Here is a 144,179-nt window from a genome sequence, read left to right as displayed (position 1 = left end):
ACCTCTTCGCCTGTCCCTTCAAAAATTTCTTTCAATCATGGCAAAGGAGGTGCATGAACTTGTTGCATGGCTCAGCTTGCAGATTGCACATTCTTCCATGGAGTTCAATGGACATTCTCTAAGTGGATGCTTCTTTCTGCACTTCGGGCAAAATATAGCCATAGTCTTTTCCAATTCCATCTGTTTCTATTTTACTTGCAGCGTGTCCATCTGTGTAAACAGGGCACTCAAGATATCCATCCTTAAGTTATCCAACAGGTTTCCAATATCTGCTTTCATGACACCTCCACTAGATACTTTTGTTGACCGAATTCCTTGTTTATTCCTTGTAGCTCCCCTCGAGCATTGGATGCATAGCTCACAGATGGTATCAAAGTCCTCTTTTGATATATCTCACTTTCCTACTATGTTCAATAGTTCCATAGAGTCTTCTCGAAAAGCTTGGAGAAGGATAATTTTCAAAATGTCCTTATCCAGGTTAGAATGAGTTGATCTCTGTAGTGTGTACTTAAATCGTTCCACACAATAATCCATATTCTCATCTTCTTTCTGCATGAACTTAACATGTTCTTCCTTAATATCCCGAGTTTTGCAGTAATCCCGATACCTCTAGAAAAGAGGTTTTCATACCATCCCATGTGGAGATAGTCTTTCCTCCTAGACCCATAAACCATTGCAGGGCTTTCCCTTTTAATGTAGCAAGGAATATTTTCAGTTTCTGAGCATCGGTTATGTAGTGATATTCTCAACACAAAATATCAATTTCAAAAAGGAACGTGTTAGGGTCTTCAGAAGTCAACCCATGGAAGCTTGGTAAAGATGTTAGAGGAATGGGCTTCATTGGTGTGCCAGTCCCAAGATCCTCAATTGGGAAGTCAATAGTAGAGGTTGTGGGTGCCATGAATATCCTCCAATAATCACTGGGAATTTCAGCAGGCTCTGTAGGGAATGATGGAGGGGGTCTTGTCATGAAAGTTTGAGTTGCTTTAACAGCACTCCCCTTATCCCGTGGTGATATCAATACCCTTACAGCTCCTTCCTCCCTAACACAACGAATTGACAGACCGTTTTCCTACTACTTCTCCTTCCCTACTGGAATGGGTTGGTTCCTCAGATATTTTTCTCACAACTTCTTATCCCTTGGTTATCAACAATGATACTCCTTCATCAGGTACATTGCTACATACTTCTTTTGTTGCTAGAGGGTTTTTTTGTCTTGAATAACCATGAGGTACTGTGTATAGCACTGGATTTTCAATAGCTTGTACCTCTGATTTAGTTCGAATCCCTACCCTCACAGTAGCATGAGAAGATGCCTTTGATTCATATTTTGCAATGATTTGTTGAATGTAAGTGTTCCTTCCCAAATCTAGTCCCCCTTTCTTCGGGGCTTCTCCTCTACCCCTTTTATTCGAATCTCTGTTCATGCAAGTTGTTAAGAGGGAAATATCTAAATTAAATCACTACACTCAGGACCTAGAGTAGGGTGTCAAAGGACCATTCCCTCCCCAGGATGAGAGGTAGGGCTTTAACAAACAAGAAAAGAAAACGACTAAAAAAAAGAAATCTAGGGTTCAGGACCTAGAGCAGGGTGTCAAAAGACCCTTCCCTCCCCAGGACGAGAGATCCGACAAGAAAAGAACACGCATAAAAGGAAATCTAAAGCTCAGGACCTAGAGCAGGGTGTCAAAAGACCATTCCCTCCCCAGGACGAGAGATCGGGTTTTAACGACTCAGAAAAATTCAGAACAAATAACCAAAGCAAGCGACTCGGCCCAAAAACAGTAAAAACGGCAGAAATCAAAATACTAAGCTCAGGACTTAGAGAAAGGTAGCACTTCCCTCCCTAAGATGAGAGATTGATCCTCTGGTCAATACAGATCATGTCTTGCACCCTGTTAGCCTTCCCCGACAATGGTGCCAAAATGTTGGTGTCCGAGTGAGAATAAACTATTCCACCCTTATCCACATTTGTTTATCAATCCACATGCATACAATTTTCAAGGCAATGAGCAAGGTATATGTAGGGGCAAGGTTACAATCTCGATTTAACCAAGGATTTGTGGCTAAGAATCAAAGCATCGTTGTAACAGTAATGAGAAATAAGATTGCAGAACTTAAAAGACATTCACAACAATCAATAAGAGATGTAATAGCAATAAGGAATTAACACACCATAATACAAACAACAAACATAAAGAAAATACACAACACCTGATCAGAAGAGAGGGTCCAGCTCTCTGATCAGGGCCGCGTTAACTCACAACTAAGAAGATAACAACAACTTTCTTGTATTTAGTAAAAGAGAAACCGTTACAATATTTGTCTCTGCGTGACTATCCACTTGCACAAGAATAAAACCCCCTTTATACAAATACATGGGAATGACATATTCCCCAAGATTTGGAAACTAATTCCCAAAAATATACAACTGTTAGAACAACAACTAATTTCCAAGAGAGAGAGAACAATAAAGATCCAAAATAGGCTTTGAAAGCAGTCGCGAATTGGTTATGTTGTTGCAATGTTGTTGAACAACTGCTATGAACTCGAGATTTCTCCTGCAAGCTGTGAAGGCAATACTTGTTCACTGGAATCTGCAAAATAACAAGGTTTAGTAGTTCGCATAGGCAAAATCCCCGTGACCTTACTTCATCAATTAAATATTCCAAGAGACGTTAGAAAGAAGGGTTACCTCATAGATTTATCACAATAAATACATATCATTTGGTGCAAAAAGGATGAAAGGATAGATGAAAATATAAGGAAAAGATAGGCAGATTTGGTGCCCAACATAATTTCCTACATGGCTCATGTGTAATAATTTTTTGTATACTACCACTATTGATTGAATGGTGTATTCTTGGAATTAGTGAGCATGTGAATGTTTATGTGATATGAGTGATTGGGGACATCCTTGTGTTGCTTGTATTGCATATCCTAGTTTTTTATGAGAATTTTGAGATGCGTGGAAAATTGTATGGTAACATGCTTCGATTAGAATGGAAAGAGGACAACTAGTATATTTTTTATATTTCATTGAGGCACTAACAACTGAACTCTATGTGGCAGCAGATAGGAAGATTGAGTGGTTGAAATAAACAAAGGAAATATGACTAGTGGAACATAGCATGAACCAAAGAGGAGAAGTTCATTTGTAAGAGTAGAAGCCTTCAGGGATTGGAAGGTTGAGCTTAGGGACTTGGAAGCTGAGCTAAATATATACAAGGTAGAAATTAGGAAACTCACCAGAAAATAATGGGAACTGGTCATGTGGAACTCTGAACTGTAAAAACATTTGCAAGAATTGACATATCTAACTAAATCCTCAAAAAGAGAAAATGAAATTGGAAGAAAGGATCCCCATGAGTCTAAGAAGGAAAAGAAACCCATATCATGTGGTACTATGGGGAGGAGCATTTAAACCAATACTATATCCACAAGTTATAATAGAGAGGAAATGGCTCCATCGAACCACAAGAATATGAAATTGCAATGCAAAACGCTTGGAAGGAAGTCTTCAACAGATTTTGTTGCATATGTATATACATATAGGTGGGTGCATGTATATGCATGGTATGATGGCTAAAAGTGCCTTAAATGCTGGACTTAGGACATTGAGCTAATTTTTGGGACAATTTTATTTGATGTTGATATGCTATGTTTTTAAACTTAATTGTGTAATTGGATATTGATTGGTTGTTGTTGTGGATTTTATTTTATTTTTTGATGTTTCCCTTTGCTTTTCCTCTCGCGTTACCTGTTGATTTTATAACTGTATTTTGATTTAGATACTTGGGGGGCTTGGAACAAGTTGGATGGCGTGTGTTGGGGACCCATAGTCACACTACAATGTGTTGTAGTGAAGGGCCCGGGAACATCTAAATGTGATCTTACTTTCCATTATGTTCTTAAGATGCTCTATTTAAATCAGAATGTAGGGCCATCTATTGTTGTTTAATATTGTTCATTGTAATTTGTGACTTTTGACTTAACTATCCTAAGTCATGGTTCTTGACATAAAAATGGTCAAAGATGTAGATGACTCAAATTTCATGCAAGTAAGACCATATATTTAAATTGTTCTTGTAAGTATGTAGTTGTAAATGAATGTGTAATTCAAACTTGAACTCAGTTGTATAATTAATTGTAAGTAAATCAATCTAGCAGAATTAAAATATAAAATCTTCCACGAAACTAGTTCATCGTTCACATTTAGCAGTCATAACAAGTTTTTTAAAGAAATTGTTCAAAATATGCTTGGAAAATATTCAAATTCAACTCAGATTTACGTTTAATTTGATTTTTTTTGGAACACAAGGATAAGGAAAAACCACAAGTCATTAGATGCATTCGTTGGGTTGCATTTCCATTGATCTTAAGTAGGAGCATTCATAACCCTTGGTTTGGCATAAAAGGTTGAAAATATGAAATATGAATGAAAGATGGAGAATCAAGATTTACCCAATTTAAAGGAGAAATTATGAATTCCTTTAAATCAACTAATACCTGGTGGGAAACTGAACAATTAAGAACTAACCTATTAGAAAACACAAAATTTTGAAATTTACCATTTTCTTGCAAAACCCTTATAAAAAAATATCAAGAAAGTCAAGGTAATCTTCAAAATAAATTGATAGATCTTGAAAAATTGAAATAAACCATCATATTGATGCCATAATTCATTCTAGTTAATAATTCTTATACAATTATAAAAAATTCACATAACAAATCAGGTTCAGAACTCAAAGTGCCATAGAAATTGCATAAACTTGTATTTAATTGGTAGTAAAATTCAAAACATGAGATGGGTGTGAAACATACATGATAAGAAAATAAAGACATCCCAAGAGTTACTACAGAATTTCTCCCTAAAATTTCTTCAAGACCTCCCAACAATTCACCAAAAGTTTTGGCCGAATTTCCCCTATAACTATGATCCCTCCCCCCTTTTACATTTCAAAATGAGGCCTATATATATGCACACAAGATCTTGCACCCTACTGTAAACTACTAGTGGTGTTTAGAAGAAGCACTAATATTTCTTACAAAATTTCCAACTTTACAGTAACTAAATTCTTGTAGAAGTTTCTTGAAGAATCTATTGGTTATGAGGTGGGCCCCTTAAGATTTGGTTTTTATATCTCTTATCTCTCTCTTGGCTAGGTGTTGCCTCCCTTATTTCGCTTGGAACTACTTGGGCCATGCACTATAGTGCACTAGGAACTACAGTGGACGGGTTACCGACAGTGCTGACATAAGTGTCGATGATGCCAAAGATTGAGTTGTTGGCACCAATGGTGATGTTAATATGGAGGCGAGTGCCGATGCTAGGGATGAATGGTGAATTCTTGTCTGGTGTGTAGATCTCCTTGCACTCGAATTGGGATCTGCAGAGGCTACTTAAGCTTCCACAAAAAATCCTTGTTGGAAAGCCCATTTGTACAAGTGCATCCAGGTGCTACACTCTTTCCATAGGGAATGTCACAAGACCAAGCTTCAATGATGCTTCTCTTTAAGCTCGTAATGTCTTTGTAGTCAATTTTTCCTTGTTCCCTGAATAATGGTCATCGTATAAATTCATGACCTTCTTTCGCGGAAGAATGAAATTCTCCCATGCAAGGCCCACGTGATGTTCCTTGATTGCATCCAGGAGTCTCATGAAGGATTATTTAGGAAACATTTTTCCCTCCTCATCAAATAATGTTGGAAATTTCTTTTGATATATTATCTCACACTTTCTTTTGAAACCTTCTACCTCGTCAACTAAGGCGTTTACTTCTTATTTAGCCACTATCACCAGTTCATTTTTCCTTTTTTATTTGGTTGGCTCTTGTTACCCATTTAGATCGGTCGAGGTTCACCGTTGTGATTTTTTCTTTTGATACATGATTAAGGAAATACACTACTACCTTTGCTTTGGTGGCGAATCTCCAATGGTTTCTTCAATAACTTCTATTTCCCTGAATTCCCTCCTCATGGTGACAAACATCTCTTCAATAAACTCCAAGTGTTTCTAGTTTTTCTACTACTCTCATCACACACCCCAGTACTATATTATTGAGCGTCTTGAACAATGACATGTTAGAGTCATCTCTCCTCAAGAGTTCTAGCTCAGTGTTCAGCCTTCTTATATACTCTCTTGCTTGGAAGAGTTCGGTCTTAGTTGACTGCAACTCTTTCCTTTGATTTGGGAGATAACATTGAAACTCATCAATTGTCAAGTTGTATACCTTTTCAGACAAGAGGTGAATTGATTTTCTTAGCTCAAAATATGCCATAAGTGAGTCTCAGTTGTTGATGTTCTCATCACATTGGTATACCTCTTTTCCCTTTCCCTTTATGCCTGCATAACTTCCAGAATATGAAGAATCCATTAGAAATAATGATAAGTCGAGGAAATTATTGATCATAGTAGTTAAGGAGGTACAAGGCAGGTGGTGGTAGTGAAAGGGAAGGGGACACATGTCATGGAGTATGAGTGACAGCTTGGCGAGAAGGCTTTCTCAAATTTTGAGCGTGGGAATGATGACATGCTCACAATTCAAAAGATTTAATGCTTTCAAACTGAAAGAGAAGGAATTTAGCACCTAAACAATTTCCCTCACTCTAATAGCACATTTACAACTTTAATTGCACTAGCTTATGTGATTTTTTTTCCTAAGAGATGAATTTCTTCCAAGCAAAATGCATTCAACACACACAACTAGGTTGGGGTTTAAATGGATCAAATTAATAGGGATTCTTGTAGAATGTGGATGTCAATGAATAGTATTCTTACAGAGAGGGGGCTCATATTCTTTATCCATGTGATTTATGTGCTTATTTGCATAATTTGGAAATTGGAAGACCACGGGTGCGCAAGGGTTGGAACAATAAATAACAATGGGGAAATGCCAAAAATAGACTTTTGCAGGTCCTTTATAGCGGTCCACACATGACATGTGTGAGAATTTTCCTTGGCGGTAAAGTTTTATTGACGTCACTTTGGCATCAATAGGACATGGGACCGACCACATGGCATATTAACAATGTATGCCGGCTCAACAAATTTGACATGTTTGATGCCCAGTGACTTTGTGATGGGTGGAATTGACTAAGCAGCCAGCGTGGAAATTCGGTTGACATCTCTTGCATGATTGAGGAGTGGATGTTGAAATATCTAGAGGTGCATGAATCATGTCAGGTGTGAAATTTCCTTAAATTGCAGCAACTAGAAATCGATTCTTCTAATAGGTTAGTAGATTATAAATTTTTTGATTAATACTGAAGAAATCACACTACAATTCTTCACAAATAAATTATGTGAAATCTAAAAATGACGGAATTGAGAAAATATATGCACACACACAATAAAATCGACACAATATTTTTTGGACAAAAGTCCCCGAAAAAAACTAGAAGGGAAAGCCAATGCAACAAATGATGGTTTATTTTATTAATATGTAATAGTAAAATATGAGTACAATAATCTGGCTGCCCAACTGGCTATCCCTAACAAATAATATAGCCAAAAACATAATGGAGAAATTATCTCCCTTCTGGAACAATATGACCTCCCGCTGGCCTACTCGTTCTCTCTTTCCCTGAAAACTCGGTCTGCCTGGAACTCACACTACCTACCTCGCGCAGTTCATATGCCCTCTAGAACTACTCCAACTAGGTTGTCTAGCCTTCTCTTACCACTAGAAACAATTCACACTGCCTTTAGGAATGTATTTCTAGCTGATGATAGTTGATCCAACCTCTTCCTAGATATTCGTCCTCCCGGGCTGGCTAATTTGCATCTCCTGGACGAATTTCTCTACATAGTATTTCATCCTCCTCTATGTTGGATTTACCACACTAGAAAATACACCAGAACACTCTACTACCACTCTCTCAATCACTGATGCTCTCCTTCTCTAGCTCAAACTTCTCTTCTTACTGAATTAGTACAACTAGATAACTCGATTGCCAAGAAACTCGCTCTCCCTGTTTTTTCAATGTATCTATCTCCAACCCCATTTACTTGCTCTTATAATATGTCATTAGAGCACCAAAAACCATGATTAAATTTTTATCAACGACTAACATCATATTAGACTCAATCTGTGTGAGTCTCTATAGCTTTCTCAATATTTCTCAATTAATTGTTATTGATTAATCAATTTTCCTAAGTTAGACATGCATTTTTTAATTATTGATCAATTAACTTAATTCACTGGTCTCTAGGTATTTTCTCCTTAAACCTTTTCTAGGTTTTGAATATCTTGTGTTCTCTAGCCTCTCTGACACAAATTGAGACTAGAACACATGTTTGATGCTACCAAAAATAAACAGTAGGAGGCGACACGTAGCCCAGACAACATTCCTCCATAACACTATTGTGCTCACAACTTCCTAGCGCAGGTTTGTTTGGGATGTCAGATGAAAATTTTCTTTTACCATTTGATTTGTAGGTGCACAGGTTGGTCCAGGCTCATGGCGACATCCGGGTAACGTAGGTTGAAAGTGGGACAGTTCCATGTGCTTGATGATTGGAATGACAAAGTTATGACACATGGACATGGGTACGACATGGTCGAGGATGTGGAGGGACCAGTTGTGCGTACGAGTATGGCCGCATGGATGATGGCAGGGTTGTGACAAGGAAACATGGTGTGTGGTGGTGGTGTGACATGGGAAGTTGATGTAATGGGGAGGACATGCGTTATCTTTTCATAAGGGCTGGAACTTAGCTTTTGAAACCATCACAGGTGTGCAACGAGCTTGTGGTGCTGACATGTGGCTTCTATGCACCACCTCCAAGCGTTAAGGTCCATGTGGCTTGGTGGAAGGGGGTTCCCTAAGCTGTTGGATGAGCAATATTCTTGGACATTGAATCTAGATGATGTGCATCTCCATCAGAGCCTTTCCCGTTAGCTTGTTCACTCCAGCTTGACGTGCCTGTGTCGAGTGTGCTCGCTGGCGTTTTTGAGTGGTGTGACTAGGGCTTTGTGCACATGCCCGCTTCTAGTGCTTGTGGGTCTCGATGTTATGGTGTCATGTGTTGGTGAAAATAAAACATCACTAACATGCCGATTCCACCCACAACAACACTAGGTCTATTTCAGCTCAGTATATTTTTTACTACTTGAAGTGTCTTCAAAATTGAATCCTCGGATCCCATGCCAATTTGAAACGGTATAACATCTGACACCAATAGGGTGACAGGAAAGCCACAAATTCCTGTGAAAGGGCGAAATGCATGATTTTCATGGATAAGAACATGCCGAGAACAAAGGTAATATGGAACACTAATGGGAAAATTGGCTTGACATGATAATAGGCACAAATTAAAATGCAAGTGGCTAAAAATTGCTGCATAACAACAAGGTGAAGAGAAAAGGTAAAAGGAGGAATTGTGGAGAATAATTCCATTAACTAATGCATGTCTTGCTAATACTTGGGGATCTATCTAAACCTTTGATTTATTTGACATAAGTCAATATCCGTTATGACCATAGTTAAGTGGATAGTAAAATGTCATGAAGGGAGTTCTCTTAACCTTGACTTTAATTGCACATGTGGAAATATCACAATTTAAATTTATTTAATGATATGGATGGCATAAAAAGATTCCTAGTTTGATGAAGAATATATTTAGAAAAATGGCCTTCTTACGGATTTATGAATCTAGTATGTTGTGAACATGACTCTTACATTGTGCCCATGCTAAGATTGTGAACATCGGAAAAACAACAAAGGTAGTATGACATGGTTTACATGAATAGATATGGTGTGGTCTTGGGATTCTCTGTGATATTGTGTAATGTGTATATTCATGTGTGTATGAACATGTGTTGTATATATGTGTATACATTGTATTGTTCCATACATACGTTGTATTGTGATATGCGTACATTGTATTATACCATGTATGTGTGTGTTATGTAATGTGTTTGGGATAGGCAGGTATGGGACTGTCTAGACCTATGAAGGTGTGGGATACACCTATAATTTTGTCGACAAAGGACTACCAGGATTGGTAGTGCCCATATTCATAGGGTAGTGATATATATATATATATATATATATATATATATATATATATATATATATATATATATATATATATATATAGACACACACACACACACACACACACACACACATGCCATTGTGCTTGTCAAAGTAGGGAAACCAATATAATTTGTGGGAAGTGAAAGAGAAGAGAAGAGAAGAGAATGCACTGGATGCTTACCAAAGTTGGGTAACTAATCTAGTGTGTATGAGAGGAAAGAAGGCCATTAGGTGCCTGTTGTGTTTGGCGACCAACCTAGTGTGTGCAGAATAAAGAGAAACCCAAAGACAATTATCAATATTTCATTGCTTTTTATTAATTTCCAAATTATGAACATGAAGTGATATTTTGATTTATGATAGTTGGTTGACAAGCTAAGTTGAATTTCTATGATAGGAAGAAAAATTAAATTGTAAATGTCACCTCATGAATAAGTTGTTAATGAGCTATGATTTGAATTATTTCAATTTCCTTATGATGAAACTCATGGAGATTTATGTGTTATTATGTAGGAAAACATGGATTTTCTTGGTTTGGGTGGATGGACTTGGCTACAAGGTTAAAAATAGCATATTGAAGATAACGGAGTGCATGGTGGCATGTCAATTAAATATTTCAGGAATAGGGCCATTGTGGGACACTAGCACCAAAGGTGCCAGCTAATTGTCATAAATCATACCATGACCAGTGTAAATGTGTGCAAGGAGAGACTTTCCTTGGATATGGACTCTTTCGATGCAAGGAAACCTTTCCAAGGAATGGATCACCCAAGGGGCTGGGAATCAAAGAAGGGGATGCCTAGACTTGGAAGGTGAGTGATTACACGGAAGGGGGGGTGTAATCATCGGAGGGAATAGGAAATAGAGAAGGCGATGCAATAAAATGACATTCAATTTTAAAAGGTCATGAGCATGGTTGATTGGAATTAGAAGAAAATTGGGGGTGTTTCAGGAAGAAACGTGCCAAGAATTTATCTTTGAAGGAACAAGGAGCGCAAAGGACAAAAACATTGGGTATGGAGGCAAGGAACACTCTAGGAAAAATACAAAGCTATCAATATGGACTAGGTACAACAAAAGCACCAGGAAACTACCGAGGAGCCACTAAAGTGGCTGAATTTATCAAAATTCCTTTAATTAGTTGTTGGGATTGGAACATTGAGGATGGTGTTACCTTTAAAAGGGTGGGGTTTGTGAAACCCCTAGTGTGCTTTCCTAGTGAATTTTGTAATGTAATGATGCTATGAATTATAAATGGATATATTTTTATTAATAGGTATAAAGAGTGGGACCAAAAATACATGATTTAAAGGGGTATATGAAGAGAAACTTGTGTGTTGCTAGTTGGCACCACTGTTTAATTTATGGTGTAGATTATCAAGAAAAATAAAAGAAGCTTCCAAGAAGTGGAAGAGTCTAAGAGGAACATGAAGAGACCCCTTGGGGAAATAATAAAAAGGAAATTTCACAACACTATTGAGGTTTTATTTTCCTCTTGGGAAAGCTCATGAGAAGTGTTGGAGAGACTTGGAAAGTGGACGGAATGAAATTCCCTAGGAAGCTAAAATGTGGTCTAGTGGAGCTCAAAAAATTCTAAGGAAAATCTGAATGAGTGCATGCTAGGAATTGTTGAGAAACCACACAGGATTCTTTCTAAAGAGCTGATAAACCATCTAATTTCATAAGTAATCCATGTCCTCTTAGAGCTGAGTATGACCTCTTGCTGAAAATTATTGAAGAAAAATCCCCTTAGATCATGGATCTAGCTTGGGGGTGACTACTACAAGTGATTCTGACTATAGTGAGTCTGAGGTTGGGTGTAAAATAGAAGTCCCACCTTTAGTCTAGCCATTGGATTTATTGTATTTGGATGTATTTAGCTAAGAGTTGCGAAGTTAAAGATTTCCTTATGAAATTTAATGTATGGCTTTGATAAATATTGCATGGCTATAGGAATGCTCGTATTTGTAACTATTGGTTGAAATTATTTTCATGTTCTATGTCCTTTTATAAATTTTTGTCGTGCCTCTATAAGAAAAATTCTTGAAGTGCTTTTATACTTCTTGCAAATTTCATGAATGTGTTTAATATGCTGATAATTTGTTTAGATTTATGGTAAGGGATGCCATTCTCCTGTGTGAAAATGAGAGACTATTCCTTGATTATTTTCTCATGGAATCAAACAAGATTGGATCATTATAGTGTTTTTCATCCTTCTCAATGCTTTTAAAGTGGAAAAAGTGGAGGAATCATATCTTAGGACCATTTTTACCAGCGGGATGTAGTTTGACAAATTGGGGTATGAAACCTTCTCAGAAAATTTTGAGGCATCAAATAATGTTATTTTGGGTTAAGAATTTGCCACTTTAGCAATGCACATTTTTTTCCTATTATACACACAAATACATTTCCAATGAGGTAAGAATCATGTCAATTGGAGTCAATATACAAAAGTTATGCCACTTAGAAGTTGACCTTCCTATTTTCACCACCATAATTTGAGAGGATGCCATGTCAGCCCCCATTATTCATGAAAAAAGGGGCTAGCCATGTGATTATGATGCATATGAATCTATACGAGTCTATATTGTAACTCTGATTAATAGTTGAGGTAGTCAAACCTAACCACTAGTAGGCTATCAGGTTGTGTTATAACCATGCTAGTAGGAGGAAAATGAGTTTCATTCTTTCGAGTGCATTTGTTCCATAGTTGAGCAAAAATAATTGAAAGGGATAGGAGATAGAGAACACAAAGAGGATTTATGCATTATAGTAGCCCATTTTCCATAGGCCATACTTCTTTATACATGCAACCATATTTCCATTCAGAGAAAGAGATCAGAGCGACCTCACCTTCTAGATGGGTTTTTCTCCCGAAAGGGTTTCCTAGGTCATATATTGTGTCAAATGTTTGTGTGATAATTTATTTTGTTGTTCTCTAATTTTTGTGTAATTTTTAGTTCACATGCATGCACTATTAACAATATTTTACAGATCCATAAACCTAAAAGGAAATAAAACTATAATAGTGTAGAATTTCAATTTTTAAATATAATTTTTATCAGATATGTTGTGACAAATTGTCTAGTGGAATATCCATGATAGTTTATGAATCAAGAATAGGTATATTTATGTGCCTGTTTTGGGTATGCATATTGCTATAAATACTTGTGCTTAGAAAAAAAAACAATCTCTATTAATTCAATTGAATGGCCACATTAAACTAATTGGGTTATCAAGCCTTGTTTAACATTTGTAATCTTAGGAAGGATCACTTTGTTATATTTATAAATATATGTGTTTCCATATTGGGCATATATATATATATATATATATATTCTTCCTAAGCTTTGAGAGACTTGGCTCAACCCTTTTTCCTCTATATACAGGTGAATATATATATATATATATATATATATATATATATAAACACCTATGTATGGTCGAGACTCATTGATAAGCGCAAGAGGAATGTGTTAGAGACTTGGGTAAAAATCTAACCATACATGCTTCCCATGTAGAACGCATGGAGCTGGAAGTCTATATGACTTTGGAAAAGTGGGTTTCAATCTTCATATGCCCATATAGACAAGTTCTATAGTAAAATGTTTAAGTGCAGGAAAATCAGGTCCATCGACTATGGGGAGTATTTATCTGCCATTGGATGACCTCGAAGGTGTTTCCCTGGAGATTTCAAGTGGAGGCCGGTAGCAACCCCACCAAGATTTTACTGTCGGGACGACGTGGCTTGTGGGGCTCGTTGGAATGACAATCTCCCTTCCCACAATTGATCTCGGTCTTTGATGATTGATGTGCTCCTCACCATTGGATGGAACCTGACAATTTGAAACCATGACATTGCCCCAATGAATATAAATCATGACATCTCCCTAGACCCTAAACTTTTTGATAGGAGACATAGTTGATACCACCGATATTTTATCCTCGAGAGTATATGGATCTTGTGGTCCTATTGGACTGTAGTTAAATTCCAAGTGGTGCATGCATTTCATATGATAACCAACATGAAATTGTTTATGTGTATTTTCATATTTGCAATGTGGATGCTCCATGTAACCCTGACGTATTCAAGCAATGGTACGAGGAAAAATCCTGGAGATTATGTGGCAGGAGCGAGCCCCTTCGATGTGTTTGGGTGCAGTGAAATGATTGTATAATTATAAATGGAGGGGAGACACAATGCATTATATTATGGGTATATGATAAGGTACTCCTCATCACCCTCACGATTTTAATTGAAGGCATCCCAGAGTTTTTGCAAATGGACTCGAAAGGAAACTCCCAGGATTTTATCCTCGGGATGATGTGGACTTGAGTGCCCTTCTTGGATTAATATAGCGTCGAATAGTATTGAGTACGAGGGTTTATAAATGAATATTATATATGTTATATATGAAGTGGACCATGGGAAAGGGGGTCCTATGAGTATGGAAAGGACATGACCGTGTGGAAGGTTGATACTAGGATGAAGGTTACCCTCTAGAGAGGACCATGGTGATGACTTGGGTAGCCACATGGGGGCCATGTGGGTGTCATATAGTAGGTCATATGATGTGGCAAGACCTAATAGGCCAATTTTTAATCAGCGGTATCTTTTGATCCAGAAGCTTGATTGAGGAAAAATTTATATTGTTGGAAAGGACTTGAAGAGATGAACACAAATTTTTAATCCATTTTAGGTTTTGAGGAAGTTGAAAAGATAAAACAAAAGTAGTCTACATTTCCATAACGGGACTTTGGAGGTTGGGTCAGCATAGTAACTTCTCTCTTTCTACCTTAGTAGGATGATGGGTCCCACAAAGTAGTCCAAAATGCATGGATAAATGTGTCCCTATCTGAAATGACACTTCTTGGTATCTGAAAATGCACCAAGGTCTATTCAAAGAACATGTTCACTACTTCTCTCCCTTTGATGGTATATTTACAGTAATGCACATTTTATTGAACCTATCAACTACCACAAATATGTTAGCCTCTTGCTCACATAAACAATCATTAAGTATTAGTTTACCACATTTATTCATTTCACAGCTTGGCATATAGTTTTTATCCTAAGTATGTTTCTAGAGTTTCTAGATCCTATTTTCTGTCATTGAACATTATCTCTTTTGTGAGGTGTAAAGGTAAGAAAAATTGAGGTGGTTTCAGATTTGCATTATATATTTATATCATTAGAAGATGAATATATGTTGTGAGGCTTGAGGCTTTTTCCTCCAAACTTTTTGTCTCTTCTTCATATCTTTCTTGTTTTTTGGATTTTATTAATTGGTATTAGAGAATTCAAATTTTGTTAGGCCTAATATTTCCATGGTAGTGTTCCATGGGAAAGAATCAAATAAACTATGAAGTGGCGATAGCTAATAAGATTCAATCTCTAGAAAAATAACTTGTATGCATCAAATGGAGGGCCAAAACCTATGTGTTGGATATTGCGACCTGATGGAAACCACAACCATGGAGCTAAATTGATCCAAATATGGTACAAGTCTACATTTTGAGAAGATCATTAAGCTTGTCATGCCATATGCCAAACACCAACAATTCTATAAAATCATATGTCCGATCTATATTTCCAGAGGTTTGTCTATTCGTGCGATAAGTGGTTATTGAATATTGAATAAATGCCGGATAATTATCTCGGGAACTTGTTTCATGTCAAAGGTTTGAATTATTTCACCAACAATTAGAGATCCTTTTTCAAAAGCTTTTTGAAGCATCGATCTTAATAAAATAAAACCACTGGAAAATCAAAATTGGTTGCAAATTTGTTGTTTATGAGATTTGAGTTTATTAAGAAACGCCCGATAGCATTGGATTATCACTATAATCATACACACATGTAAGGAAATTTCTCACAATATAGCAGAGGTTTGATACCTGGTGTCTAGCCCCTTTTTCACCATACTTATGATATGATTCGATGTGTGCGTTCAACAAATTCTCATCTGATCTTATTTGTGCCATCGACATCTGATCCTCTTCCTATACTCATCTTTTACAAGGTTAATTTGAGCTTGAAATATGCCAGTGATAGTATTCGACCTTCGATGATCCAATTATTATACCATTTGATCGGTTCCTCAAAATTATGAAGGAATCAAATTTCTGTTGGTCACTTCTAGTTGCCCCACATATAAGGCCAAAATTTCAACAATAATAGGTTCCATATCAGAAGATTATTTATGTGAAGATGCCTCAAGAAACCAGTTGCCCGATATATCAACAACTTAAGATAATACACACCTTTATTTAAACGAGGCACCCATGTGACGTTAGGGCTAACGCACAAAGAACTAAAGGTAGGGTGATCCCTATCATGTGGCAGGCTTGCTTAGGTTTCAAGAGAATTTTTTCACACAATTCATGTGCACGATCGAGTGTTAAAAAGGTTTTATAGGGAAGTTATGCCACTACCATAATATTTCTTTAGAATCACATTTAGTTATCTCTTGAAAAATATGAGCATGTTTTGATCATTGATTCTCCACGTATATGGCTCAATCTAATTAGAGCTTATTGAGACCTATTGTTTTGCACATAAGAGAGGGCCATTGATTGTAATCTCTCGCTAAATCCGAGGGCTTTGGAGATTTTTACGAGGTTCTATGGTTTTTCATTTATGGTTTGGAGGTTTTTCTAAGTAAACATGGGGTATTCATTATTATTAAAATAATAAATTTAATAGGCATGCTTAATTTGTAAATTTATAAGGAGTGTCAAAGTCAAAATTTGAATGTTTTTTATTTAAAAGTCAAAAGTAAAATTTGAAATTTTGAAAAATTAAGTCAAAGTTTGGAGGATTTTTTTTTATATATTTGATGTAAAAATTTGAAATTGAGAAGTTGAAAAGTTGATTCAAGGTCAAATTCAAAGTTGAGATTGAAGTTTTCAAGTTTAAATCAAAAGGTGTGTTTTTTATTGAACCCAACACCAATTTGAATCAATGTAAGTCAAATTTGAAAAACTTGAGTGGTTAAAAATTAAAAAGCTTTGTAAAAATCACTATTTTGGGTGCATTTTTGATGGTATCCGACACCACCATCTTATTGAAGAAAAAATTAAGCATTTGAAATGCAAGCAAGCGAGTTCGAGAGTTCAAGTGAGTGATAAATGGAGCGGAGTATTGAATTGTTGGAGTTATTGAACACCTTGATAATCAACGCTGAAGATAATATAATCATCATGCACAAAAGTACTCTCCAATCTGTGGGAACATGTCTACCAGTAAAGCAAGCTCAAGTTTAAATAATTCAAACTCAACTTCTTCAAGGTAAATTTCAATGAAAGAATTTTGAACCAGTAGTGGTTCATAATAACCTTGTTTTTTAGGATAATGATGAGGATGATGATGATTCAGTTCAACAAACCACTCATGAGTTACTCAACGATACAACTTCAAATGCAAAACATGATAAAGTTGTACACGATGAAAATCTAGTTTACCTTTGCAAGTCAATCATCATACCATGGGAAGAAATCTAATGCAACAAAAATCAGCATGGTTTAGGATATGAAAAAGACGAAATCAAATTGCGTGTTCTATATTATTCAAAACCAATCAAGGTTGCCACTAGTGGTTATTAGGATAAAGAAACAAAAAACAACAATGAAGAGAAGGATAATGAAATATTGCAATCACATAGGTCACATGGAAGATCATTATTTTGATCTCCATCCTTGTCACCATTATGGAAAAAAGAATCATTCATCAGAGAGATCTTCCAAAAGAAACGAACCATAAATATTGAAGATTTATTATGAATAGATCAATCCTTGGGAGTGTTCGTCAAAAATAAAATGATAATATACATCTTACCAAAGAATTCAATCTTGAGTGAAGACATGGTTCATGTAAAAGTGAAAAGAATATGGTGTTTTCATGCATCTAAAAGAGGGAGTACAATGGTAAAAATATCCTACATATTAAGGGGGAGAGTTCAAAAATAAAAGGCAGATGGTTTGTGGTCAAACAAAAATCAATTGTGGTCTCTCCTTTCAGCTGAAAAATTGGGGAATTGATGATGAATTTAAATTGAATTGATGATGAAATTGAAGATGGTTTTTAGACTAAAATTTTCGACAACACAGTGAAATTTCCAAATGGGCATCAAATTTTCTAGAGGAGAAAGAAAAAATTGTAGGAATTATGGTTTAATATTTTCCATTTAAACCATATATTAGATATAATAATGGGATGTTGGTTGAGAACAAATTTGTAGACATTATTTATTCACTTGATGGTCATTTCGACCTAGCAACGGATAGATGGATCCTTTTGCATTGTAAGTTGGCATTCATGGATGTGTTAAACTTTCATTTGGTTCACATCTCTTGTTGTGCTCTCTTTAGATTGGAGTTTTTGACATCTTTTTTTGGTAGTTTTTTTAGACAGTTCTTCATTGAGGTTTAGATTAGGGATTTCAACATCAACAATTGGTGATGATACTAGCTTATGTTGCATTTCTAGTATTATTGCTCGAACGTATGATTGAGGGGGGGAATGTTAGCTTATTACTCACATAAACAATCATTAAGTCCTAGTGTACCACCTTTATTTATTTCACATTTTGGGATATAATTTTTATGCTAAGTATGTTTCTAGATTTTCTACATTCTATTTTCTCTCATCCTTCATTATCTCTTCTATTATGTGTCAAGGTGAGAGAAATTGAGGTGGTTTAATATTTGTATTATACATTTTTATGATTAGAAGATGAATATATGTTGTGAGGCTTAATGCCTTTTCCACCTAACTTTTGTCTCTTCTTCATGTTTTTCTTGTTTTCTGGATTTTATTAAAATAGGTATTTGTGTCCCTTCCTGGTTTCTAGTAAACCTCCCAAAATATCCATGGAAGTTCTTTCCCAAGGACAAGTGGGTATATGAATGGGATGATATATACCTTGCTTTATCTTACTAGTCTTGCTAGTACTACAAGGTATGCAAGCTCTACTGTACATTTCTACATGTTCTTGCATTAACGACTATACACATACCTCTATAAGTTGAAAACTATATTCACAATAACTAAATTGAATACGACCTTGGAATTATGAGCTCTTATGATTAATTATAGTCACACACCTTTAGGAACACAAAATTTCTCCATCCTATATAGAAAACCATTATGGAGATGAGGTTGGCTTTGTTCTTACCATATTCTATATAACTTTAGCCCTATACCTATTGAAGTGCCTCCTTGAAGACCTAATATTCTATGTATATATATTTGTATGCATCATGGATGAAAGGATCCATGTGCATCAAAGTACTAAAGCTGTAATTCTTGGTGTGTTAGGTGGTCTTGAAACCATGTCATCCAACTTGTTTGTATTTCTCTTCTTGTACTTCACGACTAAATGAAAATATTGTAAGGATCCCATCCACTTGTAGTGTTTATTTTGTTGTAGCTTATTGTGGAATTGCAAATACTATATCAACTAGTGAACACTGTGGATTATTCTCTCCTTTCCCATCAATAGTGTTTCCAATTTTTAACATCTTGTACCAAGGCATAGAGCTCCTTCTTGTAGATAGTTGGGTAATTAAGAACTACCCCATGAAATACGTCATGTATGTATTCCTCCTTGCATCAATATTTCTCCCATGGTCTATCTTACTCCCTAGTCTATTGTTTTCCTAAGTTATGCGACATGTTGATCAAGACAAGATAGAGTGTAGGACTGAGAAGGAGGCTCAAGGATTGCATAGTCCACATTCCAGGAGGCAGTGATGAACATCTAGTCATTGTGACTGCACAATGTGTGGTGGTTGAGAGACTGGAAGACAAAGTTGTGTATTTGAGGGATCCAGTGAGGTAGTATTTCTCACTGTTACTGTGCAATGCATGGTTATGGAAGGAATTAAGTAGGTGATTGCATAGTTGCATATATAAAGGAAGCAATGAGGCCTGACTATTGACTGAGACTACATAATGTGTAGTGGAAGAGTTATTGCGAGGGATAATTGCTTAGTTTTCAGGGTCAAGAGGTAGAGATTGAGCATTATGATTGAACAATGTGTAGTCATCGGAGGGAATGAACGCACAATGCATAGTTACAAACGGCAGGGATACTCCACTATGACTTAAGACTGTGTAGTGTGCAATTCCAGGAGAGAGTTAGCAAGCTGCAAAGACAGTGAATGCTCCAAAAATGCCTAAGTGTGGTTTCAATCAGACAAGAGAGAGAAAGACATGCAAACAAGTCCTGAAACATTAATATCACACTAAGATAACATCAACACAATCCAAAGAATTCACAGTACCCAAAATCAACAAGCATACCTTGAAATGATAATAATTTTAGCTTATCATGATAATCAACACTTATAGAAAAGTTTATATTGCACTATTTTTATTACCTTAATCTCTACATCCTTTTTTAACCATGCTAATGGATATGGGCTAGGATTATCTTGAACCTCCAATCCAAAATTTTCTTGACCGAATATGCTACCACGAGGTTAGATTATGAACCAAAATAGAATAAACCATCTATCTTGGTCTTATTGACTTTATTATTAATGTGAAAGAGTTTGATCATCTCCTTCTGTTCTTAGTGATGAAGACTACTCATATTCACCTCCTTTTTCATTGATGTGTAGAAAATATTCTTTTCCACGTTGGAGTGACATTCAACGTGATTGATCGAATCTATGGCTAGCATATTATTTTTCTTTCCATCATCCTTGCATTTACTTGGGTTTAAATTTGGATGTAGTTTTTGACACTTTTCCTCAATGTTTCCGTTAATGTATCAAGGGTTATAATGGTTGTTAGGATCTTTCCATTAATTTTTACTAGCTAATTTCTTCTTATCCTTCCCCATTTCCCACTTTGTCTTCCCCTCCATGGAAACTTCTTAGTGCTCTTTCTACTTCAAAACACTTGGATTCCCTTTCTTTTTGCCAATGCTTTCCACATATTTGCTTATATATATTCCTCAGGCACTATTCTTATCTTGAAAAGTGTCAAATACTTTTGTACTTGGTTGTGTAGATCCCCCAAATACTTGAGGAGTACATCTAGGATCTTAGGTGAGATACCTAGAATAATGGCCATCTCCATAACTTAGTGATACACTTTGATACACTCGGCATGTGCCTTTACCTGAAGTATTTCCATCATATCTATTTGTTCTCTACATACCTCATAGGATATAATTAGGAATTAATGAAGGTTTTGAAGGCTTGCGACATAGTTACTAGTGGATCACCCTCCAACCTAAGTGTTTTGGTGTTTAATTACAACTAAGTCAGAGCATGGCCTTCTTACTTCAGTCTAGAAAATATATTTTCCTCTCCTCATCTATATGGTGGAAACTAAAATATACTTCTAACTATTGTAACTAATGATTGAGTTTTAAAGCATTGATCTTAACTTGGTATGGATTTATGTCTAGTTTCACTTCCATATTGAATCAAGACTATGAATAGTTGATGGAACCCAAACATGGATTCTCTTTCTCAGGTTATTTCCATGACTCCTTTTCTTGGTATTCATGATCTATTGATTTCCCCTATTATCTAAAAATAAGATGGAGCCCCCATCTTCTCCAATTCCAATCTTTATTTCATATTTTCGACTTCTGTGACCAGTTTCTTGTTGCAATTTGTTTATCAGATCCATCACATTTATAATTTTTTTAATTGACGTTTCGAACCAACTACTGTGGTTCATCATCATGATAAAAATATATGTGAAATATTGATCATGCATGGGGTTCTAGATAAATAAGTAAAGGGAGGAGTGAAAAAAGAGAAGAGTCGACGTGGAAACCCTAAAATTGATAAAGGGGAAGGATTTATAATTAAATTAATAAGATTATGGTGTGAATATAAGATATATATTGATTAATTTAATTAAGGTTAATTAATATGATAAATTAATATTTGTATTATTAATGTGAGGGGCTTAATATGATAAAAAAAATTATATTAGATGCGTGGTTAATTTAAAAATATGGTTAATTGTAATATTATGTGTTATTAAAGTGAGGGAATTAACAAAATTTAATTTTATATTATATCAGGATAATTATTTAATTGAAGACATATGATATATATATATATATATATATATATATTATAGTGTTATTTAATTATAACTAGTCATGTTTATTATTAATAATAAATTAGAGGTCTCAAGTGGAGGGAGGGAAGGAGATTGTTTTGGATGTTAATGCGGGAATCCAATTCTCACTAATATTCCATCCTAAGTCTCTTTTTCCAGATCATGGGGATTGTTGTGAATATATTCATCAACCATGGCTCGGGTTCTATAACTTTATACTCAAACTAGTTCTTGGATCCCCTACAACTTTTGAAAAAAATCCCTGATGAAACTATCTCTATCACCAATATGATCTATAAATTGCTGTGGATATTCCATTGGAATAATTCATCACAAAAATTTGATAAAATATTGCAATATTTACTGTTAATTTTTCCTTATATTCTATATTCTTTTGTTTGTTGATATTTTCTTAATTAGCTGAATTAGATGAAATTTGAGGAATATAAAATAGAAATAAACACACCATAATGAATAGAAAAAAACAATTTTCCTATGAAACCCTTATAAGATAAAACCCAACTAGAAGATGTGGTTTCTCTACTCTCTTTCCCTCTGGTATGGAAAATATGCAAGAAAAAAGAAAGAGACACTCTTTATGGAGTTACTCAAGTCCTACTATTTGTACAACAACTACATAATCATAACTCCCTTTTTTTTCTCTCTCTATTGTTTGACTCATAGTTTCTCTTCTCAACTATGGAATAATATACCATAGCTTAGAATGAAATTCCTGTTCCTCCTAGTTGCTTGGTATATAACATAGCCCAATATCCAACTCGCTTAAGGTTTGACTCCCTCAACTTTCAATTATAGTTACAACGTTGAACCTTATAGAGTATTCTTCAATGTACATGCATGACTATCCTCATATGCATAAGTAATGGGAGTTTATGTGGCATTCACTTGTGCCATGTTGGTCAACATGGTAGGTCAACTTGCAAAAGACATAACTTTTGCATATAAACTCTATTTGATGTGGTTCTTGCTTGGAAAGGTATATGAGTGTAGAATAGTTCTACGTAAGTGTGGCATAGGTAATATTTTTTAGACCCCATAAAGATTTGTTTAAGGCCTCAAAATTCCTCCAGAAGGTTTCAAATCCTAATTCTCTAAAATGGGACCTATTGGTAAAAATGGCCTTGCAAGTTGATTCCGCTAAATTTTTGACATTAAGAGAATTGAGATAGATGAAATAAATATAATAACAAAATCTAAGTCACAACACCATTTTCTATTTTCTATGTAATAGAAGGAAAAAAATTTCATTCATAATTATAAACATTATTTAGGTGTCACTAAACTATTATCATATGAATGAAGGCAACACTTATCAAAAATTTTAGGTTGAAAACTGATTTGGAAAGAAACCTTTTCCACCAAACCATAGGCTCAATTTCACATTAAATTTTTACAGTTTTTCATTGATCCCTAGATATTCCATGACATCGCAAGGGGAATACTAACATTTGTTTGGGAAATGAGTTGAGCGAAGAAATATCTCCTTCACATACATGAATTAATAAAATAATTCCTTTCCAAAATAGACTTGGGCATCCATGATTTTCATATGCGTTTCAGTTAGCTAGCAAGGAAAATATGGAAATACCTTCTCTTATTTATAGTCCCTTGATTATTTTCCTTCCCATTGATTATTTTTTTCACTCAACATGCACCAAATTTTGATCCCCACTATCTAGCATGGTTCCAAATTTTTCCTGCAATTTTTTAGCAAGAAAACATCCTTTTTGGTGAGCCTATAACACATTCTTTATGTTCTAGCCATGAGTTGAACTTCTTATAGGCATGCTTGGGAACCAAAAACATAGTTTATTCATGTAAAATACTGCAACCAACAGTCTATTTGGGTTTGAAAACATTTCAAAAGATTTTCACTATTCTAAGCGCTCATTTTCCTTTTCCATCTATGTATGGTTGAACAAATACAGGGATGATATTGCTTCACATGATTTTCCCTGCATGATTCTTCATTATTTCCAAAATTTTCCATATTAAATATAATATGCTATTATACGCCTCCAGGTTTGCCTCAATATTTTAGGAACATTCATGGATTAGATTCAAATTACAAGGAATATATTAGCCCATTCCTTCCATTGAATTATGAAGCACTATTTCGATTACCACCCCAAATTTCACAATTATGAGAGTGATTTTTTCAACTACTTGGCCATTCATAATCAATGGATTCTTAGGCAAGAGGGAAAATGATTAGATTTGAATAAAATTTCATGGAAATGTTTTGGCAAGATAATTCCCCCATTCACCATTGATCACTCATTTCCACTCATGGTATCATAGTCAATATCGGTGTTTCTATTCCCAATTAGTTTCCCAACATATTTACATTACTGAGAAATTATTACATGCATTTTTTTCCAATTTGGTTTTCATGATGACAACATTTAAATGCATATATATGTAATCTTAGCATACTTAATTGCAATATCATCTCAGTGTCGAAATGAGGAAACTACATCTTCCCCTTCCCCTAAAGGAACACTTTCTTCATCGTGCACACCACTCTAGATGTGATCTTTTTACTGCCACAACACCATTCAAGTGCTTTGTTTCATGGTAACAATATAAATAGTTCCTATTCATATACGTAACCTTTTCATCTTTGATGTCAACAATGTATTCCACATTTCCTTTGTTACTCTTTAATTTGTCCTCCATTTTCCATACCTAGCTTCCTCCATAATTTAGGAATTCTAATAAAATACTACATCAGTGGTCAAATTAACATGCATATTATAGCCATTTTATATATAAATCATCTTATGCATATGAGTCTTTAGCTAAATAACATAAACGTGCATTTCAAGACAAATGTGAAATTTTGTATAATACTTATTTATATGGTTGTTCCTTGCATCACGGGGATTCCATAGGACACAATTTTGCTTGCTACTTTCTTATACACACCCAATGCACTAATAGTACTAATGAGAATGCTACATGAATCATTCACAATATAATCATTCAAGACACCCCTTCCTTATAATCACTCACTCCCTACGCTCAAGCATCCCCTTCTTTGTTAGATAATCCCTTAGGTGATCTATCTTGCCAATGATTTCTTTCATATGAAGGTCAAAGAAACTTATAGGTTCTTATAGCCAAGGAATCCCTTTCGATTTATCTAATATAACAAAACACATCCATGTATTGCAACTCATGGTAATAAAGGTACATCTTAGGGTTCTCATGTTAGTATTGTGGTCTTGTTTCTAGGCATTCCAAATTCAACATCTATCCATTATCCTTCCTATATAGATCCCTTATCTCACCTATATCACATACATACAATTTTTATTGAGATATCATTATAATAAATTCCAATTGGAATAATTTTCCTCAACCTATTCCACATAGGAAGAAACTTTCATAAGTATGTAATTCTTCTCATAATGTTTGGATATTGCATGTGGTAGTATTCAACCTTCATTATGTAATTATATTCATTTCCATCTCCAAGTCCATTCCATCCATAACCTTGAGTTTCAATCATCTAAATTATGGGGAGCGCGCTTGAATATAATTATTTTATTATGATATTTAAAACAGTTGTTGAAATGTTACCAGAATTGTTGCACACTCTCCAATTAAATCATTCTAAACTACATAAAATACAAATTTGAATAAAATTATCATCACATTATGTGTGTGTGTGTCTATAGATATATATTGATTTACAGATAGATAAATCATAACTATTCTTATCAATTCATAATTCCATCAAACAATTATTCCAATAAATAAAAATGTCAAAACTAAAAGTTGTATAATCACATTTTCCATTGAAATACATATATTATAATTTACATTCAATTAGATTCCACTTAGTTTTGGGTGATGAGGGATTCATACCACTCATTTTGATACTCATCCATCCCTTAGAAATATTGGTGGTTATTTCTTCATGACAAAGTCATGTGAATTCTTGTTCCACACAAGCATTCATCTATTGAATGCACCATGCATATATATCATCATAACTCATAATATGGGAATCATGACCTAATCATGCCCTTGCTAACTCACGATTGCATCACAAGTACTCTAGTAATCTTTTCATGCTTGACATAATTCACCATTTTCATACCCAACTTGGTATTAATGATAATCATGCATTCATGCTTCATCCATTGAATGTGTAACCAACACCATTCAACATTAAATTTCACACAATTGTCACATTCACAATTATTTCCCTTGTCTCTTGTCAATGGGGAAACAATTGTTCATTTACATGTGCTTGTCGATGCACCCAACAAGTCACAATGAAATTTCTTGTTCAAAGGCTTAGAAATCATTAAGCCAATTATCATGGCCACATGTTGTTATTTTTGTAGCCTTGGAAGGCCTTATACATTAGCTTGGTGTCTTAGCATGTAGAAGATATTTGATTTCCACTTTAGGTGTTTTCTTGGTGGAGTAAGTGATTTTATGATTTATTTCCTAAAGTTAAGTTGGAAAAAGTAAAATAATTATTTTAATTAATTATTGTGGACTCTGAGGAAAAGTTTTAAGGATAAATAATTAAATTATTTAAGTGACTTAGATATAATCTCAATAGTTGATATCAAGTGAGGCTTAGGATTTAATCGTATCCATTGATCACTTAAGAGATTAAGGTCATGTATTTTGGCTTAATGAAATTATAAAATAAGCCTAAGGGAGAGGTGAGTACACATAATTGTTGAGGAATTGATTTCTCATGAGTGAGAGGCTCAATTATATTGAAGATAAGTGAGGAGAATTGCAGCAAGGAATTTTGGGAAAAAGTTTTAGGGAAGCTGAAGCTAGGAAAGAAATAGGACGAGTCAGCTAAATATGAGGCCCAAATTATTGGAAGAGGGCCAAAATATTGAGAGGTTAAATTTTTCAAGTGCACAAGGTACATACAAGGGTAAATAGAGGGGTTTATTTATTTGTGAGGGAGGATAAATTTTCTAGATTTGAGTTTCTTCAGTAGTGCCAATTTTTAGGGGCCAATTTCGTTAAGACCAATTTTTCATAGTGGATTTGAGTTATAGGTTCCCAAAAATTGTATTTTTGTGTGTATTCTTAGTGAGTCTAGGCCCAAATTTTTCTGATAAATTTAATATGAGTAAATATGTGTCAGGATAAAATTTTCTATTGTAGTATGATTCATTTCCTCATTTTACTTCCATTACATGTTATCTTTTGAATTAATATAGCAATGTGCTTATCATTATCAAAAATTTCAGAAATATTTGAGATACATATTTCCTGGGATTTTAATAAATTATTGAAGTAAAATAAAAAATTTATGGTATAAAATAATTTACTTGGTATCAAATCAATAGAAACAATATGGGGGAGATCATATGGCAAAAGGGTTTTATGACAACAAATTATTTTTTGCAGAAGAATCTGAATTTGCAGTGAAGGTTTTGTAGCTAAATTTGATCTAGTAGTAAGGAATTAGGAAGTCTAAGGTATGAATATAGGTCAGAGGAGGATATTAAACTTCAGCTGATGGAAGGTGTGGATCACCCTTGTTTTAATGGAAAACAAATTGTGGGAAGTTTCAAGCCAATAGATTCGAGTTCCTCAGGATGCTACCCATGTAGCTAAGCATAAAATAAAAAGATATAAGAGCCAGGGAAATAATTTTGGATGGCATGAAGCATCACATAATCCATCACATAAATAAGAAGTATTCAACCTATAAAATGTGTATGGATTTGAAAAATTTGTACCAGTACGATGACTAGAATAGAAAGATGGTGCTAAGGGAGAAGTTGAATAACATTAAGATGAACATATTTGAGAATGTGGCCTCATACTTCATAAGGATTCAACAAGTTTGTGATGAAATTTCAAATATTGGAGAAGAGGTGGATAAGATGGATCTTTTCAAAGTAGCATTAAAATTTTGTGCTAAGTAGTGGGATACATTTGTGAAAGGTAGCCTAGTGAGAGACAAGCTTCTTGATTGGGCTAGATTGTGGGAATATTTGACCCAACTAGGATATTTTGGAGGAACCCATAATTGGTGCACAAAAAAAAGGTAAATAAGAGGAGAACCTTGCTCTTGTTGAGAAATAATAGAAGGGCAAGGGTAAAGCAAAGAAAAACTAGTGGAGGAGCACCCTCACAAGGGAAGAAAAGTATGAGAAACGTCAAGTGCCATGCATGTCAAAAATGTTGAATTGATGTTGGATAGTTTCCAAATAAGAATAAAGGAAAGGGGAAGATAGAAACAACTAAATCTGCATAGATATATGAGCTGGAAGAAGAATTTGAGAAGGAACTTTCTCTAGTATCCTATCTCTCTAGCACCATTACAAGAAGGTTGTGGTTTGTGGATAACGGAGCATTTTGTCACATGATGGGATCTCATGATATCTTCACTAGTATGACCAAGGAGCACAAAAATATACATGTCGAGATTAGGAAAAACACTAGGTATGTAGTGGAGGGAATCGGCAACATACAATTGCAACTAGAGTTAGGGAGTGTTATAGAGGTGAAGGAGGTAATGTATGTACCTAGGATGGAAAATAATATATTCTTAGTCTCAACCATGGAGGACAAAATACTTGAGGTCAATTTCATTGGAGCTGAGCTAACTTTTAGGCCAAAAGGGGTTGATCCTAGCATAAGGTGATTTGTAGGAAGCAGATAGAACAATGTGTATATGTTGAGAGGATAACTAGTGAAAACCTTTGTACATAATTTTACAACTAGAGTGATATTTTCCACAGGAGGATGAGGCATCTACACTATAAGGCTTTTGCATGGTAATGGGAGATGGTCACTGGTTTTCTGAAGTTAAGTATAGAGAATGGTGCTAGTCTGTAAGGTATGTGTGCTTGGAAAGAATGCAAAGGAAACATTTCCTAGCATTCATAATAGGTCTAAGAGTGTGTTGGATTTGGTGCATTCTAACATTTTTGGTCCTATGTCAGTGGATTCTATCTCAGGATGCAAATATTTTGTGACATACATATATGGCTACTCTAATAGGGAATGGATTTACTTTATAAAGGTTAAGGATGAGGACTTTAGCCAGTTTCAAGAGATAAAATCTCCTGTGGACAACCATACTTGGAAGAAGTTGAAGGTCTTGAGATCTGAAAATAGCGGTGAATATACCTCCAATGAGTTTAAGGATTTCTATAGGGAAGAAGGAATTAGGAAATAGATGGAAATTCCGTAAAATATGTGGTACAATGGAGTTTCATATATGAAGAATAGGAGTATAATTGGAACATCCAATGCCATGATCTATGATTAGGATCTACCTATGTTCTTGTGGGAAGAGGCATGTAATCTAATTGTATACTTGCAGAACAAGAGTCTCACAACATAGTGGAGGACATGACTACTGAGGAGGATTTTACAGGAGTGAAATTAAAGGTGAGTCACTTTCATGTCTTTGGTAGTCCATTGTATGTCCGCATTACTTGAGAGAAGAGGAGTAAACTAGATCCTTCATTAGAGAGAGGAATTTTTCATGGATATAGTGAGAATTCAAAGGCCTATAGGGTCTACATTTCAAGATAGAGGTTCAGATAGTGACCAAGAGGAATTTCAAATTTGAACAGGGTAGGACCCTTAAGAGTTCACATGGGATAGGTCTAGTAGTGGTGGAGGATTGATAGTGAGAGGCTCTGAAGGTTGAGTACAAACCAACAACACCAACAATAGGGTCACAACTTTGGGATCAGAAGGAGGTGCAAGATGTTGCTGGTAGGTCTCCAGGAAACTCTCCTAGGTTTTAGCTCGGAGATGCCTGGTAACATATAATCTTCAGTATGGTTCTAGGAACTTATTGGGATGGGTTATGGTTTGGTTCAAGCCAGATAACCACTTCTACTCTGCTTTCACTCTAGACATGCATGAACACCCTTAGACTACAAGGCTTTAGACCCCCAATGCTCAAAAATTTGGGAATTAGGTGAATAGACGAAGAATACTAACCACACCAGCAGATGCATACAAAATGTATGATGGCCAGTTGCAACTAGTAAAGAAAATTGCAAATCTAATCTATTAATGCAGAGATAAGATGACAGTTATCTTGCATTACATACAGAAGAAACCTGAGTAACCTACTCACTGATACATTCAATTATCTAATCCAGAGATAAGATGATAGTTAATCTAGCATTAGATATAGAAGAAATCATGAATACAACACTTCAGGCACAAGTTTAGAACAGAGAAGAAATGGGCAATAAGCAATTAACAACAAAAGAATCTTGCATTGCTAAAAATGAAGATGAGACGCTGCAAGTTACAGAATATCTACAGTCTCCAGAAGTTGAACCAAAACACAATTGCCAACCTTGATTACATCTTTCTTCTGACTATTTATAATCTGTCGTTACAATTGGCCCTGAGTCGTTTAGGGATGGAGGGTCTTAATTGACCACCCTCTGGCATTAACTGTCTGATTGCATTTCAAGACGCAATTTCATTTCATCACGAAAACATTTAATCCATTCTGATACTGCGTTGTCCTGCTAAGTGGTTGGCTTAATTGTGGTTGTGGAGCTCCATGCCTATTTAATTCGGTTGCTGAGTCGTGTGGTGTCCTTTTCTCCCTTGGCCATGCTTTCTGTTAATTTAGTTTCATGGTCAGACTGTCACCAGACTGACAGAGTCGGCCATCTTCCCCTTCGTGCAACAGACAGGGAGTGGAGTATGGAGTGCATGGGTAGATGAACTGTTGGAGTGATCGTAAATGGTGGCTGTTGGATCAAAGGATATGTGCGACATATATCATTTTTGGAGGATAGCGGTCGTGGTGTGAGTGGAACATGTCCGGGACGTTGGATCTTTAGGCAGGCGGATCAGATGGTTATCGGGCGGCGAAGATGCGTGGACGGTAACGTGCGGGGTGGTTTGATTTGAGTGGTAATGGTTTTTATCGCACAGGCATCGGGTGGTAAGTGGTAAGTGTCAGAACTCACCTGATGCCATTCACGGGATGACACGTAGTGGCGGGGAAAAAGAAAAACCACCCTCATTGGGCGGGTACCTATCAGGCTTGTTGTCCGCGTGATATGGGCGCTAACCGTTAGATCTGATGGGGGTGATCTAAAGGCGGAGGAGTGTCGGACAGGTTGGTGTATCAGATGGGACGTGGGCCATTGGATCGGCGAGGAAAGATCAATGGCAGAGAGCGGAGACAGTACGAGGTGTCCCCGGGAATCGTGCTACGGGCACGCCTGGCGGAGGGGTAAGGTTTTATGGGGGGTTTTTGCCTAATTCGCTTGGGGCTAATGTTGTTGGGAAAAGTATCCAATACGGAATGACCCTATCCCACTCTAAGGGTGATAGTACCTCACCAACAATCAAAGTAAAGCTATCTAAGATTTCTTCTTTATGAAAGTAAAATAGGGGAGAAAGAGATCCACTAACCGATGTATTTCGCTAATGGTTGATCCAATCTTCTCTCCTTGCTGCTTACTCCCAGCTCCTTGCTCTTTCACTGGCCCAGCTACACCAAGATCCTGCAAAATGGCAAGAAAGGGAAACTACAAGAAGCATACATTCATAATTGATTTAAGGATTAGAATAAATCAAGTACACAAGTATAACAATACATCATTGAGACACATGTATATAGAAGAACCTCAAATGCTTTATTAATGGAAGAAGTAAAGTTCAGGAAGTGATACAACCATAAGAGGCCCAATCCAGCATCACCTTCCCAGCAGAAAGAAATCTCCTCTTCACCTCCTTCAAAGCAAATCACCCAATAGTTCTAAACTCAAACCAACAGCAATTCTTTACATTCACAAGATTCCAGCCTCCTTAGACCTCATGAGAGAGATCTATATATAGGAGTTTTGGAGAAAGGATGAGTCAGCTTGAGGCTGGCATGAAGCTGACTAGTGTCCTCTCTCACTTCAGTTATTCTTCAGTTCTTGAGTCCACTTGGAGGTTCTTGCTTCCACTTGGAGATCTAGACACTCTTACTCATCACCAGTCGAATTCCCTGATCCAAGTGTCATTTTGGAAGCTTCCTGGGCATTGACACCTTGAGGAATGACTGTGCCACATGTCCCAACTCGCCCAGCGCAGGTAGCCTTCTTTGCAGTTGACATTCAACGCAGGTAGACAGTGGAGCACTTGACATTCAGCGCAGATGCTCAGTGGAGCAGTTGACATGATCCAGAATTGCCTTGTTTTTGAGTGTTTTCAGGTGGAGAACTGTTATTCAGTGTTGTGGTTTGCTGGCCTTGTTACTCTAGGGGTAGGAACAACATGTTTAGGGACTTTGGATCCCTTAGATTATGGACATTTCATGCTTCATGCTGTAAGGCACAAAAATGTCTATAACAGTTGCCCCCTAAAGTATGAGGTCTTTTATCGGGTGAAATGCTTTATCAGGAGGATCTGAAGTTCATTCAATCGCTGAGAGGTGACCTATAATAAGATACAATACAATACATTATTTTTCATACTGCTTTCATGATCTAGCTGAGGGGGGCATTCCCATGCTCAGCTTTATAAATACATTTTTCTGTACATAGAACAGACAATCGTCTGATGGTAGACTGATAATTCTCTGCTGAAATTATCATCCTTTGAGTAGGATGATCATCTGCTGCACATGTCAATGTCTTTATTTCCTGAATATATATCGCAGCCCGGATGGATGAAACTAGATCCGGGGTCTTCAAACTCGCTCGATCTTCACTCTAAGTACAAGTCGATCCATGTGAGAATTTCTTGGAGTCGAACATGGAAAGACATCGCTTGATTACCAGTCAATGATGTAAACCGTTAACAAGCGCGAGAGGAATCACCGATAATGATAATGACCCTCAAGGTACTGCAGTACAATTCACGTGGTGTGAATATAGGACTTGGCGTCGAACACCACGCAAAATCTTCTGGTCGAAGGTCATTGATGTATACCTGTCGCCAGAAGTGAGAAACTTGCCATTGAGGCATGCAAGCTTCAAAGTACTGAAGGGGTTGTTCCTAGATCAACTCCTTGGATAATGAGCTGATGTCGACAAGGAGCGATCCGTCAAAGGAGGGCCTTAATGAATCCCACATCAGTGACACGGAACGGAGCTAATGATTTTAATGGAGGTGAAAACAATCTGTGAAATATGATTCAGGGTGGCGGTCATGAAAGGATGAAAGATGATGTATGGTAGTGGATGGGACACGGTTGACTCTTTCTGAACAACATCTCTTGAACATATAACGACACTGATGCGATGGATCGGTAGCATTACCCCAAATGTGGATGGTTTGGCGAGACCATGGTGATGAGACCGGTGAATGAAACAACCCAACCCGATGTGGTACGGAGGAAAAGTGTCATGTTCAAGAGCGACTTGCTACCATTAAAGCTTTGAGATTCTCCCAATTTTTCCCCAGTCATTTCTGACCAGTACCTCTTTATTTTTGTCAAGCTTGAGGAGGATAACATATGCTTGTTCTATAACCTGCCCTTCAAGCAAGCCCATCGCTATGTTTTAACGAGCCTAGCGATAGGGAAACTCGTTCTCGTCTAAAGACAAGTTTGTCGCTATTTAATCATTTTAACGAGTCTAACGACAAGGAAAACTCGGTCCTTTTCATTTTTAGAGAGTCTGAAAAGGTACATAAAGTTAACTCCACAATTCCTTTTTCGTCATCTAATCCCTTAAGTCCGAAAAAGTATAAAACAATACAAAAGGGAAGAGTTTTCGATAACTTTAACGAGCCGAATAAAACAAGCGCTCGACCTTTTTGTGCAATAATCCCTCAGGTCCAAAAAGATTAAAATCTAGAGGAGGGATAGCTCTTCCGGTCACTTTAACGAGCTGGAAGGCCAAAACTCGGCAAACTTTTCATATTTTACGAGTCAGTTGAAAAGAGCTTAAAGAAGACTCGTCTTTTGAGGAACGAGTGATAAACAGGGATAGCAACTGATTCCAGGTACAGGTTGGAATTTTCCAATCACGGTAGTGTCACAAGGATGGCTAGGTGAAATCACTCTTCGCAGCTGTTCCTCAAAATGGGTAAACAATCATATGGAGGTGAACGATCGGCCAAATGAAGGTGGAGGTGGCGGGTGCAAACACGACCATGGGCTTTTTATGGCTGATAAATTTACGATCACAACGGTTATTTACCGGGATAGGTTCATTTTTTAGATAAAAATGAGCTTAAACTCTGGAGGAAACATTGCTCACTGCTTTCATTTATTTTTTAACGAGCATGAAGACCGCGTTAAAACTGCTCGGATCTTGCGTTTATTTTTTAACGAGCATGAACTTTATGCTAAAACTGCTCGATATATAGTCAAATTTTGATTTTTACCATAAATAGCTTTTCTCTTTTCAAGGATGGTACTGCATTTCTCAATTGCTGTAACAAACTTTGTTAGAAATACATAAACATGAGATGAAAACCCTAATATTTCGCTTTGAACTATGTAAAAAGCCATTAAAAAGTGTTTTTACCTCTCATTTTACCATTTCATTTGCATTTGGTTTGTTGGAGCTCTGGAGGTGCCTCTTCCCCCTTGATTTTCATCAGCTGATTCCGGGAGATTCTGTGGACGATTTTCAGCGCCGTCTGGACCAGGTAGGAGCTAAACCCTAGCTCTTTCTTTTCATGGTTTCCTTTTTCAGTTTTGTGCCTGTTTCCCAGCTTTTTTGAGCCTCAGGGGTTTTGCCAGGGCGCCCTAACTTCAGCGCAGGTTTCCCATTCGAAACCTGTGTTGAATGTCAAGCTGCCTTAAGGCAGCCTGACCTTCAACGCAGGTGGGACACTCTCTGCCTGCGTTGGGCTCAGAAAACTGAGTTTTCAGCTCATTTTTTGATGAATTTTCGCCAGTTTTTCATCAAACTCAGGAACTTACTCCTTCTCTTGTTTGTTTTGCAGGGAACTTTGAACAAAATGTCCCTTACATGGCGAGAACGAGAACATGAAGAGGAGGACATGATTGCCCTCCATGACCCTGTCACGGTGAACGCGCTGCGGAACTGTGGCCTGCTGAAGTTTTTCCGTATCTCTAGCATGAGAGCACAGATCACTTTGCTGCAGTATATGCTTGATGCTTGGGATCCCATTAACCAAGTATTCCAGATTAGGGGAAAATCCATCCCCTTGACCATAGAGGACATTTACTTCTTGACTGGATTGTCAAGGCGAGGTGCCCCCATTTCTTTGTCAGGTACGGCCCGGGGGACTGACTCCGTGAGAGATTATGTCCGCCAGTATTGCAGGGAAGGTTCCCAGCCGAGCAGAGACGGCAAGGTTGTTATCCATGAGATTACTGACAGGTCTCTCAGGTCCATTCTGTATACCATTGGTAGGATGGCCGGTAGCGCAGCTCTACATGTTGCCAACAGATCTTATGTGCAGCACGCCTTGGAGTGTCTCCAACCGAAAGTATTCAACTGGTGTGATGCAGTACTTGTTCAGATGAAAAGTCAGTTGACCAAGGTAAAGGACGGGAAACTGAAGAACTTTGGATTTGGTTCTATTCTGACTGCCTTCGCCTTGGAGAAAATCCCACTGATGCAGCCTCAGTATATTATACTCGACTTGCCTTCTCCGACCGAGCCACGCATGCAGAGTGGGTCGATCACATGTCTAGGCATGCTGGTCAACCTCAGATCACATTTACGGATGCCTTCTTCAGGTGGTTCGAGCGCCAGGAGATGGTCTTTTCTGAGTATCCATATGTGGGTATGGATTTCCGAGGTGATCTGGATTTGGTGCTACCGGATGGCGAACAGTGGGGCGCTATTGGTAAACTTTTTGACCATATCACTGTTTACTGTTTTATTCATAATGTTGCTGTGCTTTATTCTATCAAGACTTTTAATCATACTCTTGGGTGCATGCAGATGTTGGTCCTATTCGTCCAGCAGTTCGTCCGAGACCGCCAGTTGCTGCCCCAGCAGTGGAGCCTGCTAGGAGAGTTATTCTTCGCGACCTTGACGATACTGAGACCCTTACAGCTGTGCAGGAGCAGGTTGAGAGCCTTACTCTCAGTATTCCGGATGTACGGATCGATGAGTTACCTTTACAGTTGCAGCGGCATACTACTGGCATGCCTAGACGATGGACTCGTCTCTTGCGCATGATTGCACAGGCCGTGACGTGCTATCATGAGCACCACTAGGCTAGGGTGCCCCCTAGCACTTTTTGAGTTTTAGGTCATATGACCAATTTTTGTCTTGGTTACAGAACATTATGTATGAACTATAAACAGCTTATATATATTTTGATTTTCGAGTTTTATTCTGGTTGAGTTATATATGATCCATATGTACAATCATTGATGATGTGTCTCTTTTATAAATGTCACAAATGTCTATCTAACACATAATTTGCTAATGAGTCGGTTAATGTGTTTAAGTTTCTGGAAATATGTTGATATTGAATTGAATCAAATTGTCTTTCCAAAATCTTAACCCTTAGGAACATGCGATAAATAGCTGGATTGCAAACGGAATATATACCATTGAGTTGTAGTATCACGAGCTGTGAGTCTAGCCTGACAATTAGTTGGCATATGCCACGTGTGATGGCATCAGAGAGTAGTTCTATCAACGCGCTATACTCAACGATGTTATTCGTTGATTGCCCAATACATACACCTCTGAAACTTACCAACTCGCCGCTTGGATCAAAAATGGCCCAGGCTGCGGAGGATAGGTTCCGCGAACTACGACTCGCTCCGTCGGCATATCCAACACATGTCTCCAGAAGGTTCGACATCTGCAACAAATGAAAAAGGTGGATGACTCGACCAGAACAAATACTTTAGCGAAAACAAAATACAACAAAAGCATGCAGGTTACTATTTAAGCATAGTAACGCTTGAGGTACAGCCCGTTACGGGGCTGCGCCAGTGGAATTCCGTCATAATCCATTAACTCGTAGGCTCCTTTTGCTAACACCCTTTTAAAAATATAGGGGCCCATCCATAAGGATTTGAATTTACCTGCTCCCAATTTATCGGATTCTTGGTCATAAAGCAAGACCAAATCACCTTCTGAGAAGACGCAGGGTTTGACACTTTTGTCGAACTGCGCTTTGACTTGTTTCTTATGGGCTTCGTTAGCCAAAGCGGCGTCACGACGGGTTTCATCCAATTGGATTAATTCCAAGAAACGAGCCTCTTCTTCAGAAGTTCCGGGGAGGAGATCAATTGCGAGTTTAAGCGACGAAATTTCGCACTGGATTGGCAAGACTGCTTCCAGGCCATACACCAGTTGAAAAGGTGTGAACCCGGTCGCGTTCTTTACCGACGTTCGGTAAGCCCACAAGGCTGAGTACAGGATTAGGTGCCACCTTCTTTTATGAACCCCGATCATCCTTTGCAACATACGCTTCAGGACCTTATTGATTGCTTCAACTTGTCCGTTGGCTTGCAGATAATACGGAGTAGAGCTGTCGTGAGATAGCCCTAGCTTGGCAGCTAATTCAACCATCATGTGATTGCGAAAATGCGACCCATGATCTGTCACTATAGCCTGTGGTACGCCGAACCTGGCGACTACATGATTGAAAAAGAAAAGGGCAGCTGTTTCACCAGTGTTATCCAATGTAGGCATCGCCTCGGCCCATTTGGTAAAATAGTCAACAACGACTATAATATACCCATGCCCCCCGGTCGAGGTGGGGTTACATTGCATGAAATCGATGCCCCATTTGGCGAAAGGCCCAACAGCAACTATCGGCTGTAAAGGTGCGGGTGGTCTTCTGGTTTTGCTATCAAAAATTTGACAAGCATGGCAACTTCTGACTGCGGTTATGCAATCTTTGAACATGGTTGGCCAGAAGTATCCTGCTCGTAAGATTTTTTGTGCTGTTGCATATCCAGATTGATGCCCCCCACACGCGCCTGAATGACACTCATTCAGGGCTTTTTCGGCCTCCTCATGGGTAAGGCACCTCCTCAGAACTGTATCGATACCACGACGGTAAAGTGTATCACCGACGATCATGTAGTCTTTTGCTTGGTATCGTATACATTTCTGTTCAGAGTGAGAGGTGTTAGGCCTGAATTTTTGGGTTTGGAGATAAACTATGATATCTCCATACCACTCATCGCTTTTAGATATCAGAAACAAACTTTCGTCCACGATTGACTCTTCTGATGTTTCATCGTTGGACGATGATGGGAAATCACACAATAATTCTGCGAAAACTAGAGCTTTCTTTGATTTGGATTTTACAAATTCCAGATCAAACTCTTGGAGGATCGCTATCCATTTTGAATATTTGCCCCCCAGCAACTGTCGCGACAGTATATAAGTCATGGGGTTGCAATCTGACAAAATGGTAGTTTTCCGAAAGAGGACATAATGTCGAAACCTTTGAATCGCTTGAACAGCTGCAAGCGCTAGTTTTTCAACATAAGAATATTTACTTTCTGTATCATTTAAGTTTTTACTTAAATAATATATAGGATGTTCAATTCCATCGACTTCTTGAACTAAAACCATCGCAATGGTCGTATCCGCTGCAGCCAGATACAGGTTAAAATCTCTTTGATAGTCCGGGGCGTACATTAATGATGCTTTTACTAGACAATCTTTCAGAGCATCAAAGGAAGCTTGCGCCACCTGGTCCCAGACGAAAGGTACATCCTTTTTCAAAAGACGAGTATAACCTTTAGCAAGTTCTGCGTAATTTGGAATGAACCTCCTCAGAAAGTTCGCTTTCCCTTGGAGTTTCTGAATCTGAAGCAAATTTGAAGGTGGAGGCAAATTAATGATTGCCTGAACCTTGCAGGGGTCGAGACGAATCCCATCCTTAGAGACTACAAAGCCAAGTAAACGACCAGAACCGACGCAAAACACACATTTGTGTGGATTGAGTCTTATCTTGTAGTGTCGGCAACGTAGAAATATCGCTCTTAAATGCTGCGGATGATCAGTCCGCTTTCGCGAATGAGCCGGAAGGTCGTCGAGATAAGGTTGAACAATGTCCTTGATGTCATGGAAGGCATAATTCATTGCCCTCTGAAACGTCACCCCTGCGTTCTTTAAACCAAAGGGTAATTTTCGATAAGCGAATGTGCCCCACGGACAAATAAATGCAGTCTTTGACTGGTCCTGTGGGCGGATATTTATTTGATTATACCCGGAAAATCCATCCATAAATGAAAAGATTTCACATCCGGCGCATTCATCAATTATCTGGTCGATGAGGGTGTAGGGTAGTTGTCCTTCGGACAAGCTTGGTTCACATCCCTATAATCGACACACACTCTAATCGTCCCTTGTTTCTTCATAACAGGGAAAATATTCGATACCCAATCGGTTAGAGGAACCGGGTAGATGAATCCAGCATGGAGAAGTTTTTCAACTTCTGCCTTAAAGGCAGCGGCTTTCTTGGGGTGCACCTGCCGAAGCCGTTGTCTTACTGGTTTGACATCAGGATACATTTTAATTTCATGTTCAACGATACTCGAGTCAATGCCTCGCATTTCATCATATGACCAAGCAAAGACATCTCTAAATTCGCGAAAAAGAGCGTTATATATTTCCAGTTCTGAAGGGGAACAACCTTTGCCGACATAAATATTCTCTACAACATTTGTTTTAGTCGAGATATTTATGGCTATAGTCTCTTCAATATTGGATAAGTTTCGCTCGGAATCCACCGTATTTACAGTATTTGTTAGGAATTCAAAAACTGAAGGGTGATAAAGGTCACTTTGAGTATCTTCTTCATATTCCGGAAGAAGGGAACGATGGTGGTGATCATTCCATGGTGCCCCCTCAATCAACATTGATTGTAAGATTCCTTCGTCAGTCCCATGTACTTTTGACCAAGGATCTAATGAGGTACCATATTCTTTAGACCTATCTACCCAAACGCTTGACGAGCGTTGATTTGGGTTCGCCTCCCATGCTTGAAACATTGATTGCTACAATATTTCAAAAGGGCTTGGGGGCAAAACCATTGTACGATCCATGTTGACATTGTCTTTTGCGACCTTCGTGGAAGATATCATGTTGCAGGTTGCTACAAACAGTATATTTCCTATGTAAATAGGAGGTGGTAGCGTGAAAGTCCCCATCAATGTGGGGTCTTTCAATAATCCTACTCCGATATCTTGAAGCGAATGGTTGCTCTCATGGATCATGGGAATGCTTCCTGTAACTTGTGAACCATTAGGGAGGAAGTTCTGTTGGTCGACGACCGTAATCCCTCCTTCAAACGGGAATGCGATCTTCCTAAAATAAGTCGACACGACAGCTGCCATGGCATAGATCCATGGTCTACCCAGTAGGATGTTGTAGTCAAGACTTCCATCGATGACCTCAACATCAATTTCTACTGTTTTTCCTCCTAGTTCAACCTTCAAGTTATTAAGGATACCATACGGGGTATAAGTCCTTCCGTCGAAAGCTTTTAATGTTGTCGAAGATCGCGACAAGGTTGGAGATCCTAATGTTTTCCAGCAACTCATCGACATAATACATGTAGATGCTCCCTCATCAATAATTGTTCTGTGAACAGTTTTGTTGAGGGCTTTCACTTGAATAAGGAAAGCTAGTTGAGCTGGCAACTGAGGATCGTATCCTTTGTGATCAAAGGATACCAGATTGGAATCCTTAGGATCAACCCCGCCAATAGCCGATAACAAAGCCTGCCTTTGGGATGGACAATTTTGTAGTACCTCAAGAGTCGACATAGCGGATGGCGATTGTGCCAAATCTTCCACTATGTTATAATGCTGCGCCGCTCTGGCGCGAGGATTAAATGTCGACTTGTGAACTACACCCTTTGGCGGTTTTATTGTTAATTCAGGAATGATGGGCGGTACAACTTCTGTCGAAGTTGTTGTCGAACTACTTGGTTGATCTTTACCCTTGTCGTTCGACAGCTGAGGATTCCCATAATCTTTGTTCCTTGTCGAAATCAAAGCATCATTCTGCTGTTTTGAAACCGACAACATAAGTACTTGCGACGGGGAAGCATTTCCACTATCAACCAGATTTTGACCTGGGTTGGGAAATGGATCAGTTAACACAGCTGAGGTTTGGGAACTTTTAAAGAACCTCTTTAACTCAGCTTTGAATGGGCAATTCTTTGTGTAATGATCCTCATCATCACATATTTGACATGGATAATTTTGTTTCCCTTTCCCAGGAGGGTTTGAAGAATTTTTCCCAGGAGATGACTCGCCCTGTTTCTTCTTCTTCCCTTTGTTTTGCTTCTTCTTGCTTCCTGGTTGATTGGTTTCTTTGCCCTTATCTGCTGATACGGCATTTACTTCCGAAGCAAGAATCTCTTCTTTTGCATTTTGATCCGAATTCTTACGGGCTTTCTTTGACGAAGCCTTTATCGATTTCGCGTTTGCCGTGCCAATCACGCCATCACCGGCATGAGAGTCACTATTGGATTTAGGAGGGGGAGGAATTGAAAATTCTGGTCTAGGAGCGTCAGGTATTTTGTCGTAGAGCGTGCCGGACTGAGTATAAACTAAGTCCAAATACTGTGCACGAGCGATAACTTGCTCCTCTGTTACGACTCCTCCCTTGGCCACATCTTCCGTTATAGCAGGAAGTAACGACTTTATAAACCATTCAGCTAACAGCTGATCGGGAACGTATGTTTTCACCATCCTACGACGACAACGCCACTCATGTATATGATCAGATATATGGGTGGCAGTTGTCTGCTTGAAGTTGGTTAATATTTCTGTTCCTGTTCATACCTTATCGGTAATTGAAAATGGGTTAAGAAAGTCGTGGCTAGGGAACTAAAATTGTCGAAAGAGGCTCTAGGTAATTCAATATACCATTTAGCCGCTGGACCTGTCAATGTCCTCTGAAAAAGGCGAAGCCTTATCGAATCGTCGTTCAGGGTGTTCGACGAACACCACAGATGAAAATTCATCACGTGATTCGATGGGTCTTCACCTAGATTTCCATTGAATTTAGGAATGTCAGATGGAAGTTTGTGAGGAATCGCTGGCCACCAAGGGGCATAAGCAATCGGATCGTTGGTTAACCGGTGTAAATCGGGTAACTCTAAAGTTGCCACGAATGGTAACTGTCGATTCAGGTTAGGCGAAGCGTAACCAGGGTACGATGGAATCGCTTGAGCAGTGGGCCTTTGCATACCAGCATAATGTAATTGATGTTGGTATGATTGATACGGCTGGTGGACTTGACCACTATAAAGTGGTTGGTTTTGACCGTTTTGGATATACGGTTGTCCACTATTCGCAAAGATCTGCTGCTCAGAACCTTGGTACACCTGCTGGAATTGTGGTTGTTGGTATTGCACTAGCCATGGTTGTGAAGCCATGTTCTGTTGTGCTATGCTAACCGTTGGACCGAGGTGTGGGGTAATTGTACCCGTTTGGACCTGTGTCGCCCCACCAGTTGGCGATTGTGGTTGTGACCCATGGTCAAGGGGCTGTTGTATTACAACCTGAGGTTGACATGCAACAGGCATCGCTTGAACTTGTGACACTGTTACAATAGCTGGTGTGGTTGGGATGTTCGTCATAGGTACACATTGTTGCATAGAATATACAACCCTTGGTTGTTGAGGTAGCATAGGTACCCAACTACTTGATGCAATTCCAGTATAACCTGAATACTGTTGTGAACTCGCGTATGGGTACCCTCCTGGAGGGGGTAATGAAAGGGCATACTGCCCCCCATACGGTAGCAATCCGGAACTCAAGGGGATTGATTGTCCTTGGGGACTGGATTGCCCAAATTGACCTCCAAATGGATCAATTTGGCGGGTCTCAACATAAGAGTTGCCGGATATTACTTCGGATGAACAAACTGGAACAGACCATACTGTCGAAACAGTCCCTTGGTGGACTCCTTCTAGCGGTTGTGAGCTAGTTGGGACAGATGGTATGCTGGCAAACATTGTTGGAGTGACGGTAGGGGCTTCTGCTGTCGCTGTGTCATTTGACACAGTCCTAGATGATGATGGTTGTTCAGACATCTTAAGTCTATCCAATAGATTGCCTAGCGATTCTACAGGAACCTCCACTTGTGGTGGATTAACCTCTGATGAAGGAAATAGAGTGACCCCGACTCCAAAATGGGCTGGAGTACTTGCTTGCGGATCCTCTGCAATTTCCTCTATCGCAATCAAACCCGGTGGAAGAGGAAGACCGTCAGGTCCGTAAAATATTTCTGGTGCCGAAGAAGTGGTTGTTTCGACAGCGACAGTTGTTGGAGGAACAAAACTTTCTGGACCGGTTACAGATGGAACTGGTTCAGTTACACAAGTATTTGCCCCCAGACTAGGATCAGTATTACTGTCCTTCTATGGCTGTTGAACTTCTTCTATAGAGGCAGGGTTTCCAGAAATGTTTGGAGTAACTGGAACCTCAGATGTAGTTGGAACACTAGTTCTAACCTTTATAGGAGATTTTGAACCGGTTAAACGAGTTCGCTTTGTCTGTACTGTTTTCGATTCCGGAGACAAAGACGGTTGACTCGTAAGCCTCCGCGAACGACGGGGTTTCAATTGACTTTCTTCCACGATTGCGGATTACTCGATCAACCAAAATATTAAAAAGGGGAAATTTGTGTTTCCGAATTGAATGAATTTTATTAGACGCTTTTAGACACAACTTGCTTTTTCACTTTTTAAGAGTCGAGAAAAAGCTAAAGATGACTCTAGTCTCCTTCGATGTTTTAACGAGCCCGAAGTGACAAATGCTCGGATGGACTTTTTCAGTTATAGAGTTTGAAAAAGGCCAAAAGAAACTACTCTGGAGTTCTAGGCAGAGGGTGTGCCAAACTTTTCGCAAAACCACAGAATACGTTTTACGGTACGGGTGGTCGATCTTCGTGAATGCTGTGTTCACTGCATTGCGATCAGTAGGGCGGCTGACACGGCTTCCTATGGATAAAGGCTTTGTTCCTATAGGGGTCTCCCAATATATACGCGACGGTACGTGGGAGCACAAGTCCGTATTAGTGCCACCGACTCTCAGGAGGAATCACCCACCTTCTTCGAGATCGACAGTCACTATGTTTAACGACGCCGGAACACGTCTCTACCTAGACCTCTATGTGTTTGCGTTATGTTTCAAAGCATTGTTAGGTTCATTCAATATATTTTAAGTTGATCTTTTTAAAGTTTGCCTTTCAAGGTTCACCACGAGATGTATGATACAAATTCCTAAATGCAGTCTAAGATGATAAGCAAGCTTTTTTCAATATTTTCGACTTATGAAAATCTTAACTACTGAGGGAAAAGAAAGACATCATCTTTTCACACAGATCATAGAGCACACACTAATGCACTTTTTCCTAAATCAACATGCAAACTTATCAAATGAAAAATGCACAATGCAGGTATTTCTTTTCTCTTTCTTAATGTTGATGTACTACAAAAAGAAAGCTGTTGTATAACTTTGAATTCAATTTCAAGTGAAAGTAAACAAGCTTTTGTCCAAAATCAAAAGACACCTTAAGATTTACTTGTTTCAACACTAGAAATACATAAATTCAAACCATGTGATGAAAGCAAAAGCTCAATCAGCTATGAACAGCAAACAAACTAATTCTTAAGATCAAAACGACACTTATCACAGGTCTAGATCTAAGAGGTCACAGCAAGACTAGTTCACTTTCGTTATGGGAAACTGCAAATGATGTAAGAAATACACAAAGAACAAATACAGTTTCTTTATACAACCGAGGCGGAATAGTGGCAAAGAAAGGTGGTTTCAGATAGGTACATTGACTGATAACAGGTTCCAAAAACAGGGATGAAAACAGGGCAACAGAAAACGGAGAACCTCAGTTGCACAAGGTAAAACTGGTTCAGCGCAGGTAGAACACTGTCAGTTTGACATTCAGCGCAGGTAGCCCCTTCGGGACCTGCGATGAAATGCAGACTGCCTTCACAGTGCCTGCAATGAAGAAAGAAACTCTCGTTTCTCTTGGTTTCCGGGTTACAGATTGCTCAAAAATCAACAGTTTTTGGCCAAATCAAAGCTACCAATCAAGTACACACTAAAGGATGAAAAGGAGGATGAAAAGCTATCACTAAGAGCTGTTCAGAGTCCTTGTGGATCAGCTCTTCAAATCATAAACATGCCCAGAAACTGAGCTAGAGTAGCTGCCCTCTACTTTGCATTTGAAAAATCCAAATGCAGTTCGATTCGGTACTCCCTGTGTTTAGGAAATGAATAGCAAAAACACAAACAACCAACAAGATACGATCCCCAGTGGAGTCGCCAATTTGTTGTTGGGAAAAGTATCCAATACGGAATGACCCTATCCCACTCTAAGGGTGATAGTACCTCACCAACAATCAAAGTAAAGCTATCTAAGATTTCTTCTTTATGAAAGTAAAATAGGGGAGAAAGAGATCCACTAACCGATGTCTTTCGCTAATGGTTGATCCAATCTTCTCTCCTTGCTGCTTACTCCCAGCTCCTTGCTCTTTCACTGGCCCAGCTACACCAAGATCCTGCAAAATGGCAAGAAAGGGAAACTACAAGAAGCATACATTCATAATTGATTTAAGGATTAGAATAAATCAAATACACAAGTATAACAATACATCATTGAGACACATGTATATAGAAGAACCTCAAATGCTTTATTAATGGAAGAAGTAAAGTTCAGGAAGTGATACAACCATAAGAGGCCCAATCCAGCATCACCTTCCCAGCAGAAAGAAATCTCCTCTTCACCTCCTTCATAGCAAATCACCCAATAGTTCTAAACTCAAACCAACAGCAATTCTTTACATTCACAAGATTCCAGCCTCCTTAGACCTCATGAGAGAGATCTATATATAGGAGTTTTGGAGAAAGGATGAGTCAGCTTGAGGCTGGCATGAAGCTGACTAGTGTCCTCTCTCACTTCAGTTATTCTTCAGTTCTTGAGTCCACTTGGAGGTTCTTGCTTCCACTTGGAGATCTAGACCCTCTTACTCATCACCAGTCGAATTCCCTGATCCAAGTGTCATTTTGGAAGCTTCCTGGGCATTGACACCTTGAGGAATGACTGTGCCACATGTCCCAACTCGCCCAGCGCAGGTAGCCTTCTTTGCAGTTGACATTCAACGCAGGTAGACAGTGGAGCACTTGACATTCAGCGCAGATGCTCAGTGGAGCAGTTGACATGATCCAGAATTGCCTTGTTTTTGAGTGTTTTCAGGTGGAGAACTGTTATTCAGTGTTGTGGTTTGCTGGCCTTGTTCCTCTAGGGGTAGGAACAACATGTTTAGGGACTTTGGATCCCTTAGATTATGGACATTTCATGCTTCATGCTGTAAGGCACAAAAATGTCTATAACAGCTAAGGTTAGAGGGGCTTTGTCGAGATTTGAAGGTTAATTTAGGAAACAGAAAGGGTAAAGTGTGAGCGGGGTAATATAAGAAGGGGAATAATGGCTCATGTGGGACCCTTTTAAGAACAGCAAAGCATCCCGAATCCTCATTTAACCTTCACAAAGTTAGCAGTGCACTTCAGGGCTAACACTGGCTCCTTCTGGGGATGAAATCCTCCCTGTGGGGTTTCAAGAACTGTAGACCACTTTCTTTTACATAAGAAACAAGATCAGAAATATTACCTAGTAGTCCATTGGGCATGGAGTCTATCTAAGCCTACACTAACACTTTGAAAAATAACATATTTACAATACTGAGGCTTAAAAGCCTTAAACAAAATTAACTTTCAAAAACCGCCCATTGACTAGGCCATCAAAAACAGTTTCTCCCTCCAAAATTTGCAGCATGAAAGTATTGTTTCCCTGGACCTAAGAGATGACAAATGGTCCTGTCCATAGAGCATAAAATTTACCATGATTGCCTTTCTTTTCCTTCAGTGCATCCCATTTGAGAACCCAATCACCAACCTGAAAATTGTTCATATTTTCCTTTTTGTCAAAAGCTTCCTTGATTTTCCTTTGATCTACTGCAGACCTCTCAATCAGTTGAACTCTGATATGATGAACTTCAGCTAAGTCACTCATTCTCCTTGCCATGTCACTTTCCTCGTTCTGCTCTTCCTGCAAAAATTTGGCCATAGGGAGGATCAATTGGATTGGAAAAACAACTTCAGTTCCATATACCAACTTGAATAGAGAATTCCCTATGGATTTCTTGGTGGTGACCCTGTCAGCCCACAATGCAAACTTTAGTTTGGAATCCCAACTCCGCTTGTTGTCTTGCAGTAGCTTTTTGATTATCCTTACTAGGATTTTATTGGATGATTTTGCTAGGCCATTAACCTAAGGATAATATGAGGTGGAATGCACTAATTTAATTCCCATTGACTTACACATGCCCACTAATTAATTTTCCCTGAAAGCTGCTGCAATGTCTGTAACCAATTTATTTGGGTAGCCAAACCTAGTGAAAATGTTTTTTTTCAAGAATTTCATGACAACCTGGTGATCAGCTTTCTTAGTGGGGATGGCATCAATCCATTTGGTAAAATAATCAGTGGCTACTAAAATCCATCTATGCTGGCCACTGGAATGTGGATTAATCTCCCCTATGAAATCCAAACCCCACTACTGGAAAGGGCCACTGGTATGTATTGGCTTTAGGGGCAAAGATTTCAGCTGTTGCCTTCCTGCAAACCTCTGGCACTTATCACAAGATTTCACAAATGAAAACACATCAGAGAATAGAGTGGGCCAATAATACCTAGCTCTCACGATCTTGTGGGCTGTGGTTTTCCAATAATGATGTCCCCCACAGATGCTAGAATGGAAGTGTTGCATGACTTCTGTTAGAGTCGGCCCTTACAACCCTCCGTCAGAGATCTTTTCGCTTTTGCATATCATTTTTAGGTGTCTTGCTTGTTCCACTTCGTTGCATTTCGCTAGGGGCATGCCATTAACTGACGAGGGGGTCTGGTTGTCTTGTGTTTCCTCATGCTTGTCCCTGCAGGGTTAGTCAAAAATTTCTCAAAAATAACGAAAGTATAGGATGATTGCATTCATCGTCATAAAAGGTTATTTTCGTTAAAAAGTCTTTAGTCCTAGAGTCTAGGGTTTTCAGTCCTTTGTATACACATAACAAAAGCCTGCAGGCCATGAGGTTGATTTCAAAAGATTCTCATTTAATATTTTTCTCAGAAAGCATTTAAAAACATTTTAGTCCAAAACTCTGTTTTGGAACTCAAAATTGTTATTGTAAATAAATGTATTTGTTTTATCCCAAAAAAGTTTCAGAGCAAGCCTCTGATCTTTTCCAAAGCCAAAATGTCGGATCCCTGCAAAAATCAACAAAGTATTATAAGTCCAAAACTCATAAAAGCAAGAGAAAGTCAAAGAGCAGTATTGTATTAAAAGACAAAAGGTGAAAAAGTGTTGAAACATTATAAAGTGGGTAATGAAACAAATTTAAATCAAATATGATTTGATAAGATATTTGGTTCACATACAAAAGGGGCAAACAAGTTCATTTATTCAAAAAATCCCAAGGCAAAATCGTGTTTGAGCTTTTGGAAGGCCGAAGCCATGTTTCATACCTGTGGACAACGTTTTAGAGGTGTGCGCTACCCATACAAGGTGTGCGCTAGGCACATAGTGCGCGCTATGCATTGGGACTCAGCAGCCAGTGTAAAAAACCACAGGCGCTACGCACACAACGTGTGCTATGCTTTGGGTTTGTGCGCTACGCACACAGTCACAACACCCAAATTTTTTTTGTTAATGCGACCAGATCTTGCCAAATCGACTCCAAAGCTTGCAAGTAGGTTTTTCATGGCTGCTCACTCAATTTTAAAATGTTTGTAGAGTGTTTAGGGTGGGAAATTTGATGTGTTGGGTGTAGAAAAGTGAAACCCTATGCTTATACCAAAATCAGTCCTTAGGGTTTTTTAAAGACATGTGGGTTGCTTTGTGAAGATTTTCCCATTCTCCATTGGTGAAATACAGTCCCATACTCATTTGTCAAGTTTTAGCCAACATCACAAAGGGTGCACATTACACTTTTGTTCATTTGTCAAAACTGTCCTTGTCATCAAAACAGTGATCGTTTTATGCCAATACACTGAAACAGAGTTATTACCATTATGGCTTGGTTCTTATGATGCTGTGGTAAACATATTTGGGTTTTGAGTATGCATTGAAATTCTGATTTCACCACCCCTATATCAACATACATATTGCAGACATTGTGTTTTCATAGCCATGTCAGACACAGATTCAGTTTATGAGTAGGAGAATGACAGTGATTCCACAACAGAGGGTAATGTGCCACGGAGGCCTCGCAGAGGTGGCAAAGGTGGTAAGCATCTCAGGGAAGAGCCTACTTCTTTGGTTCAATTGCAGGCTTGCTCGCTTGCAATGGATTGTTTTCGCTATCAGTCATGCTATCACTATTGTGAGCTAATTTCACAAATCCAGCATCATCGTGAACTAGCTCGCTTGTTTGTTCTACATTTACATGATGGCCATGTAAACCTCACCGGAGTTGATTTCAATTTGTCACTAGAGACTATTGCAGAGGCCACTGGGATACCAAATATTGGAGAGAAATGGAATAAGCATCAGCAGTTAGAGAAATCCTACTATGAGCCATATATCAAACCTGGGTATATGAGGCACCTGAGCAGGGTTTTTCCTTTCCAATACCTGAGTGATGAGTATGCACCTTTGATGAAATTCATTATTTCAGTTGTGAGGGCAGATTCTTGCATCTTTATGCGTACCATGTCCTTTTGTTGATGCATTTTACGAGGGTACGTATGATGAACATTCCATACTTCATGTATCGCAACATAGAGAGGATGGTGTTTCTTGTACAAAAGAAGACCACAACACAACGACATAGAAGTATTTATCATTATGTGCTGATCAAGATCGTAGTGGTTCATCAGTTGGCACATAGGGCATTACTTGGGAGGATTTTATTTCTCGTGACTTTTTCACAGCGCCACAGCCACCTCCAGAGATAGTTCATGATGAGGGAGAGCCTTCACATCAGTTTGACATTCCTGAGACTGAGCATGTTAATGCTCCAGTGTATGTGACATATGAGCGAGGCCACAGGGCCTTATTTGCAGCTACACGATGAGTACTATCTCCACATGGTGTGGAAGGGGTCTCGCCTTCTTCTTCAGTACAGGTACAGGTTCAGGACAGAGGCAAGAGGTCAATATATGAGGAGGGTCATTCAGGTGGTCATGATGTTGATGTTGCATTGAGTGATGTGGATAGGAGCCTTCCTAGCTCGAAACTGAAAGAGATCATCCAACAGCAGAAGGTCGAGATTGACAGCTTGAATGAAAAGTTACTGAAGGCAGAATGTCTGATCAAATATTTGGAGCAGCGCAATAAGTAGCTAGAGGATGAGCATACACTTATAGAGCTGCGACAAATCTGTGAAGACCGAAGGTTGGGCCGAAAAAGACCTGGCGATTTGACACCTGTTGAGCGGCAATTTTGGCTTGAGAAATTCAATCGACATCTGGAGGAGTTGTTGGCGAAGGCCAATAGAGACAAAGACATGCTCCATCACATGAAACATCATTATTGGGCTCGCATGCATGTTGGCAAACCAAAAATGAAGATTTTGAAAAGGAGGTTGAGCAAAGCACTAAAACGGTGAAAGAGGCTAGATCCACTTCGAGTTCTGGCTGAGGTTTCACTGGCTGAACGTGATACATGATGGAGGGTCTTCGCTCCGAATTTGAGCAAATTCAGAGAAATTTTTGTCATTTTCAAATTTTTGGTCCCAAAAACAGTTTTTTCAGCTGTACGAGTAGCACGTCGACGCGCTCGCTTTTGATTGGGACACTTGCTGGAGGAAAACTTTGTATTTTTGGGTTTTTCATGGTACGTTATGCATTCTCAATTATTTCCAAGGCATTTCATCAAGTTCTGGATGATCAAAAGGCCTAAAAACATCATGAAAACCACCTTACTGCCACCTTTTGCAACAACAGGAAGTACTTCTGGGAGAATGCAATTTTGAGGGGGCAAATGATCTCCAAATTGGGAAATTTCACTTGGGCTGGATAGTAGACATCTAGAGCTTTCCAACCCGCTATTGTGAGCTTGATTTTGATGTCGGGAAGTGCCCCAAAAATAGGCTGAAAGGTGCGCTACGCATAGAGATCAGGGCGCTACGCATAGAGGTTTTTGGCCAAATTTTCATCCTCCAGCTCAAGAATTCGGCCAGTTTTCACCACTTTCACTCCTTGATGTGATTTTTGACCTAGCATGATGTAATTTGATGTGTATGAGGTAAGTTGGCACTTATTTACCTTATTCTAGATGATTCATTCACAAAATGGCAAAAATTTAATGTAATGAATCAGTTTCCTTCTTTTTCGAGGCAGGTTGTTTTGGTCACCTAGATTCTTGCTCCATGTTTAGAATTTGTTCAAACTGCTCCTAGAAGGAGGAGCTCGACCCCTAGAGGTTAGGGAATGGGTTGGCTTGATCTATATATGTAAATTTTTAGTCAGTAGCAGAGGTTGGACTCTTGGGAAGATTTTGGCACACTATTGTACATATTTTTCATATTTTGGCTAAGGAAAGATCAGAGGTTTTGCAGCACCTGTTGGGATTCTTGTGGCTTTCAGTTCTTGATGGTGTTATTTCTTAGTTATTGTAAGTTTATTCATGTTTAAATGTATGCCATTCCCTTCTTATGCTTCTGAAACTAAATGAATGAGTAAATGAGGTTGAATTCATTGTTTACAGTGCTCTTCCTTTAAATTGTTTAGTTTTACATGTTTTCGCCAGTTTGGAGAGGATCCATGTTCTCCTTTGCCCTCTTCATCTCCTTATCGTTATGATCCATCCATACACCTGATTAAAAGCATCAAGACTACTGCCTACCTCGCCCCAACTCGAATTCTGCAAAGATCTGACCTCAATCCCCGGACCCAAAATTGGTTTTCCCGTTTCTCCAACAAAAAACTCAAAAATCTAAATCAAAATTTCCTATCTCTTTACTAACCTAAAATCAATATTAATTTTGAGTCATCTCATCCCCTTTGAAGACCTTTTTCCAAGATAGACGCGGAGAGAGCCCTCTCCTGTCCTCGTAGGGCTAGCTACGAGGCTGAGCTTGGTTTGATGTTTCCTTGAGTTTTGCCTTCCTCAGCCTGAGGCAGATTTGAGCGCTAACATAGTGGCAACCATACTGGGAAGAAAAATTGTTATTGTTTGCTGGTTGATGTGTTTGTTTCATGAGTCTTAGACGGAGTCTGAAGTCATGCCAGGTAGCCTTCGAAATGCTTTTGCTATGCATAAGCGAAAGTAGATAAACGTTGCTTCAGTCGATCTCCGGTGAGCTTGTGAATGTAGCACTTGATTTGCAATTTACCCCAGTATACTTATTTGTTCTAGACCTTGGATGATTGAGTCTAGAAGTTGATAGGCTGAAAAATTGTTTGTGTCCTTTTGATTGTTCGAAACAATTCCACACTGGCTTCCAGAAGATACACGAGATTAAATCCTGATCCAGATCCACCTCCAGTATATGAGAACCCAAATCTGATTGCAAGAATACACCGACGAGAAAGTCCCATAATTCCTTTGTTTAAGTCTCACTCTTGTCCTGCAATTTTTAAGTATCTTGAAGAACTTGACTTTGATGAGAAGTTTGAATTGTCGCTGTTTAAAACCAAATCCGAAAGTGCACTTGATTCTCTAGTTCCAAATCCCGACTTCACTACAGCTCTTGAAGTTGAAAGAAACAATAAATTAATTGAAAATTTTATCTTGAGGCACCTTCAGAGAAACATTCAGGCTGCAAATCTTGTTGATTTCCTAGAAGCTGCATCTGCAAATATTGGATCTTCTATCACCGATTTCACTTCCAAAAATCCCACCGAACCACCTTTCATTCCCACTATTCCCCTGCAACCCATCATCACATATCAAAAGTTTGCAGTAAATTCTCCTTCATCATCCCACATTGCTACTCCTCCGCATACACTGTCTCAAACAACCCCCAGACCAAATCTGTCAAGAGCAATGGCTGCTCGTTTTGCACCTCTTGCTTTACCTCAACAATTGCATGATATTCCCGCGGATTATTAGAGTAAGATCCTTATATTTGATGGCACTCCTCAAAGTGTTTCCGGTCAGCAACACATAGATAAGATGGCATATTTTTGTGATTTACATGAGATTGATGAGGAGGATGTAACTATGCGATTGTTTGTGTAAACACTTGGAGGAGAGGTAAGAAAATGGTTCAGAGGCTTGGGAGCTAGAAGTGTAACTACATTGGCTGAGCTTCATAGACAGTTTCTAGATCGTTGGGAAATTAGAAAAGATCCACTTCAGATCAATGCCGAGTATAAAAATATCAAACGCAATCCTGGTGAGTTTGTCCAAGACTATGTTATCAGATTTAATACAGTTTATAATGCTATTCCATATGATTTAAGACCATCTCGAAAATCAGCTCTTCTTAAATTCCTGGATGGTTTTGATCTGGAGATGGCTTATTCATTATGGGACAGAGATCCGCCTACCTTGGAGGATATGCAAAAGATTACTGTTAGTGTTGAAGAAAATTTGAATGATAAAAGAGCCAGGATGAAAGATGAAAAGAGAGTGACCATAAAGGAAGAAGCTTCTACATCAGATCAGATAATTCGCAAGGTAGAGAGGATGTTCGAAAAGCTCACTCTTGACAAGCCGGAACCGCAGATCCGCAATCCCAATTTCCGTGGTCAGCAGCAGCCACAATTCAGAATTAAGCAGCGTGAACAAAGAACACAAGAGCCGGTAGTTCAGCAGCAGGTAAAGACTCCTCTTCAGCAAAATTTTGTTAGTCAAGAATCTGATGATGATGGTGATACTGTAGGGGAGGAAAACCATTTCTTTACTCCTGATGATCTTCCTATCTACGTCACGGTAGAGGAAGAATATGTGGAAATCTCCGTCACACACAAAGATGAGGATTTTATTCTATCAAATGATGCAGCACTTGAAGAAGAATCGAAGGAGTACCAAAGAGGATACATGAATGCTTTGTCTACCCAACAGAAGCAATACTCAATAAGAAATCGAGATGTGCCCATAAACCCCTTTCAAAAGAAGAAGGAGATTTCAGCAAAAAATGATTCACCTGTACCACAGAAGAAAGGAAAATAGATAATTGATCCCGCAGCTAGTAAATCATCATCAGTAGACAAGGTAAACCAGCCACCAAACACAATGAGGGATAAAGCTGAAAAAAGAGAAGTTCCGATCAAAGAGGTTGAAAGAGTTTCGGCATTTAGTTTGGAAAATGAAATTTCAAAACTGAAAGTGTCTATTCCTTTGACTAAAAACATGAAGAACAACAGCTACCGAGGTCAAGTCTCCAAAATTCTAAATTTTGATCCAATGTTTGACACGGTAAATGTTGAAGATGATCAGCCAAAATTGATTTTTGGGCTTGCTTTAGATGGTGAGTCTCCTGACAGTGATGTTCCTCCCTTTTATATCAGTTTGAGGTTGCATGAATATGTATTACACAATGCAATGTTTGATTCGGGTGCTTCGCACATTTGATGCCAAAAGCAATCATGGAAAAGTTGGGATTAGATATTACAAGAAAATACCATGATTTGTATTCATTTGATTCCAGCCATGTAAAGTGTAGCGGACTGATCAAGGATTTGGTGGTAAGCTTAGATAAAATTCCAGCTAAGAATGTCTTGATGGATGTGGTTGTGGCAAACATTCCTCCGCGTTTTGGTATGCTGCTTTCAAGATCTTGGGGGGCTAATTTGAAAGGTACACTACAGTTAGATTTTTCTTATGCTACAATTCTAGTCTTCGGTCAAATGAGAAAGCTATATCGAGAGCAGAAGATTAAATACATGATAACAAGCAAAGAGAAACTAATCAATCATCCTGTAAACTATGTACATACAGCTTTGGAGTCGTTTGTTTTGTTTGCTGATAGTTTTAATGATATAGATAGTCAATTAGTTCAGGTAGAAGATATACCAAAAATCAATGAGAATTTTAGAGAAGTTCTGCAGAAAGAAAGAAGGGAAAAGCAAGTTACTATGGAGCAATCAGCTGAAAATAATGGGCAACAAACAAGAAAAACAGAGCTAACACAATTTCAGCACTTGGAGGAGGATGAAGATGGTCTTTGGACCATGGATTTTGATGGCGCAGTAGGTAGTGACGGTGCTGGAATTGGTGTGTGGATTCGAAGTCCATTTTCCGCTCCAGATAAGGTTCCAAGCAAGGTGAGAATATGTTCCTACAAACTAGCATTTGACTGTTCTAATAACGAAGCGGAATATGAGGCTCTCATTGCTGGCCTTAAGATTCTTAGAAAGCTGAAAGCAAAAAGAATTGCAGTATATGGTGATTCAGAGTTGGTGATAAAGCAGGTGAAGGGTGAATTTCAAGCCAAGCATCCTCGCATGAGGGCATATCGAAATGCAGTTTTAGATATTTTGAAACTCTTTTCTGATCATACTTTGACGTGTGTGCCTCGCATACAAAATGGTGTTGCTGATGGACTGGCTAAGGCAGTAAGTAATTTAAAAATTCCAATGAATTCCAACAACAAATTCGAGATTCATGTGAAACACCGCCCCACCGTTCCAGACAATCAACGATGTTGGCAAGTCTTTCAGGATGATGAAGAGATTAATGATTTTTTGCAGAATAAGGGTAAGTTTAAAGACACCTCCATAGATACAGAACATGATGATGGTAATGTTGATATACAAGTAAATCAAATGGAAGTGCTGCAACTTAAAGATAACATTATTCCTAAGGGATTGATTCCTTTGGAGGAGTTGTTTGAACAAGACGATGTAGCCCGCAAACCGACATTGAGACCGACTGAAAAATGTGTTGAGGAGGTAAACATTGGGACAGCTGAGAATCCCAAGATGGTAAAGCTATCAAAGTCATTATCACCAAAGGTAAAGGAAGAGTATGTCAGATTGTTGTCTTCATTTTCTAATGCTTTTGCTTGGGATTACTCAGATTTGAAAACATATGACACTAATATCATTCAACATACTATCCCTATAAAACCAAATCAGAAGCCTTTCTGTCAAAAGTTGAGGAGAATCAATCCTAAGCTGCTGCCATCAATAGAAAAAGAGGTGAATAGGTTGTATAAGTCAGGAATCATTGTGCCTATCAGATTTTCCGATTGGATATCAAATTTGGTACCCGTAAGAAAGAAAACCGGTGAGATCCGTTTATGTATCGACTTCAGAAATTTGAATAAGGTGTCCTTAAAAGATAATTATCCACTGCCGAAAATGGACCATATATTGCAGCGAGTAGTTGGAGCATCAAGGATGTCACTACTCGACGGCTATTCAGGCTACAATCAAATTTTAGTGCATGAAGATGATCGTGACAAGACTGCGTTCACCACTCCATGGGGAACGTTTCATTATGCAAAAATTCCGTTTGGTTTGAAGAATGCAGGTGCCACTTTTCAACATGCAATGGACATGGCTTTCGCCAGCGAGAAAGATGTATTTTTGGTTGTTTACCTTGATGATTTAACCATGTTTTCAAATTCTGATGAGGAGCATTTATATCATTTGAAAATTGTTTTCCAAAAGTGCAGCAAATATGGCATTTCGCTCAATCCAAAAAAGAGCCTTTTCGCCATGGATGAAGGCAAGATCCTTGGCCACATCATATCAAAAGATGACATTCATGTGGACCCTGCACATGTTGAGGCCACCCAGCAGATTGAACAACCCCGGAACAAGAAAGAAATACAGTCATTTAATAGCAAACTAAATTTTCTGCGTCGTTTCATTCCAAATCTTGCCGATCATCTTAGAGAAATCACGAACATGCTGAAAAAGGATAGTCATTTAAAGTGGACAGAAGAGGCAGTCAAATCATTCAATTTGGTAAAGTTAGCTCTTTCTTCAGCCCCTACTTTAATTAGCCCGGACTACACATAGGACTTCATTTTTTTTTCATTTGCTTCTGAGCACACTTTGGCAGTTGTACTAATTCAAAAAAGGGATGGAGTTGAGAAGCCCATTGCCTTTTTTAGTCGTATTATAAGGGACGAAGCATTGAAATACAACATTATTGAAAAACAAGCACTTGCGGTTGTAAAGGCCTTGAAAGATTTCCATGTGTATATATTGCATTCCCACATTATAGCATATGTTCCTAACGCAGCAGTAAAAGATGTTTTGGTCCAGGTAGATCCAGAAGGAAGGCGGGGTAAGTGGATTGCTGCATTGTTAGAGTATGATGTGGAGATTAAACCAACCAAGCTGATCAAAGGACAAGGACTCACCAAATTAATGGCTGAAACAAATCTGCATGTTCTGGATATAAATTTGATTGCTGCTATGTCCGATGAAGATGAGGAGAGTTCGGTAAATTAGGTATCTGATATTTTTGTTTCTTCCCCTTGGTATGCTGACATTATATATGTACTTCAAAATTTGTCTTCACCTCCTGGGATGCCTAGAAATAAGAGTAGAACATTGAAATTGAAAGCTGCCAAATTTTTCATACTCAATTCTGCATTGTATTGGAAAGACCCTGGTGGAATGTTGTTGAATTGTTTGGTAGAGGAGGAAGCCAAACGAGTTGTGGAAGATTTTCATAGGGGTGACTGCGGGGGTCATCTGTTTTGGAAAACCACAGCGAATAAGATTCTAAGGGTAGGTTTTTATCGGCCTTCGTTATTTTCAGATGTATATAAGGCTGTTAAGAATTGTCACAAATGCCAAATTTTTGAAGGGAAGTAGAAACTACAGCCTTTGCCTCTCAAACCAATTGAAGTTAGTGCACCATTTTAGCAGTGGGGCTTGGATTTCATTGAGGAAATCCATTCGGCATCGTCACGATAGCATAGATGGATATTGACAGCTACAGACTACTTCACAAAATGGATCGAAGCAATTCCCACCTGCCAAGCCACGCATGCGGTAATTATCTCTTTTCTTGAAAATAATATTTTGTCACGTTTTGGGTGTCCTAGTAAGCTAATCACAGATAATGCAGCGGTATTCAAGTCGAAGAGAATGGTTGAATTTTGCTATAAGTACAATATCAGCTTGGGGCATTCGACCGCCTATCATCCGCAAGGAAATGGGTTGGCGGAATCTTCAAATAAGTCCTTGGTAAATATCATTAAAAAGTTGTTGGAAATCAATAAAAAGGGCTAGCACAAGAAATTAATGAATGCACTGTGGGCTGATAGGGTAAGTCAGAAAAAGTCTATTGGCATGTCTCCTTTCGAGTTGGTGTACGGGACAGACATGATTTTTCCTACTTCGCTTGCTATTCCAGTAGTCAAATTGCTTCAAGAAGCTGGTAGTGAGGAAGATCCCATGCAGAGGAGGATTAATCAGATGATTCATTTACAACAAACACGAGAGGAAGTATTTCAAAATACTTTCAAGTTGCAGGAGCGCATAAAGAAGATTTATGATAGGAAGGCAAAAACATATAAGTTTTAGCTGGATGAGGTAGTTTTGAAGTGGGATGCCCGGAATGAAGATAAAGGTAAGCACGGCAAATTTGAAAATTTATGGAAGGGTCCTTATAAGATTGCAGCATATCGTGGTAAAAACGCTTTTCTTCTCAAGGAAATGAATGGAGATGATTGTCCTGGAGGGCCGATCAACGGTCAGCTGCTAAAGTGATATCACTTCTGAGTATTTTTTGCTCATTTCATCATCATTATATATATCGTTTTACTTCTGTTCTATTGCATGTGTGTACTGATCTCTCATCTTCAGTCTGGGGTCTGCAACGAAGGCTATAATTCTAGAGATGAAGATTAGTTGGTTTGAGATTTGTCGAGTCAGTTTTATCAGTCATTTCAATTTTAAATCGAGTCAGTTTTGTCAGAGTTGTATTCAGTTTTCAGTCTAATCTGCGGTCAATAAATGTGTCAAAGTTTTGTGTTAATTGTTGAAATAATGACTCCATCACCCAATGGATGAAGGCACTGGTCTGCTCTCCCAGAGATCTGCCGTTCTTGGCATCTCCAAGGAGCCACCATCCCCATTGGAGCCAATGTTAGAGTCGGCCCTTACAGCCCTCCATCAGAGATCTTTTCGCTTTTGCATATCACTTTTAGGTGTCTCACTCATTCCAATTCGTTTCATTTCACTAGGGGCATGCCATTAACTGACGAGGGGGTCTGGTTGTCTTGTGTTTCCTCATTCTTGTCCCTGCAAGGTTAGTCAAAAATTTCTCAAAAATCACCAAAGTATATGATCATTGCATTCATCATCATAAAAGGTTAGTTTCGTTAAAAGGTCTTTAGTCCTAGAGTCTAGGGTTTTCAGTCATTTGCATACACATAATAAAAGCCCGCAGGCCATGAGGTTGATTTCAAAAGATTCTCATTTAATATTTTTCTCAGAAAGCATTTAAAAACATTTTTAGTCCAAAACTCTGTTTTGGAACTCAAAATTGTAAATAATTGCATTTGTTTTATCCCAAAAAAGTTTCAGAACAAGCCTCTGATCTTTTCCAAAGCCAAAATGCCGGATCCCTGCAAAAATCAACAAAGTATTATAAGTCCAAAACTCAGAAAAGAAAGAGAAAGTCAAAGAGCAGTATTGTATTAAAATACCAAAGGTGAAAAAGTGCTGAAACATTATAAAGTGGGTAATGAAACAAATTTAAATCAAACCTGATTTGATAAGATATTTGGTTCACATACAAAAGGGGCAAACAAGTTCATTTATTCAAAAAATCCCAAGACAAAATCGTGTTTGAGCTTTTGGAAGGCCGAAGCCATGTTTCATACCCGTGGACAGCATTTTGGAGGCGTGCGCTACCCATACAAGGTGTGTGCTACGCACATAGTGCACGTTACGCACTGCGCCTCAGCAGCCAGTGTAAAAAACCACAGGCGCTACGCACACAGCGTGCGCTACGCATTGGGTTCGTGCGCTACCTACATAGTCACAGCACCCAAAAAAATATTGTTAATGCGACCAGATCTTGCCAAATTGACTCCAAAGCTTGGAAGTAGGTTTTTCATGGCTGCTCACTCAATTTTAAAATGTTTGTAGAGTGTTTAAGGTGGGAAATTTGATATGTTGGGTGTAGAAAAGTGAAACCTTATGCTTATACCAAAATCAATCCTTAGGGTTTTTTAAAGACATGTGGGTTGCTTTGTGAAGATTTTCCCATTCTCCATTGGTGAAATATAGTCCCATACTCATTTGTCAAGTTTTAGCCAACATCACAAAGGGTGCACATTACACTTTTGTTCATTTGTCAAAACTGTCCTTGTCATCAAAACAGTGACTGTTTTATGCCAATACACTGAAACAGAGTTATTACCTTTATGGCTTGGTTCTTATGATGCTGTGGTAAACATATTTGGGTTTTGAGTATGCATTGAAATTTTGATTTCACCACCCCTATATCAACATACATATTGCAGACATTGTGTTTTCAGAGCCATGTCAGACACAGATTCAGTTTATGAGCAGGAGAATGACAGTGATTCCACAACAGATGGTAATGTGCCACGGAGGCCTCGCAGAGGTGGCAAAGGTGGTAAGCATCTCAGGGAAGAGCCTACTTCTTTAGTTCAATTGCAGGCTTGCCCGCTTGCAATGGATTGTTTTCACTATCAGTCATGCTATCACTATTGTGAGATAATTTCACAAATCCAGCATCATCGTGAACTAGCTCGCTTGTTTTTCTACATTTACATGATGGCCATGGAAACCTCGTCGGAGTTGATTTCATTTTGTCACCAGAGACTATTGCAGAGGCCACTGGGATACCAAATATTGGAGAGAAATGGAATAAGCGTCAGCAGTTAGAGAAATCCTACTGTGAGCCATATATCAAACCTGGGTATATGAGGCACCTGAGCAGGGTTTTTCCTTTCCAATACCTGAGTGATGAGTATGCACCTTTGATGAAACTCATCATTCGGTATTTCAGTTGTGAGGGCAGATTCTCGCGTCTTTATGCGCACCATGTCCATTTGTTGATGCATTTTACGAGGGTACGTATGATGAACATTCCATACTTCATGTATCGCAACATAGAGAGGATGGTGTTTCTTGTACAAAAGAAGATCCCAACACAGCAGCATAGAAGTATTTATCATTATGCGCTGATCAAGATCGTAGTGGTTCATCAGTTGGCACAGCAGGGAATTACTTGGGAGGATTTTATTTCTCATGACTTTTTCACAGCGCCACAGCCACCTCCAGAGATAGTTCATGATGAGGGAGAGCCTTCACATCAGTTTGACATTCCTGAGACCGAGCATGTCAATGCTCCAGTGTATGTGACATATCAGCGAGGCCACAGGGCCTTATTTGCAGCTACACGACGAGTACTATCTCCACATGGTGTGGAAGGGGTCTCGTCTTCTTCTTCAGTACAGGTACAGGTTCAGGACAGAGGCAAGAGGTCAATATATGAGGAGGGTCATTCAGGTGGTCATGATGTTGATGTTGCATTGAGTGATGTGGATAGGAGCCCTCCTAGCTCGAAACTGAAAGAGATCGTCCAAGAGCAGAAGGTCGAGATTGACAGCATGAATGAGAAGTTATTGAAGGCAGAATGTCTGATCAAATATTTGGAGTAGCGCAATAAGAAGCTAGAGGATGACCATACACTTATAGAGCTGCGACAAATCCGTGAAGACCAAAGGTTGGGCCGAAAAAGACCTGGCGATTTGACACCTGTTTAGCGGCAATTTTGGCTTGAGAAATTCAATCGACATTTGGAGGAGTTTTTGGCAAAGGCCAATAGAGACAAAGACATGCTTCGTCACATGAAATATCATTATTGGGCTCGCATGCATGTTGGCAAAGCAAAAATGAAGATTTTGAAAAGGAGGTTGAGCAAAGCACTAAAACGGTGAAAGAGGCTAGATCCACTTCGAGTTTTGGCCGAGGCTTCACTGGCTGAACATGATACATGATGGAGGGTCTTCGCTCCAAATTTGAGCAAATTCGGAGAAATTTTTGTCATTTTCAAATTTTTGGTCCCAAAAATAGTTTTTTCAGCTGTACGAGTAGCACGTCGACGTGCTCGCTTTTGATTGGGACACTTGCTGAACGAAAACTTTGTATTTTTGGGTTTGTCATGGTAATTTATGCATGCTCAGTTATTGCCGAGGCATTTCATCAAGTTCTGGATGATCAAAAGGCCTAAAAACACCATGAAAACCACCTCACTGCCACCTTTTGCAATAGCAGGAAGTACTTATGGGAGAGTGCAATTTTGAGGGGGCAAATGAGCTCCAAATTGGGAAATTCCACTTGGGCTGGATAGTAGACATCCAGAGCTTTCCAACCAGCTATTGTGAGCTTGATTTCGATGTCGATAAGTGCCCAAAAAATAGGCTGAAAGGTGCGCTATGCATAGAGATCAGGGCGCTATGCATAGAGGTTTTTGGCCAAATTTTCATCCTCCAGCTCAGGAATTCGGCCAGTTTTCACCAGTTTCACTCCTTGATGTGATTTGTGACCTAACATGATGTAATTTGATGTGTATGAGGTAACTTGGCACTTATTTACCTTATTCTAGATGATTCATTCACAAAATGGCAAAAATTTAATGTAATGAACCAGTTTCCTTCTTTTTAGAGGCAGGTTGTTTTGGTCACCTAGATTCTTGCTCCATGTTTAGAATTTGTTCAAACGGCTCCTAGAAGGAGGAGATCGACCCCTAGAGGTTAGGGAATGGGTTGGCTTGATCTATATATGTAAATTTTTAGTCAGTAGCAGAGGATGGACTCTTGGGAAGATTTTGGCACACTATTGTACATATTTTTCATATTTTGGCTAAGGAAAGATCAGAGGTTTTGCAGCACCTGTTGGGATTCTTGTGGCTTTCAGTTCTTGATGGTGTTATTTCTCAGTTATTGTAAGTTTATTCATGTTTAAATGTATGCCATTCCCTTCTTATGCTTCTGAAACTAAATGAATGAGTAAATGAGGTTGAATTCATTGTTTACAATGCTCTTCCTTTAAATTGTTTAGTTTTACATGTTTTCGCCAGTTTGGAGAGGATCCATGTTCTCCTTTGCCCTCTTCAGCTCCTTATCATTCTGATCCATCTATACACCTGATTAAAAGCATCAAGACTACTGCCTACCTCACCCCAACTCGAATTCTGCAAAGATATGACCTCAATCCCCGGATCCAAAATTGGTTTTCCCGTTTCTCCAACAAAAAACTCAAAAATCTAAATCTAACTTTCCTATCTCTTTACTAGCCTAAAATCAGTATTAATTTTGAGTCATCTCAGCCCCTTTGAAGACCTTTTGCCAAGATAGACCTGGAGAGAGCCCTCTCCTATCCTCGTAGCGCTAGCCTTGATGTTGCCTTGAGTTTTGCTTTCCTCAGCCTGAGGCAGATTTGAGCGCTAACAAATTCCACAGATTTTTCCTTGTCTAGGCATCTTAAGAGGATTCCAGATGGGTCCCTCCAATAAAGCAGGTCTTTATTAATACAAAAATTGGCTACCCTGAGCTTAATGGTCCTGGTTTGGCTTGAACTAAGGCCTGGAGGAACTTCTAGCTTCAACAAAAGTGAGATATTTGAGAATACCATTTGCAAGAAGCCATATTTTCAGCCAAAGACTGATTCTGCCCTTGTTCCACTGTTTCTTCCCCTCTCTGTCCGACATCTGAATTTGCACTCATGCAATTTATGTCCAGCATTCTGCAATTTTCTTCAGCCATTAGCTGAGCAAGGCCCTGGCCTTTGACAACCTTGGTGGGCTTCAATTCTATGTTGAACTCAATGAGCTTTGCAATCCATTTAGCCCTTCTTCCATCAACATCTGGTTGTGTTAGGACATCCTTTACTGAGGTAGAGGGTACATAGGCAATCACCTTGGAGTGCAGAATGTAGATTCAGAATGAATTTAAAGACTTAATAAGAGCATAAGCCCGCTTTTCAATAATGTCATATCTTAGTTCAGCATCCCTCAAATTTTTGCTAAAAAAGGCCACTGGGTGCTCTGTACCTTCATCATCTCTTTGCAACAAGACTGCTGCAAGGGTGTCACAGGAAGCAAAAGAGAAGATATGGAACTCCTTGTTATAGTCTAGGCTGATTAGAGTGGGAGCTTCCATAATAGCTCTTTTGATGGCTTCAAAATATTTTCTTGCTGCATTGGTCCATTTAATCTCTGATCCCTTTTTCAGCATGGAGGTGATATGTTTCACTAGTTCTGCAAAATTGGGAATAAATCTCCTCACAAAGTTGATCTTGCCCAAAAAGGATTGAATGTCCTTTTTTGACCTTGGAATAGACAATGTCTGTATTGCTTTGACTCTTTCTGGGTCAATCCTGACACCTGCAGCAGAAATGATATGTCCTAAGAGCTTGCCTTCTTCTAGAGAAAACTGTGACTTCTTAGGATTTACTAAAATCCCAAACTTTTTGCAATTAAGAAACACTTTCCTCAAATGCTGCAGATGATCCTGATGACTGTTGGAGTAAATGTTATATCATCTAGGTAAACTAGGAAAAACTTGTCCTTCTCTCCCACAAAAGCTATATCCATGGCCCTCTGAAAGGTGGCCCCAACATTCATCAGTCCAAAAGGAATCTTGGAGTACATAAAAGTGCCCCAAGGAGTGGTGAAGGAAGTCTTTTCTTGGTCCTCTAGATGTACAACAACTTGGTTATAACCTGAAAATCCATCCAAGAAAGACATGACTCTAGCCACTGAAACTTTCTGCAGCAAAGGTTCCATTTTCGGCAAGGGATAGTTGTCTTAGAGCATTTGTTCAGGTTGCTGAAGTCAACACACAACCTTATTTCCCCACTTTTCTTCCTCACAACTACCAGGTTGGCTACCGACTTCGAATACCTCAGGGGAACTATGATCTTGGCAACCAACAATTTCTTAATTTCCTTTTCAATCAAAGGGAGTAGCAGAGGGTTTATGGGTCTCAGCTTCTGCTTGAAAGGGATGGTGTCTTTCTCCAGTGGGATCTTATTCTGAATGATGTTTTTTGTCATAAGTCTTAAGGTCACTGTATTCCCAGGCAAAGACATTGACAAATTTCTTCATTAGGGTGCAGTATTCAGAACTTTGGGCAGCAGACAAATGGGTGGACAGATTTATATACTTTGGATGATCTGGACTCCCTATGTTATGCCTATGGACTACAAAATTATTTTCTTTTTGGGCAGTCTTATAGGGTACATCATTATGGTCAAAGAGCTTCTCTAGAGGCACCAACCCTTTAGGTATATGGTTACTAGGCAGCTGTACAATGCTATCCTGACCAATTTTGTTTCCTAGTTGGGACTAATGACATTCCTCCATGGCTTCATTTGCTTGATCAATTTGCATGTTAGAGAATTCATCAATAACTTGCAGAAACCTATTGACTTCATCATCATCCCCAAAAACTTTCTAGTATTTGACATTATCAGGCAGAGATGGTCTATATTTTACCTGAACTTCATAAGTCAATTTAGGGGGCATGGGAGGGATGAACATGCTAGCAGACACAGCAAGGGAATCAGCAAGCTAATTTTTGACTCTAGGAATATATGAGATACAAAAGCTACTAAAAGAATATTTGAGCCTCCATACCTCATCTCTATATGCTTTTAGACTTGGGTGCTTTGCATGGAACGTTTTGTTCACTTGTTGAATGATGAGATTGACATCTCCAAACACCTTTATGTCTCCGATTCCCATTTCTTTAGCAGCATTTAAGCCTAATATAAAAGTCTCATACTCTTCTATATTGTTGGTGACCTGGAAAGTCAACTTGAAAGATAGATGTATGCATTCGTGTGTTGGGGATACCAGCACTACACCTGCTCCTGCAGCTTCCCTAGAGAAAGCTCCATCAAAGAACATATCCCAAATCTGTGGCCCTTCCTTCCCCATGACCTGGCATACTGGTTTCTTGAGCTGCACTGAGGCTAGTTGAGATTCTTCAATTTGGAGAATACATGCTCCAAAATCAGTGTCCACAGCATAAATGGGATGATTAGTGGGATTCTTTTCATCACTGATGATATATGCCAACTGGGCTTCCCTGTATAACCTTCTGCTTTCTCCCCCAAAAACCAGGACAGTGGCATAGGACAGGTCATTCTGCAATTTCCCACCCAACCTATTAATCCATCCTCTGGAAAGTAACATGCCAAACTTAGGAGGGACATCTGCTACTATAATATCCATCATCATGCTCTTCTTTGGCAGCTGAGATAAGGTGATGGCCAAGTCTTTGATCAACCCTAGACATTTCACTTTTCTGGAATCGAAAGAGAACAAGTCATGATAAGGTCTAGTGATATCAACGCCTAACTCATCCATGACAGCCTTGGGCATTAGGTTATGACTGGCGCTTGTGTCCAGTAGGAAATTGTGGAGGATTTTGTCATGAATGGTCGAGGAGACATAAAATGATGGGGAATTGTCATCAGTAGGTTCAGTCATTGGGCTAAGGACAACTACAGGTTTTTCATCTTGAAAATTGACAGAGTCATTTGATGCTTGTGTGGCTTTGAGCTCAAGGGCATCAAGGATGGGTTTCTTAAAGGCCTCATTCTTTACTAGTTCTATCAGAGGTACATATATTTTCAACTTCTGGACTTCTGATTCAAAATTGAAAGAGGAAGGGGACTTGTTAGGGCCTCTTACCTCTTGAGCTGGTGCTTTGAGGATGACGGGATCAACTGCTGGTCGCTTTTGCTTGCTAGCCTACTGCTCTGTGGGGACAATGGCTCTTTGGACAGGGATTTCTTTGACATTACTCATCCTTGACCTCAAGTTATATCTCTACTGATTTTCAGTTTGCAGAACAGCTTCTCTGTCCCACTCTTGGCTAGTTTGGTCCTTGAGTAATGACTCCTCACAAGCAGCTAATGTCAAATAGGAAGCACTGCCTTTATTTTCCATGCAGTGGATCTCGTCCTCTTCATCAAATTGCTCCTCCTCCATAACTACATTCTAGAAAGGAGTCTTAACCTTCTGTTCTTCACTGGCCTCTTTGACCCTTTGCATGACCTGCAATTGTTCATTTGCTCTCCTATATGGATTTGGGTTTCTAGGAGCAAATGTATTGGGAGCCTTTACTTTCCCTGAATGCTATTCAACCTTCAGCTTGGAGATTTCAGAGGCCAATGACTCTATCGTCTTGGTCATTTTATTGATCTTGGGGTCTGAAGATGAGGAAGATTCACCCCTCTGTCTCCTTCTATCGACATGTCCTTTGAGTTTTTCTACAGCCAAGATGTTGGATTCTACTTCCAAGGCTGCATCCTGCATCTCAGCCAAAGAAGCACATCTTCTCTCCATCAATAGTAGACAGAAGTCAGAATCAAAGGCATTGGCATAGGTGAGCTTGGCAGAGGTGGGAGTAGGTTTCACTTCAGTTGGTATCTTGTTGTACATGCGGTTGAAACTTTTATTGAAATTAGAAAGTGACTCCCCATTTTCCCTTTTCAGGTTCCCAAACTCAGTATGATAGTAGAGCAGATCTTTCTTATCTCCAAAATGCTTTAGGAACACATCATCTACGGCCTCAATGTCTATTATAGACCTAGGGGTTAATTCTCTGAACCATTTTCTAGCCTCTTCATCTAGGCTTTGGACAAATACTCTCATCCACACATCATCTTCACTAATGTCTAGATTATCAGCATAGCTATAAAAAGACTCAAGATGTTCTTCTGCTATGACTCCTTCTGTCCCAGTGAACTTAGGCATGTATTTCTAATATTCTCCTATAGGCATGGCATTCAAAGGAGTAGGCAAGACAAAGGGCCCATACCTAGCAGCTATGATTATTTCCATTTTGGTGGGTGCTTATGGGCCTGCCATGACTGGGGTAGATGAAGAGTGTTGGCAGTCTGAAAGGTAGGGAGTTGAGAATTGACTGACAGAGTTAAAGGAATATGATGGACAGGAGGGGAGGTTTCCTTTGGGTTGAAAACCAAAGGAGGACCTAAAGAATAAGGAGCTTTATGAATCTATGAAAATTTTCATTCACTGCTAGTGCTAGAGGCTATATTCTCAATATGTATGTGCTCTGTTACAAGCCTTTCTTGCAGAGATGCATAAGATTGTTTAGGTTTACCTAATCCTGATGCTCCCTTTTGTGATGTCTTTATTTCCTTGATAATCTTCTCAGGGTCATGTACTGGGTCAGCTGGTGATTTCTAAGGATTTCTCCGAGTATGTCTCACAAACTGAGCTAGAACTATGATGTGGAGTCGCTAAGAGGTTCGGCCTCCAGTAGAGTCGCCATATAGATGATTACAACCAAGAATGTGTCCAGACTTTGTCTATAATCAAAGCTGGATCTGTGTCATTTTCCCAGGGACGCTGAGCTTCAATCTCCTCTCCCCGGCAACGGCGCCAATTATGTTAGGTCTCTAAGAAACTCTCCTAGGTTGTAGCTCGGAGATGCCTAGTAACATATAATCTTCAATATGGTTCCAGGAACTTATTGGGATGGGTTATGGTTTGGTTCAAGCTAGATAACCACTTCTACTATGTTTTCACTCCACACATGCATGAACACCCTCAGACTACAAGGCTTTAGACCACCAATGCTCAACAATTTGGGAATTAGGTGAATAGACGAAGAATACTAACCACACCAGCAGATGCATACAGAATGTATGATGGCCAGTTGCAACTAGTAAAGAAACTTGAAAATCTAATCTATCAATGCAGAGATAAGATGATAGTTATCTTGCATTAGATACCAGAAGAAACCTGAGTGACCTACTCACTGATAAATTCAATTATCTAATCCAGAGATAAGATGACAGTTATCTAGCATTAGATATAGAAGAAATCATGAATACAACACTTTAGGCACAAGTTTAGAACAAAGAAGAAATGGGCATTAAGCAATTAACAACAAAAGAAGCTTGCATTGTTGAAAATGAAGATGAGACACTGCAAGTTGCAGAATATCTATAGTCTCCAAAAGTTGAACCAAAAGACAATTTCCAACCTTTACTATATCTTTCTTCTGACTATTTATAATCTGTCATTACAATGGCCCTTAGCCGTTTAGGGATGGAGGGTCTTAATTGACCACCAACTGGCATTAACTGTCTGATTGCGTTTCAGGACGCAATTTCATTTCATCACAAAAACATTTAATCCATTTTGATACTGCGTTGTCCTGCTAAGTGGTTGGCTTAATTATGGCCGTGGAGCTCCATGCCTGTTTAATTCGGGTTTTGAGTCGTGCGGTGTCCTTTTCTCCCTTCGCCATGCCTTCTATTAATTTAGTTTCATGGTTAGATTATCACCAGACTAACAAAGTCAACCATCTTCCCCTTCATGCAACAGACAGGGAGTGGAGTATGGAGTGCATGGGCAGATGAGCATGTTGGAGTGATCGTGAATGGTGGCTGTCAGATCAAAGGAGATGTGCGGCGGAGATCATTTTTGGAGGCTAGCAGTCATGGTGGGAGCGGAACATGTCTGGGCCGTTGGATCTTCAGGCAGGTAGATCAGACGGTTATCGGGCGGCGGAGATGCATGGATGGTAACGTGTGGGGTGGTTTGATTTAAGTGGTAATGGTTTTTATCGCGCGGGCATCAGGCGGTAAGCAGTAAGTGTCAGAACTCACCCGATTCCATTCACGGGATGACATGTAGCAGTGGGGAAAAAGAAAAACTACCCTCATCGGGTGGGTACCTGTCACGCTTGTTGTCCACGCGATATGGGTGCTAACGGTTAGATCTGATGGGGGTGATCTAACGGCAGAGGAGTGTCAGACAGGTTGGTGTATCGATTGGGACATGGGCCATTGGATCGGCGGGGAAAGATCAATGGCAGAGAGCAGCGACATTATGAGGTGTCCCCGAGAATCGTGCTACGGGTGCGCCTGGCAGAGGGGTAAGGTTTTATGGGGGGTTTTTGGCTAATTCGCTTGGGGCTAAGGTTAGAGGGGCTTTGTCGAGATTTGAAGGTTAATTTAGGAAACAAAAAGGGTAAAGTGTGAGCGAGGTAATAGAAGAAGGGGAATAATGGCCCGTGTGGGACCCTTTTAAGAACAACAAAGCATCTCGAATTCTCATTTGACCTTTAGAAAGTCAGCACTGCACTTTAGGGCTAACAGTTAGTTTAAGATTTATTAGGAGGAGGATGAGAGCAGTTGAGAAGAAATTGAGAGATTCTAAGGAACATGTATAGGCTCTTAGAAGATATTTTATGGAGATTAGACCACCAACTAGATTTTCCATTTATTTGGTCTTGACGAGTAACATCAATCAGTTTGAGTCGTCTACCTTTGAGGAGGAAGCATAATAGCAGGTTTGGAGGGATATTATGATGGAAAAGTATAGTTCCATCATGAGGAATGATGTTTGGGAGATTATACCAAGGCATAAAGGGTAGTTGGTGGTAACTTCTTGATGGATTTATAAGATCAAACATGAAATAAATGGGAGTGTCATGCAGTAAAAAGTGAGGTTCAAAACGAATAGGTTCTCCCAGAAGGAGGGAGTGGATTTCGAGGATACATTTGCTCCTATCACAAAATATTCATCTATCAAAGTGGTCATTTATATAAATTCAGAGATGGAGTGGAGGATACATTAGGTGGATGTGAAGATTGGCTTTCTCACTTTGGTAATTACGGGAGAGGTGTATATTAAGTAAGAACAAGGCTTTGAGGTGCATGAGCGGGAGTCCCATGTATGCAAATTGTAGAAGACCTTATACAAACTTAATCAAGAACCTGGTGCATGGTACTTCAATACTGATGGGTTCCAACTTTGATTGGGCTTCACCAAGAGTGATGTAAACTCCAAATCATACTATGCACCTATTGATAGTGAGATGTTTATATTGGTATTCTATGTTTTTGATCTCTTTCTAACAATATTGGAGAAGATCACATGGATGTGAAAGGTGGAATTCGATTTAGATTTCGAGATGACAGAAATTAGTTTTACACATTAAATTTTGGGAATGGACATGTGACAATAGTTAGGAGATATTTTCCCAGGGTAGGGAAAGTATGCAATTGAGATTCTAAGGATATTCAGGATGGAGCATTGTAGGTTGATGTCTACACCTATGATCACCAATTTGAGGAAGCTAAGTTCTTTTTAGGGTGATTTGGTAGATCCCACCTTGTATACATAATTTATTGGGTCATTGATGTACCCGGTCAACATTATGCCAGCTATTTGTTTTGTTTTGAACACACTCAGTGAGTTCATGTTGGAGCAAAGAAGGGTTCATTTGTTGGTAGTGAAGCATGTGCTCAAATATCTTCATGGTACAATGGAGTATCGACCAAGGTATGTTAGATTTAATGGAGTGGATTTGTATGGATACACATATTCAAACTAGATAGGGAGTGTAGTGGATAGGATTAATACCTCAAGTTATTGTTTAAACCTTAGATTAGTTATGATCTCATGGTATAACAGGAAGAAACAGTCATTGGTACTTATCTCAAAAGAGGTTTAGTACATGGAAACAAGTCTAGTGAATTTTGAGGCCATATGGGTTCATAATATTCTCACAATATTTTTTCTTGAGAGGTGGCCCATTGTGACTCACTCTGACAATCGGAGTTTCATTAAGCTATCTAAGAATTCAATGTTTCATGATAGGTCCAAGCATACATAGATCAGATACCACTTGATTAGAGACAAGGTCAAAAGAGGTACTATGAGATTATAGTACATCTCCAGGGACAAGTAGGTAGCAAATATTCTTACCAAGCCTCTACTAAAGAGGTAGTTTGTGTTTTATAGAGACAAGCTAGGGGAAGTGGAGAATACCTTCCTTTTTCAGAGGGAGTGTTTATTTTGTAGCCTCATAAAGTCTTCTAATTTGGCTTGGTTTCTTATCATATAAAAGACATTTGATTGCAACTTCAAGTGATTTCTTGGTGGAGGAAGCAATTTTATGATTGTTTTGTTCACTCTAATGTTGAGAAATGGTAACAAGAAAGTCTAGTTTAATTTGTCCTTGAATTAAACTATGAATTAACATCGAATTCTATTCTCATAGAAACTTGTAAATATTTAATTAAGTTTAATTAAAGTAATTACCTTAGAAATTTAGATTTGGAAGTCTTTCTGTAGTCATGTATATGTTCTTCCTAAATTTTAGGGGTCTAGGATGAGTTTATTTGAGTTGTAATTAGATAACTCAGTTTGACAGAGTTATACATAGTTAAAATAGTTCTAATTGTTTCTGGAACTAGTAGAGGATTAGTAGTGAGTTGGTGCATTGGTGCATCCTCAGTGCTACTCCAGCTAACTGAAGATTCCCTAATGAGAAAATCATGCATGTCAGTTCAAAAAAGACCCAGTTGAGACTAGAGTGTAGTGACAATGTACTATCAGTTGTAGAATGATTTGAGTTGTATAGATCATGCATGAAATCAAAAGAGGACCTAGATTTGGATTGCATAGTTATGGAAGAACGAATTCCGAATTAAATATGGGCTATTACTCTAAGGAATTGTGAAAGGAAATAGGGACTCAATAGGCAACAAAAATTGGCTATGTGTTGGTCAGTGCGGGCCTATGAGGCAGACAGTTGATCATAATTGTGCAGGAATTGTTCTTGTGACAACAAGCTTTGTATTATCACACAAATTTCTGATTAATGAAATAGATAGTCGACATTTTGAGTAGTGGATTTCCCTAGAGAAACAATTGTGTTATGTGTCTTTGATTATCTTCCTCTTGTCGATTATTGTTTCCATCGATCTATTGGTTTCCGCTGTTTAAAGAATAGAGTAGATTCTTGTCTTGTGTTTCAGTACATTACATGAGCTATGAATCTACAGGAAAATCTACATGGTATCAGACCTGAAGATAGTATACTAGGGGAGATTTCAAAGTTTTGAGTTTTGGGTTACAGGTGAAATTCGAATTTTCAATACATACTTCAGTATCAGAAAATGGATTTTTATAGTTTGAGGTGCGAGTATTCCTCGAAAGATAGCTCGAATTATATAGCCTAGAAGGATAGGATGGAGGATGTGCTAGAGGATAATGGCCTCAAGTAATTCATTGAGAAAGAAATTCCTAAGCTAGTAGCATCGGATGCAAAGAATCTGGCCAAATGGAAGAAGTGTGTGGCGAAGGCGAGGGGGATAATCCTTGAGGGAGTTCAAGACCACATTGTCTCGGGTCTCCATGGGAAGGAAACTCCATATGATATGTGGAAAGGATTGACAAGCCTATTCCATAACATTAATGATGATAGGAAGTTGGCACTAAAAGACAAACTTCTAAAAATCGAGATGGAGAAAGGCGAGACAATTCCAAAATAATTAATCAAGTTCACTCACCATTGTGATGATCTTGGAAGTGTTGGAATAACCATTGCCGAGGATGATATGGTGAGCCTAGCTCTCCTAGGCCTTCCCAAGAGTTGGAATAGCCATCAGGACTCTGTCAATGGGAGGGAGAAGCTGCTAGATTGGGAAAGGCTGTGGTCGGATTTGATGTAGGAGGAGATCAGAAGGAACACCAAAGATGGTTCCTCATCAAATATTGATGATGAGGAAAACTATGTATTAGTGGTTATGGAAAGGAAAGGTAAATGGAATGCGTCCCATTCCAAATTGGATTCTTGTCATGGAGGTAAGAAGAAAGACATGTTGAAAGTTAAGTTCTTTCATTTTCATGAGCTGAGACATTTTTCTACAAAATCTCCACTCAAGAAGTCCAAGAAGAAGTCCTAAGGAGGAGTGGCGGGTGAGGATTTGCCCTCTCAATTCAAATTTGACTTTACTCTCATTGCATGCATGGTGTCATCAATGATGGGTAGTGTATGGTACCTTGATAGTGGAGCTTCATTCCACATGATTGGTGACAAGGAATGTTCAATGACCTGGAGGAGAAGGATCTCCATATGCATATCAAGATGGGTGATGACGAGAGGTATAGTGCTATTGGATTGGGAATAGTTACTTTTTAGAGGGAGCAAGGTACTCCTCTCACCTTTAGAGATGTTATGTATGTGCCCGGGTTGAAGAAGAAACTACTATTAGTTGTCATGCTTGAGGATAGACGCTATGATGTGATTTTCTCGAAAGGCAAGGCATTCCTTTGACACATAGCCACCAGTCTAGTAAAGAAGATAGGGATTCGAGTTAAGAATATCTGTAAGTTGGAGGTAGAGGATTGTGTTGCCTTGAGCATGAAAGTAGAGAAGGTGCAAAGCCAATATGTTGGCGAGCTGTGGCACAAGCGTTTGGGTCACTTGCATCATGGGGCTTTGAAAATCATGTAGCAGATCTCTAATGGTCTTCCCAAAAGTACGCTAGAGAAAGTTGATACATGCAAGGGGTGTACTTTGGGAAAATACAACAAGGCTTCCTTTCACGATAGATACAGTCGAGCAGAGGCAATTCTAGAGTGAGTCCATTCAGATGTGTGTGGACCTTTATTGATAACATCCATGGCCAAACACAGGTATTATGTTATATTTGTTGACGAATTTTCTCATAAATGCTGGGTATTTTTCATGGACAAGAAGGATCAAACTTTCCCAAGGTTTTGTGAATTTAAAGCATTGCTCGTGAAAGACTCTAGAAAGATGGTTAAATATATGAGGAGTGATAACGGTGGTGAGTATGCATCAAATGAGTTTAAGAACTTCTGTGCAGCGGAAGGGATTAAATGGGAGTTGACGGCACCCGATAACCCACAATAGAATGGGGTGGCCCAGAGGAAGAACAGAAGAATTATAAGGGAAACACGAATGATGTTGCATGATCAGGGCCTACCACTACACTTATGGGTTGAGGCATGCAACACAATGGTTTATTTGCAAAACCATAGCTCACATCAGATTCTTTTGATGAAGACACCAGAGGAGGATTATTCATGTAAGAGACCAGATGTTGGTCACTTCAGGATTTTTGGGTCATCAATATATTGCCATGTGACCAAATATGCATGGAAGAAGCTTGAGCTGACTGCAGAGTTGGGGATATTTGTGGGGTACACTGATACACCTCACAACTATCGGGTGTACTTGCTGACCACCAGGATAATAGTGGTTCACAGGGATGTCAGATTCGATGAGGAGAAGGCCATATGAGTTTCCCTTGAGAGGTAGCTTAAGCTACATGCGGTTGAGGAGCTTTGAGCTCCTAAGGTTGAGGAGCCTTAGATTGATGTGGAGAAGCCACATGCAGAGGATCTAGGCGTGGATACATCCGCTCAGTTAGAGTCTTCTAGAGATGGGAGAAAACACACCAGAGAGGCTGACAAGTTATTGCATGATGCACGGGAGAATGTGGGAGCACCCATATCTCAACACAAGTAGAGGAGGTCACTTGAGAGAGGTACACTAGATACATGGATCTTATGAGAGGATGTGTTGAGACAAAGCCACATTCCTTTGAGGAGGCAGTGAAGCAACCAGTTTGGGTTGAGTCCATGGTGGAGGAGTATTGTTATCGGGAAAACTACTGTCCATTCAGAGCTGCTAGTCCCACTAAGGTGGGTAGCTATCTTAGAAACAAACAAACTAAAGTTGTATTTTCCTTTATGAGAGATAGATGAGAGAGAATCAAAGAGTACCAACCTCAGTCTTTCACTAGTATCCTTACTTGTTTCCTCTCTCCTTTGATAGAGCTTTCGCCACTCCTTTCTCACTTGTCCCGCTTCAAAGAACACCTGTAGAGTCAAAGCAACAAAATACCATCAAAGCATAGAGATCTATAACCATAAAAAATTTAGGATCATATGTACATTAACCATACAAATGCATATACAAATACAAGATTCAGAGATACACAAGTATATGGAGGAAAACTCAAATAGCTTTATTGATAGAAGTAGTAGAAGAGAGGATTACAACCAAGCTATCTGATCCAATATCATCCTCCCAGCATGAAAGCCCTATTCACCTCATACAAAGCAAGATCACCCAACAATACAATGTCTCAAAGAGAAACCAATAGCACTTCCTTACAAATTACAAAATTCCAGCCTTTGGATATCTAGGATGAGGGATCCATATATAGATGTTTGTAGGAGAGTGAGTCAGCTTCTAGGATTTTGATTAGTGTCATTTCACTGATAGTTCTTGGTTCCACTTGGAGATTTCATGATCTCTTACTCATCCCTAGGCGAATTCAGAGAGGCAAGTGTCATATGAGCAGCTTCTAGAAGATTCTTCGAGTTTCCACCTAGCAAACTGCCTCTGCCAGTTGTCTGCTCTCGCTCATCGCACCCTACAGAAGGGATTTTCAGTATGCATCGCACCCCTCGTGTGTAACAGGTGAGATGCATTGCACACTCAGCATGGAGTAGTCTGTATGGTTCAATTTTGACCAGTTCTGAGCAGTTTTTCAGGGAGAACTTATGGGAAATGATGTAATCAGTTGACCTTGATCCTTTAGGGTATGAAACAACACTTTTAGAGGTTTGAGAGCCCTTGGTTTATTGACATATGTGATTGGGGTTGCAGTGCCCAAATATGTCTATAACAGTTGCCCCCTAAAGCATGAGGTCATAAATCTTCTAATGTCGGGTGAAATGCTTTATTATGAGGATCCGAGGTTTTTCGAACTGGAAGGTGACCTGTAATAAGATACAATACAATACATTATCTTCATAATATTTTCATGATCTAGCTAAGGTGGGCATTCCCATGCTTAGCTTTATAAATTCATATTCATGTACATAGGATAGACAATCGTCTGTGTGGCAGACTGATGATTCTGGTAGAGCCATCATCCCTTAGCTTGGATGATTATCTGTGCAGCAATGATGTACATTTGATGTCTTTATTTTCTTGAATATATCGCAACCCGGATGGATGAAACTAGATCCGAGGTCTTCAAACTCATTCAATCTTTGCCCGAAGTACAATTCGATCCATGTGAAAAGATGTTCTGATGTTGAACATGGAAAGACATCACCTGATTACCAGCCAATGATGTAAGCTGTTAACAGGCACGAGAGGAATCACCGATAATGATGATGATCCTCAAGGTACTGCAGTACAATTCACGTGGTGTGAATACATGATTCGATGTTGAACACCACGCAAAATATTTCGGTCAAAGTCCATTGATGCAAACCTATCGCCGGAAGTAAGAAACTTGCCATTGAGGCATGCAAGCTTCAAAGTACTGAAAGGGTTGTTCCTAAGTCAACTTCTTGGATAATTAGCTGATGTCGACAAGAAGTGACCTGTCGTAGGAGGGCCTTAATGAATCCCACATCTACGACACAAAACGGAGCAAATGATTTTGTGGAGGTGAAAATGATCTGATGATACAAGGTTTAGGGTGGCAGTCATGAAAAATGGAGAGTGAAGGTATTGCAGTGGATGAGGCGTTAGCTGGGTTGGTGAATTCTCTGAGTGACTTCTCTTGAACATATCAACGACACTGGAATGGATAGGTAGAATTAACCCCAAAATGGATGGTACGGAGGACCAATGATGATATGACCAGTGAATGGAATAACCCAACCCGACTCAATCATGGTGATGGAGTGAAAGTGTCACGTTCAAGAGCGACCTGCTACCAATGAAGTTATTCAAGTTTCTTCCCTTTTTCCCCAATCATTGCTGACCAGTACCTCTTTATTTTTATCAAGCTTAAGGAGGATAACATATGCTTGTTCTATAATCTGCCCTTCGGGAAAACCTGTCGCTATGTTTTAACGAGCCTAGTGACAGTGAAACTCGCTCTTGTCTGCATGGACAAGTTTGTCACTATTGTTTTAACGAGTTTAACGAAAAAGATAACTCGGTCCTTTTCAATTTAAGAGAGTCTAAAAAGAGACAGGAAGGAAACTCCAGTAGTTCTTTTTCGTAATATAATCCTTTAAGTCCAAAAAAGTATAAAATAATACGAAAGAGATGACTTTTCGATAGTTTTAACGAGCCGAACAAGACAAACGCTCGATATTTTTGTGTAATGATCCGTCAGGTCCAAAAATATTAAAATATAGAGGAGGGATGGCACTTCCAATCACTTTAATGAGCTGGAGAGGCCAATTTCTCGGAAATCTTTTCATATTTTATGAGTCAGATGAAAAGAGCTTAAAGGAGACTCGTTTTTTGAGGAATGAGTGATGTTTTTGGATAGCAACTGGTTCCAGGTAAGGTTTGGAAATTTTCATTCACGGCAGTGTAAAGAAGGTGGCTAATAGAATCACTCATCATAGCTGTTCCTCAAAAGGGGTAAACAATCAAATGGAGGTGTATGATCGGCTAAAAAAGAGTGGAGGTGATGGTAAGAACACGACCAAGGTTCAAAAGCTGATAATTATGTGATCGCAATGGTTATTTACCGAAGGTGGGTTCATTTTTTAATGAGCTTGAACTCTGGGGGAACATTTGCTCATCACAAGGTTTATTTTTTAACGAGCTTAAACTTCGCGTAAACCTGCTCGTGCCATTCGTATAATAAGGATGTCTCTCATTAGTTAGTTCATTTTTTAGGGAGCTTTCCCTATGCGAAACTTTTCTCTGGAGCCTTTTGTATGCAAGCTAGGAATGACCACCTACTAGGTTAAAGGGTTGAGAGCCTACAATCTAAGAAAATAAAAGGTCGCTTTTCACTTGCACGCAAAAAGGTTTGCATGCCCCCAGGTATAAAGAGAAGTAGGCGATCACGGTGGGACCCTTTTCCAGTCTTATCCCATTTTCCTAAATGGACAGGGGCGTCAGACTAGTCATAAATCCTACGTGGAAACCTACCTTATATCTGGGGTTTTCCTGCCAAAGCAGACCAGGGCGCATACCCCCTGGGTTTAGTCACAATCACCGAATCACTCGCAATCATCAGGTGGACAGACTGGAGATTCATGAGACGTTCCTTGTGCAAAAAGAATAGTTAGGGATGGCATTTGACCAGTAGTTGTGTTTGAACTAGGGAATGAAATCTAGTCAACTAGTTGGACCACTCTGCCTTCATGCGGAAAACACATCACTCGAAAGAGTGAGGAAACAATAGCTCCCATGCTGTAAATGTAGTCATGCCCAAGGAGTAGATTGTCATCTAGAGGTCCTTGGACTACCATCACATTTATATGAACGGTTTTCCTTTTCAAAGTTATAGGAAAACTTGGAAGGATCCCTAACGGTCGACTGGTTCCTTTGTTGAAGCCTGATAGATTTTGAATCTCAAGGAAAAGCGATGGCGAACCAAGCGCTTTCCAAGCAGTTGAGGAAAGGATACTCACAGAAGCCCCTTCATCTATGATAGTACCAACCATGATCATTTTGTAAGCTTGTACTTTGATTCAGAATGGTACATTAGATGGTAAGCGGGGTCTCCCTAGTAGATTCCATTCAAAGGAAATGACTAGATTTCTTGGAGGAGGGATCGAATAAATGGCCTGATAAATCTCTGATGAACTTCTTTCCTGCGGTAAAGGAACGGGTAGATTTCCCCCATGTTCATCGGATTCTGTGTTAACGAAAAGAATTTGAACGGTGTCATTCTCATTCTCTTTGGTGACTGTATCATCTGAAGGTGGACCTTCTGAAGACAAGACTGGGTTGACTGCCGTCTCGACCTGTTGACTTTGGTCCGGTGTGGACACAAATGGTTTATCTTTAATGGTAGGTGCTTCGACCGACAACAATGGTGTGTTAGTCATATTTTCAACTAGCGATGGACTCGACAAGAGTTTCTTGTATCCAAGGGGAAGACGTTGCGGTGAAGCAGGACGATTATCCAGACTCTTTTAGCTTCATCTAGGAAAGGACAACAGTGGAGGGCATGATCGCCTTCACACAGTCTACAAGGAAATTTAGATCTTCCTTTCTTTCCATTGGCTTCATTTTCACTAGTTGATGGTGTGCTCTCAACATGATCATTAGAGGTAGAAGACACCGTATTGTGCAAGCGGGGAGACCAGTCCCTCAGGACCCATGGGATACAGGGACAATCTCGGTGATAGTGGTCTCCTTTGCAAATGAAACATGGAGATTTAGGTTTGGATGATGCAGTGTGTGGATTTTCGCCAGACGATGCATGGTTGCCCCCTTTCGCTGTTGGCTTCTTCTTCTTCTTCTCCTTCCCTTTCTTCTTCTTCTCAGTTACTTGGTTTTTAGTGTTACTAGATCAACAAGCGAAGAGGAAGAAGGAGAGGGAGAAACAAACGAAGTAGAAGGTGGGGGAGAAACTTCAGCATCATCTGGTTATTGACTTGATTGCTGAGGAATTGTGGTGTTTTGAACGATAGAGGTCGAGAAAATCCATACTAGCAGGCCAATTGTGAGTCCTGGAAGGGACAAAGTAGCCATGTGTGGAGTACCAACATCTCCCCAAGAGGAGAAAGGACTAGGATTTCCCCCAAGGGGAAATCCTTGATTGGTAGATTCCATTTTCTCAACCTAAGACCAATGAGGGAACAGTGATGTTATTCCGATTAAAATAAATTTTATGACGCCTTGACACAACTTTCTTTTTCAATTTTTAAGAGTCGAGAAAAGGCTAAATATGACTCTAGTCGCCTTCGATTTTTGATGAGCCTGAAGTGACAAGTGCTCAGATGGACCTTTTCTTTTAAGGAGTCTAAAAAGGAATGAAAGTGACTACTCTGGAAATCTAGACATAGGGATTACCAAACCAATCGCAAAACTGCAGAATACTTTTTATAGTACGACAGTCAATCTTCCTGAATGCTGTGTTTGGTGCATTGCGATCGACAGGGTGGCAGACACAGCTTCCTAAGGATAAAGGATATAGCCTATTGTGGTCTCCCAATATATACTCGACGGTACTTGGGAGCACAAGTCCATACTAGCACTTGTCATATCAAAGAGGAGGAATCACCCAACCTACAATGAAAACAATAGTTACCAGGCTTTACAACGCCGGAATACGTATCTAGCCTAGACTTCTAAATGTTGTGTGTTAGGTTCCAAAGAGTTTTTATGTTCATTGAGGTTTATTTTATAGTTGATCTTTCTGAAGAAGTTTTCCTTTAAGGTTCACTACGTGATGTAGATATACAATTCCTAAATGTGCAATCTAAGATGATAAACAATCGTTTACTTTCTTTTAGCAATGAAAATCCTAGATACTAAGGAAAGAGGAATGAAATTCTTTCAACATAGAGCCGAGAGCACACACTAGATGCACTTTTCCTAAATCAATTACGACATGCAGTCTAAATGAAAATGCACAGGCATGTATTTGTTTTTCAATTTCCTTAATGTGAGAATGAAAAAAAGAAATCTAAGTACAGATCTGAACCATTTTCTTTCAAAGTAACAGTATTGACAATTTTTTCTTCAAAAAACGAAAGGAAGACTAAGATGACACTTTGCGATTTTGAATTTAAAATTGCTTTCGACACTTGAGATACTAATGATTCAAATCAAATACAATGGAAAAAGTGTAATTGACTATCTAAAAGAGGAATACTTTACGACACTCTTTTTCTTGACTGAAAATGACACTTGCGACACTTTCCAATCAAAATACGACAATTCGATTAAGCTACAATTTGCAAAGAAGAACTGTAAATGATGAAAAATACATAAAAAAACATTCACAATTCTTTATCAATGGAGGCTAAATAATGCAAAGGAAGAAGGTTTCAACAGTGATATACTAATCATAGACAAAAAAAACTACTAAATAAAGTTGAAGACAATGAAGAAAAAACCAAAATCTGGAGGTAGAAATAGTCTTACTCAATAATTGCACCTGTTACACAGGGAAACATGGATGCATCTCACCTGCAACACATGGGAGGTGCGATGCATCCAGAGTTCCAATGAGAGACAGTGCGATGGTCTAGGGATGAGACTGAGATTGGTTTTCACTCACAGTTTGGTGCTAAGTTCAGGGATTTAGGCTGAGCTAATGATAGACAGTAAACACAAAGTATAGGGGCTGATCTAATGAGGTTATTTGAGCTACCACCAGGGCACTTAGGATGTTTGCAAGTCAGATGTTCAGTTCATAAACCAACCCAGAGATTGACTGAAGCAGTGTTGATCTACTTTGCAGTTGCATAGCAAAAGCAGTTCGAAGGCTAGCTGGCTTAACTTCAGGCTCCGTCTGTAGTTTATAAAGCAAACAACAGTAACAAACAAACAAACTATTCACTCCCCAATGGAGTCGCCATTTTGTTATCGGGAAAACTAGTGTCCATTCAGAGATGCTAGTCCCACTAAGACAGGTAGCTATCTTAGAAACAAACAAACTAAAGTTACTTGTGTTTTCCTTTATGAGAGATAGATGAGAGAGAAGCAAAGAGTACCGACCTCTGTCTTTCACTAGTATCCTTACTTGTTTCCTCTCTCCTTTGATAGAGCTTTCACCACTCATTTCTCACTTGTCCCGCTTCAAAGAACAACTGTAGAGTCAAAGCAACAAAATACCATCAAAGCATAAAGATCTATGACCATAAACAATTTAGGATCAGATGTACATTAACCATACAAATGCATATACAAATACAAGATTCAGAGATATACAAGTATATGGAGGAAAACTCAAATAACTTTATTGATAGAAGTAGTAGAAGAGAGGATTACAACCAAGCTGCCTGATCCAGCATCATCCTCCCAACATGAAAGCCCACTTCACCTCATAAAAAGCAAGATCACCCAATAATACAATGTCTCAAAGAGAAACCAACAACACTTCCTTACAAATTACAAAATTCCAGCCTTTGGATCTCTAGGATGAGGGATCCATATATAGATGTTTGCAGGAGACTGAGTCAGTTTTTGGGATTTTGATTAGTGTCATTTCACTGATAGTTCTTGGTTCCACTTGGAGATTTCATGATCTCTTACTCATCCCGCGGCGAATTCATAGAGGAAAGTGTCATATTAGGAACTTCTAGAAGATTCTTTGAGTTTCCACCCAACAAACTGCCTCTGCCATTTGTCTGCTCTCGCTAATCGCACCCTATAGAAGGACTTTTTAATATTCATCTCACCCCTCGTGTGTAACAGGTGAGATGCATCGCACCCTCAGCATGGAGCAGTCTGTATGGTCCAGTTTTGACTAGTTCTGAGTAGTTTTTCAGGGAGAACTTCTGGGAAATGATGTAATCAGTTGACCTTGATCCTTTAGGGTATGAAACAACACTTTTAGGGGTTTGAGAGCCCTTGGTTTATTGACATATGTGATTGGGGTTGCAGTGCCCAAATATGTCTATAACAAGTATGAATCCATAGTTCGTAACAATGTTTGGGATGTGGTACCGATACCGGAGGACAAGTCAGTGGTGAGCTCCCGATGGATTTACAAGGTAAATAAAGCTACAAATGGTAGCATGGAGAAGCATAAGGCTAGGTTCGTGGCCCATGGATTTTCACAGGTAAAGGGGATTAACTATGATGAGACCTTTTCTCCTGTTGCGAGGTACTCATCGATCAGATCTATATTGGCACTATCAGCGCAGATGGGTTAGAAGACACATCAGATGGATGTAAAGACAACCTTCCCTAATGGCACGATTGAGGAAGAGGTGTACATAGAGCATCCTGAAGGTTTTGAGACCTTCGACCGTGAGTGGCATGTGTGCCGGCTCAAGAGGGCGTTGTATGGGTTGAAGCAATCACCCTGTGCTTGGCACACCAGGATCGATAGCTACTTCATCGGATCGAGCTTCACCAAGACTGAAGCGGATGTGAACCTGTACCACATAGTGGTGGAAGGTAAATTGTTGATCATTGTGTTATATGTCGACGATTTGATTTTGACAAGTGATGATCAAATGATCAAGTCTTGCAAGGAGGTTCTTGCAAGAGATTTTGAGATGAACGACATGGGGCTCATGCATTACTTTCTGGGCATGGAAGTATGGAAGGATGACAGGGAACTGTTTGTGTCTCACGGCAAGTATGCCAACGGGATACTCAAGAGGTTCCGCATGGAGAGCAACAAACCCATGGAGACTCTTCTAGCAGGTAACTGGAGGAAGGAGGATGCTACTTCAAGGGAAGTAGTGGAAGCTACTGTTTACAGGAAGCTTGTGGGTTCACTCATGTATTTGGTGAACACATGACCGGATATGTGTTATGCAGTTAAACAACTCAGTAAAGCCATGATTAAGCCTACCAAGTTGTACTGGAAGGTGGCAAAGCATGTGTTGAGATACCTCAAGGGAACTACTCAGTATGGATTGTGGTATAGACGGACAAAGGGAGTGAAGATTCAAGGCTTCACCATTGAAGATTGGGAAGGGAGTCCATATGATAGGAAGAGCACATGAGGAGGGATCTTCAGTATTGGGTCAACAACAATTTCTTGGTACAATAGGAAACAAATATCGGTTGCATTTAGTTTGGTAGAGACCGATTACATGGATGCAAGTTAGGCAACATGTGAGGCCATCTAGATGAGGAAGGTTCTAGTTGGTTTGTTTGATCAGTAGATGTATCCAACTATGATTTACTGTGATAATCAAAGTTGTATCAAACTCTCTGAAAATCCAGTTTTTCATGATTGGTCTAAGCATATTGATATCTGATATCATCATCTTCGAGATTGTGTATTGAGGTGGATTATGTCGTTGGAGTACATTCCCACAGAGGAGAAAGATGCTGACATTTTGAGAAAAGCATTGTCAAGATGTAAATTGAAGTTTCATAGAGACATGATCAGTGTAGCTAATAATCCATTTCTTTTGAGAGGGAGCGTTGAGAAATGACAACAAGAAATTCTAGTTTAATTTGTCCTTGAATTAAACTGTGAATTAAAATTGAATTATATTCTCATAACAACTTGTAAATAGTTAATTAAGTTTAATTGACTTAATTAGGTTAGTAATTTTTAGCTGGAAGTTTTTCTGTAGTCATGTATATGTTCTCCCTAAATTTTAGGGGTCCGGGATGAGGTTATTTGAGTTGCAATTAGATAACTCAGTTTGACTGAGTTATAGATAGTTAAACTAGTTATAACTATTTCTGGAACTAGTATAGGATTAGTAGTGAGTTGGTGCACTGGTGCATTCTTAGTGCTACTCCAGCTAACTGAATATTCCCTCATGAGAAACTCATGCATGTCAGTTCAGAGAAAGACCCAGTTGAGACTAGAGTACAAGGACAATGTACTATCAGTTGTAGAGTGATATGAGTTGTACAAATCATGCATGCAATCAGAAGAGGAACTAGATTTGGATTGTACAGTTATGGAAGAAGGAATTCCCAATTAAATATGGGCTATTCCTGTCAGGAATTTGCACAAGGAAATAGGGGCTTAGTCGGCAGCATAAATTGGCTAAGTGTTGGTCAGTGCGGGCTTGTGGGACAATGCATTGTTCATGATTGTGTAGGAATTATTCTTGTGAGAACAAGCTTTGTATTATCACTCATATTTCTGATTAATACAATATATAGTTGGGGTTTTGAGAAGTGGCTTTCCCCAGAGAAAAAATTGGGTTATGTGTCTTTGATTATCTTCCTCTTGTCGATTATTGTTTTCATCAATCTATTGTTTTTCACTATTTAACTAGTAGAGTAGATTCTTGTCTTGTGTTTTAGTACATTACATGAGCTGTGAATCTACAAGAAAATATACATCTAACTTAGGAAAAGTACAACAATTAATTTAATTAATTATTTTATACTATTAGGCCAAATTTCTAAGGAAAAATAATAAAATTATTTAAGTGAGTTAGATATAATATCAACCATTGATCTCAATTGAGATTTAGGATTTCATAGCCATTGATCACTTAGGATATTAGGGTTACAGATTTTTGGCTTAATTAAATTATAAATTAAGCCTAAGGGAGAGGTGATGAAACACAATTATTGAGGAAGAGATTTTCTCAAGAGTGAGAAGCTCAATCAGATTGAAGAGAAGTGAGGAAAATCACAATAGGGAATTTCATTAGAAAATTTTAGGGAAGTTGAAGCTAGGAAAGAGAGAGGTTGATTTAGTTGAAGAAGAGGGAGGAGGGGAAAATTATTGTAGGAGGGAAGAAATATCCAAATATTGAATTTCTCAAGTGTGCAAGGTTTGTATGAGGAAAAAGAGAGGGGTCAAATTACTGGTGAGGTAGGCTAAATTTTCCAAAGGCTAAGTTTCTTTAGCAATGCCAATTTCCAGGGGAAAATTTTTCCAGTGGGGGTCAACTTCAAGGTTCCTAACAATTTTAATTTTTTGTGTATTCTCTATGATTCTAGGCCCAATTTTTCCTAAGAAAATTAATACAAAGAAATATTGTATTGGGAACAAATTTTTTTTTGTAGTGTGACATACTTCCTCAATTTACATCTGTTACATTTTATTTTCTAAATTAATATACTAGTGTGTTTTTTTATCAACAATTTCAGAAATATTTGAGAAAAATATTTTTTGGGTTTTTAATAAATTGTTGAAGTAAAATAAATCAGATCTAGTATAATAAAAATTAACACATGCACAACATACTTCTATTTCCAATTCAGTGTTACACCTCACTTAATTCAATTGGCATTATAGTTTTACAATTCCGATTAAACATAATCATGCAATTTCTCAATCCATTCATTATAACATTTACATTTCAACACATTATCCATCTTGTGAGTGTAGTACTCATTCATTTCATTGCTGTCCCTCATGACAACTCAATGAATCCTTGTATTGCCAATATTGTACTGGACCCTTTCGTGCAAGTAGTTTTCTACCTTAACCATAACTTATCTAAGTATTTATGTCCATCAGACTTTCAATTAAAGATAAAAAAATTTCTCAAAGGAATTACTATATAATTCCTTTAGATTACTTTTTCTTGGGCATAGCCAATTTCATGATTACATAACTACAATCATTAATATTAATGGTATATAATTGTTGATATTTCCAAGGAGTCTAGATGACTCTTTCCTTTTCCTTCTTGATAAACGTCCTCTTTTCATTGTTCTCCACACAAGGAATTTAGTTGTATGGGATCATATCGACCGAGGTCTTTATCCATCACAATCACAGCCATAATCTAATTATCAACTCTCAAGTCAGCCACAATACATTTCTTACAACAATTTATAATTAAAAACCATTATCAAATATTTCACTAGCACAGCTACGTCAAATTTAGTCATTATTTTCTCATATTGATCAACATTTCTATCCTAGTTTTTTAATACAAAAATAAACTTCCTAAATCCAAAGAAATATAAAGTAGATAATGTCCAATAATTTTCAAGGGATTGTCACCCTCCTTAATGGATTGTTTACAAAACCCATGGTTTAAACCCCTATTTTTCTCATTAGTCCAATCAAGTCCTTCTTAGCTACCCTTCATCTCAATCTACACTTCTTGATGCAATTTTGCATTTACTTTCTTGAGGATTGCTTCACAAGTTCATTCAAAACTTCAACTTATTAAATGTTTGCAACAATTATTTATTAATATTTCTTATGTTACATAATAGGTTTAAATATTTATTTATTTCCTTTCGGTTTAAATGGAAAGTGCTAACCACTCATGGTATTTACCTATGGTATTGAATCATGTAACTCAATGAGGCCATATAAATACTATAAATAATGAGAATCACCTTTACTAAGGACATGGAGGATTTGATGATTTATATGTAAAATGTTTTCCTGTTTCATTAATAAAGCGTTGGGTGTTATATTCTTCTTTGTATTTTAGTTTCTCTATATTATGGTGATATTTAGCCTCCCTTTCATGATATAGAATAATGGATTCAGAGTGGGTTATGATTCATGACAACTAGGATTTGCATAGAAATTGTGTAAGGGTTTTTGAAGTTCATCTCTCTAAATTTTCAAGGTTTCTAGAAGTAATTCTCTCTATTGGTGCCATGCTTGCAATCATATGTTAGGATTGTCAGCAAGAGTCCCAACCATGGTCTAGGGTTTTTAGAGGAAGTAAGATATGACATTTTGATCTCTCACAAATTCCTTTGAGGGATTCATAATGGAGCATATAGAGAGGCTTTCTTGGCTAGCCTCATGAACACCTTTCTCAACCAGTTGAGTAAGCTAGGAATTAATGAATGCCATGACCAAATGTTCTACAATCCCGTTATGATTCTTAGAGAAGGCACAATGGGGGGAAAAGGCCCCATGGAGTTAATTTTGTGTAGGAATACAAAAATTGAACCTAAGTCCTTGCCTACAAACTTTGGGGATTATTCCATGGGATATGAGTTAGAACAACTCATAGAATAGTTACATCAGAATGATAGGTGCAACCCTCCTCTTTCCCAAGAAAAACCATGTATGCAATTCCCATGATTATGATAAATTCTTAGAATCTATTTAACAATACATACTTCTCTATATGCAAGGACCAATTTGAGATCGAGGATGAAGCCAGGGAGATGCCTTGTAAGATCAATACCATTCAGGTCACATACTTCCTTTTCTAGATCAACATAGTTCATGTCCTATCTATTGCCATGGATATCTAGGTGGCGTTTCTAATGCCTTACAACCTAGATATTCATCGATGCCCAATAATGCCACCATATACCCTTGGCACCTTCAACACCTAGCAGCGAAGTAAGTGAATACTAGATTTGAGGTTTAAAAAATAGATATAACCAAGGTAGGTGTAGTTTATTATCTTATATGTGGCATTTTATATCTTCCAATGTGAATTAACATTCAGATCATGGTCATAATGCTTTGAAGCTGATGGGAGTATGTTGTTTGGAGAGGGAGAAGAATATGCACATTTGTATGATCATGTCATTTATGTTGACGGTACTATTTCAATCCAACGGATTCATAAAGTTATATTTTGCCCAAAATCATAGGGCGTCAAGCCCGTCAAGATAAAAAAAAGAAATATTGGATAATGAGGGACAAACATAGGAGATCCAACTACTCAGAATCAAGGAAGAGGAATTTAATATTGTTCTTTACTCCTCCGAATGTGCAATATCACTTTTCCCCTACTTCTCCCTTTATCTTTTGGAACTCTGGTGCTATGCCTAATGTTTGAGCCTCTATTTCCATACAAATAAAAGAGGGAGATATCATATATGATCTTTGAATTGGTCAACTTCCTCACCCACAATCAAATGCTACAGATAATAGCATTGGTATCGACGAGCTCTCAATAAACCGAGATGATGAATAGAGTGCTTGAATTTTGGATCTTGTCAATTGCGGTGGTAATGTAAATGGCATCCCCCATCTACATCGCCAATGAAGTTTCCTTTGCAAACATCGATACTATCGTTCCTATGTTTTGGAAGCACATTGCAGTGGCTATCCTCTATTTTTTCATGACTGTATTGGACCATACCATAGCCTACATATTGTCCTTCTTCCTAATTATGTACAACGTAGGATTCGATAAATACGTGAATTCAAGAGAGTTTCTTTTCAATTCAATTGCTATACTTTCCTTCTTCTTCTATGTCCTTGTGTATGTAATTTGGTACCTAGTCCACATTATATCTACGTTGTAGGAGAAATATTACAAGCTATCTATCATGTGGAATAGGAAGTGCATCGTCAACAAAAAACATAAAATTGTCTTGTCGCTTGTTATATTTAGCCAAGGTGCTAAAACGTTTTGGTATGTAGTTGTTGAGATTGATAGGGCCATCCCTATGACATTCCATAGTGGGTTGTTGTGTTTATTTATCTTGGGGAGGATGGAGAAGTAAACCGAGTTGTAGATTGTATTTAAATGATACTAGCATGAGATCATAGATACTTCCCATTTGGAAGTTTATAAGGTGGGTGACCATGGGCCTCATAAGATCACCAACATAGTTGTACCCTATACTTATCAAATAATAAAATTTAAAACTACAAGGTTAATGATTTACCGAGAATGGGTTTATGAAGGAGGTGTTCAAATTATTTCATGAAATGTTCATTGGAATGTTGTTTCATGGAACTCCATGATCAAAAGGTATCCATTGAGGGGGCCAATGTGGTTGCATTTATTTACTAGAATTCATCCCACCATGCTTTGATTTATTGTGCTACTTTTGGAGGGAGTGGCTTATCGATTTTTTCCCAAATTTCAATTTCTTCATATAATACAACATCAACTACTTCACACTACACATTATCAAAACCTACAAGGCATATTGAAGGTTGTGTTGCTCATCTTAATCACTGTAGAGATGAATTAAACAAACATTCCAACAAGATATCCAATGGCTATTATAACTCCTTATGGGAATCGTATCATGTTCTACCCATGTCACCTTAGCATACCTATAAGAGAACTATCTTGAATTCCATATGCTTGTCCACACACTATCAATATCATGGTTTCCCATAAAAACTATAGGGTAATTCTGTCCTTGGATCTTCGTTCACGATGGTTATGGGTCAAACACACAAAATCTTTCTTGATTTTTTCCATTGCCAACTGGATTTTGGATCATCCACAAACCCATGGTTATGGATCAACCACACAAAACCCTTTTCTTCATTGGCACTTGGAAAATTATAATCACTTGGTTATGGGTCATCCACAAACCCACAATTATGGGTTAATCACAAAAAACCCTTTTCTTCAACAAAAATTTGCTATGGGTCATTGACAAACACACTATTATGGGTCAACCACACAAAACCCTTCTCTTTATTTGCTCATATCTTCTTCATCAAGGAAACTATTTCATCAAGAGCCACATTAAACAGAAGCTTATAATGATGGAACTTGACGAAATGTGGAGCATTGCATCCTAAGGGGGGAGGATTGAACCAAATGGAAAGTAGTACCCACCCATGGTATCAAATGATTTAACTTAAGGAGGCACCAAAAATACAATAAATAATGGGGCTCACCCTTACTAAGAACATGGAGGATTTCATGATGTAGATTTAAAATTTTTCCGGTTCCATTAAAAAAGAGTTGGGTGTTATCTTGTTCTTTGTATTTTGTTTTCTATGTCTTGTTGTGATATTTAGCCTCCTTCCTCTCATGATCTAGATCACCTTCATAACAACCTATAAGAACACCCCCTTGCACTTAGTATGCATACAGGTATAACAATAATGTTACAATAACGTGACAATCCTTGATTGGTTAGCAATTCACAACACAAATGGTATTCATTTATATCTAGTTTTTTTAATTACTTTCATAACTCTAGGCTCTAAACAAATGATTTTTGTAGTCCATCCATGTGTGATTAGTTGCCATGCAACTTTCTTCTTGCGATATGTTTGATACAACAAGGTCATGATATTTAATTTTTTTATGTTTCGCAACACTTGCTTTGTTGGTCTTCCTAATATTTTCTATGCAAGATTTACATCTCAAGAGAGAATCCATCAACTCTACCATCTCAAAATTTCCTTCCACCTTAAGTTTAGCCAATAGTGTCCATACTATTCTTTCAATAATTGGACCACATTCCTTATAGCCTTAATATTGGCTTGTAAAATTCATTTCATGATTGAGAGTTTTACTCTTTCTCCCATATCAAGCCTTATAGGCATAGACTCTTCTCAATGCTATTTACATAGCAGTCTTACTAACTTTCTAAGGGAATAGTTGTACTAGTTCTGTTATGAAACCAACTCACAAAAAGATAGAAAAGATAGTTCAACGACTTAGAAATCAGCCTCTTCGAGGGGACAACCTCCTTTACATTACACAAATGAACAACTATTGGATAATACAAATGACAAAACCTCCTTTCTATATATAGGAGTCTAAGGGGTCACAATATAATCAAATCTGAAATAACAATAATAATATAAGGGCACAAAAATAACAATAGTGGGCTTCTATGGGGCACAATAATAACAATATGGGGACAATAGGGGCACAACAATAACAATAAGGGCTACAATGACAATATTAATGGGGGAGTCACTAGTATTATAGGGACCTAACATGCCCATCTCCTTCAAAAAAGTGTTGTCCTCAATGCTTGAGTAGTTATGGATGCTTCTGTAGAAAATCTCATCCTCCCATGTGGAATCTTCAGCTGGTAAGTTCTTGCACTTGATGAGATACTCTGAAATTGATTGATTTATTAGCTGTCGATTTCTTTTTTCTGTGACTGCTTCAGGTTACAATATGATTTTTCATTCCTCATCAAGTTCTGACAATATTATTTGAACTAGGAGCTTGTCACCTATAACCTTTAAGCATGAAACATGGAAAACTAGGTGCACTCGGGAAGCTGCAGGAAACTCCAATTTGTATTCCATGGTACCTATCTTTTGCAACACCTTGTACGCACCATAATACTTTGTTGATAATTTATTATCCTTATTAGCTTGCTTTAGGGACATTTGTTTATATGGTTGTAGTCGTAGGAATACCCAATCACCTACATGAAAACCTCTTTCGCTGAAATGTTGATCTGCCTGTTCTTTCATTCTATTATGTGCCAAAGTGAGGTTATCCTTTAAGAGTTGGAGAATTTGTTGTTTATGCTCGATGTGATATTCCACTACTTTAACCTTAGAGTTTTCTATTAAATATGATGTGATGGACGGTGGATGATATCCATAAAATGCCATAAATGGGGTCATTTTTTCTGTAGTATGGAAGGAATTGTTATACCACCATTCAACTAGAGGCAACCATTTGACCCATTGTGTATTTTTTATCAGATACAAAGAAACAAAGATATTCTTCCAAACATTTGTTTACTATCTTAGTTTTCCCATCAGATTGAGGATGATAAGATGAGCTATTAGCTAACTGAGTACAAAGACAAGAAAATATTTATGTCCCCAAATTTCCAGTGAAAATGGGATCTTTGTTGCTTACAATAATCTTTGGGTTTCCATGTAGCTTTTGAACTGTTTCCATAAATGCAGTAGAAATTGTACTTGCTTTAAATGGATGAGATTGTTGAGCTAATTTGTGTACCTAAATTAACACAATTATTTCTTATCAATCTGGGTTGTTTATGCTTTGAGGCAAGTTCACTATATGTGAAGATCAGATGTAATAAAACCTTGAAAGATAAGTTATTCAAATGCTTAAAGTAATACATCCTACAACTCTAATTCAATTAGTTTAAAAGAGGAAAAACATTGAAATGGTTCTTGACTCAAGAAGTCCACTTTTGCCTCAATTACCACTTAATGAATCAGAGGTTAAAACCAAGAACTTAAGATGGATAAATTATTAATGAAAGAAGCTCTTAACTTAAGAGACACATAAGGTATTTCACCATAATTCATTCATCTCAATATCAAAATCTCAATAAGAAACTACTTGCATGCAAACAAAGGAAACCAGTTTTAATTCATCATTTTAGTAGAAGGGATGCTCAACTTGAACACTTGTTTTTCCAACTTAATAAAGTGATGAATAAGCTAAGAACTAATGAAATCAATCACCATGCATGAACCATAAAGCAATCTGAAATAAAGCTTTGAAAAACCAGTTCTACAATAACCAGATTACAAGAAATAAAACTAGTTAACAAGGAAGTGTACTTAGCTTGGAATGGGGGCCCTCCACCCTTGCCTTGCACACTTGAGAGGTGATATCAGAAGCTCAAATTCAGTCACACATCCATAGCATTGAACAGAAAAATAACAACAACACAAGTCTTCAAATTAATTCTTCAATCCAAAAGTGTCACAGCATAAAGGTATAATAAGTCAATACATAAGCCATCAAAGTTTTGGCTCTTAAATAAGAAGTCTCATGAAACAAACTGATCTATATTCACTCAAACAAACCCATCTACTCTCATCCACCTATCTAAGTCGAATTCATTACTCCCATCCCAAGAAATATGACCAATCCCATAGAATCTCAAAACTGCCCTATTTCTATGGGATTTCTGAATGACTAGTCATGATTGACTAGCACCAAATGGGCCTAATAAAGCTTGTTCTGTTCGAACTAAGCATAGCTGGCTTAGTCCTAGTTCCCAAGCTATCCATCCATGCATTCAATTCGTGCCCAAGTGTCCTGCAACCATATCAACCATAGAGCTATTATGGGAATTTCTGAACCTGCCAATTTTGCACTAAAAACCAAACTTTCATAAAAAATTTAGAAGTTGAAAAATTAAAATTAAATACCTAAATGGATATCAAATATACATTAAAATTGGATGAATGAAGGGAAAATGGATGGCAAATAGATGAATTAGTAAGTTTCTTAGAGCAAAAATAAGACCAAAACTAAGGCCCAACATCTCTCCCTTGCTTATCATCAAGCATGTCCCCATGCTTGCTTACTCCTCTTTGATCTTCTTCTCTCTGTAGTAGATGATGTACCTGTAGATGCTTCCTGTTGTGCTGCCCTAACCAAACAATCCAAACCTGTGTCATGTCTTTCCCTGAACAAAGCTGCTTTTACCTTCTGTTTTTCATACTTTGCCTGCCACATATTCTTTTCCTTTAGCCATTTAAATGCTTGCTTAGAAAGTAGATCATTTTTCCGTTTCAGTCTCCCTAACTCTTCATTTAACTTTTCATTTGCCTTGACCAACTTAGCATTATCTTTCTTATTTGCCTTGTTTTCCTCTTTTAATTGTTTTTCCAGGATTTTGCTAATTTCCAATTGGTCAGTTAAGTCCCTGATTCTTCCCAAATTGATTTCTTTTTCAAAATCTTGTGTTGTTTTCATTAATGATGCTGCTGCTGCATCATCATATGAAGAATCCCTCTCAAATACTTCTTGTGCAATGTCATTTTCTTCTTATTTTCTTGGAGAATATGTTTCTACTTCCTTGTCTAAGTCAATGGGACTTTTATTCCTAAATCTTCTAGGAATAGACATAACAGATGTTTCATTTTCTTGCATGGCCATGTTATTTTGCTGTTTAGCTCTTGTTATGGGATACAAGGGTGAATTCATCAATCCTCTATTTTCCTGCTCTATTTTATCCTGTACTTCATTAATCTATTCAATGAACTGATTTTTAGAAATGAACTCTCTCCATACTATGCCTTGTGACCTCACCTGATACTCAACTAGGATTCTGATCAATCTTTGGCAATTTAATCTTATCCTCTCCCTTAATATGTTGTAGAAGCCTGACATGATACAAGTGGGAACAACTATATCCTTTATCACAAGTTAAAAACTTCTGGATGACCAAAACCAACTCACCCCATGGTTCATTGAACCATTCCCTTGGTATCCCCTTTGATCTATCAAAAGTCCCTTTCCAGTTCTTCTCAAGAAAGAAAGTCCATGCTTTCTCCTTGAAGTGCAGGCCTTTGTAATATTTTTCACCTATCATGGGTAGATCTAAAGCTTGGGAAAGATATTCCTGAATTACAGGAATAATAACATCTCCTACCCGTGTCTGGTCCTGACTGAAATTATTTATAAAGTCCCTGGTTATCTCTTTAGAGTGGCCATCAAATTTTTGTAAAAAGCCTATCATCCCCGCTTGGTAAAGTTTTTCTATAGTTTCCTTCCCCCAGCTCTCTATCTGAAATTTTGGCTCTACTCTGGCTGACATTGTTTCTGAAAACCAGTGAATGTATGCTTCTGCTGTTACTAATTTCATCTTGACAATAAAAATTTATGACTATTGTTCTTTTTCAAAATGAAATTTTGAAAGCAAAGAAGCTTACCTTCCTCCTCACAACAATTTAACTTTGATTTCTTTAGCCTCTGTTTACTCTTTCTCTGCAGCAGCACTGTTTTAACTCCCTGTTCAAGCAATCAAACACCTGTATATCCCTGTCAATATGCTAATCTCTGTTCTGGTAAACAAAATACATATGAAAACAATTTTTCATACTGTTCCATGTATGCTCATCACCCTACACTGTGTATACTGTCACCAAAATCAAGCCATATTTTCACTGTGTATATACAATCATTAAAAACAAACAGTGTTTTGACTAGCAGCGCATTCACATGGCTCTCGGCCTCATCATAAAAATTTGAAAATCGCCAAAATGCTCTCGGCCTCAAAACAAAATTTTTTAAGAAAATAGCGCATTTAAAATGAATTTTAAATGGCTCGGCCCTACTCCCTTTGGCAATCAACGCTCGGTCTTAGACACATTACACAGCAACTAAATCGCACAGCTCTTTTTTAAGCATGACATGGCTCGTTTGGCCCACATAAACTTCAATCCATTGTTTTGGTCAAAACAAAGACGCGCAGCAGCAAAAAGGGTTCATAACAGAGACACATGCCTTAAGTTTATTTACCATTCGGCCGTTTCCATGCACAAGCATATGATATATCGGTTATATGAATGAGAACAGCGCGCAATAAAACAAAGGATATATATTAATGTGCAATCAAAATAATGCGCAGTCAAACAATGGTGCGCATTTCAACCAATAGCGCGCATTCAACCAACAATGCCATGCAACACAAACACGCCACAAAAATCACATTTCGGTGCCTCTGTTTATAAATTTTGTTGTGATTTACAACACTGCACGCCATTAAAACTTCACATGCGATTCCATACCCTAACGTGTTATCCATGCAATAAGTTTACATTTAAATTCTGCGCGATTCACTAGTGTTTTATGCCATAATTTACGCAGTGAATCAACCAACTTATTGTTGGGGTTAATGCGTGGTTTCGGCGTTACCTGGTTGTCAACGAGCGCTGAGGAATGTTAAATGGCGCTCCAAATCCCTGTTCATTCGTTCAACTGACTGGTGGCAAGGGCAGAATAATTTAACCATTAATAACAGACAGTTCACAACTATACTCCACAGTTGCCGAGCTTAAACAAACTATTCCATTACCTGAATGAATCCTGAAAATCAGTGATCACTTGTCGTTAAAGCTGGGATAATTTTCCTTCTTAAATCCGCCTAAACCCGCTTCACTCTCATTTTCACTAGTTTGCAGCTCCAAACACCATCGTTCTGAGCTATTCGGCAATGAAGAATGAGGTTAAACAGTGCAAGAACCATCGGTCGGTTCATGACCGTTTCATGGGTGTACTATGCGCTTCTTGTTTATTGGTGTTACAGTGTGTGGTTGGTATGGGTGTCCTGTTTGACCAGTCGCCTAACTGTGTCATAAGGATGGCCGAATCATAGTTTTAGTTTGAAAGTCATACGCATAACTCCTGTACAGTGCACAGTCCAATGACAAACAGTCGCCATGCCACGGTGTTTACCCTGTACCTGTGTGCTGGCTGGGATTTGTCATTTTGTTGATGTTGTGTCATTCAGTGCTTAACTTGTGGCTGCATACAATATGATTGCCACCGTCGTGTATTCATACCCGTGCTCCTCATGTGTTCTCATATGCAATGATGTTCAACAATGCGTTCGTATTGCAATGAGTTTGATGTGCAGTTATCATTTAAACAATACCCCGCTGCCACATATGCAATACTCCTAACTTATATACGCAGTTGTGCCATATGGTTTGCACGCAGCCTTCCCTTTATACACCATACCTTATATTATATGTGCCCTTCCTTTCATGCCTTAAGTTTATACCATATATATATGCTTTGATTTATATCATATACATGCGCTTTGGGTTATGATATATGTATGACTATAGCACATGCAAACCATTTGGACTATGGCATATATTTTCATATGGCATATATTTGCTTTGATTTTCATATAGCGTATGATTTTTTTTTTTGTTTTGATTATATGCACATCTTTATAATTTTAAAATGACCATCTTGGGTCATATTTAAAATTATCACCATTACTAATGCTTGAGTTGTATGTTGAAAAGTTGTCCCACTTTGGTCTTTTTATGCTTCTAAAGAAAAATACTTAGGGGTTAATGATCATGAAATAAATAGGGAATATGTATGGAGATGAAATGGAATATGATGTATAAGGGTTATAGGGTATGTATAGGGAATATAGGATATGAAATGATAATGAATATCCTCAGGTACTAATTTCAACTTAACAAAGACTAAAAATTTCTAAGAAAAATTTGAATTTTCAAGCACAAAATGACTATACATATACTCCCCTGGATGATGTCTGTACAAGTGGGATGAAATCAATTGATCAAATGTTGTAGATGGATTGAAAAGTAAACTTTATTGCTGCTCCTTGTTCTTCATGCTCTGGTTCTTGAATTGTTGTTCAGGTCCCTCTGCAATGCTTATGGAATATGTACATGTTGTTTTGACATTGGCAGGTCTTTCAGGTCCCTCTGCAATGATTTCTTATTTCAGGTCCCTCTGTTGACAATACAAGTTCCTTCTATACTTCAGCTTTCCAGCTAAAGATCTTATGCAATTCTCCCCCTTGTTTAGGATGTGACTTGTCCTCAAGTCAGTTGTCTGTGGAGAGTTCCTGCATTGAAATTATGTGAGAACAGTAGAACAAGAATAAGGAATTCATAGAGTCCAAGTTGCCCTGGTTTTCCCCTATGAATTCGTGTTTGCTTAGTGCCAGTTTCCTGGTTTTCACTAGCAAACAAATTATTTATTATATATATATATATATATATATATTCAACTACAAGACTGGAAGATGGCTGATCCTGGTGTGCCATGATTTCCAGTTCTGTATCTTCTATCAGTTGTTTCATAAATTCTTCTTTACTGATAGGCCTATTATAAACTTTGAGCCTATGTCCATTCACTATAAATGAGGTGGAGTCCTGGTCGATTGTCCTGATCTTTACTGCTCCATTGTCAAAGATTTCGTCAATTTCATATGGGCCTAGCCAGTGTGTTGTGAACTTTGCTTTGAAGTCTTTGAATTTGGAGTCAAAAAGTAATGCCCAGTCTCCCTTGTGAAATGTCTTTGTTTTGATATATCTGTCGTGCGACTTCATTCTTTATTGTTGCACCAATGTAGTATGTTCTATGGCTTGTTGACGATGCTCATCCAATTGATTCAGTTCCATGATCTGCTGCTGTTGTGCTTCAGTCAGGTCTAGTCCTAGTTCAGCTGCTAGTCTGTATGTTTGTATCTGAAACTCTATAGGCAATAAGGCCTCTTTTCCATATACTAACTGGTATGGACTAAAACCAGTTGTATTCTTCCATGTGATTCTGTAGGCCCATAGTGCATCTTTTAATTTTTCAGACCAATCTCTTCTGTTCATCTGTACTGTTTTAGTCATGATATTTTCTAGGAATTTATTTGTTGATTCAACCTGCCCATTTTCTTGAGGATGATATGGTGTAGATTTCCTGTGTTTGATCTTGTATTTCTTTGTTAGATCTTGTACCAGCTTTGATGTAAACTGTGCCCCTTGATCTGTTACAATTTGTCTAGGTACTCCGTATCTGACAAAGATTTCTTCAAAGAGAAAGGTGACCACTGTATCTTCTATTGCTTTGTTCACTGCTTTAGCCTCTGCCCATTTGGTTACATAATTTGTACATACTAGGATGTACCTCTTTCCATTTGATGGTGGATTGATAGGTCCAACAAAGTCAAGTGCCCATTGCTCAAAGGGTTCTGTGAGGACCTGTGGCTTGAGCGACATCTCATCTGATGTGATTGGTCTCCCTGTTCTTTGGCAATTGTCACATTGCTTGACATATGCCTTAGAGTCTCTGAAGATGGATGGCCGGTAATAGCCCAATTGCAGCACCTTATATGCTGTTCGTTTGTCTGCAAAATGACCACCACATGGTTCATCATGACATGCTCTCAGAATGTCTAATATTTCATCTTCTCGCACACATTTTCTAATCATCAGATCTGAACCAGTATAAAATAAATCACCATTTACCCAACTATACCTAGATCTTTCTCTAACAAATTTTCGTTTTTTCTTTTTAGAGAATTGAGTTGGAAACTTTCCAGAAGATAAATAGTTTGCAATGTCTGCAAACCATGGTGTTTTTACTGTTATAGCAAACAGGTGTTCGTCTGGAAAGTTATCTACAACCGGATTTGGATCGTTGGGTGAATGTATGCAGGACAGAAAGTCAGCCACTTGATTTTCCTTGCCTGCCGGTCTTGTATTGTGATATTAAATTCTTGCAATAACAGTAACCATCTTGTTATTATTCCATTGGTGATGGGTTTATTCATCAAGTATTTGATTGCTGAATGATCTGTATGAATGAAAACTTGATATCCTGTTATATAGTGTCTGAATTTATTTACTGCATGTATAACGGCTAACATTTCTTTCTCTGTGACTGTGTAGTTCAATTCTGCAGGTGTTAGATTCTTGCTTATAAAGTATATTGCATAATTGAACAAGTTCTCTTTCTGCCCAAGAGAGGCACCTATCGCGGTATCAGATGCATCAGTTGATATATGAAATGGCAAAGACCAGTTTGGCCCACAGAGAATGGGCACAATTGATAATTTTTCTTTCAGATTTTGAAATGCATTTTGACAGTCATTTGTCCAGTGAAATTCAATATCTTTTGCTAATAGTTTGAACAGAGGTTGGGCTATTTTACTGAAGTTTTCAATGAATCGTCTATAATAGCCTGCATAGCCTAAGAAACTTCTTACCTCTTTCTGTGTTGTAGGAGGCATTAAGTTAACTAGGACTTGGATTTTTGCTGGATCCACCTTAATTCCTGAAGCGGAAATATGGTGTCCCAGAACTATTCCTTCTGTCAACATCATATAGCATTTCTCATTGCTTAATGACAAATTTGTTTCAATGCATCGTTTCAGAACTTTCTCAAGGTTATTTAGGCAATCATTATATGTGTTTCCATAAACTGTGAAGTCATCCATATAAACCTCTACACATTCATGAATTAGATCAGCAAATATTGCAAGCACTGCTCATTGAAAAGTTGCAGGTGCATTGCATAAACCAAATGGCAAAACATTATATGCATAGGTTCCCCATGGGCAAGTGAATGTTGTCTTGTCTTGGTCCTCTGTTGCTATTCTTATTTGGTTGTATCCGCTAAACCCATCCAATAAGGAGAAAAATTTCTTTCCAGCTAATGAGTCTAACACTTGATCAATGAATGGTAGAGGAAAATGATCTTTTAGTGTAGCTTTGTTTAGTTCCCGATAGTCCACAAATACCCTCCACTTTCCATTTTTCTTTGGTACAATAACCAGTGGAGAAACCCATTGACTATCTGAAATAGGATAGATGAATCCAACATTTAACAATTTTTGCAGTTCCTCTTTCACTATTTCTTTCATCATGGGATTCATTTGTATTTGAGGTTGCCTTACAGGTTTGAGTTGATCATCTGTATAGATGTGGTGGATACATGTGCTAGGATGGATTCCTTGCATGTCAGTATAATCCCAGGAAAAAGCTTTTGAATATTTCTGTAATAATGCAATTACCTCTTGCTCTTGTGCTGATTGCAACTGGTTTCCAATGTTTAAATGTTTTCCAGGATATACCTCAATTGTTTTTATTGTTGGATTGGAGATTGTGTTTACAGGAAAGATGTCTATAAAAGAATTCCGCAAAGTTTGAACAGTACAAGTTTCCTGAAAGCATTGATTCAAAAGGTTAATTGTAGCTTCATATTGGACTTCTCTAAGCTGCTCTGAAATATTTGGTTCTGAAATGAAAAGATCCATTAAGTCTTCATTCTCTTCTTCTTTTCTAAAATCAAAGAATTGATTTATACTTAAAACTGATTTAGTTTGCTGTTTTTCTTGAGTTTCAAGCACTGATTCTAAAGAAGTTGATTGTGCAGGTGAATAAAGAGAAATGTGTTTCCTTTCATCTCCATATGAAATAATCATGCTTCCTGATCTGCATCCTATGAAGGCATCATCGGTAGCTAACCATGCTCTGCCTAAGATTAGAGGATGTCCTCCCAAATTTGTTTTTGGTTGCAAGATAAGGAAGTCAATAGGATACTCCCATGAATCCAAAGAGACTATGATGTCTTCTAGTATTCCTTCAGGAACAACTTTAGATCTGTTTGCTAGTTCTAAAATTGTAGAAGTTGTTCTAATGTTGTTTAAATGCAGAGTTTTCATTGTCTCCATTGTCATTACATTTATAGTTGCTCCCAAGTCTATTAATGTGTTTGGTACTGAGAAATTATTTATTGATATAGTAACCATAGGGATACCAAGATCAATATATTTCTCTACTATGGTTTGTGTAGACATGATGCTTGCTAGTTTACCAATGACATGGATTGTAGTAGGATCCTTCTTCTTTTTCCCTGATTTCTTAATGCACAATTCCTTTATTGTTTTAGCATATATTGGTATTTCTTTAATTGCCTTCAACAAAGGAATTTTTACATAAGCATTTTTTAACTCATCTAAAATATCAGATTCAGGAAGGGTTATTCCTTTTTGTTGTTCCACTAACCTTTCAGGATAAGGTGGTGTTTGTGTTGTAATGTTTTTTCCTTTCTAAATTTGTATCTCAGTTTGTGATGTTTCAGGTGATTCTCCTTGTTCAGTTGGTTCTTCTATGATTGGAGGAGAATCATTTTTAAGTACTTTTCCAGACCTTAGATGGACATCATTAAGAGGAAGAATCGAATATGTGGGAAAACATGCTGCTTCCTCTACAGTGTATGCAGATTTGTCCACCTTATTATTCGGATTTGCCATTGGTTGGGCTGGTAATTGAGTGGGTCTGGGTTGATTTGTGGGTAGCTGTAACTGTTGTGGTTGGGTCAACAACAGTGGTGGATTCTGCTGTGGAAATGGCATGGATTGTGGATATGCAGAATGTTGTTGTTGAAATGGTATGGATTGTGAATATTGTGGATATGCAAATGGCTGTTGGTATTGTTGCTGGTATTGTTGTTGATACTGCTGAGGTGGCTGGTTTCCATAACCATATCCTCTCCAACCTTGTGTAGGTTGTTGTGAATATTGTTGTGGAGGCCAAGCTTGCCATGGCATTTAAGGGGTCCAAGGATTTTGAGGTGGATAGAGGTAATTATGTTGAGGGAATTGTTGTTGATTTTGTTGAGGCATCCTAGGTTTCCATGGTCTTCGTGGTGCTACATAATAACTACCTTCTATTCCTGGCACTTCTTCCATTGAGTTCATTTGTAATTCTTTCAATCTTAGACAATTTTCTGTGGAATGATTTTCTGTACCAAGACCACAAACCTGAATACTATCCAAAGGACATTCTCTCAATGGATGTTTCTTTCTACATTTGGAACAAAAGATTGCTAGAGCTTGTTCTTGTTCTTCTTTCTTTTTGTTTGCCTTTAGAACATCTACTTGTGTCCCTAATGTACTCAAGAGGTCTGTTTTGAAGTTTTCCAATAAGCTCCCTATTTCAGCTCTTGTTATCCCTCCTGCAGCTGACTTTGCTGCTTTTGAACTTGCTTCTCTTTTTCCTGTTTTTGATCTTCCTCTAGAATATCTTTGACATAACTCAACAATTTCTTCGAATGGTAGGTTTGAAATGTCTCCCTTACCCATCACATTCAAAATGTCAAAGTATTCATCCCTTACACCCTTGAGAAAGATTGTTCGAATGGTTTCTTGATTTAGAGAGTGTTGTTTAGATTTTTGTAGATTATATGCAAATCTTTCCAAATATTCTTCTAAACTTTCATCTTCTTGTTGTGTCATTCTGAAAACATCTTCCTTTGAATCTCTAGATCTACAATAAGCTTGATATTTTTTAAGGAAGACTGATCTTATATCATCCCAAGAATCTATTGTTTGTTCTCCTAAACCCATAAACAATTTTAAGCCTGCTGCTTTTAATGTTGCAGGGAAAAGACGAAGTTTATGAATGTCATCAGTGTATCCATATGTTCTACATAAAATATCAAATTCAAACATAAATGCATTAGGATCTTCCGTGGACATTCCATAAAAATTTGGCAATACAGAAGGTGGAATATTTTTCATTTTCACTTCTTCTCCTAATATTGCACTTGTATCTACTATTGGAAAGCCAAAGGTAGCCTCTTGATCATTACCATCTTCTTGTCTTTTCCGATCGTTTTCTATCTTTCTATCATTTTCTTGTTTTGCCTCCTCCTCTCTCTTTCTTCTCCATTCTCTTTGTTGTCTTTCATATTCAGCTCGTTGTTCAGGAGTGAAAATAACAGATCCATGTCCCTCTTCTGCCATTGGTTGATTTGTTTCAATTTTGAGTGGAGATTCAGGTTGTTGAAAGATAGGTGGATTTATGGATGGAAAGACAGGTTGTTTTCCTTTGATAATTTCTTTTTGTTTTCCAGAAATTGAAGATTGTTTTTGCTTTGCTTCCCAAGCTAACAAAGTTTTCCTCTCAATCAAAGTTAATCTTTGTCCAGTTCTTTGTTTTTCTGCCAATTCCTCAATTATTGGATTACCAGTAACTGGGGTGTTTGATGATCCTATCTCTATTTGTGGGGGGTTTTTAATAAATCTACCTTGAGGATCTCTATATCTAGGCATAAAGAAACATAACTAAAAAGGGATGTAACTAATGTTTTTTTTTGTTTTGAAATTTATCTTTCTATTGACTATGCCGATATTTGCCTCCCCGGCAATGGCGCCAAAATGTTGAGCTAATTTGTGTACCTAAATTAACACAATTATTTATTATCAATCCGGGTTGTTTATTCTTTGAGGAAATTTCACTATATGTGAAGATCAGATGTAATCAAACCTTGAAAGATAAGTTATTCAAAAGCTTAAAGTAATACATCCTACAACTCTAATTCAATTAGTTTAAAAGAGGAAAAACATTGAAATGGTTCTTGACTCAAGAAGTCCACTTTTGCCTCAATTACCACTTAATGAATCAGAGGTTAAAACCAAGAACTTAAGATGGATAAATTATTAATGGAAGAAGCTCTTAACTTAAGAGACACATAAGGTATTTCACCATAATTCATTCATCTCAATATCAAAATCTCAATAAGAAACTACTTGCATGCAAACAAAGGAAACTAGTTTTAATTCATCATTTTAGTAGAAGGGATGCTCAACTTGAACACTTGTTTTTCCAACTTAATAAAGTGATGAATAAGCTAAGAACTAATGAAATCAATCACCATGCATGAACCATAAAGAAATCTGAAATAAAGCTTTGAAAAACCAGTTCTACAATAACCAGATTACAAGAAATAAAACTAGTTAACAAGGAAGTGTACTTAGCTTGGAATGGGGGACCTCCACCCTTGCTTTGCACACTTGAGAGGTGATATCAGAAGCTCAAATTCAGTCACACATCCATAGCATTGAATAGAAAAATAACAACAACACAAGTCTTCAAATTAACTCTTCAAACCAAAGGTGTCACAGCATAAAAGTATAATAAGTCAATACATAAGCCATCAAAGTTTTTGCTCTTAAATAAGAAGTCTCATGAAACAAACTGATCTATATTCACTCAAACAAACCCATCTACTCTCATCCACCTATCTAAGTCGAATTCATTACTCCCATCCCAAGAAATATGACCAATCCCATAGAATCTCAAAATTGCCCTATTTCTATGGGATTTCTGAATGACTAGTCATGATTGACTAGCACCAAATGGGCCTAATAAAGCTTGTTCTGTTCGAACTAAGCATAGCTGGCTTAGTCCTAGTTCCCAAGGTGTCCATCCATGCATTCAATTCGTGCCCAAGTGTCCTGCAACCATATCAACCATAGATCTATTACAGGAATTTCTGAACCTGCCAATTTTGGCACTAAAAACCAAACTTTCATAAAAACTTTAGAAAATGAAAAATTAAAATTAAATACCTAAATGGATATCAAATATACATCAAAATGGGATGAATGAAGGGAAAATGGATGGCAAATAGATGAATTAGTAAGTTTCTTAGAGCAAAAATAAGACCAAAACTAAGGCCCAACAGAGATAATGCACAAAAGTGTGCATACTTGGTAAGTCTTTCAATTACCACCATGACAACAGTCTTTGCTTCGGACTTGGGTAAAACTATGATAATATCCATTGAAACCTCCTCCCAACGTTGGCTTGGAATGGATAAATGTTGTAATAGACCTGGGGTGTTAATTGTTTCAACTTTATATTTTTGGCAAACCAAACATTCTGCCACAAACTTTTGAATATCCGATTTAAGGCCATCCCAAAAAAATTCCTTCTTAACCCTGTGGTAAATTTTTAGAAATCCCGAGTGCCCTCCTAAGGGAGAGGTGTGCAATTCCATAAGAATCTTTTGTTTGAGTTGGGAATTATTACATAGGTATAAGCAATCTTTGTACCATAACGAATCATTTTTCCAGCTAAATTTATTAGATGTACTGGTATCTTGTTGTATCTTTTGAATGAGTGCCCACACTTCTTCATAATTCTTCCATTCATCCCTTGCTTCTTTTATCCAATCTAGTTGGATAATAGAAATTGCACAAAGAAATGCTTCCACATCCTCATCCTTTCTTGAGAGTGCATCTGCCACAACATTTTTCTTACCTTTTTTGTAGATGATTTCAAAGTCATAACCCAACATATTTGTGACCAATTTTTCTTGCGCTTATGAAGATAGTCTTTGTCCTAAAAATTATTTAAGACTATCATGATCCCTGTTTACCTTGAAGTGTCTTCCCATTAGGTAGGGTCACCATTTCTTAAGTGCATGTAGTATTGCCAACATTTACTTCTCATAAATAGCTTTATGTAAATACTTTCGTTTGATTGGATGACTTTTGAAAGCAATGGATATTTCTTCTTGCATTAAAATGGCACCAATTCCATTTCCCAAGGCATCACATTCCACAATAAAGGTTTATGTGAAGTGCGATGTAGCTAAGATCAGTGCTTGGCACATTGCCTCTTTAAGATGTTCAGAGGCCTTCGTTGCTTCTAGAGTCCATCAAAATGCATCTTTCTTCAATAATGTTGTTAGAGGTGTTGCTATTCTCCCATAATTGTTAACAAACTTGCGATAATACCATGTCAACCTGAGAAATCCTCGCAAATGCTTTATGGATGTGGGGATTTTCTATTCTTTAATGATTTTAATTTTGCTAAGGTCTACCTTAACACCTTCATGAGATACAATATGGCCCAGATATTCCACCTCTTGTACTCTAAAGAAAAATTTGGAGTTTTTTTCATATAATTGTTTCTCCACCAATAGTTTTAGCACCCTGTCAACATGTTGAACATGATCCTTCCAAGACCTTTTATAGATTAGTATATCATCAAAAAATACTAACAGAAATTTTCTAAGGAAGGGTTTAAAAATGGAATTCATAAAACCTTGAAATGTACAAGGTGCATTGGCAAGGGCAAAAGGCATGACCAAAAATTCATAATGACCCTCATAAGTTCAAAATGTTGTTTTTAGAATGTCTTTAGTCTTCATTCTGATTTCATGATATCCTGAATGAAGATCCAACTTGGTGAAGTAAATTGATCCATGCAATTCATCAATGACAGGAATGAGAAATTTATCTTTAATAGTGAGCTTGTTGAGCTCCCTATAAATCGGACACATGCACCATGATCCATCCTTCTTGTGAACGAATACTACTGGAGCAGAGAAAGAACTTTGACTAGGTTGAATTATACCAGCCTCTAGAAATTTTGCAACCATACATTCAATTTCACTCTCTTGGGCATAGGGATATCTATAAGGCTTGATGTTTGGAGGAACACTTCCTAGAATCAAATGAACAACATGATCATAATTAAGAATAGGTGGGAGGCCTTTGGGAGTCTCAAATACCTGGGAATGATTGTCCAAGACTTTTTGGAGCTATGGAGAAATATATGATTTTGATGTGGGAACCTCTAGTGAACATAGTTGTGCAATTATGCCTCATTGTTCTTTCTTTAGAAGCTTTGTCATTCCGTTAGAGCTGATTAACTTTCTCGATTTCCCTACGATACCCCTTAATTCAACTTCCTTTCCTTGTGAAGAAAATTTCATGAAAAGTTCTTGAAAATTAAAAGCTATTGTACCCAAGGATTGTATTCATTGGAGTCTTAGTACAACATCAGCGCCATCCATTGGAATGGAAAACATTGGGCTATTCAATACATATTCTCCAATGGATAGCTTGATATTATGGAAATTTCCAAAGAAATTTATGGTTCCTCCACTTGCAACGATCACTTGACACTTTGGTGTTGGATATAAGAAGTAATTCAATTCCTTGACTATCTTACAATGAATAAAATTATGGGTACTTCCCGAATCAATCAACACTATTACTTTTTTCTTCTTGATATGTCCTTCTATCTTGATAGTTTGAGGAGTGGTAATTCCGGCCAATGAATTACAAGATATGGTAGGATTCATTTCTTCTTTCTCTAGGGTTTGTTCCTGGTGTATATCCTCTTCTTTTGATGTTTCTTGTTCCTTTTCTTCCTGCTCTTCACAATCTATGTAAAATAATTTCTTCTTAGCACACTTATGACCTTTAGTGTATTTGCTATCACAACTGTAACAAAGCCCTTTTGCTCTTTTTTCTTCCAATTATTGTGGTGTCAACCTTGTAGGTTGTGGAAGGGTAGGGGCAACAACACTTCCATATTTATAATTGTGAGTGGTAGGCTTCCATGTTGCCATAATTTTGTTTTCCATTTTTCTTGCAAACCTAAATGCCTTCTCCAATGAATCAGGTTCCCAAAGGAGAACCTCATGTTGGATGTTATCCTTTAAGTCCCTATGAACACATCAATCCTATGCTCCTCGGGAATATCTTTTACCATTATATTCAAATTTTGGAAGTCCTCAATGTGCTCCATCATTGAACCCTTTTGTTTGAGATTTATCAATTGGCTAAAAAAAGTGTTGATTTCTGTATCTGCATAATGTGCTACCATTTCATCCGTAAAAATTGCCCAAGTGACAATTTGTTTATGAGAGCAAAGCCATCGATACCATACAAACTGATTTGGTTCCAAATATAAAGTTGCAATGCGTACCTTTTGTGTGTTTTGCACATTATGGAGATCGAAATATTGCACCATTTGAAGTATCCATGTTACGGGGTCCTTGCCATCAAACTTCCTCATATTAATCTTTGGAACATGGTGGATCTTCGATCCAACATTAGAGTCTATGAAATCATGATTAAAATTTATTTTGTTCTCATCATGAGTTTCCTTACTACCCTTTCACCATTAGTAAGCATTTCTTATAGAAACTTTGTCAAATCTTTCTTCAAGTCTTCCATCTTGCCTTTAAGTTTTTCTTCTAAACCATCCATTTTAGTTTTCATTACTTTTTTTGAGAGTGAATTTTGTTGCACTTGGTCTCGTAATTTTGATATATCATGTTGCATTTCTTACACCTCTTCATGAGTCATGCTAGAGCTTTCAGGTTTCTTACTAGGTGTTTCCATTTTCTTTCATTGGGGCGTCAATTAATGATAATTATGCTTCACTATGCCCTTTGAATTCCTTCAAACTAATTTTTCAAACCAAACTTATGCAAATTAAAAAAAAAAACTACACACATTTTTTCACTTTGTAGGAGCTCGATATTGTATCTAATGTATCTCTGAAATTTTGGATCTCCAAGGTTTGAAATTGTGAAATGTGGTAGCCCTTTGAGTCCTCTTTCCAATGCCACCAGTCTGATCGAAATTGGATTCTCCAATAAATAGTTATGCCCAATCTCCTAAGATGACTTGATTATACACTTTTTCAGTATATCAAACTTGTAGGAAGTGTCACGTGTCACTGTTTCAACCTTCAAACCTAAAAACGATGCACATAAAACTACAGTCCATCCTCTTTATATAAATTCTTATGAAATTTTAATCTGATACTCAGAGAGAAAGTTATGATGATTTTACCAAGGTCACATGTTTAGGATGTAATTCAGGAGCCTGCAAAAACCCTAACTTCCTTGGATCATATCTCCGAAAATATATTGAGGCAAGATCTGAAATGCGAACCCGAGGATCACCGAGATTTTAGTTCAAATGGGTTTCTTTTAGCATCTAAAATGTCATAGAAAAAACATTATAGGAAAAATACCACGATGACGTGTCTTGGAGCAGCAAAACCCTAGAATTCAAAGCTCTAATACCAAATGTTATGAAACCAACTCACAAAAAGATAGAAAATATAGATCAACGACTTAGAAATCAGCCTCTTGGAGGGGGCAACGTCCTTTACATTACAAAAATGAACAATTCTTGGATGATACAAATGACAAAATCTCCTTTCTATTTATAGGAGTCTAAGGGGTGACAATATAATCAAAGCCGACATAACAATAATAATATTATGGCACAAAAATAACAATAGTGGGCTTCTATGGGGCACAATAATAACAATATGGGGACAACAGGGGCACAAAAATAACAATAAGGGCTACAATGACAATAGTAATGGGGGAATCACTAGTATTATAGGGACCTAACAAGTTCTATCTACACAAGTTACTGAATTATGATCCATACAAAATGAATTGGTTCCCATAAATAACAAACTTTACCTCTGTCCCATGCTTACAAAAGCACTCATGCATCTATATTATCCAATAGACAATGTATTCATTATTACCTTTAGGCATGTATTACATCCTTACATTTGCACCATGCATATGTATACAAGCCCAAGTGTATCACATACATATGCACTTTCATTTATATATAAAGGTAGTCTATATTATATTAGTTTACCTTCTTTTTTATCCTTTCAACAATCTTCAAAATATATTTTTCATTTTATGGCCTTTTTTGTCAAAGGAGTCTTTTCTCGTACTCTTTCTCCCTGAAAACCTTTTTTGGCATGGCTTTCTATTAAAACCAAGAAGCCATGCCACTTTAATCCAACTTATTTGTGCATTCATATTTACACACTCAAATAGGTAAAAATATGTATACATTAATTCATTCTCTACTTAATAGGGCTCATAAGATAAAATTTGATAGTGAAAACTATACCCATTGATCAATCATGATATTACATATATACAAGAAGTGTTGTCTCAAGATAGGGAAACTATCTTGGACACACAATTACTTGGTTGAGAGAATATCTCAACCACACACCAAACTAGGAACATCTATAAATAATAACCCTAAGGAATAGGCACATACTCCTTTACATAGAAAGTCACAACTGGGACAAGTAGGAATTACATTTTCCAACACTCCCCCTTAATGACCACTTGTATCAATCTCAATATGCAAAGTCTAGTTGTGGTAAAACATAACAAAAAAATATGTTGATGTTCATATAAAGGAGCAACCATCCACTAGAATGCATGGGTGCTAACCGTTGCAACTGCCAGTCTACTAGGATGCCCTTCACATACATGGTTCTGTCAACCATTATAACTGCATACATGTGCCTGTACTTGCAAATCGCCCTCCATCATTCTCATCGTAGGTTTTATTGGATTACCCATAACCATGCTCTGGGTTTTATCGAATTACCCTTAACCATGGCAATAAGGGCTCTCAGCCACCAAGGCTCAACTTTTCCACCAAGGAACTCAATTCAACCACAAAGGCTCAACACAACCACGAAGGCTCAACTCTTCCACCAAGGCACTCAATTCAGCCACCAAGGCTCACCATAGACCCAATTTAACCAGGCCCAAGGTTTTCTCGGCTCACCCTCAAGCATACCAAGGATTTGTCAGCTCACCCTAAACCATGCCTATAATAATCCCTATCCACTTCACTCTCACACATGGTTTTTGGCTTCCCACAAACCGATACTACAAAGTGGTTTCCGGCTGACCAGAAACCTGCAATTACAAAGTGGTTTTAAGATTGCCCCGAACTTTAAGGGGGTACACATGCCTCATCAAGCTTACAATACACACTCCAATTCTTAGAGTTACCAGGTATATACATTATAAAGACCACTACAAAACATCCTAGACTTGTTTACTAATAAATGTATGTCAGACATAATACATCATCATCATGATTCTATCCCACAAACTCACACTCGATTATCCATCATCATTTAATTTCTAGTGTCGATGTTGCACAAAATCAATATTTGTTGCACTTCAACGTTATTATCCACCACAGAGTGTATTTGCATCCTCTTTATTTTTTTGGTTTAATTGTTGTCTTGGATTCACCTGCACGATTTGTTAGAGTAGCTAATTCTAACAAAACCACTCCATTGTGTTAGCTAGACTCAATGTAAAAGGTTACAAAACATTTATAAATACCACTATTTGTTCTTCTTTGGAGTTTCTAAACATGCAATTATAATTATTTCTAATAAATTGCATTTCTGCATTGAGTTGATGAGGCTCAACGTATTTATCTTTCCAAAATCCAAGTAAATTCACAATTTTTTTATTTTACCACAGCATAAATTTCCATAATCTAATCACCATTGGTGGAATCGAGATATGCACCTCCACGACAATTCCATGGCATTGAATTTAATTCACCCACAAAGGGCTCAATGATATTTGAAATAAAGTATTTACCTTTTCAAATTAATAAATCTTTACTGCATTACCAGCATCTCTTCAATATGTTGTCTCCAAGTTCACCACCAGCTTCCCAAGCCAATTAACTGCCATTGATACCTTTTGAAACTACAAATTCTGCCACGGAAAGATTGTGCTCTAAGGAAAAAAAAACACTTCTCAACATCATGATTTAGAGAATTAAGGTTTTGCCGAAATGATGATACCACCATTTCCATAAGACCCAGAATATGTTGCAACAAAATACAATGATGCTCTAGCTTATAGTGGCACAATAATACCATAGACACTATGCACACAGACAAATAGCACAGGTGAGACTAGACACGTCCCTTGGCTCAACACATCATTGCTGGTGTCCATAGAACCCACACACACCACTGTAATAAGCAGCAATGATAGTCTTGATGCTGCCTGGTCGAGATTTGAACCCCAAACTAGTACAATTGGCAAGTAGCTTTAATAAGGAATACAGTCACTTAGAGATCTAATGACCTTCACGCATCAACAACCCACATTTTTCTTTTCTTCACTACACATCAAGACAGTTCATGCAACAACAACAAAGCAATTTCTTCCCGTCACAATATTTCTAACACATGGTCCCTTAGCACTGTGGGAAGTGGGAAGTCACCTGAAGGCAATCTTGACTCCAAACTCTACCTCATGCGTGCTTCAACACCATTCTTGATTGTCCATCAGCTCACCATATGTTGTAACCCAATCACAAAAGTCCATTCCACATCAACAAAGCCACTACCTCCATCGCAAAGCTTTGTCCACGATGACACCCCTTCCACGGAGCAAGCAGTATAGGTATGATGATCAACCTTCTCGGCGTTTGGTTTTACAATATGATTTGTGACACAAAAAACTTTTCTCCATGCGCTGTAAACATTCCATTCCCGATCAATGGCATCTCCCTTCTACTAATTTACAATGTGCGGGCCTCCTTAGCAGCCACACTTCGGACCTGCAATCACGCTCGCCGATTGCCAACTTTGACTGCCAGCGCTCAATTCTAAAAGATGTCATTTCGTTATATAATGAAGGACAAACAAAAAAACTAAAACCGTTTAAATATATACTCTTATTTCCTCGGCCCAAAAGGGGCCAAGGCCCATGCCCTCACGGGCTCCGATACCAAGATAAAATTTGATAGTGCAAACTATACCCATTGATCAATTATGATATTACATATATATAAGAAGTGGTCTCAAAATAGGGAAACAATCTTGGAAATACAATTAGTTGGTTGAGAGAATAGCTCAACCACACACCAAACTAGGAACATCTATCTATAACAAACCTAAGGAATAGAAATAGACTCTTTTGCATAGAAAGTCACAATTGAGACAAATAAGAATTACATTTTCCAACATCATAAACATAAGATACTTTTTATATATCATAGCCACATCCATTAGATATGCCCTACTCCCAACTATGTCTTACCCCATCTAGATATAAAGTGTTGTAAACCAGTGTTAAAATCATTAAATGAATTTACATTTTTTTTCCTTCATCTTTAAAAATGATTTTGATTTAATGTTTACCGAAAAGGTTTAGAAATTTCAAGTTATTTTTAAAGAATGAAGGTTGTTTCCTATGGATGTTGGCAAATGTTATTTTTAAATTGAAAAATAGTGAGGAATGATTAAAAAATAGTATTTTTCAATACAAGGTTAATTAAAGTTGTGCACTATTAAATTAATAAATTCTTTAATATAAATATTTCAGAATTGACTTCCATCAAATTTAATTGGATTTATAGTAAAGGGAAAAAAATTAATAAACTTTCCACATCCATTTTAACCTCGAACTAAGATGGCATAAAATATTTTTTATTTACTACTATTCTTTTATATCCCAAAACATTTTACAATCAATAATACTAAAACATAAACCATATATCATCCTCCTCTCAGAAGTCCGTGTTTCCACTGTTACCGAGACACTTGAACAGCCAAAAATAAATCGCCTAGTCTAACAAGGTGCAGGAGTTGCTTTGAAAGTTACGAAAATTTTGATTATATTTAGAGAAAATCTGATAAGGGTTTTTGTAAATCCAAGTTATAATAGTTAAATTTCAAAATTGTAAGTGTCTTAGACGTTTTTGATGGTGCTGAATCCATTTCTACTATCGAAAACAAGATTGAAACACTATCTCTACAAAAAATTTTAAATTTTTTTGTCTGAATTCCAGCTACTTTTAACCATCCAGATAATTCTTCTGTTTCGTTAAACAACTCCTAAATAAATAGTTTATCAATGCGTTGATCTAGGTTTTAGAGTATCAATGCGTATTAAATGATCTAAATTGTAACTTATCCAATGATATTCATATATATTTGTTCTCGGGCATTAAATGATCTAGATTGTAGTTGTATATACATATATAACCTCACTTATTTAATACCCAATAACAAGCGGTATATTTGTTCCCTACACCGCGAAAATAGGCGGCTTTCTATGATTTATAACAACCCAGAATTAGTTATGCAAGTATTTCGAAATGACAATTCACCGTTATAATCTTCGAAGTAAATACTAACGGAGATGGCCCTAAGAAATACCATAATAATTTTCCGCCGAGAGTGAGTTGAACCATTGTTGCAGTAATGAAAACTCTGTGCCGGGCAGTCGCGGTGCAACTCTCCTTTGGCACACGTGGCATAGAGTGGGAAGGACTCTTCGTAAATCACAGTTATAGTGAAGCGACTCACATAATCACTACTCCCATGTCTGCGAAGGAGAGCTGGACTGCAAATACTCTACACACTAATCTCTAGTATCTGCACCCTCCTCCGACTCCTTGTTGCCGAGGAAACAGAGAGATCGCGTATTTGTTGAGTTTGGCATAGCGGATATCCCCAAGGATCGTAAAACAGATACCTTATACTCCAATTCGAATCTCCCCGTCTTCAATATCCGTAAGGTCGATATCAAAGGACAAAGGATATGGCACAATGCTGTGGATCTTCCCTCGTAACAAATTCTCGCATTTATGATGTTTTTCTTCTGAGTGGATTGCTGCATTATTATGCTTCACATACCCCACCTAATACATTACCCACGAATCACGATCATTAGGCGGTCGAATATGTAGCTGTGGTGTCAGCAACTAAACTAACACAGCCTCCTCATTTGTGGATGATGAATGCATATACGTGTGATAAGAACATACAGCGAGAATTCAGTGGCATGCTCCATCTTGTGAAAGAGAATATACTGGTGTCATCATGTTTACTGTCGAGAACCTACGAACATGCGAATAATTGCAAAGTGAGTAAAACTGCTTAGAGCCAAGTTGCCATTTATAGTTTTACACAGTAAAACTGTTTGCCATTTATTATTTGTTAATAAGCATTTTAATTTCTGATTGTATTAAGTAAATTTGGAAAAGCTAAATTTTATTGAAAAATTTCAATTAATTGATTGTGCTAATAAGCATATTCTACAATGTAATATAAATGAGATATGTAATTTTTTCTTTATTTAATTTCAAATTTAGATTCCACACATTCTTATTTTATAATAAAAACAAAATATTTGTTCAATGATATATATATATATATATATATATATATATATATATATATATATATATATATATATATATATATATATATATATATATATATATATACGGGTGGTTTATGGACATTGGTTGGCGGCTACATCTTTTAAAGCCCATCTGTCAAACTAGCAGGGCCTAACCCCAAGGGCGTCAAGAAGAATTGACGTTGTGCCTCACGATCGACAATGTACCAATTTAGCTAACCCTTGGGGCTATATATATATATATATATATATATATATATTTGTCTTTTAAAAATATTTTATTAATTGATTTAAAATTTAGATAAGATTTGAAATGAAAGTTTTTCTCTCCTAGCCTCACTCCGGATTTATTGACTAGCAGAGGTAGACTAGAACTGGTAGCAAAATGTCAAGAAATATAATGAGAGTTGAGACCATATCTCAAAAGCATCCAGGCTTTCGACCAAGCTTCTCTTTAACCCGATAATAAGAGATCGATCGTGCATTATAGCTCGATTGAGCTTAGAAGATCGATCGAGCCCTATTTCGTAATAAAAGGCATGGTCATGGTCTGTGCAAGTCATTTTTGCATAGATTGTGACACAAACTTGAGCTCGACCAAGACTTTTAGGGCTTGACTGAGGATATTGAAGCTCGACTGAGAAATTCAACCATGGAGCAACCCAACCAACCTCACCTCAAACCAAGGTAGGTTTCCTATCCTTTTTGTATTTTTTATTTAATTTTTCTTGCAAAATTAAATAAATTAATTTGAAAAATAAAAATAAAAATAATTTACCATACAAAATCCATGAAAACAAAAAAAACACCAAAAGAACCTTTCAAAACAACAATAAACAACTTAGAAAACCACAAAAGCAACCTAGAAAACCACAAAAGAATGACTAAGAAAACACTTCAAAACCACCATAAGAAACTATAACTTAGGTTTTAAACTATTTTCTTACTTGCAATTGTCACATGTTTATTATGAATTTTCCTAATTTTGAAAAGTAAAAACTTTATTTTCTAATTATTTTAGGTTTTAAATTTTTTCGTTAAGAATTTAGTGAAATAAAATTTCAAAAAATTTCGAATTTTTGTTATTTAAAATGCATTTTTAATTTCGAACCGAAAACATACTGAAAAAAATTTCAAAACAAAAAGCAATCAAATTATAACTAATAAATAAATAAATATGAAGCTTGAAATTCACATGATGAATATGGTTGTTCATATTTAATCTCTATGTATCAATAAGAATTTTTATTTAATTTTAATAATTTAAATTTAAATTAATTTATATTTTAAATATTTTTTAATAATATATATATAATACAATTGGTTTAAAAAAACGAATACTCAAATAAAATATTATCTTTAATATTAAAAATCCAAAAAGAAATTTTGTTCTTTAATTAAATTGTGATGATGATGGTGGTGGTTAACGTCCGTTGAGACCAAACATTGGTCTATCGGACCTAAAGAAACAAATTATTTATTTTGATTTAAGATTTTATTCCTATGCTCAAAAAGCTTGGAGAGAAGCCTCCCGAGCTCACTATAATTTTGACATTGTAAATGGCTAGGAAGGTCAATGTTGTAACAAAGATTGTGAAACTGAGATCTAATGTGGTTGTACACGGGGCACTCTAAGAGGAAGTGGTTTTCATCCTAGATGTTCCTATTCTCACATATATGGCAGATCCTTTCCATCCATGGCGTTTTAGGAACTGCCCAACGACCTATTTCACTATGGAGCTCATGAGAATTCATTCTAATCTTTGCTATATTAATTTTCTTCTTTGAGCTAGTTAAAATAGAGAGATACTTTTGATCTTCTAGGGTGGGGTTGATGACCTTCTTATAATAACTTAATTTTATTTTAGCCGCTAAATCTTTCTCACACCACATTTTTTCTTTGAACTTAGAAGTAACAATATCTTTAATGCTATTTATGTTTTGCAATGCATCATTCTCGTTGATATCCCAATAGTTTAACCAGGCCCTTGTGTCTTTATGCCACCCTCGATTGAGCCTTAGGTGGTTTTGGCTGGAATTTAAAGCTAGCTTAGGAAGTCTATGATCGTCTATGTTATTGAGTTTGTGCTTGTACAGCAGAAACCTAATCATAGCTAGGCTCTCAATAGGGGAAAGACCTGCTTCTATAAGGAGAATAGGATAGGGTGTATTACTTTTAATTTTCAGGTTATAAGTTATAAAACGCTTCTGGATTTGCTCAATCTTTCTCCATGATTTTCTAGAGATGTTGCAACCCCAAACCTCACAACCATATAAGATAACAGGAGTGACTAAAGTTTCAAAGAGGAACTTCTTTTTATCCCACATTACGAGGTTTTTTGTTTTACAATTATTTTCAAGACCAAAATAAGCTTTCCACCCCCCATTAATCCTTTTCTCAATGCTATAGTTCCAGTTGAGCTTGTGATGAATATCAATTCCTAGGTACCTGTAATAATACACTTCCTCCAAGTTATTATTGTCATACATAAAATTAGCGTAAGTGTCCTTCTTGGATTTGATAATCATAACTTTTTTTTTGTCAATGTTAACAGCCATACCCATGGTAGAGCAGAAATCCTTAAGAAGTCTGAGTTGCTTATCAAGATCAGATGGGCACCTTGCCAAAAGAACAATATCGTCAGCATAGAGAAGAAGGATGACGACTATCCCAGCTAAGATCGTGCCATCACATCATGCTTCCTCTAAATAGCCTTCGAGCTTATCGATGTAAAAACCAAATAGGGTAGGGGAGACGGGGCAACCTTGTTTAACTCCAACGTTACACTTAATATCTTTCGACCACCCTCATTGCTTTTTATCTTGGCAATTACATTCTCGTATAACTTTATAGCAACAGCTCTCAACTCGAGAGGAACCTTTAGCTCTTCTAATCTATTCCAAAGGTTGTATCTAGGAACCGTATCGAAAGCCTTTCTAAAGTCCACAAAGCAACAAAATAAATTGGATTTATCATTACGACATTCCTCTGCAATGATCCTAAGCATAACGAGGTGGTCTGTTGTTGAGTGATGCCTTCTGAAACCTGCTTGGCCTTTAGCCCGCTTACCTTCACTTTCAAGCCATATGCTTAACTTCTTTTCCAAAATACTACCATATAACTTGGCTAAGAGAGGGATGATCATAATTGTCCAATAATTAGAGGGGTTATTTGTATCCCCACTTTTAAAAATAGGGATAATGAGGCTCTCAGTCCAAGGTTTAGGTAACCCTTGCTTGACTGCTTGATTGAAAAGCTTGTGGATGTGGGGGATGAGGGCAGGACCTCCAATTTTTAAGATTTCCCCCTGGTAACCTTCAATGTCCTTAGCTTTCCCATTAGCAAGGTGATTAACCCCAAACTTAATGTCTTCTAAAGAGAAAACTTCTTTCGTCGTGAGCAGGGTTTCCAAATTATCCATGACATTTGGAGATTCATGAAGCTTTTTAAGATAGGAATTCCAGTCCTGAAGAGCAATTTTATTATTATCTTTAGTCTTCCTAGTCAGAATCTGCCTCCAAAATTTCTTAGGAGCTACCTTAGAGAGGTGTAAGAGATTCTCCTGTCTTTGACGAATGTACTGCCTCTTTTTCCTTTTAGTTAGGGCTTTGTATATTTTTATCTTGTCCATTTTAAGAGATTCATCAGCTTCCTTAATTGCTCTCCTCACACTTTTACAATCTTTGTCATACCATGGACTGGTTTTGCTATTTCTTTTATTATTTGAAACTTCAATTGAGATCTTGTTAATAGAATATGAGAGGGTTGTAGTAAAATTATGATAGAGGTCTTATATGTTGTCTATACTAGATAAAGGAAGCAAACTAGTTTTTAATTCATTTAGAAAGAGATCATTTTTATTTCTATCAAATATTAAGTTCTTTTGGTTGTAAGCATTATTTTATGTGGGAACTCTATGCATGAAAAAATTGAGAGTTATAAGTAAAGGCCTATGATCAGAGTCAGGATCGTGGTCGTTTAAGACGTCAAAATTTATTATTTCGTTGTATAATGGGAGATCGGAAATAACATAGTCTACCACGCTGCTACCAAGTCCATGGATGCAGGTCATCTTGCTAGAATTGGGCCACTTCTTTAGACCGTTGCAAATTATGAGATCCTAAGCACTACAGAGCTTGACTAGCTCTGACCTAAACAAATTTTCCCCGAGGTCTTCAGAGCTCCTTTTGTACCTACTAGCCAGAGTAGGGTCTTCGTCTAACCAAAGAGGATTAGGGTTGGAATGATTGCTTAGAATAATAGCTTGGTTTTTTGAAGTTCGAGCATTAAAGTCACCTATTAAAAGGATATTACCGTCATTCCTTAGGCTAGAAATATCATTCTCTAAACCATTGTAAGGGTTAGTTTTATCTAGATTCTTCTTCTTATAGAAGTTAGAATTGATGGGGGGGAAATAACATATTGCTATGTAGGACTTTTTATTATTAATGTCTCTGATCTCTATCCAACTATATTGGTTGTGAGGGTCGTTTTTATAAATCCTAGCATGGGGGGAGATGTTCTTCTTAATGTAACAAGCTCTGCTCCCAAGTTTCAACAAGCAAAATAATATCAACATCATTTGAAATCCAACTTAGCTTGGGGCCTTTGTTCCATGGGAAGCCCCAACATTTCGAAGAAAGTATTCAGAGCATGTTTAATTGCTATTGATTACTATCTTTTTGGTTTCTATCTCGAATAAAGGCTTTTCTATTTCTGATTATTGCCCATTTTCCTTCCTTTCTAGCTTCTTTTACCTTTTGAACCTCATTTCTTAATTATGCTTGATCTTCTAGAATGAGGTATTCATTTATGAATATTCCCGTTCCTTTTAGACTTGAGGTTTTACTAAATATGTCGTACTTATGATCAGTGGAGCTCACCTTTATGCAGATTAGTCTTCCTTTATTCTCGGTTAATTTCCCCAACCTTGTTGCTTCTGTGAGACACACTGTTTCAATTTGTAATCTATTATGTAATTCTGTTTGGGCTAAGGCTAAAGTATCCTCATCTACTTCCTCTTTTAAACCGAAGATTATAAGGTTCAAGGCCCTTTTGTTATGTTCGTGGTCTAATTCTATTAATTTTTTCATTTCATCTTTAATTGGTTTGATATCTAACTTATCTACCACATTATTTAGGGTGAGGTGGCCATTAACTTTTTCTTCTAGTTCTTTAATCATGTCTTTCATTTTAAGACTCTCTAAAGTGTCAACATCTCCTTGCTGGGATGGTTGGTTAGTATCTTGGTTTTGTTTTTCTATAACCTGCAATCTAGTCTCCATTGCCTCCATTTTATTCTCCAATAGTTCTATTTTATTTTCTATTTGTTTTTGGATCACGTCTTCAAGAGATGCAAATTTATTTTCCAGCATGGCTTCTAACTCTTTTTGTATCTTGGCTTCTCTTTCTTCTCTACGTTTCTCTAAAGACTCTATATACTCATAAAGGCCTTATATAGTGACTGTGCTAGGTCCGCCCTTGGTAATCCTTGGTAACTGTGGTGAAATATTCATACTTGAAATTAAATGAGAAAATATGTATTAGAAAAATAAAAAGATAAGGAATGTGTGCACCTGATATCAACGAACCTGACTGCAGATCGCCCATGCCCACCGTAGCCCACAAACCGAAGAATATATGCGAAGAATATATAGAGTACGTTTTTAACTCTTTCACCGAGCCTTAAACTCTTTCACCGAAGAATATATGCGAAGAATATATAAAGTACGTTTTAACTCTTTCACTGAGCCTCAGAACTCTTTCACCGAAGTATATATAGAGTACGTGTTTAACTCTTTCACCGAGCCTCAGAACTCTTTCACCGAAGAATATATGCGAAGAATATATAGAGTATGTTTTTAACTCTTTCACCGAGCCTCAGAACTCTTTCACCGAAGAATATATAAAGTACGTGTTTAACGTAATATTTAACATGTAAAGCTAACTATATAATTATAAGATAATTATATATATTATATAGTATATAACATATCTATATATACTCATTAGCACAACTACATTAGTAAATAGAGTTGATATACACTAAAGACGTATAATTATGATTATTATTATTATAAATTAATATTACTACTATTATTAATTAATATTATTATTTTTATTGTTAATTAAATTCAATAACATTATTAAAAATATTAATAATAGTTAATTAATTAATTTTTATTTCATTCATTATTAATTAATCAATTACATAATTAATTATTAATAAATAATTCATTCATAGTTAATTAATAAATAATAATAATAATAATAATAAACTAATTATTATTATTATTTCTTAATATCATTTTAAAGCCTATTATTTTTTAATAGGGTTTTTAGTTATTAATTATTAATATTATAACCCCAAGGTAAATAAACCCTAAAATAAACATGGTTGTCCACAAGGGAATAATATTAAATCCAAAGGATTAATATTATAAACCCAAGGTATATAAACCATAAGATAAATATCATAAACCCAAGGGATTAAAACTAAAAATCCAATGGATTATAAACCCAAGGGAATAATATTAAACCCAAGGGATAAATATTGTAAACCCAAGGTATATAAACCATAACATAAATATTATAAACCTAAGAGATTTATATTAAACGGTATGATTATAAACCGAAGAGATTTATATTAAACCCTACGATTAATATTATAAAGTCTATGAATAACATTATACCCTAAGAATATGAACCCATGGGATTGATAAACCCAAGGGATTGATATTATAAATCCAAGGGATTAATTCTAAATCCCCAAGATATTATAAACCCAAGGGAATAATATTAAACCCAAAGGATTAATATTAAAGCCAAGGCATATATACCCTAAGATAAATATAATAGACCCAAAGGAATAATAAACCCAAGGGATTAAAACTAAAAACCCAAGGGATAAATATTATAAACCCAAGGTATATAAACTCCAAAATAAACACAGTTGACCATGGTTGACCATAGTTTATTTTCATATTGACACAATCTTTGTCACAATATACATTGGTCTATGGTTGACCACGATTGATTTTCGTATTGAGACAACATTTGTCACAATGCAACGTAGGACAATGGTTGGCCATGGTTGACCATGGTTGATTTTCTTATTGAGACAATCTTTCTCACAATGCGATGTAGGAAAATCGTTGGCCATGGTTGACCATGGTTGATTTTCTTATTGAGGCAATCTTAGTCACAATGCGATGTTGGACCATGGATGACCATGGTTATTGATCATGGTTGATGAGGGTTGATTTCCATATTGAGACAATATTTGTCACAATGGTTGACGATGGTTGATTTTCATATTGAGAAAATATTTGTGACAATATGACATTGGAGCATGGTTGACCACGACTATAAACCTAGTGGATTTATATTAAACCCAAAGATTGATATTATAAACCCTAAGAATAATATTATACCCTAGGAATATGAACCCTTAAATTAATAAACCCATTGGATTGATATTATAAACCCAAGGGATTAATACTAAAAACCCAAGAGATTATAAACCCCTGGGAATAAAATTAAACCAAAAGGATAATATTATAAACCCAAAGTATATAAACCCTAAGATAAATATTATAAACTCAAGGGATTTATATTATAAACCTAACGGGTTTAATATAGGATTTATATTAAACCCCAGTAATATGAACCCTTAGATAGGTAAACCCAAGAGATTGGTATTATAAATCCAAGGGATTATTTTTAAAACCCCAAGGTATTATAAACCCAAGGGATTAATATTATAAACCTGAGGTATATAAACCATAAGGTAAATATTATAAACCCAAATAAATAATATACCCAAGGGATTAAAACTAAAACCTTAAAGGATATTAATTCCAAGGGAATACTATTAAACCCAAGGGATAAATATTATAAATCAAAGATATATATACAATAAGATAAATATTATAAACCCAAGGAATTTATATTATAAACCCAAGAGATTTATATTAAAACCTATGATTATAAACCCAAGGGATTTATATTAAACCCTAGGATTAATATTATAAACCTTATGAATAATATACCCTACAAATATGAACTCTTAGATTGATAAACCCAAGGAATTAATTCTAAATCCCCAAGGTATTATAAACCCAAATGAATAATATTAAATCCAATGGATTAATATTATGAAGTCAAGGTATATAAACCCTAAGATAAATATTATAAACCCAAGGGAATAATAAATGCAAGGGATTAAACTAAAAACCCAAGGGATAAATATTATAAACCCAAGGTATATAGACCTTAAAATAAACATGGTTGACCATGGTTCATTTTTCTATCGACACAATCTATGTCACAATGCGACATTGGACTATGGTAGACCATGATTGATTTTCATATTGAGACAACATTTGTCACAATGTGACGTAGGACAATTATTGGCCATGGTTGATTTTCATATTGAGACAATCTTTGTCACAATGCGACATTGGACCATGGTTGATCATGGATGACCATAGTTGTCACAATGTGACTATGGTTATTGACCATGGTTGACCATGATTTACCATGGTTGATGAGGGTCTATTTTCATATTGAGATAATATTTGACACAATGCGACATTCAAACATGGTTGACGATGATTGATTTTCATATTGAGACAATCATTGTCATAATGCGACATTGATTGATTTTCATATTGAGAAAATATTTGTCACAATGAGACATTGGACCATGGTTGACCATGATTATAAACTCAATGGATTTATATTAAACCAAAATATTAATATTGTAAACCCTAAGAATAATAATATACCTTAGGAATATGAACCCTTAGATTAATAAACCCAAATGATTGATGTTATAAACCCAAAAGAATAATAAACCCAAAGTATTAATACTAAGAACCCAAGGGATTATAAACGCACGAAAATAATATTAAGCCCAAGGGATAAATATTATAAAGCCAAGGTATATAAATGGTGAGCACCAGTATTGCAGCAAGAATGCTACAACTCCTGGGGCTTCCTACTTTACTTTTATCAACCCGGTAGTTCGTAACAAACTTGGAAGTGACGGTGTTGTATGCACAAGTACTAGCTCTTACTGCAGGCTGTCACTTGGTCAGCTGGCGCAAGATCACTAGGAGCTTAAGCCAAATTCTATGAATTCTCAGAAGAAGCTTTTAGCTGTGATGAAAGAAAGCTAACTCTAAAGAGGCTATTCTACTTGCAGAAAGAGAAAGAAGACTAGAGTGTAACGCAAACCCTAGTAAACCCTAATTCTTCCAACTAACCCTACTTTTGCAGAAAAATAAATGAAAACTGATGAAATGAGTGACATTGACTACTGAAAAGGTAAATTACATCTATTCAAGCTATTCCTAGAAGAAAATGAGAAGAGAACATCTTTTTGCATTTTTATGTGTTTTATGTGAAATTGTTGTGCATGTGATTTTGTCTGTTTGTGACTGTGGCAGATGTTTATTGGCGATGGAGGACAGATTTGGTTTTTGCAAAGGTGTAAGAAGGTGTGGAGGGGTCCTAAGAAGCCTCTGGTAACTGTTGGCATTATGGTTCAAGTGTTGTCCTTGATGGAAACTCACTCAGTGGATGGTACAGGTGCTCAGAAGTTGGTACAGGTGATGGCAACTTAATCAGAAGACAGATCTCAGTACAGCATGCCAAGGAAACTCATACACGCTGTTTCGTTAAGCCCAAGTCGCGTGTACACGCAAGTTCGATTCAGAAAAAGCGCGTGTATGTGGAAAGGTTCCTTTGGTTCATGGTGGTTAGACCTTGGAAGTTGTGCCTATGATTTCGGACCATTATGTCTCGACGGGCGTGTCGATCCCTAGTTTTAAAGTTGATGGTATTGTGTTACTATGGTTTTGGCTCTTGGTATTGAGAAAGGCCTAAGGCTATATAAGGAGAAGAAGATCATTAGGCAAAAATCATCTTTCGACAAGGCATGAATATCTAAGAGAGAAAGAGATCTGATATGCAGGTTCTGAGTTGGTTGATCTAAGCCAAGGAGAGATCACATCGGTTAATGGAAGACTAGATCTAAGGATAGATCGGGATCTAATGATCTGTACGCAGGTTGGCTTCGGTAAAAGAGCGTGTATACGCGGGTTCTGCTCATTAAAGTAGCGTATATCTTTTGAAGCTTGATTTGGGTTTACAGTGGGGTCTGACTGTTATTGCAGAGTTCTGTAGTCTGCTCTGTGTTCTGGTAACTGGTGATTGACAGGGTTCAGTGGTTCAGTGATTCAAAGTTTGGTTGTTTTATGCTTCAATGATCTATTGTGGAAATTGAATGAATTGTGGTCTTCAGATTGTAATGTTGTGCTTCAGGAATATCCAAGTCTGAAAATGTATGAAAAGTGATACCTGGAAGAAGGAAGATTGTAGGTCAGCACCTACGTACTAGTATCTTGGCTAGTACAAGAGCAAAGGGGGGTTGGAGCTCCCTTCCAAGGAAGTTTGGAGAACGAGAGAAGGTTGAAGCCTTCTGCAGGTTGTAGCCTGCGTACTGGTATAAGGCTGCACCAGTACAAAAGATTGTAAACTGAAGTTTCATATTAAGAAAGATAGAGACAACTTGCAGCAGGTGGTTTTCACCCACATTGGGTTTCCACCTTATATCTTGGTGTTCATGTGTGTGGCTTTTTATCTGTTCTGTTATACTGCACATGTTTACTGTTAATATGATGAATAATGTCCTGATGCACTTAATTGAAGAATAAGCCAACTAAATTGTGAGTTTTCTGCTTATACGCTGTTTTACTTCGTCACAGTAGCGTGTACACGCTGGTTCACTTAACTGAAGTAGCGTATATGTTTTTGGGCATTTAAAAGTTTGATTAATCTGATAATACTGATTCACCCCCCCTCTCAGTATTATTTTCAACAATTGGTATCAGAGCAGGTCCTTCAGAGAAGCTTGATCGCTTGAAGGAAGATCATTCATCATGAGCAACTACGAGAAAGAAGCATCAATCAGGCCACCGGTTTTTGATGGAACAAATTTCAATTATTGGAAGGTAAGAGTTACTGCATATCTTCAATCTCTTGGTACAGAAGTTTGGGACATTGTAGAAAAAGGCTATGCTTTTCCTTCAGCTACTCCTACAGATCCAGATGAAAAAAAGGCATATGAAACAAATGCAAAAGCAGTCGCTACCCTATTAGGAAGTATATCTCAAACAGAATTCATGAAGGTCATGCACTTCAAATCAGCAAAAGAAATATGGGACAAAATGATCACTAGCTATGAAGGAGATGAACAGGTAAAGGAAGCTAAACTTCAAACACTCAGGATTCAATATGAGACTCTCAGGATGTATAATGATGAAAGTGTGGCTAATTATTTTCTCCGGGTAGATGAGATTGTTAATTGTATGAAAAACTTGGGTGAAGAAATAAGAGAAACTATAGTAGTTCAAAAGGTTCTAAGATCTTTATCCCCCAAGTTTGAATCTAAAGTATCTGCAATAGAAGAAAAAGAAAATCTCCGTGTTCTCACTATGTCTCAGCTACATGGAATTCTAACCGCTTATGAAATGAGAAAGGGAGGTCCATCTGACAGAAGGGAAGCTGCTTTTAAGGCATCAGGAAAAGAAGATTACTATGAAGCAAGCCATGTTCCAGAAGAAGAGGAAGAAGAATCAAATTTTGTCAGAAATCTTCAAAGGGGTTCTGGAAGGTTCAGAGGTAAGCTACCTTTCAAATGTTTTGCTTGTGGGAAAGTAGGTCATTATGCTGCAAAATGTCCTTATAAGGATAAAGGAAAAGAACCTGCTAGATGGAACAAGAAACAAAGTGCAAATAGGAAAAGCTACTACACCCATGAAGATAGTGATGGCTTATCAAACAGTGATGAAGATGAACAAGGTAATAAATATAAGCTGTTAATGGCATTTGAAGATGATGATTATGAGGATGCTATAGATGTGGATAATCTCTATAATGAAATCACTAGACTCAAGAGAAGCATAGAAGAAAGGAATGTGATTATTGATACTTTGCAATTTCAGATTGATGAAAAGGAAAAACATCTTGAAAAACTAGAAGGTGAAATTGTTGGTCTCAGAAAAGAAATTGAGAAAACAAAAACTATTAATCTTAAATTTGTCAAAGGATCTGAAACCTTGGATGAGATTATTAGTGTGCAGCGGTCTCCTCTAAACAAAACAGGTTTGGGCTATAATGGAGAAACCTCTCAAGCATCCACCTCAAAAAGTTATCTTGATGCAGCAAGAGGAAATGAGCGGAAGAACAATGAAGATAATCAGGTAAAGCAGGGACGAGTTACAAACAAAAACTATCAGGGACAATCCTCCTTAAGGATGAACAAAAGCTACAACCAACCACAGGTAAAATCTTCTCAGTTTGGCTCAAGAATAGATGAAAATAGAAATTACAATCAGTTGGCTGGTAGATTCAATAACCGCAGAAGCTTCTTCAATGGACAATGCTTTTCTTGCCACAACTTTGGTCACAGAGCAGCTCAATGTGTTGCATATAAAACAATCATGACTAGGGAAGCTCAAAAACAAAGAAGTATGACAGGGATTACAAAAAGGACCTATAACAACTTTTCGGTGCTTGAAAATGAAGTTGAATGTTCTATTTGCAATAATTTTGGTCATAAAGACTCTGAATGCAGGAGCAGGTTTCAGGAGAAAAAGGAACAAGCCACAAGCACCAAAACATGGAGAATAAAGGAACCTCAAACAGAAAGATGTGGGATAGCATTTTATGCAGAAGGACAGGAAAATCTATGGTACATTGACAGTGGATGTTCGAAACATATGACAGGTGATAAAGAAAAACTTGAATCTTATTCTACTTTAGAAAAGGGAAAGAAAGTCTCTTTTGGAAATGATACTCCTGCTACTATAAAAGGAAAAGGTATTGCTCCTTTAAAAGAAAAGGTCAAGGCTGGAAATGTTTTGTATGTTGATGGATTGAAACATAATCTTCTAAGTGTCAGCCAGATGTGTGATCAAAAAACAGAGGTTATTTTCAGATCGAATGGATGTCTTGTTCGTGATCTTGATACAGGTAAAACAGTTCTCAAAGGCAAAAGAACTCCAAATAATCTGTACATATTTGAAGAAGAACAACAACAATGCTATCTTAGCAAGGATGAAGAGCACTGGTTATGGCATCGAAGGTTGGGACATCTAAGCTTCTCACAAATAAGGAAAGCATGCAAATATCAGGCAGTTCGCGATCTTCCAGATATCAAAATTCCAGACAACACCATATGCAAATCTTGTCAGTTTGGAAAGCAGACCAGAACTAACTTTCCAGAGAAGGAAGGATCAGCTAGCTTGCCTCTTGAGCTAGTCCATACAGATGTATGTGGTCCATTTAGGAAAAGGTCACCTCGAGGAGAAGAATATCTGATATTATTCATTGATGATTTCTCAAGGTTTGTTTGGTTAGGGCTTATGAAGCACAAAGATGAAGCATTCGAAAAATTCAAATCCTTCAAAGCATTGGCCGAAAATGAATCAGGACACAAAATCAAGTGCCTCAGATCTGACAGAGGTGGGGAGTTCACATCAAATGAATTTTTTGATTTCTGCGATGAACATGGGATAAGAAGAGAATTCTCTACAGCTAGAACTCCTCAGCAAAATGGGGTTGTGGAAAGAATGAACAGAACTATCCAACAAATGGCTCGTGCTATGCTCGATGAATCAGGTACTCCTGCAACCTTCTGGGGAGAAGCCGCACATGCTGCTGTTATCATTCTTAACAAAACAAATGTCCGAGTAAACAGCACTCAAACACCTCATGAGCTTTGGAGTGGTAAAACTCCTTCCGTGAAGCATTTCAAAATCTTTGGGAGCAAATGTTATATTAAGAACACTGATGAGCAACTTGGCAAACTTGAACCTAGAGCAGATGAGGGCATTCTTCTTGGTTATTCTCCACATAGCAAAGCATACAAGTGCTACAATAAAAGACTTGGCAGAATTGTTGACAGTATTGATATAGTGGTTGATGAGAAGGGATATATTCCTAGGCAAGTTCATCATGAAGAAGATGAAGGTTACTCTCAAAGGCGAAATGATGAAGAAGAAGAACCTCAAGAAGAAGAAGAATCTCAAGAAGAACCAGAGGAGCAGACAAGAATAGAAGAGAAGACTCCATCCAGATATGTCCAAAAGAATCATCCAGAAACTCAGATTGTGGGGCAGAAAGAAGCAGGAGTACAAACAAGAAGGACACTTGCAGAAGCTTCAAGCTACTTGGCTCTACTCTCCTCCATTGAACCACAAAATGTGAAAGAAGCATGCAAAGATGAATGTTGGGTCAAAGCAATGGATGAAGAACTTGAGCAAATCGAAAGGAACAACACTTGGGAATTGGTTCCTAGACCAAAAGATAAGAATGTAATAGGAACAAAATGGGTCTTCAAGAATAAGTTAAATGAAAATGGAGAAGTAATTAGAAACAAGGCCAGACTTGTTTGTAAAGGGTATGCACAGCAAGAAGGAATAGATTTTGAAGAGACCTTTGCTCCTGTGGCAAGACTAGAGGCCATCCGAATGTTCCTTGCTCTCTCAAGCTTTCAAAACTTCAAGGTATTTCAAATGGACGTGAAATCAGCCTTCCTGAATGGAGACTTAGAAGAAGAAGTATATATTGAGCAGCCAGATGGGTTCATTCTTGGGAATGATCCAAACCTTGTATGCAGATTGAAAAAGGCTCTCTATGGGCTCAAACAAGCCCCAAGGGCTTGGTACTATCGGTTGGACAAATATCTTCACCAACAAGGCTTTTCAAAAGGATCAGCAGATAGCAATCTCTATATAAAAGTTGAAAATAACAAATTGCTAATTCTTGTTGTTTATGTAGATGATATTATTTTTGGCAGCAATGAAGAAACTATGAGTCAAAACTTTGCCTTGGTTATGCAGAAAGAGTTCGAAATGTCACTTCTTGGAGAATTGACATATTTTCTTGGATTGCAAATCCAACAAAATGAAGGAGGTATCTTCTTGTCTCAAACCAAATACCTCAAGCAGATCTTGAAGAAGTATGGCATGGAAGAGTCAAAACCAGTATGTACACCCATGGTTACAGGATGCAGCCTCAGTGCAAATGATGAATCAGCAGCAGTTCACCAACCCACTTATAGATCCATGATTGGGAGTTTGCTTTATTTGGCAGGTACTCGACCAGATATTACTCATGCAGTAGGGATGGTTGGAAGATTTCAAGCCAACCCAAAGGAAACCCATCTTCAGGCAGTCAAAAGAATCTTCAAATATCTTCAAGGGACCCAAAACTATGGCTTATGGTATCCTAGAAATACAGATCTCACTCTTCATGCTTACACAGATGCAGATTGGGCTGGAAGTGTGGATGATAGGAAAAGCACAAGTGGAGGTGCTTTCTTCATGGGTTCCAGATTAGTGTCTTGGTTCAGCAAGAAGCAAAGTTCGATTGCCTTATCTACAGCTGAAGCAGAATATGTGGCTGCAGCATCTTGTTGCACACAACTTCTTTGGATGATGCAGACCTTGCAGGACTTTCAAATCACTTGCACTCCACCTGTCTCTATCTTATGTGATAATACAAGTGCAATCAGCATTTCAAAGAATCCAGTCATGCACTCAAAGACCAAGCACATACCAATCAAGTACCATTTTCTTCGGGAACAAGTGCTTGAGCAGAAGGTCAAATTGGAGTATGTTCCTTCTAAGGAGCAAGTTGCTGATATTCTCACAAAACCACTGCCCAGGGAAACTTTTGAATATCTCAGACAAAAGCTGGGAGTAGTTGATGCTTCATCCTGTTGTTGAAATTTGTTTTGTTCTACAGAAAAGTTGGTATACGCAGGTTACGGAAGGGATATGAGCGTATACACGCGGATTTATGGTGAGTAAGTCGCGTGTATGCTGGACGCTTGTTGCAGAAAGAATATCCGCGTACATACGCTGTTTTATACAGGATAAAACGCGTATATGAAGTTCTGAACAGCAAAGGAAAACTCTGAAGTTCTGAACAGCAATAGGAATGTCAGAAGTATTCAGGCACAGTTTCAGGGAGTGCAACAGGCACAGGTTCAGGGGGAGCAGCTCAAAAGTCTCATAAAGCATTGTTGGCATTCAGATGTTTTGGTTGTTGGTTTAAGAAGAAGGAGCTCAGAAAGCAATTCTTGTTGCTGATCTAACAAGATGTTTATCCGATGCTGCTGGTGTCTTTTCTAAATCTTGGTCTAGATCTGTTGTCTCTATGTCTTTCTTGTCTCTTTTATGGTGTCAAGGTCATGTAACGGCCTTTGTTGGTTTCCCCACTATGCCTGGGATGAATGATGAAATGTTCATGTATTATCATGTGTCTTCACATGGTTAGGTGGATGAGTCAATATTGGTATATCCCCACTAGATTGGGTGATGAATGTATGTTGAGTCTTTTGGTGATAGGAAGGTCTTCTTTAATGTATAAGTCTTTGTTCTTCTTGAAGAACATCTTTTGCAGATCTTGCCTACAGTCAAGGGGAGCATGAACAGCACTTGGTAAGCAGGACGGATAGATTGGTACACTTTGGCATACACAAAGGGGGAGCACACTTGGAGATTTCAGCATGTACTCAGGGGGAGTATGGACAGCGGTATGGACAGTAGAAGGAATACCAAGGAAGAAAATATTTTGGTCCACCCTTTGCCCTTGATGTCAAAGGGGGAGAGTGACTTGGTGTGGTGGTTGCCATCAAGTCCAAAGGGGGAGATTGTTGGCATTATGGTTCAAGTGTTGTCCTTGATGGCAACTCACTCAGTGGATGGTACAGGTGCTCAGAAGTTGGTACAGGTGATGGCAACTTAATCAGAAGACAGATCTCAGTACAGCATGCCAAGGAAACTCATACACGCTGTTTCGTTAAGCCCAAGTCGCGTGTACACGCAAGTTTGATTCAGAAAAAGCGCGTGTATGTGGAAAGGTTCCTTTGGTTCATGGTGGTTAGACCTTGGAAGTTGTGCCTATGATTTCGGACCATTATGTCTCGACGGGCGTGTTGATCCCTAGTTTTAAAGTTGATGGTATTGTGTTACTATGGTTTTGGCTCTTGGTATTGAGAAAGGCCTAAGGCTATATAAGGAGAAGAAGATCATTAGGCAAAAATCATCTTTCGACAAGGCATGAATATCTAAGAGAGAAAGAGATCTGATATGCAGGTTCTGAGTTGGTTGATCTAAGCCAAGGAGAGATCACATCGGTTAATGGAAGACTAGATCTAAGGATAGATCGGGATCTAATGATCTGTACGCAGGTTGGCTTCGGTAAAAGAGCGTGTATACGCGGGTTCTGCTCATTAAAGTAGCGTATATCTTTTGAAGCTTGATTTGGGTTTACAGTGGGGTCTGACTGTTATTGCAGAGTTCTGTAGTCTGCTCTGTGTTCTGGTAACTGGTGATTGACAGGGTTCAGTGGTTCAGTGATTCAAAGTTTGGTTGTTTTATGCTTCAATGATCTATTGTGGAAATTGAATGAATTGTGGTCTTCAGATTGTAATGTTGTGCTTCAGGAATATCCAAGTCTGAAAATGTATGAAAAGTGATACCTGGAAGAAGGAAGATTGTAGGTCAGCACCTACGTACTAGTATCTTGGCTAGTACAAGAGCAAAGGGGGGTTGGAGCTCCCTTCCAAGGAAGTTTGGAGAACGAGAGAAGGTTGAAGCCTTCTGCAGGTTGTAGCCTGCGTACTGGTATAAGGCTGCACCAGTACAAAAGATTGTAAACTGAAGTTTCATATTAAGAAAGATAGAGACAACTTGCAGCAGGTGGTTTTCACCCACATTGGGTTTCCACCTTATATCTTGGTGTTCATGTGTGTGGCTTTTTATCTGTTCTGTTATACTGCACATGTTTACTGTTAATATGATGAATAATGTCCTGATGCACTTAATTGAAGAATAAGCCAACTAAATTGTGAGTTTTCTGCTTATACGCTGTTTTACTTCGTCACAGTAGCGTGTACACGCTGGTTCACTTAACTGAAGTAGCGTATATGTTTTTGGGCATTTAAAAGTTTGATTAATCTGATAATACTGATTCACGCCCCCTCTCAGTATTATTTTCAACAGTAACCTTCTGAAGACTTCCCCTACAATCGGACTTCGAAAAATCACTCACAGGAAATTCTACAGGAGGCTACAGGGGATCTACAGGAGGATCTACAGGAGGATGCCGAGAGCTATTTTTAGAGGTTTTAAGAGTGGAAAAATGGTGGGAAAGGGTAGCTGAAGACTAGAGGGATGTGTTGAGGTGTCTGGGGCTTAACAAGGAGGATCAAGAAAGAAAATGATGGTTGGATTTGTTCAAATGACGAGAGGAAAGCTTATGGAAAAAGTGCAGAAATTAGGGCAGATTCGTGAAGGATTGTGAATGACTTGTGAAACCTGTGAGAAATGAGATGATGCTGGCTATTTTATTGATGTATTGTGATCTGAGGTGTGTTGTAAGAGATCTGCACATCTAACTATCGAAACTGAGCAAGAAAAGGACTAGCTGCACCAAGAAATAGAACCATATCTCTTGTTAACCTAATTTCTGACCTAGAAACATAAAGTGATGAACAATACCCTACGAATAGAAAATATTGCAAAGAGATTTATTACAGAAACATGGAATAATCTTGGAAAAATGAATTTGAAGCAACACTTTAACTTTTCAAATCAAATCATCACATTAGAAATTGCATGGAAGAAGCAAAACTGTGTTTTTGGTGGCAGCAATGGTGCCTTGACCTCAAATCATGGTCCCAAGAAGGGAGAAAGGAGATCAGGGCCTGTTGTTGGCCTTTTGTAATCTTAACCTATCACTGTATTAACCTACTTTAGCAACTAAAACAAAAGCAACTATGCAAACCATCAAAAGCAACCTATTCTAAACAAGGTAAAATGAATCTATGTAACAGAAATTAACTCATGAACTGAAGCAAAAACATATAAGTAAAAAGCAAGAGGTGTTGGGTAGCTTTGGTTGGGCCCTAACCCAAGAGCTTCAACCCTCTGAAAGAAATCAGTGCTGGCTCAGAAAATATGTCATCTCCATTATCAAAATAAAAGTCACATTACATAAACTATTCACAAAAATAAGCTCGAAAATGAGCTGAACAAGAGCTGCACAAAAGTGCGAAAATTCTACTAATAACTACCTAAATTATTGAGGCTCTAAGCCCCCCTATTTATACAAATGGAGTCCCCCAACAACCCTCCTAAAATCAAGGGGCTCGGCTTCCCAGAACTAGAGATAGACAACAGTTCTTCTTGACTTGCTCGGCTGCCCCTTGGATGCATCGATGTGGCTGTTTGTGCTCTAAGTTTTTGATGGAGGATTCGAGGTAGGGAGTCATAAAAGAGGGGGACACCCTCCTACAAATCCTCTCCCTTGTTTTCCTTGAATATTGGCTACCAAATTCTCATTAATCCTTTGAATTTGTCCCAAAATTGACCAAAAATCTGCATAAAGCACACATTAGACTTCATGGCATAATGACTAACCCAATTCACTCTATTAGAATAAATATAATCAAAGACATGCAATAAAATAATGAGAATGGTGGATTAAGCTGAGTTAGGAGGTCAAATGAGCCCATATAATTACCCATTTCTGGGGCTCATCATCACCCCCCTACTGAATGGGTTGCTCATCCTCTGAGCAACTAGTCTATCTCCTCATCATTGATGGTTCTGATGGATTCCCTAACATCCCATGCTTCTGATGTGATATCCTCCTCCTTATCATGGAATCATGCCTTTCTATCCACCTCTTCCCACTGTTTTTGTTCTTCTTCTTCTTTTACACCTTCCAACAGTCCTAGCAGCAATGGAGGACTGAATTTGAGGCCAATCCAATTGGCATTCAAACTTTGCATAGAGTGCTTATATAGTGGCACTCTCCTCAAGGCTTCTCTCATCTTGTTTGGGGAGTGATACTCCCTGATCTGTAGGCTGTGTGGCAACGTGTTCCACCTTCTCATGCACCCATGAATGCAATCATCTCCAAACAATCTCTCCATGTCCTCAAAATGTGCAATAGCTTGGGCCTGCTCATTGATATACTTAGGGACACTTTGAGGATTATCTGCAAGGTGTTGGTGGGCACTGATGAGAGCCATGGGGTCTGCTAGCTCAGCTCGGATCATTAAGGGTTCATTTAGCTCTTTTGCCATCAACTTCTTGATTTTTGTTGCCCTTTTCTCCTCATGGCTCATCCAAGATGCCATGGCCATCAGCTGCAAGTCTCCTAACACAACATTGGGGTCCCATAGGTTCATATCAGTAAGGGCCATGTTATGTAAATAAAACTCTGCCAACTTCACCTTGTCCTCTGCTAAACTGTGGTCACATAGATCCATGAATTGTCCATAATCCTGAAAAGGTGTGGTGCCTCTCTGGGCCAGAGTCTTGATCTGGAACTGGAGCCACTGATCTTTGAGGTATACTGCATATGATTTGGCTGGCTGCCTACACTGAAGTGCTTCCATCGCCTAGCTGGCCATGCATGCTAACTGGGTTTCCCTGTCTTGTAGCTGTTTTCTCAATATTTCAGTCTCTACCTGGGTTTCCCTTTCCTACAGTTGTTTTCTCAACACTTCAGTTTCTACCGTGGTTTCCCTTTCTTGTAGTTGTTTTCATAACATTTCATTTTCTACCGGGGTTCCCCTTTCTTACAACTATTTTCTTAACATTTCATTCGCTGCTTCTAAGTTAGATCTTTTGATTTCTTCTACATGTTTTACAGTGGCCAACTCTCTACCCATATCTCTAAGCTTACTCTCCATGTGGCCAATGTCTTCCACCCCTTTGGACTTTGCAATTTGCATCCATCTGTGGCTCCTTACTCTTTCCTTTTCCAGCTCAAAGAACAGTGGGACTGCAAATTTCTATGGGATAATTTTTCCTCCTTCAAGAAGGTTGTAATAAGAGCCTAAACTAGGCTGGGCGTCAGGTTCTGGTATCTCTTTTGCCTTATCTTTCTCCTTGGTCTGCTCTTCAACCTTTTTCTCAAGATTTTCAGTCTCTTGTAGCTTTATCAATGTCTCCTATAGAGCGGTCTGCACCTCCTATAGGACTGTTTTATTGTCTAGAACTTTGATCCTTTCTTTCCAAGTAGAAGATCTAGGGCTTCCTCTTTCATAAGTAATGGGGGTTTTGGATGGAGATTCCTCCTTTTTGGTAGTAGGGGAATCTTCAATGATGATAGGCTCTTTTGAGGGTGGCTGAGGCTTTCCCATCTTTATCCTGGTGCTTTTTTGAGCCTTGAAGTACATGGATGGTTGCCTTTTCCTTTTTTCCTTGGGCTTGACTGGAGTGTTGAGTGCAGCAAGAACAACTGTTGCCTCCCTTGCTAGTGTCTCAGGAGACACTTCTGCCTATTGTGCCTCTGTTTCTTCATCTATTGTCTTTCCTGTCTCTGCTGGTTTTGTTTCTTCTATCTTTGATTTGGTTTTCTCTTCTTTTTGCTTAGTTTCTGCCTTCTCTGTGGTAACATTTTTCTAGACTGTCTTAGGCTTTTTCCTTTCTGTTCTAGGCTTCTTCTTTTTCTCTATTGTGGTATTATCCTTCTTTGTTTGGATTTCCTCTTTCTTTTCTGTTTTAGACTTATCTCCCTTGGTGTCATGTTTCTTCTTCTCTGCTTGGGTTTCCTCTTTCTCTGTTTTAGACTCTTTTCTTTCCACTTGGGTGTTCCTTTCCTCTTCTTGGGTTTCCTTCTCAGCTTCCCCTTTTTGTTCTTCCTCCTCACTCTCAGATGGACTGAGGTCATAAGTGAGGGCTTTTATATCATCCTCCTTGGTCATATTTCTGAAAATCTCCCAGGCTATGGGGATTGTGAAAGTGTGGAGGGCATCTTCCACCAGCAATTTAATTAGCCCATGGTGAGCCAACTGATCTGGACCTCCTGCCTTCAATTTTATGCTAGATTCTATTAAGGATTGGAGGAGAAAATAGGGAATACTGAGTTTTTGGGGTGCAGGAAGGTCCATGCCATACCTTAATTCATGCAAAAGTCTGAAATGGTACCCATAAACTATGTTGTACCTTCCTTCACAAGAGATGTACTTGATAATCTGATAGCTGACCTCATCCCAGGGGTAAGGTATGCTTGTTCTCCTGATGCCATTTTTGTCCTCCACAGGATGCTCATTAGGCTGGAAAAAGGTTTTCTTGGCAACTTGACCCAGTGGTTTTTCTTCCTTGCTCCAGGGTAGTCCAAGTGGGAGACTGGTAACCCTGCTGATGAATTTTGGGGTGATTTCTATATTGAGACCCCTGAAACTAACAGTGACATGAGTTTCCGAGTGAGGTGTCAAAGACAAGGCAAATTCCTCTGTTACTTCTTCATCATACCCATGAAGATTTTCAAAGAAGGGCATCCAATTTGCTCTAGTAAAAAGGGCTACCACCTCTGGGTGTTCATGTAGCCTGGTTGAGTTCAGAGGCTCCTTCCTCATAAATCCCCCTGCCATGATGTTCAGAGTCTTATGGAATATCTCAGGTGGAGAGGGAGACAACAAATTTCAAACCCGAAAACAGAGGAAAAAAAACCGAGGTTTTCTTTCAAGAAACAGGGAGAGTTTTTAATGCAATTTTCCTTCCTTCTAGGCTCAATTTTCTAAACTTGCATTACTCCTTTGTATATGTGAGTATGAAGGTGGTGAAGGAGACAATATCTTAGAAACAGAGAGCAGATAAAACTGTGTTTTTTCTTAAGAAATAGGCAGACTTTTCAATGCAATTTCCTTCTTTACAAGCTTATTTTTTTCTAAAATTGCATCACTCCTTCATATATGAGAATATCATGGTGGAGAAAGAGACAAAAATTCAGCACAAAGAGCAGATAAAAAGACTGTGTTTTTTTAAAAAGAAACAAGCAGACTTTTTATTTCAATTCTCCTTCCTTTTCACTCAATCCTTTGCTTGAAATCACATCACCCCTTGTATATATGAATATGCAAAGTGGGTTTACTAGAGCCTACCTCTTCGAGCTCGAATTTGCCATAAAACCTTGATTTTTCCTCTGCGAGACTGCTCACTAGCCCTCCTATAGAAAGGGCTCCTGTAGGATCTATTTCTGTCCTTGTAGATCCTGATAATGTTCTTGTAGAATCCGATAGGCAGAAGGGTTCTGAAAATGACAGAGAACGACTGTTTCAAGGCTCTGGAGGTGGTAGGTAGCTTGTTGCAGTTGAGAGCACGATGATACAAATGAAAACAAAGGTGGTGAGTGCGGTCGAGAGAGCGTACTTAAGCTTATGGGAGAGGTTTGTGGTGATGAGACGAGGTGGCAGGAAGGGTAAGTTACCCTCATTCGGACCGTTGGTTCCCATTGCAGTGTTATCATGAAATTTTATGCTGCCTGCCCACAATCATTTCCATCATTCGCGTTGGAGTTCAAAATATCTGCCACTAGCTGTTTTGAGATTCTTATGAGTTGACTGGACACATGTGCAGAGTGAACTCCGGCTGAGTGTTGTTGAACTAGACGAGGGTGGCGAGTTAGCTGGCCACCAATCTAGTTTAATCTCAACCATCCCATTTGTTCATGCAGTTTTGGATCATACAGATGCAACAAAGGAATGGGTTTAGACACTTACTTGTAAGTCAAAATGTGCGCGCTATAGTGTTGCTGCATGCCTAGACTTTGGTGCTATATCCATGTATTTCTGCTGCCATATGCTCGTGGCTTCTGGATAGGTAGCTCAGTTGCCTTGTACAAGTGATATTCAATCAGGATATGGCTTCTTACGTGTTTTACATACTTGTGGCTGCACCGATTCTGCTTCTGGAGCTTTATTTTTAAGGGGATCAGCTGCTACAGGAATCCTACAGGAGTTCCTGTAGCTGCTTCTCCCTCTAGAACTTTTAGCTGAGGTTTATGCAGGGACTTGGGAGGAGTCTATTGAAGATTCTGATGGTCATGGAGAAGCAGTCGGTAGGCTGTAGGTAAGTGGTAGGGGTGCTGTTTTTTTTATTTCCTTAAAAAAAACAATAGGATTTATGTGTTTTATTTGCAGGGAGGAAAGAAACAATTAGAAATGTGGTGGTGCAGGTATGGAATGGAGGGTTATGATGACGAATGGATGTACGATGGCCCACAAGCCTTATGTGAAAGTTTCCAGATCTTCAATCCCTTCTTTGACTTGCCTTCGAGCTCTCTGTGATTTCTACAGGAGCCTCTTGTAGAACACATAGTGCCTCCTGTAGGATGCACAGATTTCAGAGAAAGCAATACCAGGGGATGGAAAAAGACAGAAAAAATGGAAGAGTCTAGAAGAGATGTAATAGGCTTGTGGCATGTCCCCTTTCCTTCTATGGTCCTCCTGCAACCTGCAATGCACTCAAAAGTAGTTAATTTTTTGTTTTTGTTTTTTTTAAGAGACAGCTAGGGCGCCTCCAGGCAGTTTTCGCCCTACCTACCTACCCTGGGCGCCTCCAAGGGGAGGTTTTCACCTAGGGATCTTTATTCTCCTCATTATTTTTTTTGTCATCTCTGGACTGCCTCAAGAGAGGTTTTCAGCCCCAAGATGGGACTCAAGCGCCTCATAGAGGTTTTCACTGGAGTCCTTATTATTATTATATATATATATATATATATATATAATGAGTAGGTGAAGTGGAGGCAGAGGTTTGCTCCACTACCAACACTGTTTTACTCAGCTCTTCAATGAATTCTTGCTTGGAGAGGGGCTTCTTATAGATTTTCAACCTATGCCCATTGAAAAGCATGGGGATGGCTTCCTCATCAATAGTCCTAATCAGAACTGAGCCATTGTCATTGCATTTTTCTATAATGTATGGTCCCAGCCATCTTGTCCACAGCTTGCCATTGAAATCTTTGTACCTTGAGTCATATAGTTGTGCCCAATCACCTTCTTGGAATTGTTTCTTCTTGATGCTTCTTTCGTGCCATATCTTCCTCTGCAACTGGATTATTTCTGTGTGGAGAAGGGCCCGCAATCTTTGTTCATCCAACCCATTAAGCTGGAGTAACCTTTCCCTTTGTGCATGGTTGAGATCTAGCTCTAGCTGAGCTGCCATCCTTAGTGTATTGTATTCAAATTCTATTGACAACAGAGCCTTCTTTCCATAGACTAGCTCATATGGTTTGAACCCTGTGGTGGTTTTCCATGTGGTGTTGTAGGCCCAAGTGGCCTCAACCAATCGATTTGCCCAATCTTTCCTGATGCTGCTCACTACCTTAGTCAAAATTCCCTCTAAAGTTCTGTTGGTGACTTCCACCTGTCCATTGGCTTGTGGATGGAAAGTGGTGGAAGTCCTGTGCTTGATTTTATGATGGATGAGCAGGTTTTCAATCAGATTGGAAGTGAACTAACTGCCTTGATCTGGTACCAGTTCTCTTCGATACCCGAACTTATAGAATATGTTCTCTCTTAAAAACTCAGCTACTTTTTCTTCTGTTGCTACCTTGATTGCCTTTGTCTCTGCCCATTTGGTCAAATAATCGGTGCACACAATGATGTATTGTTTCTGGTTTGAAGGAGGGTTGATAGGACCCACAAAGTCCATGCCCCACTTCTCAAATGGCTCAAATTCACTTGAGGCTGCAAGGGCATCTCATCCTTTGGAGTAGGTTTCCCCATCCTTTGACACCGATCACATTGACTGATATATCTCCTCACATCTTGATGAAGAGTGGGCCAATAGTATCCTGCTTGCAGAATTTTGAAGGCAGTCCTCTTTGCTACAAAATGGCCTCCACAAGGCCCATCATGACAGGTCAGGAGAATGTCAAAAAATTCTTCCTCCCTGACACATCATCTTAAAATCTGATCTGGGGAAAGTTTGAAAAGATTGCCCCCAACCCAAGTGAAAGGAGCACTTTTCCTCATGACCTTGCTCTTCTCCTTTGAGGACAGGTGTGGTGGGAATTGTGTTGAAACCAAGTAATTTGCTATATCAGCAAACCATGGAGAGAGTACTGAGATAGCAAATAGGTGTTCATCTGGCATTTGATCATCCACCATTCCTTCCTCACTTGCAGGCAGATTTACTCTAGACAAAAAGTCAGCAACAACATTTTCCTTACCCGGCTTATCAACAATGGTTAAATCAAATTGCTACAATAAAAGCAACCACCTAATGATGCGAGCATTTACATCTGGTTTGTTCATTAAATACCTAATTGCAACATGATCAGTGTGTACAAAGGTCTGATAGCCTATGATGTAATGTTTGAATTTATTTAAGGAATGGACTACAACTAGGAGTTCTTTCTTGGTTACAGTGTAGTTTAACTCTTCCTTTGACAAGTTTTTACTTATAAAGTATATGGCATAAGGTAGCTTCTCATTAAATTGCCCTAAGGCTGCTCCTATCACTTTGTTCGAGGCATCTGTGTGAATGTGGAAAGGTAGGGCCCAGTTGGGACCTCTCAAAATTGGGGCAGTCACAAGTTTACTTTTCAAGGTATCTAGGGCTTCTTGATGGTTGTCAGTCCATATGAACTCGACATCTTTCCCCAAAAGACCAAAAAATGGAGAGGCTAGCTTACTGAAATCTTTAATGAATCTTCTATAATATCCCACTAAGCCTAGGAAACTTCAGACATCTCTCACCTTTTGAGGAGGTGGGACCCTTTGGATGATGGCAATTTTGTTGGGGTCCACTTGTAATCCTTGCTGATAGATTGCATGACCTAGCATTGTCCCTTCAGTCATCAAGAATTCACACTTTTCCGGACTGAGGGACAGGTTCATTTAAATACACTTGTCCAAGACTTTTCCCAAGTTAGATAAAGCTTCCTGAAAGTTAGAACCATAAGGAGTAAAATCATCCATATATATTTCCACTGCATCATGAACCAATGCAGAGAATATACTCAATTCTGCTCTCTGGAAAGTGGCGAGAGCATTGCACAAACCAAAAGGAAGGACCCCATATGCAAAGGTACCCCAAGGACAAGTGATAGTGGTCTTATCTTGGTCTGCCGGGATGATTTGGATCTGATTGTACCCGCTAAACCCATCTAGGAAGGAGAAATACTTTTTCCCCACCAGACCATCTAACACTTGATCTATGAAAAGCAAAGGAAAATGGTCCTTCTTGGTGGCCTTGTTTAGTTCCTGATAATCAACACAGATTCTCCACTTACCATTTTTCTTTGGCACTAGCACCAAAGGAGAGACCCATTCACTGTCAGAGATGGGGTAGATGAATCCTGCATCCAGTAACTTTTGCAATTCTTCCTTGACAATGTCTTTAAGGGTTGGATTCATCCTCCTTTGAGGTTGCCTGACTGGTTTGCAATCTTCCTTAATGTAAATGTGATGAGTACAGACTGAAGGGTGCACTCCCTTCATCTCCTTATAGCTCCAAGCGAAGGCATCCAAATGGTTTCTCAATAAGCTACACAGCTCCTTCTCCTGAGAGGTGGATAGGGATGAGTTGATTTTCAAGGTTCTTTCTGGGCCGAACTCTATATTCTTAACTCGGAGAGAGGTTGGGTCGGCCACACAGAAATCAACTAAAGGATTGTCTTGGGTTTCTTTCACTAGCTCTTCTAATGGAAACATACTGGGGGGTGGATTCTGAATCAAATTTTCAATGAGATCATCCTTAGTTTGTGGTTCCCCCCCATGGCAGCTTCTAATGCACACAGTGGTTCAGAATAGACTTCATCCTCATCTTCCTCCTCCAACCAGAGAGGTAGATCATGTTCTAACAAAGGTTGGGCAGGAGGGTATAGGACTAGCTACTTGGACATATGCCCATTCTTGATTGTCATGTTTCCAGCTCGACAACTGATGTAGGCATCTGCAGTAGCCAACGAGGGTCTTCCCAGGATGAAAGGATACCCAGTGAGCTTTTCCTTCGGCTGGAGAACCAGGAAATCAGCAAGGTAATCCTAAGAATCGATGAAGACATTACATCTTCCACAATCCCTTCAGGGGTCACGATGGAGCGGTCTGCTAACTATAGTACTGTTGTGGTCTTTCTCAAGGAGCCCTGGAGGTTGAGCTTGAGCATAGTGTCCTTGGTCATCACATTAATGGTAGTCCCTAGATCAATCAGGGTATGGGGGATCATGGTGCCATTGATGTGGACATTGACTACTGGGCTTCCAGGGTCTAGATACTTTAGACAAATTACCTGCCCCAACATTAGGTCGGACAATTGTCTTATGACATTGATGGTTGGGGCATCTCTCTTGCGCTTGCCTAGATGCCTGAAGCACTTCCCTTTGATCATCTTGTTGTATATAGGCACATCCTTTATGGCTTGGAGAAGTGGTATCTTTACACATAATTTTTTCAATTCTCCTAGAAGTTTAGTTTCTTCTGGGGTAGGCTGTGTTGTTCCAGATAATCTCTCAAGAAAGGGTGGAATTGCTTTCGGTTCACTTTCCTCTCTATCTTCCTCATCCTCCTTAGGGGGAGGCTGGCTATCTGGGAGAACCTTCCCAAATCGTAGGTTAATCTCCTGAATCTCCACAACATAGGTTGGGCATGATGGTTCCCCACTATATACTTGCTGAGCCTGTCTGTTATTCAGGTTCGGGTTTGGTTGAGTAGGCATTTGGG

This window comes from Pinus tabuliformis, chromosome 2_2 (assembly GCF_031772625.1).
Source record: "Pinus tabuliformis cultivar Carrire ecotype Pingquan chromosome 2_2, CPIR1, whole genome shotgun sequence".
NCBI lineage: Eukaryota > Viridiplantae > Streptophyta > Pinopsida > Pinales > Pinaceae > Pinus > Pinus tabuliformis.
The sequence above is the reverse complement of the archived record's forward strand: the minus strand, read 5'-3'. Positions refer to the sequence as shown.